General features: G+C 44.1%; 54 non-coding genes across 54 annotated transcripts; all 54 read right to left on the reverse strand.

The window, feature by feature from the left end:
• Positions 1-26,776: 26,776 nt before the first annotated feature.
• On the reverse strand, positions 26,777-26,864 carry trnay-gua. The gene is given in 2 exon segments: positions 26,777-26,812; positions 26,828-26,864. It is a non-coding gene; the product is annotated as a tRNA-Tyr (tRNA).
• A 1,385-nt stretch (positions 26,865-28,249) lies between these two features.
• Positions 28,250-28,337, reverse strand: trnay-gua. The gene is given in 2 exon segments: positions 28,250-28,285; positions 28,301-28,337. It is a non-coding gene; the product is annotated as a tRNA-Tyr (tRNA).
• A 1,385-nt stretch (positions 28,338-29,722) lies between these two features.
• Positions 29,723-29,810, reverse strand: trnay-gua. Its single transcript is given in 2 exon segments — positions 29,723-29,758; positions 29,774-29,810. It is a non-coding gene; the product is annotated as a tRNA-Tyr (tRNA).
• A 1,385-nt stretch (positions 29,811-31,195) lies between these two features.
• trnay-gua lies at positions 31,196-31,283 on the reverse strand. The gene is given in 2 exon segments: positions 31,196-31,231; positions 31,247-31,283. It is a non-coding gene; the product is annotated as a tRNA-Tyr (tRNA).
• Positions 31,284-32,668: 1,385 nt separating this feature from the next.
• Positions 32,669-32,756, reverse strand: trnay-gua. Its single transcript is given in 2 exon segments — positions 32,669-32,704; positions 32,720-32,756. It is a non-coding gene; the product is annotated as a tRNA-Tyr (tRNA).
• A 3,109-nt stretch (positions 32,757-35,865) lies between these two features.
• Positions 35,866-35,953, reverse strand: trnay-gua. The gene is given in 2 exon segments: positions 35,866-35,901; positions 35,917-35,953. It is a non-coding gene; the product is annotated as a tRNA-Tyr (tRNA).
• Positions 35,954-38,478: 2,525 nt separating this feature from the next.
• Positions 38,479-38,566, reverse strand: trnay-gua. Its single transcript is given in 2 exon segments — positions 38,479-38,514; positions 38,530-38,566. It is a non-coding gene; the product is annotated as a tRNA-Tyr (tRNA).
• Positions 38,567-39,953: 1,387 nt separating this feature from the next.
• trnay-gua lies at positions 39,954-40,041 on the reverse strand. Its single transcript is given in 2 exon segments — positions 39,954-39,989; positions 40,005-40,041. It is a non-coding gene; the product is annotated as a tRNA-Tyr (tRNA).
• A 1,385-nt stretch (positions 40,042-41,426) lies between these two features.
• Positions 41,427-41,514, reverse strand: trnay-gua. The gene is given in 2 exon segments: positions 41,427-41,462; positions 41,478-41,514. It is a non-coding gene; the product is annotated as a tRNA-Tyr (tRNA).
• Positions 41,515-42,898: 1,384 nt separating this feature from the next.
• On the reverse strand, positions 42,899-42,986 carry trnay-gua. The gene is given in 2 exon segments: positions 42,899-42,934; positions 42,950-42,986. It is a non-coding gene; the product is annotated as a tRNA-Tyr (tRNA).
• Positions 42,987-44,370: 1,384 nt separating this feature from the next.
• trnay-gua lies at positions 44,371-44,458 on the reverse strand. The gene is given in 2 exon segments: positions 44,371-44,406; positions 44,422-44,458. It is a non-coding gene; the product is annotated as a tRNA-Tyr (tRNA).
• A 1,386-nt stretch (positions 44,459-45,844) lies between these two features.
• trnay-gua lies at positions 45,845-45,932 on the reverse strand. The gene is given in 2 exon segments: positions 45,845-45,880; positions 45,896-45,932. It is a non-coding gene; the product is annotated as a tRNA-Tyr (tRNA).
• Positions 45,933-46,735: 803 nt separating this feature from the next.
• On the reverse strand, positions 46,736-46,823 carry trnay-gua. Its single transcript is given in 2 exon segments — positions 46,736-46,771; positions 46,787-46,823. It is a non-coding gene; the product is annotated as a tRNA-Tyr (tRNA).
• Positions 46,824-48,207: 1,384 nt separating this feature from the next.
• Positions 48,208-48,295, reverse strand: trnay-gua. The gene is given in 2 exon segments: positions 48,208-48,243; positions 48,259-48,295. It is a non-coding gene; the product is annotated as a tRNA-Tyr (tRNA).
• A 1,386-nt stretch (positions 48,296-49,681) lies between these two features.
• On the reverse strand, positions 49,682-49,769 carry trnay-gua. The gene is given in 2 exon segments: positions 49,682-49,717; positions 49,733-49,769. It is a non-coding gene; the product is annotated as a tRNA-Tyr (tRNA).
• An 803-nt stretch (positions 49,770-50,572) lies between these two features.
• Positions 50,573-50,660, reverse strand: trnay-gua. Its single transcript is given in 2 exon segments — positions 50,573-50,608; positions 50,624-50,660. It is a non-coding gene; the product is annotated as a tRNA-Tyr (tRNA).
• A 1,384-nt stretch (positions 50,661-52,044) lies between these two features.
• trnay-gua lies at positions 52,045-52,132 on the reverse strand. The gene is given in 2 exon segments: positions 52,045-52,080; positions 52,096-52,132. It is a non-coding gene; the product is annotated as a tRNA-Tyr (tRNA).
• A 1,386-nt stretch (positions 52,133-53,518) lies between these two features.
• On the reverse strand, positions 53,519-53,606 carry trnay-gua. Its single transcript is given in 2 exon segments — positions 53,519-53,554; positions 53,570-53,606. It is a non-coding gene; the product is annotated as a tRNA-Tyr (tRNA).
• An 803-nt stretch (positions 53,607-54,409) lies between these two features.
• On the reverse strand, positions 54,410-54,497 carry trnay-gua. Its single transcript is given in 2 exon segments — positions 54,410-54,445; positions 54,461-54,497. It is a non-coding gene; the product is annotated as a tRNA-Tyr (tRNA).
• Positions 54,498-55,883: 1,386 nt separating this feature from the next.
• Positions 55,884-55,971, reverse strand: trnay-gua. Its single transcript is given in 2 exon segments — positions 55,884-55,919; positions 55,935-55,971. It is a non-coding gene; the product is annotated as a tRNA-Tyr (tRNA).
• Positions 55,972-57,396: 1,425 nt separating this feature from the next.
• Positions 57,397-57,484, reverse strand: trnay-gua. The gene is given in 2 exon segments: positions 57,397-57,432; positions 57,448-57,484. It is a non-coding gene; the product is annotated as a tRNA-Tyr (tRNA).
• A 1,386-nt stretch (positions 57,485-58,870) lies between these two features.
• On the reverse strand, positions 58,871-58,958 carry trnay-gua. Its single transcript is given in 2 exon segments — positions 58,871-58,906; positions 58,922-58,958. It is a non-coding gene; the product is annotated as a tRNA-Tyr (tRNA).
• A 1,386-nt stretch (positions 58,959-60,344) lies between these two features.
• On the reverse strand, positions 60,345-60,432 carry trnay-gua. The gene is given in 2 exon segments: positions 60,345-60,380; positions 60,396-60,432. It is a non-coding gene; the product is annotated as a tRNA-Tyr (tRNA).
• A 4,089-nt stretch (positions 60,433-64,521) lies between these two features.
• trnay-gua lies at positions 64,522-64,609 on the reverse strand. Its single transcript is given in 2 exon segments — positions 64,522-64,557; positions 64,573-64,609. It is a non-coding gene; the product is annotated as a tRNA-Tyr (tRNA).
• A 2,573-nt stretch (positions 64,610-67,182) lies between these two features.
• On the reverse strand, positions 67,183-67,270 carry trnay-gua. The gene is given in 2 exon segments: positions 67,183-67,218; positions 67,234-67,270. It is a non-coding gene; the product is annotated as a tRNA-Tyr (tRNA).
• Positions 67,271-70,825: 3,555 nt separating this feature from the next.
• Positions 70,826-70,913, reverse strand: trnay-gua. The gene is given in 2 exon segments: positions 70,826-70,861; positions 70,877-70,913. It is a non-coding gene; the product is annotated as a tRNA-Tyr (tRNA).
• A 1,385-nt stretch (positions 70,914-72,298) lies between these two features.
• Positions 72,299-72,386, reverse strand: trnay-gua. Its single transcript is given in 2 exon segments — positions 72,299-72,334; positions 72,350-72,386. It is a non-coding gene; the product is annotated as a tRNA-Tyr (tRNA).
• A 1,384-nt stretch (positions 72,387-73,770) lies between these two features.
• Positions 73,771-73,858, reverse strand: trnay-gua. The gene is given in 2 exon segments: positions 73,771-73,806; positions 73,822-73,858. It is a non-coding gene; the product is annotated as a tRNA-Tyr (tRNA).
• A 1,381-nt stretch (positions 73,859-75,239) lies between these two features.
• trnay-gua lies at positions 75,240-75,327 on the reverse strand. Its single transcript is given in 2 exon segments — positions 75,240-75,275; positions 75,291-75,327. It is a non-coding gene; the product is annotated as a tRNA-Tyr (tRNA).
• Positions 75,328-76,712: 1,385 nt separating this feature from the next.
• trnay-gua lies at positions 76,713-76,800 on the reverse strand. The gene is given in 2 exon segments: positions 76,713-76,748; positions 76,764-76,800. It is a non-coding gene; the product is annotated as a tRNA-Tyr (tRNA).
• Positions 76,801-78,183: 1,383 nt separating this feature from the next.
• trnay-gua lies at positions 78,184-78,271 on the reverse strand. Its single transcript is given in 2 exon segments — positions 78,184-78,219; positions 78,235-78,271. It is a non-coding gene; the product is annotated as a tRNA-Tyr (tRNA).
• A 1,351-nt stretch (positions 78,272-79,622) lies between these two features.
• trnay-gua lies at positions 79,623-79,710 on the reverse strand. Its single transcript is given in 2 exon segments — positions 79,623-79,658; positions 79,674-79,710. It is a non-coding gene; the product is annotated as a tRNA-Tyr (tRNA).
• A 2,381-nt stretch (positions 79,711-82,091) lies between these two features.
• Positions 82,092-82,179, reverse strand: trnay-gua. The gene is given in 2 exon segments: positions 82,092-82,127; positions 82,143-82,179. It is a non-coding gene; the product is annotated as a tRNA-Tyr (tRNA).
• A 1,385-nt stretch (positions 82,180-83,564) lies between these two features.
• On the reverse strand, positions 83,565-83,652 carry trnay-gua. Its single transcript is given in 2 exon segments — positions 83,565-83,600; positions 83,616-83,652. It is a non-coding gene; the product is annotated as a tRNA-Tyr (tRNA).
• Positions 83,653-84,648: 996 nt separating this feature from the next.
• trnay-gua lies at positions 84,649-84,736 on the reverse strand. The gene is given in 2 exon segments: positions 84,649-84,684; positions 84,700-84,736. It is a non-coding gene; the product is annotated as a tRNA-Tyr (tRNA).
• A 2,381-nt stretch (positions 84,737-87,117) lies between these two features.
• On the reverse strand, positions 87,118-87,205 carry trnay-gua. Its single transcript is given in 2 exon segments — positions 87,118-87,153; positions 87,169-87,205. It is a non-coding gene; the product is annotated as a tRNA-Tyr (tRNA).
• A 1,386-nt stretch (positions 87,206-88,591) lies between these two features.
• On the reverse strand, positions 88,592-88,679 carry trnay-gua. The gene is given in 2 exon segments: positions 88,592-88,627; positions 88,643-88,679. It is a non-coding gene; the product is annotated as a tRNA-Tyr (tRNA).
• A 1,385-nt stretch (positions 88,680-90,064) lies between these two features.
• Positions 90,065-90,152, reverse strand: trnay-gua. The gene is given in 2 exon segments: positions 90,065-90,100; positions 90,116-90,152. It is a non-coding gene; the product is annotated as a tRNA-Tyr (tRNA).
• A 929-nt stretch (positions 90,153-91,081) lies between these two features.
• trnay-gua lies at positions 91,082-91,169 on the reverse strand. Its single transcript is given in 2 exon segments — positions 91,082-91,117; positions 91,133-91,169. It is a non-coding gene; the product is annotated as a tRNA-Tyr (tRNA).
• A 1,367-nt stretch (positions 91,170-92,536) lies between these two features.
• trnay-gua lies at positions 92,537-92,624 on the reverse strand. Its single transcript is given in 2 exon segments — positions 92,537-92,572; positions 92,588-92,624. It is a non-coding gene; the product is annotated as a tRNA-Tyr (tRNA).
• A 1,369-nt stretch (positions 92,625-93,993) lies between these two features.
• trnay-gua lies at positions 93,994-94,081 on the reverse strand. Its single transcript is given in 2 exon segments — positions 93,994-94,029; positions 94,045-94,081. It is a non-coding gene; the product is annotated as a tRNA-Tyr (tRNA).
• Positions 94,082-95,466: 1,385 nt separating this feature from the next.
• trnay-gua lies at positions 95,467-95,554 on the reverse strand. Its single transcript is given in 2 exon segments — positions 95,467-95,502; positions 95,518-95,554. It is a non-coding gene; the product is annotated as a tRNA-Tyr (tRNA).
• A 1,386-nt stretch (positions 95,555-96,940) lies between these two features.
• On the reverse strand, positions 96,941-97,028 carry trnay-gua. Its single transcript is given in 2 exon segments — positions 96,941-96,976; positions 96,992-97,028. It is a non-coding gene; the product is annotated as a tRNA-Tyr (tRNA).
• Positions 97,029-98,413: 1,385 nt separating this feature from the next.
• trnay-gua lies at positions 98,414-98,501 on the reverse strand. The gene is given in 2 exon segments: positions 98,414-98,449; positions 98,465-98,501. It is a non-coding gene; the product is annotated as a tRNA-Tyr (tRNA).
• A 998-nt stretch (positions 98,502-99,499) lies between these two features.
• On the reverse strand, positions 99,500-99,587 carry trnay-gua. Its single transcript is given in 2 exon segments — positions 99,500-99,535; positions 99,551-99,587. It is a non-coding gene; the product is annotated as a tRNA-Tyr (tRNA).
• Positions 99,588-100,954: 1,367 nt separating this feature from the next.
• Positions 100,955-101,042, reverse strand: trnay-gua. The gene is given in 2 exon segments: positions 100,955-100,990; positions 101,006-101,042. It is a non-coding gene; the product is annotated as a tRNA-Tyr (tRNA).
• Positions 101,043-102,427: 1,385 nt separating this feature from the next.
• trnay-gua lies at positions 102,428-102,515 on the reverse strand. The gene is given in 2 exon segments: positions 102,428-102,463; positions 102,479-102,515. It is a non-coding gene; the product is annotated as a tRNA-Tyr (tRNA).
• A 996-nt stretch (positions 102,516-103,511) lies between these two features.
• On the reverse strand, positions 103,512-103,599 carry trnay-gua. The gene is given in 2 exon segments: positions 103,512-103,547; positions 103,563-103,599. It is a non-coding gene; the product is annotated as a tRNA-Tyr (tRNA).
• A 1,367-nt stretch (positions 103,600-104,966) lies between these two features.
• Positions 104,967-105,054, reverse strand: trnay-gua. Its single transcript is given in 2 exon segments — positions 104,967-105,002; positions 105,018-105,054. It is a non-coding gene; the product is annotated as a tRNA-Tyr (tRNA).
• Positions 105,055-106,439: 1,385 nt separating this feature from the next.
• trnay-gua lies at positions 106,440-106,527 on the reverse strand. The gene is given in 2 exon segments: positions 106,440-106,475; positions 106,491-106,527. It is a non-coding gene; the product is annotated as a tRNA-Tyr (tRNA).
• Positions 106,528-107,913: 1,386 nt separating this feature from the next.
• trnay-gua lies at positions 107,914-108,001 on the reverse strand. Its single transcript is given in 2 exon segments — positions 107,914-107,949; positions 107,965-108,001. It is a non-coding gene; the product is annotated as a tRNA-Tyr (tRNA).
• A 1,386-nt stretch (positions 108,002-109,387) lies between these two features.
• On the reverse strand, positions 109,388-109,475 carry trnay-gua. The gene is given in 2 exon segments: positions 109,388-109,423; positions 109,439-109,475. It is a non-coding gene; the product is annotated as a tRNA-Tyr (tRNA).
• Positions 109,476-110,859: 1,384 nt separating this feature from the next.
• On the reverse strand, positions 110,860-110,947 carry trnay-gua. The gene is given in 2 exon segments: positions 110,860-110,895; positions 110,911-110,947. It is a non-coding gene; the product is annotated as a tRNA-Tyr (tRNA).
• A 1,383-nt stretch (positions 110,948-112,330) lies between these two features.
• trnay-gua lies at positions 112,331-112,418 on the reverse strand. Its single transcript is given in 2 exon segments — positions 112,331-112,366; positions 112,382-112,418. It is a non-coding gene; the product is annotated as a tRNA-Tyr (tRNA).
• Between the last annotated feature and the right edge of the window lie 25,179 nt (positions 112,419-137,597).

A 137,597-nucleotide genomic window follows, 5' to 3' on the forward strand; every position in this document is an offset into this window, starting at 1 on the left:
GCCACCATAGTAATCGCAGGAAGTGTAAGTTATCTTCATGGACACATATTTGATTGAACATTCCTTCAATGTCTGCCATCATGGCAATGTGCTCTTGCTGAAATCTTAGCAGGTCTCCTATAAGCGTGTTTGCCAGGTCAGGGACTTGAAGGAGTTCACTGTTGAGAGATGTGCCTTTATAGGATGATGAACAGTCAAACACTACACGTATTATTCCTTTGCGCTTATGGTGAACGCCATGGTGTGGTATGTACCATACCCCGCCTTTCTCTCTGAGGAGCTGTTCTTGTGGTACCTTCTCGGCGTAACCTTTTCTTATCATCTCTCCCCATGAAACTTTTGTACTCTGCAGCGTAACCTTTGTCCTTCTTGAACTTCCTGATAATATTTAGAGCCCGCTGCTTTTCCATGTCACGATTGTTTGGCAGGACTACATCTTTGTTGCGAAAGGGCAACGGTAAGTAGTAGTGATGGTCTTTGAGGGTTATGGAGCTGGATTCCATCTCCATAAACTTACGATCCTCAGCTGACATCCTACTTATCTCTTCATACTCTCTCTCAGGGAAGTCACGGTTGTACTGATTTACAAGAAGAACCCCCAGGTCGGCCATTGAGATACGATTGGCCATCACCGTAGGACACCCAGATTCTTCTGCCATGGTACAATTGTTAAGAGGACCATTCATTACCCATCCAAAGAGGGTTTTCACTGCATACGTTCCATTGCCTTGGCTATTTATGATTTGCCAGGGTTCCATTGCCTTTGGAGCATTTACGCCAATCAGGAGTTCGACGTCGGCATCAATCTCCTTCAACTGAACCTCTTTCGGGTATGACCACCTTTTGAGATCTTTCTGAGTGGGAATGTTCTCTCTTGTCACTGGGATCTTATTCTGGGTGTAGACTTTTGGTAATGCAAGAAATGTGTCACCTTCCACATTGCCAATCGCTAATCCAGATATCTCGAAGCTCTTGGGTGGACTCCTGCCCCATTGTGCGTAGCTGAATTTCAGTCTCACTAACTTTAGCTTTCAACTGCCTCATGAGTGTCTCCGTACAAAATGTTGCTGAGCCACCAGAATCGAGAAACGCATAGGTTAACACAGACTTGCTTCCATTTGTCATCTTTACTTGAACGGGCACAATTGCAAGTGCACAGTCTGTACCGGCCCCGGTATCTTCACCAGCTTCCAGTTAAACAAGAACACTGCTGACAGTCTCCTCCCGCTTTACTGCTACACCACTCGTATCTGCCTTCAGAGATCTAAATCTCTCTCTTCCTTCAATGTGCAGGATAGTGGGGTGCTTTCTTTGACAGCTCTGACAGGTCATTCTTCTTTTACATTCTTTGCTTAATTTAAGTGTCCTCTCATCAAACAGCCAAAACAAAGACATTTTGATCTTATAAACTCAACCTTGGATTCATATGGCTGTGCCTTCACCTGTTGGCAGTCAACCAATAAATGCTCACCAGCACAAAATACACATGAGATACTGGGAGCATCAGAAGGGTAGGTGCCTGGTCTCTTTACTTTGAATGTTGGTTCTTTTAGAGGTTTTTCAGAGTCGCAATCTGCCACTACAGCTACTGCAGTGGCAAAGCTGCTTCCCGTGCTCTTGGACTTGAACTGCTGTTTAATGTCAGCTGCTTTTTTGGTTTTTAAAAACCTTTAGTTGGACAGGGGATCTTGAATATCTCCATACAACAGATCCTGCAGTATTTCAGACTCTTTTTTTCATGAACGTCACAAGGTCACTGAACTGGGCCCTCAGGTGGCTTCTCTCTAACATATCACATGCTGTTGACCTCCATTTTTCCCTTAGTTTCTGAGCAAGTTTTGACATGATCAACTTAATGTTGGAGGGAATATTAAGCTCGTCCATGTTCTGTAGGTCTTGCATAGCATTACAACAACCTAGATAGCGTGCATAGCGTTACAGCAACCTCTATGATAGAGTGCATAGCATTACAACAACCTCTAAGATAGAGTGCATAGCATTACAACAACCTCTAAGATAGAGTGCATAGCATTACAACAACCTCTAAGATAGAGTGCATAGCCACCCAGTCCCTTTCCATCATCTGGTTTGATGTTTATCCAGTTCCAAGCTTTTTCCATGTAAGCAGTGGTGACTTTTATTTCATTGCCAAAGTGTTCCTTTAACAACCTCTTAGCCTCTGCATAGCCTCTTCTGGCTTCCATATGCAGACAACTACGGACCAGATCCTTGGTCTGACCAGAGGTGTACTGTTCCAGGTAATAGAGCCTATCCTGGTGGCTTATCTTCTATGCCATGCTCAAATGCACGCATGAAAGGCCTAAAGTTTAGAGGAGCACCGTCAAACATAGGTATCTCCCTAACAGGGAGTAGCACAAGGAGGTCAGCAATTTCATTCTACCTTTGCATGACAGTAGAGAGGTTATCATGGCTGATACCCGCAGTGTTGATTCTGTGTTGATTGCTAGACCTTGCTGTTGGCTGCTGAAAGGTGTGGTTTACGACTGTTTTCTGAATAGGTTTTGATGGCTTTGTGGTCGGTTGTTGTTTAAAAGCCCTTTGTAGTGTGGTCTTTGGAACTGAACCTAATGCAGCAAACTCAACAGGTGATGGTTCAGGTTCCACATAGACCTTGGGGTACTGGTTCTCAAAATAAGAGTTAATTCTATCTTCTTGGCTTAGTAAGTGGGCTGCCACAGCATTGGGATTGAGAAGCTGATTCAACACTCTCCAGGACCTTCAGTCTGGCATTATATGCTGCTATGTCCGTTTCCAGTGCCATTTTTTTCCATCCTAACAATCAGTTGAGCTTTCTCCAGTTCCAATGCATGCTTGTCCTGTAATGATGCTTGGCGAGCTAGTAGAGCTGCTCGTTCTGCCTCAGCCTTTAGGCGTGCAGAGGACACTGAGGAAGCAGTCTTAGAATAATTTGTTTTACTTTATATTTTTGAAACGTTGGAGTTGCTGCTCAACTTCAGCCCTTTTCCATATTTCCCTCTCTTTCAGGAAATGTTCATAAGTCCTCATTCTTGGTTGATAATAGTTAATGCTCTCATTTTCCTGTTTCTCTACTGTTCCTGTTTCTCTCTGTCTAGCACAGATTCATGAGCATTCTGAAAGTCATTGAGAACAGCATCAAATGCTTCAAGACTCTCATCCACAGTTTCAACGTTTCCTCCATCAACAAGAAGGGCTTTTATTTCATTCATTTTGCGTGTACACACTCCAAGTGTGCCTCTCCAGGCTGCATAGAGTGAATTTAAATGCTCCTCTGCCCTCTCCAGTTGGGGTCTTATTGGGGATTTCATCCTCCATCATTCACTTGTAGTTCACTCAATTTACAATGATACAGTTGTTGGTTTTTGATTGTTAAACGCAATGTCCCTTTAGACCTCCTTTAATGCTTTAAAACACAGTCGTCCATGTCAACATATTGACCCATTTTGAATTGAACATGTGCAAGTTCAGCATTTTAGACGCGTTTTAAACATTTCATCCCATTGTACGTTTTGTCCCCTTTAAAGAAGTTTAAACACGCAGTATCTTAATAAGATCCTTTAGTTGCATTCCGTTGATGCATTGCATTTCCACGTTAGAGCAAATATTAGACCTATACCTAGGTTAAATTATGCATAGGATCTCAGTGTTTCCCGAACTTAAACTTCTTAATTGTTTTCACAGCGCTGTGTTTTGAATTCCATTCCCAAGTTTATCAAACGTTCCAATTATAAGCACATTTGCACTTTCATAATATGCATGATCAAATGATCGCATTGAACAGGGCAGCTCATTCATTCGCAGTGGTTACTCACAGCTGACGAATTCTGGGAGTTCAAGTCCTTCCAAGCGAGCTGTCCTTATGGTCCGAATGCAATGACAAATAGAACAACATCCAGCATGTGTCCGAACCGGAGATTTCCTTCCGATTGTCACGCCCTGACCTTAGAGAGCCTTTTTATTTCTCTATTTGGTTTGGTCAGGGTGTGATTTGGGGTGGGCATTCTATGTTTTGTTTTTCTATGATTTTGTATTTCTATGTTTTGGCCGAGTATGGTTCTCAATCAGGGACAGCTGTCTATCGTTGTCTCTGATTGGGAACCATACTTAGGTAGCCCTTTCCCTCCTTTCAGTGTGGGAAGTTAACTTTGTTTTTGGCACCATAGCCCTTAAGCTTCACAGTTGTTTTCTATTGTTTATTGTTTTTGTCTGCGTCATTTTCTAATAAAAGGAATATGTACGCTCACCACGCTGTGCTTTGGTCCACTTCTTTCAAACGGCCGTGACACCGATAGTAATCCTTGACTGAGTTTTTTTTACTTAATTGTAGTGGCTTCGTCTTTACAATAGGCACTGCCTTAGCCTGAAGCGGGGTTGTTTCGTACGCATACAGTCCACACTCAAGGTTTCCAAACGGCCAAAACATTCAATGAGATCCACGGATAGGATGCAACAAAAAGTTGTATTCTTCTTATATCTAACAAAATGATTCTCCAATCCACTTAAAGCATAGATTACTTGATATTGAAAATACATAATATGACCTGTCTGTATGGTCAAAAACTATACCGATCCCGCGTCTAGCAAGGACTCCTCCCCCCGAAGGCCCAACTTCCTGCCTTTATCCTAACACACTTACCATGGGAAGGAGGGGGGGCCAAAAACGAAGTTACAATAACAACAAATGAATATATCTCAATCAGGTAAATACATCATAAAGGTACGTACCTAATATTTCATCATGTACATTAATATTTAATATATTTACACAAATGTACATGGAGCTCTGTCTTTTATACAAATATGTCCAAATCGGCTCTAACAGTAGGTATTGCAGGTACTGTAGGTACTGAAGATATTGTAGGTATTTTTGGTACTGTAGATACTGGAAAGGTACTGTAGATACTGGCTAGGTACTGTAGATACTGTAGGTATTATAGGTACTGTATGCACTGTAGATACTGTAGGTACTGTAGATACTGGCTAGGTACTGTAGATATTGTATGTACTGTAGGTACTGTAGATTCTGTAGGTACTGTAGGTATTGTAGGTAATGTAGATACTGTAGGTACTATAGATACTGTAGATACTGTAGGTATTATAGGTACTGTAGATACTGTAGGTACTGCTAGGTACTGTAGATACTGTAGGTACTGGCTAGGTACTGTAGGTACTGGCTAGGTACTGTAGATGCTGTAGGTACTGTAGATACTGTAGGTACTGTAGATACTGTAGGTACTGCAGGTACTGGCTAGGTACTGTAGATGCTGTAGGTACTGGCTAGGTACTGTAGGTACTGTAGGTACTGGCTAGGTACTGTAGATACTGTAGGTACTGGCTAGGTACTGTAGATACTGTAGGTACTGTAGATACTGTAGGTACTGGCTAGGTACTGTAGATACTGTAGGTACTGCTATATACTGTAGGTACTGCTAGGTACTGTAGATACTGTAGGTACTGGCTAGGTACTGTAGATGCTGTAGGTACTGGCTAGGTACTGTAGATGCTGTAGGTACTGGTTAGGTACTGGCTAGGTACTGTAGGTACTGTAGATACTGTAGGTACTGTAGGTACTGGCTAGGTACTGTAGATGCTGTAGGTACTGGCTAGGTACTGTAGGTACTGGCTAGGTACTATAGATGCTGTAGGTACTGGCTAGGTACTGTAGATGCTGTAGGTACTGGCTAGGTACTGTAGATGCTGTAGGTATTGGCTAGGTACTGTAGGTACTGGCTAGGTAGTGGAGATATTGTAGGTACTGGCTAGGTACTGTAGATGCTGTAGGTACTGGCTAGGTACTGTAGGTACTGGCTAGGTACTGTAGATGCTGTAGGTACTGGCTATGTACTGTAGGTACTGGCTAGGTTCTGGCTAGGTACTGTACATACTGTACATACTGTAGATACTGTAGGTACTGGCTAGGTACTGTAGATGCTGTAGGTACTGTAGGTGCTGTAGGTACTGTAGATGCTGTAGGTACTGTAGGTACTGTAGGTACTGGCTAGGTACTGTAGATACTGTAGATGCTGTAGATGCTGTAGGTACTGTAGATACTGGCTAGTCAGAGTGTCAAAGTGCACTGATGCCAAAAAGTTAGCGCAAGCCACAAGAATTTATACACTCCTTCGAGACGGATTTAACCAGCGACCCAAGGATTGCTGCTATCATCACATACAGTCCTCCTCTCTACCAACTGAGCTATCGAAGGTTGACGAGTATAGCCTAAAACCATCACTTAGATGGTCAGAATTTCTGCTGATGCGTATGTTCTCTTGTAAAATGTAATCTGCTTAGTTTGGTGGTTTCATTGAGATTTTTTTAATTCATTTTTTTATTTCAACTTTATTTAACCAGGTAGGCTAGTTGAGAACAAGTTCTCATTTACAACTGCGACCTGGGACAAGAGTAAAGCAAAGCAGTGCGACACAAACAACAACACAGCCACACATGGAATTACCAAGCATGAGGTCAAATAACACAATAGGAAAAAAGAAAGTCTATATACAGTGTGTGCAAATGGCGTGAGGAAGTAAGGCAATAAATAGGCCATACTAGCGAAGTAATTACAGTTTAGCAAATTTAACAGAAGAGATGATGAGATGATGAAGTGCAAGGTTGATCTAGTTCCGGCGCCAACAGAGATGACCGCCTCGCTTCGCCTTCCTAGGAAACTATGCAGTATTTTTTTTATTTTTTTTCATGTGTTACTTCTTACATTGGTACCCCAGGTAATCCTATGTTTCATTACATGCAGTCGGGAGGAACTGCTGAATATAAGAGCAACGTCAACTCACCATCATCACGACCAGGAATACGACTTTCCCGAAGTGGATCCTGCGTTCTGCCTTCCACCCAGGACAACGGATCGGATCCCAGCCGACGACCCCAAAACAACGACGTAGTAAAAGAGGCAAAAGAAGCGGTCTTCTGGTCAGGCTCCGGAGACGGGCACATCACGCACAGATCGGGAGGACCTCAGGAACGTACCTGAGGTCGAATTGTGCTTCTCACCCTAATGGTTCTCCAACTGTCACGCAAAAAGCAAATGAAATGTAGGGCCAGGCTTCATATTGGGCCCAATTTTTCTCATGGTCGCTGCGTCTAGACCGAACGTGCTACGGGTCAAGCGGGGCATCTCGTTGAACTCGGCACGGCCTTGAGATTGTGGTAATGCCATTGCAGGCTCTGAGTGTCTTTAAGCACCGCACTTTGTCACTCCATCCTTGCTGTGTGTGTGTGTGTGTGTACGCTTGAGAGGTTTTTCTTTGACATCTGTTGGGAGAAATGACTGATTTACAGTTCATGAGGGTTACCAAGTCACACATATGAAGTTTTGAAAGTTGTGACTTATTTAACCTTCAAAAACAGACACTCTGACCCCAATTAAATGTACTTCAGCTTGGCACAGCAAGCTAAAAGTAAACACATATCCTCATTTGAGTAGGCTTTTACAGAATCCTGAGTTTTAAGTCTATAAGAACTGACTGATTTACACAGGGTTCGAATGCAATATTTCTCACAAACTGCAGGTTGGGTATGGCAAAACACTTTTAGGGTGATTTGAACCACTTCCGGTTGCTCCAGGAAGCTTAGAATCAACACAGGTAGAACTCATAGTGGCCTGATGGATTGTCATGGAAAACAGGTTCATAAGACATTCATAACCCACATAGGCTTCAGGTTGAATTTAGGGGTGCAGGCAATGTATTCCTATGGGGAGAGAAGTCATTGAAAACTGTTTGATGTAAACACCTTCTTTTACAGTTTTTTTCCGATTGCTAAACGACAGTGGGCACAACTGGAGTCACATGTGCAAAACTCTAACCACAGTCTGCACTACCAACAGTCACCTGAGCTAAACAGTTCACATCACCTGCAAAACTCATTCCAAGCAACACAACTCTTAACACATGGCTCAACACACGCTCAGTGCAGCCAAACACTATGCACAACCCTCACTGAGATAACACACACTGTCACTCAGAACACACTGAGAGTAAAAACACTAGCATCAAACACCAATACAGAAAATACAAACTTTTCATCTTTACAGTTTGAACAATTTCAGTGACTTCATACAAAGTAATATTTTCTTCAAAGAAAAGAGTGATACAATATAATATAATATCTGTGTAAATATTCTATAATTGCAATACAAAATAGATTCCTGTAATGTTTTCATTTACTGTAAGGATGTAACTCTCACCTGTTTGCATGATGGAAAATTTGCATTGCAGATGCCACTGTGGATCTTTGCAGATTGGGTTGAACCCTCAACCCTGCCTCTCTCAATGAGAGACCATGGTTCACGACATGGTCTATAAGTGTAACCCTTATTTCATCTGAAATAACAGCTCTTTGTCTTCTTTGTCTTCCTCCACGCATCCGCCCTCTCCCTGCCACCCTTCTCCCTCCACGAACCCATCTTCCTTGTTCCATTTCCAAAATGAGTCTTTCTGAGCTCTACCTATATATACTGTAATATGTGTGTGTGTTCACTAACAAGTCTAAAACAAGACACCTGCTTAGCCTTTCAGCTGAAATTGCAATCAGCAGTGTTTGAAAGGCACAAGGCTGAAATCTATTCCGTTTTGAATGTGTGGTTCACAGTTTTGACAGCAGTGTGTTAGCATTTGAACAAAGTGCTGTAAATCCACAGTGTTGTGCAGGTTGTGGTTAAAGTCATGGGATAAGTGTGTAGAGTTTTGAAAACTGTGTTCAAGCAATGAAAAACGAACTAGAGTTTGGTCCACATGAACTGCTGCTGTGCAGACTGTAGTTAGAGTTTTGCACATGTGACTCCAGTTGTGTCCACTGTCGTTTAGCAATCGAAAAAAACTGTAACTGTTAAGAGTTAATGCCACATAGTCAAGGTTAGGCTTAAACGGATCGGAAGGACATCAGGAACATTCCTGAGGTCGAAATGTGCTTCTTACCCTAATTGTTCTCCCGCTGTCACCCAAAAGCACCTGCAATTTAGGGCCAGGCTTCATTATGAGGTTCAGACCGAGCAAGCTACGGTCTAGCGGGGCATCTCGTTGAACTCGGCACAGCCTAGAGATTATGGTAATGCCGTTGCAGGCTCTGAGTGTCTTTAAGCACAGCACTTTGTCACTCCATCCTTGCTGTGTGTGTGTGTGTGTGTGTGTGTGTGTGTGTGTGTGTGTGTGTGTGTGTGTGTGTGTGTAAGGGAATACCCCCCTGATTTGGACAAAAACAAATGGCGGTATATTGGCATTGGACAAACCATATACACGATGGTCAATACCACCCAATTTGGCGTTGATTCATGCAAAGTATATTGCAAATGCCATATGGCAATTGCCAATTGTAACACTTCAAAATTCCAATAGGGGGCGTGTGCGTTCCACCGGGGCATTTCATATTGCAAATGGCACCCAAGTCAACATCCAAAAGCCAAATTTTGAAAAATGACATTTTTTAAAAAAAACTTAAAAACCCTTAAAAAAGTGCTTTCTGGACCTTTTTTCGAAATTCTTTCGAGTTTTTTGTCAATTACACATGGGTAAGTACTGTATGAGTATACTTTTGTCATCATATATATATATTTTTTAAGTACATGCGCATAAGGCATATGTTTTGTCCATTTGCAATATGATTTCATAGGAAGTCAAAAGTCAAAAGTCAAAAATGTCAAAATTTGGTAAAAAACTTCACACATCCTTAAAAAAGTGCTTTATGGACCTTTTTTCAAAATTCTTTCGATTTTTGTGTCAATTACACATGTATAAGAACTTTATCAACATACTTTAGTCATACTTTATTATCATATATATATTTTTTTTTTTACTTGTGCATAAGGCATATGTTTTCTCCATTTGGAATATGATTTCATAGGAAGTCAAAAGTCAAAAGTAAAAAATGTCAAAATTTGGTAAAAAACTTCATACATCCTTAAAAAAGTGCTTTCTTGACCTTTTTTCAAAATTCTTTCGATTTTTGTGTCAATAACACATGTATAAGAACTTTATCAACATACTTTAGTCATGCTTTATTATCATATTTTTTTTACTTGTGCATAAGGCATATGTTTTCTCCATTTGCAATATGATGTCATAGGAAGTCAAAAGTCAAAGTCAAAAGTAACGATTTTCCTCCGTGCAACTGATGATCTAAAATGTGCAACGAAATTTTTTTGATTTTTTTTGTTTATGTTTCCTTACTTTTTCAAAGTCACTGTGCATTTGCAATATGTTTTAATGGGCAGATACCATCACGAATTTGTCATGCTCAAAATTCAAACTTTACTTTGCTCAAACTATACCTTGGTCAACTTGTATTACATATTTCTTTTTGTTTTACTTGTGCATAAGGCATATGTTTTCTCCATTTGCAATATGATGTCATAGGAAGTCAAAAGTCAAAGTCAAAAGTAAATATTTTCCTCCGTGCACCTGGTGATCTGAAATGTGCACCTGGTGACCTGAAATGTGCACCTGGTGATCTAAAATATGCAACTGGTAACCCAAAAAAAAAATTTTGGGATGTTTTTTTGTTTATGTTTCCTTACTTTTTCAAAGTCACTGTACATTTGCAATATGTTTTAATGGGCAGGTACCATCACGAATTTGTCATGCTCAAAATTCAAACTTTACTTTGCTCAAACTATACCTTGGTCAACTTGTATTACATATTTCTTTTTGTTTTACTTGTGCATAAGGCATATGTTTTCTCCATTTGCAATATGATGTCATAGGAAGTCAAAAGTCAAAGTCAAAAGTAAATATTTTCCTCCGTGCACCTGGTGATCTGAAATGTGCACCTGGTGACCTGAAATGTGCACCTGGTGATCTAAAATATGCAACTGGTAACCCCAAAAAAAATTTTTGGGATGTTTTTTTGTTTATGTTTCCTTACTTTTTCAAAGTCACTGTGCATTTGCAATATGTTTTAATGGGCAGGTACCATCACGAATTTGTCATGCTCAAAATTCAAGCTTGTGATCTAAAATATGCAGCTGGTTACCCAACATTTTTTGGGATGTTTTTTTGTTTATGTTTCCTTACTTTTTCAAAGTCACTGTGCATTTGCAATATGTTTTAATGGGCAGGTACCATCACGAATTTGTTTATCGAATTTGTTTATGTTTCCTTACTTTTTCAAAGTCACTGTGCATTTGCAATATGTTTCAATGGGCAGGTACCATCACGAATTTGTCATGCTCAAAATTTTTTAGATGTATTTTTTTTTGTTTCCTTACTTTTTCAAAGTCACTGTGCATTTGGAATATGTTTTAATGGGCAGGTACCATCACGAATTTGTTTATCGAATTTGTTTATGTTTCCTTACTTTTTCAAAGTCACTGTGCATTTGCAATATGTTTCAATGGGCAGGTACCATCACGAATTTGTCATGCTCAAAATTTTTTAGATGTATTTTTTTTGTTTCCTTACTTTTTCAAAGTCACTGTGCATTTGGAATATGTTTTAATGGGCAGGTACCATCACGAATTTGTTTATCGAATTTGTTTATGTTTCCTTACTTTTTCAAAGTCACTGTGCATTTGCAATATGTTTCAATGGGCAGGTACCATCACGAATTTGTCATGCTCAAAATTTTTTAGATGTATTTTTTTTTGTTTCTTACTTTTTCAAAGTCACTGTGCATTTGGAATATGTTTTAATGGGCAGGTACCATCACGAATTTGTTTATCGAATTTGTTTATGTTTCCTTACTTTTTCAAAGTCACTGTGCATTTGCAATATGTTTCAATGGGCAGGTACCATCACGAATTTGTCATGCTCAAAATTTTTTAGATGTATTTTTTTTTGTTTCTTACTTTTTCAAAGTCACTGTGCATTTGGAATATGTTTTAATGGGCAGGTACCATCACGAATTTGTTTATCGAATTTGTTTATGTTTCCTTACTTTTTCAAAGTCACTGTGCATTTGCAATATGTTTCAATGGGCAGGTACCATCACGAATTTGTCATGCTCAAAATTTTTTAGATGTATTTTTTTTTGTTTCTTACTTTTTCAAAGTCACTGTGCATTTGGAATATGTTTTAATGGGCAGGTACCATCACGAATTTGTTTATCGAATTTGTTTATGTTTCCTTACTTCTTCAAAGTCACTGTGCATTTGCAATATGTTTCAATGGGCAGGTACCATCACGAATTTGTCATGCTCAAAATTTTTTAGATGTATTTTTTTTTGTTTCTTACTTTTTCAAAGTCACTGTGCATTTGCAATATGTTTCAATGGGCAGGTACCATCACGAATTTGTTTATCGAATTTGTTTATGTTTCCTTACTTTTTCAAAGTCACTGTGCATTTGCAATATGTTTCAATGGGCAGGTACCATCACGAATTTGTCATGCTCAAAATTTTTTAGATGTATTTTTTTTTGTTTCTTACTTTTTCAAAGTCACTGTGCATTTGGAATATGTTTTAATGGGCAGGTACCATCACGAATTTGTTTATCGAATTTGTTTATGTTTCCTTACTTTTTCAAAGTCACTGTGCATTTGCAATATGTTTCAATGGGCAGGTACCATCACGAATTTGTCATGCTCAAAATTTTTTAGATGTATTTTTTTTTTGTTTCTTACTTTTTCAAAGTCACTGTGCATTTGGAATATGTTTTAATGGGCAGGTACCATCACGAATTTGTTTATCGAATTTGTTTATGTTTCCTTACTTTTTCAAAGTCACTGTGCATTTGCAATATGTTTCAATGGGCAGGTACCATCACGAATTTGTTTATCGAATTTGTTTATGTTTCCTTACTTTTTCAAAGTCACTGTGCATTTGCAATATGTTTCAATGGGCAGGTACCATCACGAATTTGTCATGCTCAAAATTTTTTAGATGTATTTTTTTTTGTTTTCTTACTTTTTCAAAGTCACTGTGCATTTGGAATATGTTTTAATGGGCAGGTACCATCACGAATTTGTTTATCGAATTTGTTTATGTTTCCTTACTTTTTCAAAGTCACTGTGCATTTGCAATATGTTTCAATGGGCAGGTACCATCACGAATTTGTTTATCGAATTTGTTTATGTTTCCTTACTTTTTCAAAGTCACTGTGCATTTGCAATATGTTTCAATGGGCAGGTACCATCACGAATTTGTCATGCTCAAAATTTTTTAGATGTATTTTTTTTTGTTTCTTACTTTTTCAAAGTCACTGTGCATTTGGAATATGTTTTAATGGGCAGGTACCATCACGAATTTGTTTATCGAATTTGTTTATGTTTCCTTACTTTTTCAAAGTCACTGTGCATTTGCAATATGTTTCAATGGGCAGGTACCATCACGAATTTGTCATGCTCAAAATTTTTTAGATGTATTTTTTTTTGGTTTCTTACTTTTTCAAAGTCACTGTGCATTTGGAATATGTTTTAATGGGCAGGTACCATCACGAATTTGTTTATCGAATTTGTTTATGTTTCCTTACTTTTTCAAAGTCACTGTGCATTTGCAATATGTTTCAATGGGCAGGTACCATCACGAATTTGTTTATCGAATTTGTTTATGTTTCCTTACTTTTTCAAAGTCACTGTGCATTTGCAATATGTTTCAATGGGCAGGTACCATCACGAATTTGTCATGCTCAAAATTTTTTAGATGTATTTTTTTTTGTTTCTTACTTTTTCAAAGTCACTGTGCATTTGGAATATGTTTTAATGGGCAGGTACCATCACGAATTTGTTTATCGAATTTGTTTATGTTTCCTTACTTTTTCAAAGTCACTGTGCATTTGCAATATGTTTCAATGGGCAGGTACCATCACGAATTTGTCATGCTCAAAATTTTTTAGATGTATTTTTTTTTGTTTTCTTACTTTTTCAAAGTCACTGTGCATTTGGAATATGTTTTAATGGGCAGGTACCATCACGAATTTGTTTATCGAATTTGTTTATGTTTCCTTACTTTTTCAAAGTCACTGTGCATTTGGAATATGTTTTAATGGGCAGGTACCATCACGAATTTGTTTATCGAATTTGTTTATGTTTCCTTACTTTTTCAAAGTCACTGTGCATTTGCAATATGTTTCAATGGGCAGGTACCATCACGAATTTGTCATGCTCAAAATTTTTTAGATGTATTTTTTTTTGTTTCTTACTTTTTCAAAGTCACTGTGCATTTGGAATATGTTTTAATGGGCAGGTACCATCACGAATTTGTTTATCGAATTTGTTTATGTTTCCTTACTTTTTCAAAGTCACTGTGCATTTGCAATATGTTTCAATGGGCAGGTACCATCACGAATTTGTTTATCGAATTTGTTTATGTTTCCTTACTTTTTCAAAGTCACTGTGCATTTGCAATATGTTTCAATGGGCAGGTACCATCACGAATTTGTCATGCTCAAAAATTTTTAGATGTATTTTTTTTTGTTTCTTACTTTTTCAAAGTCACTGTGCATTTGGAATATGTTTTAATGGGCAGGTACCATCACGAATTTGTTTATCGAATTTGTTTATGTTTCCTTACTTTTTCAAAGTCACTGTGCATTTGCAATATGTTTCAATGGGCAGGTACCATCACGAATTTGTTTATCGAATTTGTTTATGTTTCCTTACTTTTTCAAAGTCACTGTGCATTTGCAATATGTTTCAATGGGCAGGTACCATCACGAATTTGTCATGCTCAAAATTTTTTAGATGTATTTTTTTTTGTTTTCTTACTTTTTCAAAGTCACTGTGCATTTGGAATATGTTTTAATGGGCAGGTACCATCACGAATTTGTTTATCGAATTTGTTTATGTTTCCTTACTTTTTCAAAGTCACTGTGCATTTGCAATATGTTTCAATGGACAGGTACCATCACGAATTTGTCATGCTCAAAATTTTTTAGATGTATTTTTTTTTGTTTCTTACTTTTTCAAAGTCACTGTGCATTTGGAATATGTTTTAATGGGCAGGTACCATCACGAATTTGTTTATCGAATTTGTTTATGTTTCCTTACTTTTTCAAAGTCACTGTGCATTTGCAATATGTTTCAATGGGCAGGTACCATCACGAATTTGTCATGCTCAAAATTTTTTAGATGTATTTTTTTTTTGTTTCTTACTTTTTCAAAGTCACTGTGCATTTGGAATATGTTTTAATGGGCAGGTACCATCACGAATTTGTTTATCGAATTTGTTTATGTTTCCTTACTTTTTCAAAGTCACTGTGCATTTGCAATATGTTTCAATGGGCAGGTACCATCACGAATTTGTTTATCGAATTTGTTTATGTTTCCTAACTTTTTCAAAGTCACTGTGCATTTGCAATATGTTTCAATGGGCAGGTACCATCACGAATTTGTCATGCTCAAAATTTTTTAGATGTATTTTTTTTTGTTTCTTACTTTTTCAAAGTCACTGTGCATTTGGAATATGTTTTAATGGGCAGGTACCATCACGAATTTGTTTATCGAATTTGTTTATGTTTCCTTACTTTTTCAAAGTCACTGTGCATTTGCAATATGTTTCAATGGGCAGGTACCATCACGAATTTGTCATGCTCAAAATTTTTTAGATGTATTTTTTTTTGTTTTCTTACTTTTTCAAAGTCACTGTGCATTTGGAATATGTTTTAATGGGCAGGTACCATCACGAATTTGTTTATCGAATTTGTTTATGTTTCCTTACTTTTTCAAAGTCACTGTGCATTTGCAATATGTTTCAATGGGCAGGTACCATCACGAATTTGTTTATCGAATTTGTTTATGTTTCCTTACTTTTTCAAAGTCACTGTGCATTTGCAATATGTTTCAATGGGCAGGTACCATCACGAATTTGTCATGCTCAAAATTTTTTAGATGTATTTTTTTTTGTTTCTTACTTTTTCAAAGTCACTGTGCATTTGGAATATGTTTTAATGGGCAGGTACCATCACGAATTTGTTCATCGAATTTGTTTATGTTTCCTTACTTTTTCAAAGTCACTGTGCATTTGCAATATGTTTCAATGGGCAGGTACCATCACGAATTTGTTTATCGAATTTGTTTATGTTTCCTTACTTTTTCAAAGTCACTGTGCATTTGCAATATGTTTCAATGGGCAGGTACCATCACGAATTTGTTTATCGAATTTGTTTATGTTTCCTTACTTTTTCAAAGTCACTGTGCATTTGCAATATGTTTCAATGGGCAGGTACCATCACGAATTTGTCATGCTCAAAATTTTTTAGATGTATTTTTTTTTGTTTCCTTACTTTTTCAAAGTCACTGTGCATTTGGAATATGTTTCAATGGGCAGGTACCATCACGAATTTGTTTATCGAATTTGTTTATGTTTCCTTACTTTTTCAAAGTCACTGTGCATTTGCAATATGTTTCAATGGGCAGGTACCATCACGAATTTGTTTATCGAATTTGTTTATGTTTCCTTACTTTTTCAAAGTCACTGTGCATTTGCAATATGTTTCAATGGGCAGGTACCATCACGAATTTGTTTATCGAATTTGTTTATGTTTCCTTACTTTTTCAAAGTCACTGTGCATTTGCAATATGTTTCAATGGGCAGGTACCATCACGAATTTGTTTATCGAATTTGTTTATGTTTCCTTACTTTTTCAAAGTCACTGTGCATTTGCAATATGTTTCAATGGGCAGGTACCATCACGAATTTGTCATGCTCAAAATTTTTTAGATGTATTTTTTTTTGTTTCTTACTTTTTCAAAGTCACTGTGCATTTGGAATATGTTTTAATGGGCAGGTACCATCACGAATTTGTTTATCGAATTTGTTTATGTTTCCTTACTTTTTCAAAGTCACTGTGCATTTGCAATATGTTTCAATGGGCAGGTACCATCACGAATTTGTTTATCGAATTTGTTTATGTTTCCTTACTTTTTCAAAGTCACTGTGCATTTGCAATATGTTTCAATGGGCAGGTACCATCACGAATTTGTCATGCTCAAAAATTTTTAGATGTATTTTTTTTTGTTTCTTACTTTTTCAAAGTCACTGTGCATTTGGAATATGTTTTAATGGGCAGGTACCATCACGAATTTGTTTATCGAATTTGTTTATGTTTCCTTACTTTTTCAAAGTCACTGTGCATTTGCAATATGTTTCAATGGGCAGGTACCATCACGAATTTGTTTATCGAATTTGTTTATGTTTCCTTACTTTTTCAAAGTCACTGTGCATTTGCAATATGTTTCAATGGGCAGGTACCATCACGAATTTGTCATGCTCAAAATTTTTTAGATGTATTTTTTTTTGTTTTCTTACTTTTTCAAAGTCACTGTGCATTTGGAATATGTTTTAATGGGCAGGTACCATCACGAATTTGTTTATCGAATTTGTTTATGTTTCCTTACTTTTTCAAAGTCACTGTGCATTTGCAATATGTTTCAATGGACAGGTACCATCACGAATTTGTCATGCTCAAAATTTTTTAGATGTATTTTTTTTTGTTTCTTACTTTTTCAAAGTCACTGTGCATTTGGAATATGTTTTAATGGGCAGGTACCATCACGAATTTGTTTATCGAATTTGTTTATGTTTCCTTACTTTTTCAAAGTCACTGTGCATTTGCAATATGTTTCAATGGGCAGGTACCATCACGAATTTGTCATGCTCAAAATTTTTTAGATGTATTTTTTTTTTGTTTCTTACTTTTTCAAAGTCACTGTGCATTTGGAATATGTTTTAATGGGCAGGTACCATCACGAATTTGTTTATCGAATTTGTTTATGTTTCCTTACTTTTTCAAAGTCACTGTGCATTTGCAATATGTTTCAATGGGCAGGTACCATCACGAATTTGTTTATCGAATTTGTTTATGTTTCCTAACTTTTTCAAAGTCACTGTGCATTTGCAATATGTTTCAATGGGCAGGTACCATCACGAATTTGTCATGCTCAAAATTTTTTAGATGTATTTTTTTTTGTTTCTTACTTTTTCAAAGTCACTGTGCATTTGGAATATGTTTTAATGGGCAGGTACCATCACGAATTTGTTTATCGAATTTGTTTATGTTTCCTTACTTTTTCAAAGTCACTGTGCATTTGCAATATGTTTCAATGGGCAGGTACCATCACGAATTTGTCATGCTCAAAATTTTTTAGATGTATTTTTTTTTGTTTTCTTACTTTTTCAAAGTCACTGTGCATTTGGAATATGTTTTAATGGGCAGGTACCATCACGAATTTGTTTATCGAATTTGTTTATGTTTCCTTACTTTTTCAAAGTCACTGTGCATTTGCAATATGTTTCAATGGGCAGGTACCATCACGAATTTGTTTATCGAATTTGTTTATGTTTCCTTACTTTTTCAAAGTCACTGTGCATTTGCAATATGTTTCAATGGGCAGGTACCATCACGAATTTGTCATGCTCAAAATTTTTTAGATGTATTTTTTTTTGTTTCTTACTTTTTCAAAGTCACTGTGCATTTGGAATATGTTTTAATGGGCAGGTACCATCACGAATTTGTTCATCGAATTTGTTTATGTTTCCTTACTTTTTCAAAGTCACTGTGCATTTGCAATATGTTTCAATGGGCAGGTACCATCACGAATTTGTTTATCGAATTTGTTTATGTTTCCTTACTTTTTCAAAGTCACTGTGCATTTGCAATATGTTTCAATGGGCAGGTACCATCACGAATTTGTTTATCGAATTTGTTTATGTTTCCTTACTTTTTCAAAGTCACTGTGCATTTGCAATATGTTTCAATGGGCAGGTACCATCACGAATTTGTCATGCTCAAAATTTTTTAGATGTATTTTTTTTTGTTTCCTTACTTTTTCAAAGTCACTGTGCATTTGGAATATGTTTCAATGGGCAGGTACCATCACGAATTTGTTTATCGAATTTGTTTATGTTTCCTTACTTTTTCAAAGTCACTGTGCATTTGCAATATGTTTCAATGGGCAGGTACCATCACGAATTTGTTTATCGAATTTGTTTATGTTTCCTTACTTTTTCAAAGTCACTGTGCATTTGCAATATGTTTCAATGGGCAGGTACCATCACGAATTTGTTTATCGAATTTGTTTATGTTTCCTTACTTTTTCAAAGTCACTGTGCATTTGCAATATGTTTCAATGGGCAGGTACCATCACGAATTTGTTTATCGAATTTGTTTATGTTTCCTTACTTTTTCAAAGTCACTGTGCATTTGCAATATGTTTCAATGGGCAGGTACCATCACGAATTTGTCATGCTCAAAATTTTTTAGATGTATTTTTTTTTGTTTCTTACTTTTTCAAAGTCACTGTGCATTTGGAATATGTTTTAATGGGCAGGTACCATCACGAATTTGTTCATCGAATTTGTTTATGTTTCCTTACTTTTTCAAAGTCACTGTGCATTTGCAATATGTTTCAATGGGCAGGTACCATCACGAATTTGTTTATCGAATTTGTTTATGTTTCCTTACTTTTTCAAAGTCACTGTGCATTTGCAATATGTTTCAATGGGCAGGTACCATCACGAATTTGTTTATCGAATTTGTTTATGTTTCCTTACTTTTTCAAAGTCACTGTGCATTTGCAATATGTTTCAATGGGCAGGTACCATCACGAATTTGTCATGCTCAAAATTTTTTAGATGTATTTTTTTTTGTTTCCTTACTTTTTCAAAGTCACTGTGCATTTGGAATATGTTTCAATGGGCAGGTACCATCACGAATTTGTCATGCTCAAAAAATTTTAGATGTATTTTTTTTTGTTTCTTACTTTTTCAAAGTCACTGTGCATTTGCAATATGTTTTAATGGGCAGGTACCATCACGAATTTGTCATGCTATAAAAATCCTGCAGGAATGTGAAATTGACTGGCCCGATGAACTCGGGATGGCTTTGCAGTGATTCTGGGTCATCTCAATCGCTCGTTTGGGTTGATTTCAGAATGTCGCTTTTGGTGATGTTTTTTCACTATAGAATCATATTGCAAATGTACAAGAGTCAAGTGGACAAGAGTCCATCAGTCAATTAGATATCATTCTGACCACCAAACTGATACAAACTGACACCAAACCCACTTTTTCCAACTCGTTTAGTAGCCAACTATTACATACTTCAGAGCTGGCCCAAAATTCACAACGCCTTCGGTACAAACCATAAAAAAACCATAAAACACGTAGTTACGTTCTAGCTGCGGGTCCATTTCTTATGTTATGTGTTGGCCTAGCTGAGGCGACCCCGAATCCCAAGTTTCGGCTCGATAGGTCATTTGGTGTCCGAGAAAAACCCTAATTGGTGCTGAAAATCCACTATTTTCCATGACTTGCTACGGGGTCCTTGAATGAGATATCGGACAGAAACGTTGGGTGTCTGTCTATATGGGCCGAGACGTTCGCAATGCACCTAGTCTTGCGACTCTGGGACATTTCTAAATGTCGTCATTTTCGTGATGCAAAAATGAATTGAAGTTATTTCAAATGTACGAGGCTGTTTCTCGGTCCGAGAACCTTCTAGAGCCACGTAACTCACCACGCACCATCTACGGGAGGTCTAGAACAGGTTTCTAAAGTTTTGGAACTCTAGGTCCGACGGTTCTTTTTTAGCTCCAACAAAGCTAACTATTGGAGCCACTGTCTGTCTCTACGCACCCCAATACGTCCCTCCATCCAAGTTGTGTTTTAGTGCAATTTTTTTTTCCTTTGATTTTTTTTGGGAAAAATGACTGATTTACAGTTCATGGGGGTTGCCTAATCACACATATGAAGTTTTGGAAAGATCAGACTTTTTTAACCCTTCGAAACAGCCCCTGAGACACCAATTATGGCACTTCCGGTTGGCACAGGAAGTTATAAATCAACACATATCCTCATTGGGGTATGCTGTTACAGAATCCTGAGTTTTAAGTCCTTACGTTAAGAATTGACTGATCTACACAGGGTTGAATGCACTATGTCTATCAAACTGCATGCAGTGTATGGGTAAACACTTTTAGGGGCATTTTAACCACTTCCGGTTGGTCCAGGAAGCTTAGAATCAACACAGGTAGACCTCATAGTGGCCTGATGGACTGGTACCGAAGACAGGTTCATACGGCATTCATAACCCACATAGGCCTCAGGTTGAAATTAGGGGTGCAGGCAATGTATTCCTATGGGGAGAGATGACACTGTAATCTGTGAGATCAAAAAACACTGTTTTACTGTGAAGGGTTAATGCCACACGGTCAAGGTTAGGCTTGTTCAGATCGGGAGGACCTTAGGAACATTCATGTGGTGGAATTTTTCTTCTCACTCTAACGGTTCTCTCACTGTCACCCAAAAGCAAATGACATTGTGGTGAAGGCTTCATTTTGGGCCTACTATTGTAATGGTCGCTGCGCCTAGACCGAGCGAGCTACGGTCAAGCGGGATAGCTCGTTGAACTCAGAACAGTCTGGAGACTATGGTGATGCCATTTTTTGTGTTGATTTCAGAATGCCATTTTGGTGATGGTCCCTCTCCGTTTAAACATATTGCAAATGTACAAAAGTCAACTAGCAAGTCAGTGTCCATCAGTCAATTAGATGTCATTATGACACCAAATGGATATCAATTGACACCAAACCCACTTTTTCCTACTCATTTAGTAGCCAACTATCACATATGTCAGAGCAGGCCCATAATTCACAGCGCCTCTAGTTGAAAACATAATAAAAAGGTAAAACACATAGTTACGTTCTAGCTGCGGGTCCAGTTCGGACATTATGTGAAGTCCTATGTGAGGCGACCCCGAATCCCGAGTTTCGGCTCGATAGGTCATTTGGTGTCCGAGAAAAACCCTAATTGGTGCTGAAAATCCACTATTTTCCATGACTTGCTACGGGGTCCTTGAATGAGCTATCGGACAGAAACTTTGGGGTCCGTCTCTATGGGCCGAGCCGGTTTCAACGCACCTAGCCTTGCGTCTCTGAGACTTTTCTAAACGTCGTCATTTTCGTGATGCAAAAATGAATTGAAGTTATTCCAAATGTACGAGGCTGTTTCTCGGTCCGAGAACCGTCTAGAGCCACGTAACTCGCCACGCACCATGGCCCGGAGGTCTAGAACAGGTTTCTAAAGTTTCGGAACTCTAGGTCCGACCGTTCTTTTTTAGCTCCAACAAAGCTAACTATTGCGGCCACTGTCTATCTCTACGCACCCCAATACGTCCCTCCATCCAAGTTGTGTTTTAGTGCAATTTTTTTTTCCTTTGATTTTTTTTGGGAAAAATGACTGATTTACAGTTCATGGGGGTTGCCTAATCACATATATGAAGTTTTGGACAGATCTGACTTTTTTAACCCTTAGAAACAGCCCCTGAGACACCAATTATGGCACTTCCGGTTGGCACAGGAAGCTATAAATCACCACATGTCTTGATTGACATGGCCACTTACAGAATCCCGAGTTTTAAGTCTTTACGTTAAGAATTGACTGATCTACACAGGGTTGAATGCACTATGTCTATCAAACTGCATGCAATGTATGGGTAAACACTTTTAGGGTGATTTGAACCACTTCCGGTTGGTCCAGGAAGCTTAGAATCAACACAGGTAGACCTCATAGTGGCCTGATGGACTGGTACCGAAGACAGGTTCATACGGCATTCATAACCCACATAGGCCTCAGGTTGAAATTAGGGGTGCAGGCAATGTATTCCTATGGGGAGAGATGACACTGTAATCTGTGAGATCAAAAAACACTGTTTTACTGTGAAGGGTTAATGCCACACGGTCAAGGTTAGGCTTGTTCAGATCGGGAGGACCTTAGGAACATTCCTATGGTGGAATTTTTCTTCTCACCCTAACGGTTCTCTCACTGTCACTCAAAAGCAAATGACATTGTGGGGCAGGCTTCATTTTGGGCCTAATATTCTAATGGTTGCTGCGCCTAGACCGAGCGAGCTACGGTCAAGCGGGATAGCTCGTTGAACTCAGCACAGTCTGGAGACTATGGTGATGCCATTTTTTGTGTTGATTTCAGAATGCCATTTTGGTGATGGTCCCTCTCTGTTTAAACATATTGCAAATGTACAAAAGTCAACTAGCAAGTCAGTGTCCATCAGTCAATTAGATGTCATTATGACACCAAACCCACTGTTTCCTACTCATTTAGATGCCAACTATCATATATGTCAGAGCAGTCCCATAATTCACAGCGCCTCTAGTTTAAAACATAATAAAAAGGTAAAACACATAGTTACGTTCTAGCTGCGGGTCCAGTTCGGACATTATGTGAAGTCCTATGTGAGGCGACCCCGAATCCCGAGTTTCGGCTCGATAGGTCATTTGGTGTCCGAGAAAAACCCTAATTGGTGCTGAAAATCCACTTATTTCCATGCCTTGCTACAGGGTCCTTGAACGAGCTATCGGACAGAAACTTTGGGGTCCGTCTCTATGGGCCGAGCCGGTTTCAACGCACCTAGCCTTGCGTCTCTGAGACTTTTCTAAACGTCGTCATTTTCGTGATGCAAAAATGAATTGAAGTTATTGCGAATGTACGAGGCTGTTTCTCGGTCCGAGAACCATCTAGAGCCACGTAACTCGCCACGCACCATGGCCCGGAGGTCTAGAACAGGTTTCTAAAGTTTCGGAACTCTAGGTCCGACCGTTCTTTTTTAGCTCCAACAAAGCTAACTATTGCGGCCACTGTCTGTCTCTACGCACCCCAATACGTCCCTCCATCCAAGTTGTGTTTTAGTGCAATTTTTTTTTCCTTTGATTTTTTTTGGGAAAAATGACTGATTTACAGTTCATGGGGGTTGCCTAATCACATATATGAAGTTTTGGACAGATCTGAATTTTTTAACCCTTCGAAACAGCCCCTGAGACACCAATTATGGCACTTCCGGTTGGCACAGGAAGCTATAAGTCACCACATATCCTCATATGGGTATGCTGTTACAGAATCCTGAGTTTTAAGTCCTTACGTTAAGAATTGACTGATCTACACAGGGTTGAATGCACTATGTCTATCAAACTGCATGCAGTGTATGGGTAAACACTTTTAGGGGCATTTTAACCACTTCCGGTTGGTCCAGGAAGCTTAGAATCGACACAGGTAGACCTCATAGTGGCCCGATGGACTGGTACCGAAGACAGGTTCATACGGCATTCATAACCCACATAGGCCTCAGGTTGAAATTAGGGGTGCAGGCAATGTATTCCTATGGGGAGAGATGACACTGTAATCTGTGAGATCAAAAAACCCTGTTTTACTGTGAAGGGTTAATGCCACACGGTCAAGGTTAGGCTTGTTGAGATCGGGAGGACCTTAGGAACATTCATGTGGTGGAATTTTTCTTCTCACCCTAACGGTTCTCTCACTGTCACTCAAAAGCAAATGACATTGTGGGGCAGGCTTCATTTTGGGCCTACTATTCTAATGGTCGGTTATTGTGTTATTTCAGAAAATCATAGAAAATCACAGAAATGTCGCAGAGCTCCGCAGCACACTTTAAAAAGATTCGTATGAACACCCTGCAACTGGATCTGTAACCGTTGAAAAAAAAAAACGCCTATTTGTGACCATCACCAATTTGTCATTGTTCCGTTTCTCTTAAATGACGATAGATAAATGGCTGGTTCTTTTTTTATTGACACCGGAGGCTCCTTGGCTTTGACCTGAAGTGGAAAAATAATTTCTCTACTTCCATTTTAAGCCTTTAATCCCAGAAAAATGGCCGTAGCTCAAAAACCGTCCAGGCCTAGACGCCATCCCGTTCGGGGCCAACTGCCCCTTGAGCCAAACCTACGCTCGCCAAGTTTCGGCTTCGAAATATTTTCAGTTTTTGAGATAAGGCCCCGTCGCGATTCGTGATGTTTTGCCAAATTGCCATATGATTCCGTATGCCATCTGGTAGGAGTGTCCGGGACGGCGGAAAAACGGTCCGAAACTTGTTTTTTTTTTTAAACGGGAACCGAAAGTCCGACAAAGTTCATTCGACGACTTCCCGGTAGGTCCGGCCCTACCGCACGTCCCGACGCCGACCGCGAATTTTACAAACGATTTCGGACGTCGGGTAAGGGACCGTACATTTGCAATATGGACTTTCTCACTGATCATACACGAAATGCCGAAATGTTCCCTTAAGGTATGTAAGAGAGCTTTTCTTTGACATCTGTTGGGAGAAATGACTGACTTACAGTTCATGGGGGTTGACTAATCACACATATGAAGTTTTGAAAAGACTTTCAACAGGAAGTTGAAAGTGAGCACATATCCTCCTTGGGGTAGGCACTTACAGAATATTGAGGTTTAAGTCTTTATGTTAAGAACAGACGTATTTACAGAGGGTTGAATGAGTGTGTGTTATTTCAGAAAATCACGGAAAATCACAGAAATCTCGCAGAGCTCCGAAACACACTCTGTCTGAACTGCAACTGGATCTGTAACTTAAAAAAAAAAACGCCTTTCTTTTAACATGGGGCGGCAATGTAGCCAAGTGGTTAGAGCGTTGGACTAGTAACCGGAAGTTCTGCCACTGAACAGGCAGTTAACCCACTGTTCCTAAGCTGTCATTGAAAATAAGAATTTGTTCTTTAACTGACTTGCCTAGTTAAATAAAGGTGAAATAAAAAAATAAAAAACATACATTGTATCTATATTATGATAGATAAATCGCTGGTTCTTTTTTTCCTGACACAGTAGGTTCATTTACTTTGACGTGAAGCGATAAAATTAGCGCTCTATTTTCATTTTTGACCTTTAATCCCAGAAAAATGGCCATAACTCAAAAACCCTTGAGGCCTCGACGCCATCTTGTTCGGGGCCAACTGCCCATTATGCCAAACCTATGCTCACCAAGTTTCGTCTTCGAAGTCTTTTCCGTTTAGGAGAAAAGGCCATGTCGTAAGTGGTGATGTTTTGTACATCTGCAATATGATTCCATTCGCCCTCTTCTGGGATTTACCGGGATAGCGGAAAAATGACCAATATTTGAACATTTTAGAAAACGGAAACCAAATGTCCGAGAGACTTCGTTTGATGACTTCCCGGAAGATCCGGCCCCTGTGCACGGCCCGCCGCCGAGCGCGAATTTTAGAAACGGCAAGGGACCGTATGATAATGTGGACTTTCTCACTAACCATATGGCGAATGTTCAAAATGTTCCCTTAAGGTATGGAAGGTCAACAAGTTATGAATTCAGAGCTCTCAGGGAAAGATAATATGTTAGTCAAACACAATTCAAGCCTGACCGGTTCACCGGACGTGCGACCTGTCCCAGACCTGTTGTTTTAAACTCTCTAGAGACAGCAGGTGTGGTAGAGATACTCTGAATAATCAGCTATGAAAAGCCAACTGACATTTACTTCTGATGTGCTGACCTGTTGCACCCTCAACAACCACTGTGATTATTATTTTTTGACCCTGCTGGTCATCTATGAACATTTGAACATCTTGGCCATGTTTTGTTATAATCGATACCCGGAACAGCCAGACGATGACTGGCCACCCCTCACAGCCTGGTTCCTCTCTAGGTTTTTTCCTAGGTTTTGGCCTTTCTAGGGAGTTTTTCCTAGCCACCGTGCTTCTACACCTGCATTGCTTGCTGTTTGGCATTGTAGGCTGTGTTTCTGTACAGCACTTTGTGACATCAGCTGATGAAAGAAGGACTTTATAAAAATATTTGATTGATTTGATTGTTAAGTTAAAGTGCACTGCTGTCAAAAACCGCTGAAAAAGTTATCCTCCTTTGAGCCAGTGTGAGCCAGTGACATAAGGATTGTTGCAATTTCAAATACACTCCGCGACTTTACCAACTGTCCTATGGAAGGTCAACAAGTTATGAATTCGGCGATCTCAGGGAAAGATATTATGTTTGTCAAACACAAGTCAAAGTGCACTGCTGTCAAAAGTTGGAGCAAGCCACAAGAAAAAACACATTCCTTCGAGACGGATTTGAACCAGCGACCTAAGGATTGCTACAATTATCACCTACAGCCCTCCGCTCTACCAACTGAGCTATCAAAGGCAGACAAGTAACTCCAAAATCCATGACCTAGATGGTAAGAAGTTCAGCTGATCACATGTTCCTTCTTAAAATATGATCTATAATCTGCTTAGTGTGGTGGTTTCATGGAGATGCAGGGGATTGATCCGATGTCCTCATACATGCAAAGTATTCGCTCTTGCGCTGAGCTACATCCCCTTAGAATGCCAGTAGTTGCATTTGGGGATAGTGAAAAAGTGAGCCGAGGGTAATGAATGCTTTTTTTGCCCTTGTCTCAGGATGGTAAGTCGGTGGTTGAAGATATCGCTCTAGTGGCGTGGGGGCTGTGCTTTGGCAAAGTGTGTGGGGTTATAACCTGCCTGTTAGGCCCTGACCGGGGGTATCGTCGGACGGGGCCACAGTTTCTCCCGACCCCTCCTGTCTCAGCCTCCAGTATTTATGCTGCAGTAGTTTGTGTGACGGGGGGCTGGGGTCAGTCTGTTATTGCTAGAGTATTTCTCCTGTCTTATCCGGTGTCCTGTGTCTATTTATGCATGCTCTCTCTAATTCTCTCTCTCTTTCTCTCTTCTTTGCTCTTTCTTTCTATTGGAGAAGGACTTGAGGCCTAAGACCATGCTTCAGGTCTTCCCGGCCTGATGACTCCTTGCTGTCCCCAGTCCACCTGGTTGTGCTGCTGCTCCAGTTTCAAGTGTTCTGCCTGCTGCTATGGAACCCTGACCGGTTCACCGGACGTGCGACCTGTCCCAGACCTGTTGTTTTAAACTCTCTAGAGACAGCAGGTGTGGTAGAGATACTCTGAATAATCAGCTATGAAAAGCCAACTGACCTTTTACTTCTGATGTGCTGACCTGTTGCACCCTCAACAATAACTGTGATAATTTTTTTTGACCCTGCTGGTCATCTATGAACATTTGAACATCTTGGCCATGCTTTGTTATAATCGATACCCGGAACAGCCAGACGATGACTGGCCACCCCTCACAGCCTGGTTCCTCTCTAGGTTTTTTCCTAGGTTTTGGCCTTTCTAGGGAGTTTTTCCTAGCCACCGTGCTTCTACACCTGCATTGCTTGCTGTTTGGGGTTGTAGGCTGGGTTTCTGTACAGCACTTTGTGACATCAGCTGATGAAAGAAGGACTTTATAAAAATATTTGATTGATTTGATTTTCAAGTTAAAGTGCACTGCTGTCAAAAACCGCTGAAAAAGTTATCCTCCTTTGAGCCAGTGTGAGCCAGTGACATAAGGATTGTTGCAATTTCAAATACACTCCGCGACTTTACCAACTGTCCTATGGAAGGTCAGCAAGTTATGAATTTGGCGATCTCAGGGAAAGATAATATGTTTGTCAAACACAAGTCAAAGTGCACTGCTGTCAAAAGTTGGAGCAAGCCACAAGAAAAAATACATTCCTTCGAGCCGGATTTGAACCAGCGACCTAAGGATTGCTACAATTATCACCTACAGTCCTCCGCTCTACCAACTGAGCTATCGAAGGTGGACAAGTAACTCCAAAAGCCACGACCTAGATGGTAAGAAGTTCAGCTGATCATATGTTCCTTCTTAAACTATGATCTATAATCTGCTTAGTGTGGTGGTTTCATGGAGATGCAGGGGATTGATCCGATGTCCTCATACATGCAAAGTATTCGCTCTTGCGCTGAGCTACATCCCCTTAGAATGCCAGTAGTTGCATTTGGGGATAGTGAAAAAGTGAGCCGAGGGTAATGAATGCTTTTTTTGCCCTTGTCTCAGGATGGTAAGTCGGTGGTTGAAGATATCGCTCTAGTGGTGTGGGGGCTGTGCTTTGGCAAAGTGTGTGGGCTTATATCCTGCCTGTTAGGCCCTGACCGGGGGTATCGTCGGACGGGGCCACAGTTTCTCCCGACCCCTCCTGTCTCAGCCTCCAATATTTATGCTGCAGTAGTTTGTGTGTCGGGGGGCTGGGGTCAGTCTGTTATAGCTAGAGTATTTCTCCTGTCTTATCCGGTGTCCTGTGTCTATTAATGCATGCTCTCTCTAATTCTCTCTTTCTTTCTCTCTTCTTTGCTCTTTCTTTCTCTTGGAGAAGGACCTGAGCCCTAAGACCATGCTTCAGGTCTTCCCGGCCTGATGACTCCTTGCTGTCCCCAGTCCACCTGGTTGTGCTGCTGCTCCAGTTTCAAGTGTTCTGCCTGCGGCTATGGAACTCTGACCGGTTCACCGGACGTGCCACCTGTCCCAGACCTGTTGTTTTAAACTCTCTAGAGACAGCAGGTTTGGTAGAGATACTCTGAATAATCAGCTATGAAAAGCCAACTGACATTTACTTCTGATGTGCTGACCTGTTGCACCCTCAACAACCACTGTGATTATTATTTTTTGACCCTGCTGGTCATCTATGAACATTTGAACATCTTGGCCATGTTTTGTTATAATCGATACCCGGAACAGCCAGACGATGACTGGCCACCCCTCACAGCCTGATTCCTCTCTAGGTTTTATCCTAGGTTTTGGCCTTTCTAGGGAGTTTTTCCTAGCCACCGTGCTTCTACACCTGCATTGCTTGCTGTTTGGGGTTTTAGGCTGGGTTTCTGTACAGCACTTTGTGACATCAGCTGATGAAAGAAGGACTTTATAAAAATATTTGATTGATTTGATTGTCAAGTTAAAGTGCACTGCAGTCAAAAACCGCTGAAAAAGTTATCCTCCTTTGAGCCAGTGTGAGCCAGTGACATAAGGATTGTTGCAATTTCAAATACACTCCGCGACTTTACCAACTGTCCTATGGAAGGTCAACAATTTATGAATTTGGCGATCTCAGGGAAAGATAATATGTTTGTCAAACACAAGTCAAAGTGCACTGCTGTCAAAAGTTGGAGCAAGCCACAAGAAAAAATACATTCCTTTGAGCAGGATTTGAACCAGCGACCTAAGGATTGCTACAATTATCACCTACAGTCCTCCACTCTACCAACTGAGCTATCGAAGGTGGATAAGTAAGTCCAAAAGCCATGACCTAGATGGTAAGAAGTTCAGCTGATCATATGTTCCTTCTTAAACTATGATCTATAATCTGCTTAGTGTGGTGGTTTCATGGAGATGCAGGGGATTGATCCGATGTCCTCATACATGCAAAGTATTCGCTCTTGCGCTGAGCTACATCCCCTTAGAATGCCAGTAGTTGCATTTGGGGATAGTGAAAAAGTGAGCCGAGGGTAATGAATGCTTTTTTTGCCCTTGTCTCAGGATGGTAAGTCGGTGGTTGAAGATATCGCTCTAGTGGTGTGGGGGCTGTGCTTTGGCAAAGTGTGTGGGGTTATATCCTGCCTGTTAGGCCCTGACCGGGGGTATCGTCGGACAGGGCCACAGTTTCTCCTGACCCCTCCTGTCTCAGCCTCAAGTATTTATGCTGCAGTAGTTTGTGTGTCGGGGGGCTGGGGTCAGTCTGTTATAGCTAGAGTATTTCTCCTGTCTTATCCGGTGTCCTGTGTCTATTTATGCATGCTCTCTCTAATTATCTCTCTCTTTCTCTCTTCTTTGCTCTTTCTTTCTCTTGGAGAAGGACCTGAGCCCTAAGACCATGCTTCAGGTCTTCCCGGCCTGATGACTCCTTGCTGTCCCCAGTCCACCTGGTTGTGCTGCTGCTCCAGTTTCAAGTGTTCTGCCTGCGGCTATGGAACTCTGACCGGTTCACCGGACGTGCCACCTGTCCCAGACCTGTTGTTTTAAACTCTCTAGAGACAGCAGGTGTGGTAGAGATACTCTGAATAATCAGCTATGAAAAGCCAACTGACATTTACTTCTGATGTGCTGACCTGTTGCACCCTCAACAACCACTGTGATTATTATTTTTTGACCCTGCTGGTCATCTATGAACATTTGAACATCTTGGCCATGTTTTGTTATAATCGATACCCGGAACAGCCAGACGATGACTGGCCACCCCTCACAGCCTGGTTCCTCTCTAGGTTTTTTCCTAGGTTTTGGCCTTTCTAGGGAGTTTTTCCTAGCCACCGTGCTTCTACACCTGCATTGCTTGCTGTTTGGGGTTTTAGGCTGGGTTTCTGTACAGCACTTTGTGACATCAGCTGATGAAAGAAGGACTTTATAAAAATATTTGATTGATTTGATTGTCAAGTTAAAGTGCACTGCAGTCAAAAACCGCTGAAAAAGTTATCCTCCTTTGAGCCAGTGTGAGCCAGTGACATAAGGATTGTTGCAATTTCAAATACACTCCGCGACTTTACCAACTGTCCTATGGAAGGTCAACAATTTATGAATTTGGCGATCTCAGGGAAAGATAATATGTTTGTCAAACACAAGTCAAAGTGCACTGCTGTCAAAAGTTGGAGCAAGCCACAAGAAAAAATACATTCCTTTGAGCCGGATTTGAACCAGCGACCTAAGGATTGCTACAATTATCACCTACAGTCCTCCGCTCTACCAACTGAGCTATCGAAGGTGGACAAGTAAGTCCAAAAGCCATGACCTAGATGGTAAGAAGTTCAGCTGATCATATGTTCCTTCTTAAACTATGATCTATAATCTGCTTAGTGTGGTGGTTTCATGGAGATGCAGGGGATTGATCCGATGTCCTCATACATGCAAAGTATTCGCTCTTGCGCTGAGCTACATCCCCTTAGAATGCCAGTAGTTGCATTTGGGGATAGTGAAAAAGTGAGCCGAGGGTAATGAATGCTTTTTTTGCCCTTGTCTCAGGATGGTAAGTCGGTGGTTGAAGATATCGCTCTAGTGGTGTGGGGGCTGTGCTTTGGCAAAGTGTGTGGGGTTATATCCTGCCTGTTAGGCCCTGACCGGGGGTATCGTCGGACAGGGCCACAGTTTCTCCCGACCCCTCCTGTCTCAGCCTCAAGTATTTATGCTGCAGTAGTTTGTGTGTCGGGGGGCTGGGGTCAGTCTGTTATAGCTAGAGTATTTCTCCTGTCTTATCCGGTGTCCTGTGTCTATTTATGCATGCTCTCTCTAATTCTCTCTCTCTTTCTCTCTTCTTTGCTCTTTCTTTCTCTTGGAGAAGGACCTGAGTCCTAAGACCATGCTTCAGGTCTTCCCGGCCTGATGACTCCTTGCTGTCCCTAGTCCACCTGGTTGTGCTGCTGCTCCAGTTTCAAGTGTTCTGCCTGCGGCTATGGAACCCTGACCGGTTCACCGGACGTGCCACCTGTCCCAGACCTGTTGTTTTAAACTCTCTAGAGACAGCAGGTGTGGTAGAGATACTCTGAATAATCAGCTATGAAAAGCCAACTGACATTTACTTCTGATGTGCTGACCTGTTGCACCCTCAACAACCACTGTGATTATTATTTTTTGACCCTGCTGGTCATCTATGAACATTTGAACATCTTGGCCATGTTTTGTTATAATCGATACCCGGAACAGCCAGACGATGACTGGCCACCCCTCACAGCCTGGTTCCTCTCTAGGTTTTTTCCTAGGTTTTGGCCTTTCTAGGGAGTTTTTCCTAGCCACCGTGCTTCTACAACTGCATTGCTTGCTGTTTGGGGTACTGGGCTGTGTTTCTGTACAGCACTTTGTGACATCAGCTGATGAAAGAAGGACTTTATAAAAATATTTGATTGATTTGATTGTCAAGTTAAAGTGCACTGCAGTCAAAAACCGCTGAAAAAGTTATCCTCCTTTGAGCCAGTGTGAGCCAGTGACATAAGGATTGTTGCAATTTCAAATACACTCCGCGACTTTACCAACTGTCCTATGGAAGGTCAACAATTTATGAATTTGGCGATCTCAGGGAAAGATAATATGTTTGTCAAACACAAGTCAAAGTGCACTGCTGTCAAAAGTTGGAGCAAGCCACAAGAAAAAATACATTTCTTTGAGCCGGATTTGAACCAGCGACCTAAGGATTGCTACAATTATCACCTACAGTCCTCCGCTCTACCAACTGAGCTATCGAAGGTGGACAAGTAAGTCCAAAAGCCATGACCTAGATGGTAAGAAGTTCAGCTGATCATATGTTCCTTCTTAAACTATGATCTATAATCTGCTTAGTGTGGTGGTTTCATGGAGATGCAGGGGATTGATCCGATGTCCTCATACATGCAAAGTATTCGCTCTTGCGCTGAGCTACATCCCCTTAGAATGCCAGTAGTTGCATTTGGGGATAGTGAAAAAGTGAGCCGAGGGTAATGAATGCTTTTTTTGCCCTTGTCTCAGGATGGTAAGTCGGTGGTTGAAGATATCGCTCTAGTGGTGTGGGGGCTGTGCTTTGGCAAAGTGTGTGGGGTTATATCCTGCCTGTTAGGCCCTGACCGGGGGTATCGTCGGACAGGGCCACAGTTTCTCCCGACCCCTCCTGTCTCAGCCTCAAGTATTTATGCTGCAGTAGTTTGTGTGTCGGGGGGCTGGGGTCAGTCTGTTATAGCTAGAGTATTTCTCCTGTCTTATCCGGTGTCCTGTGTCTATTTATGCATGCTCTCTCTAATTCTCTCTCTCTTTCTCTCTTCTTTGCTCTTTCTTTCTCTTGGAGAAGGACCTGATCCCTAAGACCATGCTTCAGGTCTTCCCGGCCTGATGACTCCTTGCTGTCCCCAGTCCACCTGGTTGTGCTGCTGCTCCAGTTTCAAGTGTTCTGCCTGCTGCTATGGAACCCTGACCGGTTCACCGGACATGCCACCTGTCCCAGACCTGTTGTTTTAAACTCTCTAGAGACAGCAGGTGTGGTAGAGATACTCTGAATAATCAGCTATGAAAAGCCAACTGACATTTACTTCTGATGTGCTGACCTGTTGCACCCTCAACAACCACTGTGATTATTATTTTTTGACCCTGCTGGTCATCTATGAACATTTGAACATCTTGGCCATGTTTTGTTATAATCGATACCCGGAACAGCCAGACGATGACTGGCCACCCCTCACAGCCTGGTTCCTCTCTAGGTTTTTTCCTAGGTTTTGGCCTTTCTAGGGAGTTTTTCCTAGCCACCGTGCTTCTACACCTGCATTGCTTGCTGTTTGGGGTTTTAGGCTGGGTTTCTGTACAGCACTTTGTGACATCAGCTGATGAAAGAAGGACTTTATAAAAATATTTGATTGATTTGATTGGCAAGTTAAAGTGCACTGCTGTCAAAAACCGCTGAAAAAGTTATCCTCCTTTGAGCCAGTGTGAGCCAGTGACATAAGGATTGTTGCAATTTCAAATACACTCCGCGACTTTACCAACTGTCCTATGGAAGGTCAACAAGTTATGAATTTGGCGATCTCAGGGAAAGATAATATGTTTGTCAAACACAAGTCAAAGTGCACTGCTGTCAAAAGTTGGAGCAAGCCAAAAGAAAAAATACATTCCTTCGAGCCGGATTTGAACCAGCGACCTAAGGATTGCTACAATTATCACCTACAGGTGGACAAGTAACTCCAAAAGCCATGACCTAGATGGTAAGAAGTTCAGCTGATCATATGTTCCTTCTTAAACTATGATCTATAATCTGTGGTGGTTTCATGGAGATGCAGGGGATTGATCAGATGTCCTCATACATGCAAAGTATTCGCTCTTGCGCTGAGCTACATCCCCTTAGAATGCAGGGGATTGATCCGATGTCCTCATACATGCAAAGTATTCGCTCTTGCGCTGAGCTACATCCCCTTAGAATGCCAGTAGTTGCATTTGGGGATAGTGAAAAAGTGAGCCGATGGTAATGAATGCTTTTTTTGCCCTTGTCTCAGGATGGTAAGTCGGTGGTTGAAGATATCGCTCTAGTGGCGTGGGGGCTGTGCTTTGGCAAAGTGTGTGGGGTTATATCCTGCCTGTTAGGCCCTGACCGGGGGTATTGTCGGACGGGGCCACAGTTTCTCCCGACCCCTCCTGTCTCAGCCTCCAGTATTTATGCTGCAGTAGTTTGTGTGTCGGGGGGCTGGGGTCAGTCTGTTATAGCTAGAGTATTTCTCCTGTCTTATCCGGTGTCCTGTGTCTATTTATGCATGCTCTCTCTAATTCTCTCTCTCTTTCCCTCTTCTTTGCTCTTTCTTTCTCTTGGAGAAGGACCTGATCCCTAAGACCATGCTTCAGGTCTTCCCGGCCTGATGACTCCTTGCTGTCCCCAGTCCACCTGGTTGTGCTGCTGCTCCAGTTTCAAGTGTTCTGCCTGCTGCTATGGAACCCTGACCGGTTCACCGGACATGCCACCTGTCCCAGACCTGTTGTTTTAAACTCTCTAGAGACAGCAGGTGTGGTAGAGATACTCTGAATAATCAGCTATGAAAAGCCAACTGACATTTACTTCTGATGTGCTGACCTGTTGCACCCTCAACAACCACTGTGATTATTATTTTTTGACCCTGCTGGTCATCTATGAACATTTGAACATCTTGGCCATGTTTTGTTATAATCGATACCCGGAACAGCCAGACGATGACTGGCCACCCCTCACAGCCTGGTTCCTCTCTAGGTTTTTTCCTAGGTTTTGGCCTTTCTAGGGAGTTTTTCCTAGCCACCGTGCTTCTACAACTGCATTGCTTGCTGTTTGGGGTATTGGGCTGTGTTTCTGTACAGCACTTTGTGACATCAGCTGATGAAAGAAGGACTTTATAAAAATATTTGATTGATTTGATTGGCAAGTTAAAGTGCACTGCTGTCAAAAACCGCTGAAAACCGCTGAAAAAGTTATCCTCCTTTGAGCCAGTGTGAGCCAGTGACATAAGGATTGTTGCAATTTCAAATACACTCCGCGACTTTACCAACTGTCCTATGGAAGGTCAACAAGTTATGAATTCGGCGATCTCAGGGAAAGATAATATGTTTGTCAAACACAAGTCAAATTGCACTGCTGTCAAGTTAAAGTGCACTGCTGTCAAAAACCGCTGAAAAAGTTATCCTCCTTTGAGCCAGTGTGAGCCAGTGACATAAGCATTGTTGCAATTTCAAATACACTCCGCGACTTTACCAACTGTCCTATGGAAGGTCAACAAGTTATGAATTCGGCGATCTCAGGGAAAGATAATATGTTTGTCAAACACAAGTCAAAGTGCACTGCTGTCAAAAGTTGGAGCAAGCCACAAGAAAAAACACATTCCTTCGAGCCGGATTTGAACCAGCGACCTAAGGATTGCTACAATTATCACCTACAGTCCTCCGCTCTACCAACTGAGCTATCGAAGGTGGACAAGTAACTCCAAAAGCCATGACCTAGATGGTAAGAAGTTCAGCTGATCATATGTTCCTTCTTAAACTATGATCTATAATCTGCTTAGTGTGGTGGTTTCATGGAGATGCAGGGGATTGATCCGATGTCCTCATTTATGCATGCTCTCTCTAATTCTCTCTCTCTTTCTCTCTTCTTTGCTCTTTCTTTCTCTTGGAGAAGGATCTGATCCCTAAGACCATGCTTCAGGTCTTCCCGGCCTGATGACTCCTTGTTGTCCCCAGTCCACCTGGTTGTGCTGCTGCTCCAGTTTCAAGTGTTCTGCCTGCTGCTATGGAACCCTGACCGGTTCACCGGACATGCCACCTGTCCCAGACCTGTTGTTTTAAACTCTCTAGAGACAGCAGGTGTGGTAGAGATACTCTGAATAATCAGCTATGAAAAGCCAACTGACATTTACTTCTGATGTGCTGACCTGTTGCACCCTCAACAACCACTGTGATTATTATTTTTTGACCCTGCTGGTCATCTATGAACATTTGAACATCTTGGCCATGTTTTGTTATAATCGATACCCGGAACAGCCAGACGATGACTGGCCACCCCTCACAGCCTGGTTCCTCTCTAGGTTTTTTCCTAGGTTTTGGCCTTTCTAGGGAGTTTTTCCTAGCCACCGTGCTTCTACACCTGCATTGCTTGCTGTTTGGGGTTTTAGGCTGGGTTTCTGTACAGCACTTTGTGACATCAGCTGATGAAAGAAGGACTTTATAAAAATATTTGATTGATTTGATTGGCAAGTTAAAGTGCACTGCTGTCAAAAACCGCTGAAAAAGTTATCCTCCTTTGAGCCAGTGTGAGCCAGTGACATAAGGATTGTTGCAATTTCAAATACACTCCGCGACTTTACCAACTGTCCTATGGAAGGTCAACAAGTTATGAATTTGGCGATCTCAGGGAAAGATAATATGTTTGTCAAACACAAGTCAAAGTGCACTGCTGTCAAAAGTTGGAGCAAGCCACAAGAAAAAATACATTCCTTCGAGCCGGATTTGAACCAGCGACCTAAGGATTGCTACAATTATCACCTACAGGTGGACAAGTAACTCCAAAAGCCATGACCTAGATGGTAAGAAGTTCAGCTGATCATATGTTCCTTCTTAAACTATGATCTATAATCTGTGGTGGTTTCATGGAGATGCAGGGGATTGATCAGATGTCCTCATACATGCAAAGTATTCGCTCTTGCGCTGAGCTACATCCCCTTAGAATGCAGGGGATTGATCCGATGTCCTCATACATGCAAAGTATTCGCTCTTGCGCTGAGCTACATCCCCTTAGAATGCCAGTAGTTGCATTTGGGGATAGTGAAAAAGTGAGCCGATGGTAATGAATGCTTTTTTTGCCCTTGTCTCAGGATGGTAAGTCGGTGGTTGAAGATATCGCTCTAGTGGCGTGGGGGCTGTGCTTTGGCAAAGTGTGTGGGGTTATATCCTGCCTGTTAGGCCCTGACCGGGGGTATCGTCGGACGGGGCCACAGTTTCTCCCGACCCCTCCTGTCTCAGCCTCCAGTATTTATGCTGCAGTAGTTTGTGTGTCGGGGGGCTGGGGTCAGTCTGTTATAGCTAGAGTATTTCTCCTGTCTTATCCGGTGTCCTGTGTCTATTTATGCATGCTCTCTCTAATTCTCTCTCTCTTTCCCTCTTCTTTGCTCTTTCTTTCTCTTGGAGAAGGACCTGATCCCTAAGACCATGCTTCAGGTCTTCCCGGCCTGATGACTCCTTGCTGTCCCCAGTCCACCTGGTTGTGCTGCTGCTCCAGTTTCAGGTGTTCTGCCTGCTGCTATGGAACCCTGACCGGTTCACCGGACATGCCACCTGTCCCAGACCTGTTGTTTTAAACTCTCTAGAGACAGCAGGTGTGGTAGAGATACTCTGAATAATCAGCTATGAAAAGCCAACTGACATTTACTTCTGATGTGCTGACCTGTTGCACCCTCAACAACCACTGTGATTATTATTTTTTGACCCTGCTGGTCATCTATGAACATTTGAACATCTTGGCCATGTTTTGTTATAATCGATACCCGGAACAGCCAGACGATGACTGGCCACCCCTCACAGCCTGGTTCCTCTCTAGTTTTTTTCCTAGGTTTTGGCCTTTCTAGGGAGTTTTTCCTAGCCACCGTGCTTCTACAACTGCATTGCTTGCTGTTTGGGGTATTGGGCTGTGTTTCTGTACAGCACTTTGTGACATCAGCTGATGAAAGAAGGACTTTATAAAAATATTTGATTGATTTGATTGGCAAGTTAAAGTGCACAACTGTCAAAAACCGCTGAAAAAGTTATCCTCCTTTGAGCCAGTGTGAGCCAGTGACATAAGGATTGTTGCAATTTCAAATACACTCCGCGACTTTACCAACTGTCCTATGGAAGGTCAACAAGTTATGAATTTGGCGATCTCAGGGAAAGATAATATGTTTGTCAAACACAAGTCAAAGTGCACTGCTGTCAAAAGTTGGAGCAAGCCACAAGAAAAAAAACATTCCATCGAGCTGGATTTGAACCAGCGACCTAAGGATTGCTACAATTATCACATACGGTCCTCCGCTCTACCAACTGGGCTATCGAAGGTGGACATGTAACTCCAAAAACCATGACCTAGATGGTAAGAAGTTCAGCTGATCATATGTTCCTTCTTAAAATATGATCTATAATCTGCTTAGTGTGGTGGTTTCATGGAGATGCAGGGGATTGATCTGATGTCCTCATACATGCAAAGTATTCGCTCTTGCGCTGAGCTACATCCCCTTAGAATGCCAGTAGTTGCATTTGGGGATAGTGAAAAAGTGAGCCGATGGTAATGAATGCTTTTTTTGCCCTTGTCTCAGGATGGTAAGTCGGTGGTTGAAGATATCGCTCTAGTGGCGTGGGGGCTGTGCTTTGGCAAAGTGAGTGGGGTTATATCCCGCCTGTTAGGCCCTGACCGGGGGTATCGTCGGACGGGGCCACAGTTTCTCCTGACCCCTCCTGTCTCAGCCTCCAGGATTTATGCTGCAGTAGTTTGTGTGTCGGGGGGCTGGGGTCAGTCTGTTATAGCTAGAGTATTTCTCCTGTCTTATCCGGTGTCCTGTGTCTATTTATGCATGCTCTCTCTAATTCTCTCTCTCTTTCTCTCTTCTTTGCTCTTTCTTTCTCTTGGAGAAGGACCTGAGCTCTAAGACCATGCTTCAGGTCTTCCCGGCCTGATGACTCCTTGCTGTCCCTAGTCCACCTGGTTGTGCTGCTGCTGCAGTTTCAAGTGTTCTGCCTGCGGCTATGGAACCCTGACCGGTTCACCGGACGTGCCACCTGTCCCAGACCTGTTTTTTTAAACTCTCTAGAGACAGCAGGTGTGGTAGAGATACTCTGAATAATCAGCTATGAAAAGCCAACTGACATTTACTTCTGATGTGCTGACCTGTTGCACCCTCAACAACCACTGTGATTATTATTTTTTGACCCTGCTGGTCATCTATGAACATTTGAACATCTTGGCCATGTTTTGTTATAATCGATACCCGGAACAGCCAGACGATGACTGGCCACCCCTCACAGCCTGGTTCCTCTCTAGGTTTTTTCCTAGGTTTTGGCCTTTCTAGGGAGTTTTTCCTAGCCACCGTGCTTCTACAACTGCATTGCTTGCTGTTTGGGGTATTGGGCTGTGTTTCTGTACAGCACTTTGTGACATCAGCTGATGAAAGAAGGACTTTATATAAAAATATTTGATTGATTTGATTGGCAAGTTAAAGTGCACTGCTGTCAAAAACCGCTGAAAAAGTTATCCTCCTTTGAGCCAGTGTGAGCCAGTGACATAAGGATTGCTGCAATTTCAAATACACTCCGCGACTTTACCAACTGTCCTATGGAAGGTCAACAAGTTATGAATTTGGCGATCTCAGGGAAAGATAATATGTTTGTCAAACACAAGTCAAAGTGCACTGCTGTCAAAAGTTGGAGCAAGCCACAAGAAAAAAAACATTCCTTCGAGCCAGATTTGAACCAGCGACCTAAGGATTGCTACAATTATCACCTACAGTCCTCCGCTCTACCAACTGAGCTATCGAAGGTGGACATGTAACTCCAAAAACCATGACCTAGATGGTAAGAAGTTCAGCTGATCATATGTTCCTTCTTAAAATATGATCTATAATCTGCTTAGTGTGGTGGTTTCATGGAGATGCAGGGGATTGATCCGATGTCCTCATACATGCAAAGTATTCGCTCTTGCGCTGAGCTACATCCCCTTAGAATGCCAGTAGTTGCATTTGGGGATAGTGAAAAAGTGAGCCGATGGTAATGAATGCTTTTTTTGCCCTTGTCTCAGGATGGTAAGTCGGTGGTTGAAGATATTGCTCTAGTGGCGTGGGGGCTGTGCTTTGGCAAAGTGAGTGGAGTTATATCCTGCCTGTTAGGCCCTGACCGGGGGTATCGTCGGACGGGGCCACAGTTTCTCCCGACCCCTCCTGTCTCAGCCTCCAGGATTTATGCTGCAGTAGTTTGTGTGTCGGGGGGCTGGGGTCAGTCTGTTATAGCTAGAGTATTTCTCCTGTCTTATCCGGTGTCCTGTGTCTATTTATGCATGCTCTCTCTAATTCTCTCTCTCTTTCTCTCTTCTTTGCTCTTTCTTTCTCTTGGAGAAGGACCTGAGCCCTAAGACCATGCTTCAGGTCTTCCCGGCCTGATGACTCCTTGCTGTCCCCAGTCCACCTGGTTGTGCTGCTGCTCCAGTTTCAGGTGTTCTGCCTGCGGCTATGGAACCCTGACCGGTTCACCGGACGTGCCACCTGTCCCAGACCTGTTGTTTTAAACTCTCTAGAGACAGCAGGTGTGGTAGAGATACTCTGAATAATCAGCTATGAAAAGCCAACTGACATTTACTTCTGATGTGCTGACCTGTTGCACCCTCAACAACCACTGTGATTATTATTTTTTGACCCTGCTGGTCATCTATGAACATTTGAACATCTTGGCCATGTTTTGTTATAATCGATACCCGGAACAGCCAGACGATGACTGGCCACCCCTCACAGCCTGGTTCCTCTCTAGGTTTTTTCCTAGGATTTGGCCTTTCTAGGGAGTTTTTCCTAGCCACCGTGCTTCTACAACTGCATTGCTTGCTGTTTGGGGTATTGGGCTGTGTTTCTGTACAGCACTTTGTGACATCAGCTGATGAAAGAAGGACTTTATAAAAATATTTGATTGATTTGATTGGCAAGTTAAAGTGCACTGCTGTCAAAAACCGCTGAAAAAGTTATCCTCCTTTGAGCCAGTGTGAGCCAGTGACATAAGGATTGTTGCAATTTCAAATACACTCCGCGACTTTACCAACTGTCCTATGGAAGGTCAACAAGTTATGAATTTGGCAATCTCAGGGAAAGATAATATGTTTGTCAAACACAAGTCAAAGTGCACTGCTGTCAAAAGTTGGAGCAAGCCACAAGAAAAAAAACATTCCTTCGAGCCGGATTTGAACCAGCGACCTAAGGATTGCTACAATTATTACCTACAGTCTTCCACTCTACCAACTGAGCTATCGAAGGTGGACAAGTAATTCCTAAAGCCATGACCTAGATGATAAGAAGTTCAGCTGATCATATGTTCCTTCTTAAAATATGATCTATAATCTGCTTAGTGTGGTGGTTTCATGTAGATGCAGGGGATTGATCTGATGTCCTCATACATGCAAAGCATTCGCTCTTGCGCTGAGCTACATCCCCTTAGAATGCCAGTAGTTGCATTTGGGGATAGTGAAAAAGTGAGCCGAGGGTAATGAATGCTTTTTTTGCCCTTGTCTCAGGATGGTAAGTCGGTGGTTGAAGATATCGCTCTAGTGGCGTGGGGGCTGTGCTTTGGCAAAGTGTGTGGGGTTATATCCTGCCTGTTAGGCCCTGACCGGGGGTATCGTCGGACGGGGCCACAGTTTCTCCCGACCCCTCCTGTCTCAGCCTCCAGTATTTATGTTGCAGTAGTTTGTGTGTCGGGGGGCTGGGGTCAGTCTGTTATAGCTAGAGTATTTCTCCTGTCTTATCCGGTGTCCTGTGTCTATTTATGCATGCTCTCTCTAATTCTCTCTCTTTCTCTCTTCTTTGCTCTTTCTTTCTCTTGGAGAAGGACCTGAGCCCTAATACCATGCTTCAGGTCTTCCCGGCCTGATGACTCCTTGCTGTCCCCAGTCCACCTGGTTGTGCTGCTGCTCCAGTTTCAAGTGTTCTGCCTGCGGCTATGGAACCCTGACCGGTTCACCGGACGTGCGACCTGTCCCAGACCTGTTGTTTTAAACTCTCTAGAGACAGCAGGTGTGGTAGAGATACTCTGAATAATCAGCTATGAAAAGCCAACTGACATTTACTTCAGATGTGCTGACCTGTTGCACCCTCAACAACCACTGTGATTATTATTTTTTCAAACTGCTGGTCGTCTATGAACATTTGAACATCTTGGCCATGTTTTGTTATAATCGATACCCGGAACAGCCAGACGATGACTGGCCACCCCTCACAGCCAGGTTCCTCTCTAGGTTTTTTCCTAGGTTTTTGGCCTTTCTAGGGAGTTTTTTCTAGCCACCGTGCTTCTACACCTGCATTGCTTGCTGTTTGGGGTTGTAGGCTGGGTTTCTGTACAGCACTTTGTGACATCAGCTGATGAAAGAAGGACTTTATAAAAATATTTGATTGATTTGATTGTCAAGTTAAAGTGCACTGCTGTCAAAAACCGCTGAAAAAGTTATCCTCCTTTGAGCCAGTGTGAGCCAGTGACATAAGGATTGTTGCAATTTCAAATACACTCCGCGACTTTGCCAACTGTCCTATGGAAGGTCAACAAGTTATGAATTCAGCGATCTCAGGGAAAGATAATATGTTTGTCAAACACAAGTCAAAGTGCACTGCTGTCAAAAGTTGGAGCAAGCCACAAGAAAAAATGATTTCCTTCGAGCCGGAATTGAACCAGCGACCTAAGGATTGCTACAATTATTACCTACAGTCCTCCACTCTACCAACTGAGCTATCGAAGGTGGACAAGTAATTCCTAAAGCCATGACCTAGATGATAAGAAGTTCAGCTGATCATATGTTCCTTCTTAAAATATGATCTATAATCTGCTTAGTGTGGTGGTTTCATGTAGATGCAGGGGATTGATCTGATGTCCTCATACATGCAAAGCATTCGCTCTTGCGCTGAGCTACATCCCCTTAGAATGCCAGTAGTTGCATTTGGGGATAGTGAAAAAGTGAGCCGAGGGTAATGAATGCTTTTTTTGCCCTTGTCTCAGGATGGTAAGTCGGTGGTTGAAGATATCGCTCTAGTGGCGTGGGGGCTGTGCTTTGGCAAAGTGTGTGGGGTTATATCCTGCCTGTTAGGCCCTGACCGGGGGTATCGTCGGACGGGGCCACAGTTTCTCCCGACCCCTCCTGTCTCAGCCTCCAGTATTTATGTTGCAGTAGTTTGTGTGTCGGGGGGCTGGGGTCAGTCTGTTATAGCTAGAGTATTTCTCCTGTCTTATCCGGTGTCCTGTGTCTATTTATGCATGCTCTCTCTAATTCTCTCTCTTTCTCTCTTCTTTGCTCTTTCTTTCTCTTGGAGAAGGACCTGAGCCCTAAGACCATGCTTCAGGTCTTCCCGGCCTGATGACTCCTTGCTGTCCCCAGTCCACCTGGTTGTGCTGCTGCTCCAGTTTCAAGTGTTCTGCCTGCGGCTATGGAACCCTGACCGGTTCACCGGACGTGCGACCTGTCCCAGACCTGTTGTTTTAAACTCTCTAGAGACAGCAGGTGTGGTAGAGATACTCTGAATAATCAGCTATGAAAAGCCAACTGACATTTACTTCTGATGTGCTGACCTGTTGCACCCTCAACAACCACTGTGATTATTTTTTTTTCAAACTGCTGGTCGTCTATGAACATTTGAACATCTTGGCCATGTTTTGTTATAATCGATACCCGGAACAGCCAGACGATGACTGGCCACCCCTCACAGCCTGGTTCCTCTCTAGGTTTTTTCCTAGGTTTTTGGCCTTTCTAGGGAGTTTTTTCTAGCCACCGTGCTTCTACACCTGCATTGCTTGCTGTTTGGGGTTGTAGGCTGGGTTTCTGTACAGCACTTTGTGACATCAGCTGATGAAAGAAGGACTTTATAAAAATATTTGATTGATTTGATTGTCAAGTTAAAGTGCACTGCTGTCAAAAACCGCTGAAAAAGTTATCCTCCTTTGAGCCAGTGTGAGCCAGTGACATAAGGATTGTTGCAATTTCAAATACACTCCGCGACTTTACCAACTGTCCTATGGAAGGTCAACAAGTTATGAATTTGGCGATCTCAGGGAAAGATAATATGTTTGTCAAACACAAGTCAAAGTGCACTGCTGTCAAAAGTTGGAGCAAGCCAAAAGAAAAAATACATTCCTTTGAGCTGGATTTGAACCAGCGACCTAAGGATTGCTACAATTATAACCTACAGTCCTCCGCTCTACCAACTGAGCTATCGAAGGTGGACAAGTAATTCCCAAAGCCATAACCTAGATGGTAAGAAGTTCAGCTGATCATATGTTCCTTCTTAAAATATGATCTATAATCTGCTTAGTGTGGTGGTTTCATGTAGATGCAGGGGATTGATCTGATGTCCTCATACATGCAAAGCATTCGCTCTTGCGCTGAGCTACATCCCCTTAGAATGCCAGTAGTTGCATTTGGGGATAGTGAAAAAGTGAGCCGAGGGTAATGAATGCTTTTTTTGCCCTTGTCTCAGGATGGTAAGTCGGTGGTTGAAGATATCGCTCTAGTGGCGTGGGGGCTGTGCTTTGGCAAAGTGTGTGGGGTTATATCCTGCCTGTTAGGCCCTGACCGGGGGTATCGTCGGACGGGGCCACAGTTTCTCCCGACCCCTCCTGTCTCAGCCTCCAGTATTTATGTTGCAGTAGTTTGTGTGTCGGGGGGCTGGGGTCAGTCTGTTATAGCTAGAGTATTTCTCCTGTCTTATCCGGTGTCCTGTGTCTATTTATGCATGCTGTCTCTAATTCTCTCTTTCTTTCTCTCTTCTTTGCTCTTTCTTTCTCTTGGAGAAGGACCTGAGCCCTAAGACCATGCTTCAGGTCTTCCCGGCCTGATGACTCCTTGCTGTCCCCAGTCCACCTGGTTGTGCTGCTGCTCCAGTTTCAAGTGTTCTGCCTGCTGCTATGGAACCCTGACCGGTTCACCGGACGTGCGACCTGTCCCAGACCTGTTGTTTTAAACTCTCTAGAGACAGCAGGTGTGGTAGAGATACTCTGAATAATCAGCTATGAAAAGCCAACTGACATTTACTTCTGATGTGCTGACCTGTTGCACCCTCAACAACCACTGTGATTATTTTTTTTTCAAACTGCTGGTCGTCTATGAACATTTGAACATCTTGGCCATGTTTTGTTATAATCGATACCCGGAACAGCCAGACGATGACTGGCCACCCCTCACAGCCTGGTTCCTCTCTAGGTTTTTTACTAGGTTTTTGGCCTTTCTAGGGAGTTTTTTCTAGCCACCGTGCTTCTACACCTGCATTGCTTGCTGTTTGGGGTTGTAGGCTGGGTTTCTGTACAGCACTTTGTGACATCAGCTGATGAAAGAAGGACTTTATAAAAATATTTGATTGATTTGATTGTCAAGTTAAAGTGCACTGCTGTCAAAAACCGCTGAAAAAGTTATCCTCCTTTGAGCCAGTGTGAGCCAGTGACATAAGGATTGTTGCAATTTCAAATACACTCCGCGACTTTACCAACTGTCCTATGGAAGGTCAACAAGTTATGAATTTGGCGATCTCAGGGAAAGATAATATGTTTGTCAAACACAAGTCAAAGTGCACTGCTGTCAAAAGTTGGAGCAAGCCAAAAGAAAAAATACATTCCTTCGAGCTGGATTTGAACCAGCGACCTAAGGATTGCTACAATTATAACCTACAGTCCTCCGCTCTACCAACTGAGCTATCGAAGGTGGACAAGTAATTCCCAAAGCCATGACCTAGATGGTAAGAAGTTCAGCTGATCATATGTTCCTTCTTAAAATATGATCTATAATCTGCTTAGTGTGGTGGTTTCATGTAGATGCAGGGGATTGATCTGATGTCCTCATACATGCAAAGCATTCGCTCTTGCGCTGAGCTACATCCCCTTAGAATGCCAGTAGTTGCATTTGGGGATAGTGAAAAAGTGAGCCGAGGGTAATGAATGCTTTTTTTGCCCTTGTCTCAGGATGGTAAGTCGGTGGTTGAAGATATCGCTCTAGTGGTGTGGGGGCTGTGCTTTGGCAAAGTGTGTGGGGTTATATCCTGCCTGTTAGGCCCTGACCGGGGGTATCGTCGGACGGGGCCACAGTTTCTGAGCCCTAAGACCATGCTTCAGGTCTTCCCGGCCTGATGACTCCTTGCTGTCCCCAGTCCACCTGGTTGTGCTGCTGCTCCAGTTTCAAGTGTTCTGCCTGCTGCTATGGAACCCTGACCGGTTCACCGGACGTGCGACCTGTCCCAGACCTGTTGTTTTAAACTCTCTAGAGACAGCAGGTGTGGTAGAGATACTCTGAATAATCAGCTATGAAAAGCCAACTGACATTTACTTCTGATGTGCTGACCTGTTGCACCCTCAACAACCACTGTGATTATTATTTTTTGACCGTGCTGGTCATCTATGAACATTTGAACATCTTGGCCATGTTTTGTTATAATCGATAATATGTTTGTCAAACACAAGTCAAAGTGCACTGCTGTCAAAAGTTGGAGCAAGCCACAAGAAAAAATGATTTCCTTCGAGCTGGAATTGAACCAGCGACCTAAGGATTGCTACAATTATTACCTACAGTCCTCCGCTCTACCAACTGAGCTATCGAAAGTGGAAAAGTAATTCCTAAAGCCATGACCTAGATGATAAGAAGTTCAGCTGATCATATGTTCCTTCTTAAAATATGATCTATAATCTGCTTAGTGTGGTGGTTTCATGTAGATGCAGGGGATTGATCTGATGTCCTCATACATGCAAAGCATTCGCTCTTGCGCTGAGCTACATCCCCTTAGAATGCCAGTAGTTGCATTTGGGGATAGTGAAAAAGTGAGCCGAGGGTAATGAATGCTTTTTTTGCCCTTGTCTCAGGATGGTAAGTCGGTGGTTGAAGATATCGCTCTAGTGGCGTGGGGGCTGTGCTTTGGCAAAGTGTGTGGGGTTATATCCTGCCTGTTAGGCCCTGACCGGGGGTATCGTCGGACGGGGCCACAGTTTCTCCCGACCCCTCCTGTCTCAGCCTCCAGTATTTATGTTGCAGTAGTTTGTGTGTCGGGGGGCTGGGGTCAGTCTGTTATAGCTAGAGTATTTCTCCTGTCTTATCCGGTGTCCTGTGTCTATTTATGCATGCTCTCTCTAATTCTCTCTCTTTCTCTCTTCTTTGCTCTTTCTTTCTCTTGGAGAAGGACCTGAGCCCTAAGACCATGCTTCAGGTCTTCCCGGCCTGATGACTCCTTGCTGTCCCCAGTCCACCTGGTTGTGCTGCTGCTCCAGTTTCAAGTGTTCTGCCTGCGGCTATGGAACCCTGACCGGTTCACCGGACGTGCGACCTGTCCCAGACCTGTTGTTTTAAACTCTCTAGAGACAGCAGGTGTGGTAGAGATACTCTGAATAATCAGCTATGAAAAGCCAACTGACATTTACTTCTGATGTGCTGACCTGTTGCACCCTCAACAACCACTGTGATTATTTTTTTTTCAAACTGCTGGTCGTCTATGAACATTTGAACATCTTGGCCATGTTTTGTTATAATCGATACCCGGAACAGCCAGACGATGACTGGCCACCCCTCACAGCCTGGTTCCTCTCTAGGTTTTTTCCTAGGTTTTTGGCCTTTCTAGGGAGTTTTTTCTAGCCACCGTGCTTCTACACCTGCATTGCTTGCTGTTTGGGGTTGTAGGCTGGGTTTCTGTACAGCACTTTGTGACATCAGCTGATGAAAGAAGGACTTTATAAAAATATTTGATTGATTTGATTGTCAAGTTAAAGTGCACTGCTGTCAAAAACCGCTGAAAAAGTTATCCTCCTTTGAGCCAGTGTGAGCCAGTGACATAAGGATTGTTGCAATTTCAAATACACTCCGCGACTTTACCAACTGTCCTATGGAAGGTCAACAAGTTATGAATTTGGCGATCTCAGGGAAAGATAATATGTTTGTCAAACACAAGTCAAAGTGCACTGCTGTCAAAAGTTGGAGCAAGCCAAAAGAAAAAATACATTCCTTTGAGCTGGATTTGAACCAGCGACCTAAGGATTGCTACAATTATAACCTACAGTCCTCCGCTCTACCAACTGAGCTATCGAAGGTGGACAAGTAATTCCCAAAGCCATAACCTAGATGGTAAGAAGTTCAGCTGATCATATGTTCCTTCTTAAAATATGATCTATAATCTGCTTAGTGTGGTGGTTTCATGTAGATGCAGGGGATTGATCTGATGTCCTCATACATGCAAAGCATTCGCTCTTGCGCTGAGCTACATCCCCTTAGAATGCCAGTAGTTGCATTTGGGGATAGTGAAAAAGTGAGCCGAGGGTAATGAATGCTTTTTTTGCCCTTGTCTCAGGATGGTAAGTCGGTGGTTGAAGATATCGCTCTAGTGGCGTGGGGGCTGTGCTTTGGCAAAGTGTGTGGGGTTATATCCTGCCTGTTAGGCCCTGACCGGGGGTATCGTCGGACGGGGCCACAGTTTCTCCCGACCCCTCCTGTCTCAGCCTCCAGTATTTATGTTGCAGTAGTTTGTGTGTCGGGGGGCTGGGGTCAGTCTGTTATAGCTAGAGTATTTCTCCTGTCTTATCCGGTGTCCTGTGTCTATTTATGCATGCTGTCTCTAATTCTCTCTTTCTTTCTCTCTTCTTTGCTCTTTCTTTCTCTTGGAGAAGGACCTGAGCCCTAAGACCATGCTTCAGGTCTTCCCGGCCTGATGACTCCTTGCTGTCCCCAGTCCACCTGGTTGTGCTGCTGCTCCAGTTTCAAGTGTTCTGCCTGCTGCTATGGAACCCTGACCGGTTCACCGGACGTGCGACCTGTCCCAGACCTGTTGTTTTAAACTCTCTAGAGACAGCAGGTGTGGTAGAGATACTCTGAATAATCAGCTATGAAAAGCCAACTGACATTTACTTCTGATGTGCTGACCTGTTGCACCCTCAACAACCACTGTGATTATTTTTTTTTCAAACTGCTGGTCGTCTATGAACATTTGAACATCTTGGCCATGTTTTGTTATAATCGATACCCGGAACAGCCAGACGATGACTGGCCACCCCTCACAGCCTGGTTCCTCTCTAGGTTTTTTACTAGGTTTTTGGCCTTTCTAGGGAGTTTTTTCTAGCCACCGTGCTTCTACACCTGCATTGCTTGCTGTTTGGGGTTGTAGGCTGGGTTTCTGTACAGCACTTTGTGACATCAGCTGATGAAAGAAGGACTTTATAAAAATATTTGATTGATTTGATTGTCAAGTTAAAGTGCACTGCTGTCAAAAACCGCTGAAAAAGTTATCCTCCTTTGAGCCAGTGTGAGCCAGTGACATAAGGATTGTTGCAATTTCAAATACACTCCGCGACTTTACCAACTGTCCTATGGAAGGTCAACAAGTTATGAATTTGGCGATCTCAGGGAAAGATAATATGTTTGTCAAACACAAGTCAAAGTGCACTGCTGTCAAAAGTTGGAGCAAGCCAAAAGAAAAAATACATTCCTTCGAGCTGGATTTGAACCAGCGACCTAAGGATTGCTACAATTATAACCTACAGTCCTCCGCTCTACCAACTGAGCTATCGAAGGTGGACAAGTAATTCCCAAAGCCATGACCTAGATGGTAAGAAGTTCAGCTGATCATATGTTCCTTCTTAAAATATGATCTATAATCTGCTTAGTGTGGTGGTTTCATGTAGATGCAGGGGATTGATCTGATGTCCTCATACATGCAAAGCATTCGCTCTTGCGCTGAGCTACATCCCCTTAGAATGCCAGTAGTTGCATTTGGGGATAGTGAAAAAGTGAGCCGAGGGTAATGAATGCTTTTTTTGCCCTTGTCTCAGGATGGTAAGTCGGTGGTTGAAGATATCGCTCTAGTGGTGTGGGGGCTGTGCTTTGGCAAAGTGTGTGGGGTTATATCCTGCCTGTTAGGCCCTGACCGGGGGTATCGTCGGACGGGGCCACAGTTTCTGAGCCCTAAGACCATGCTTCAGGTCTTCCCGGCCTGATGACTCCTTGCTGTCCCCAGTCCACCTGGTTGTGCTGCTGCTCCAGTTTCAAGTGTTCTGCCTGCTGCTATGGAACCCTGACCGGTTCACCGGACGTGCGACCTGTCCCAGACCTGTTGTTTTAAACTCTCTAGAGACAGCAGGTGTGGTAGAGATACTCTGAATAATCAGCTATGAAAAGCCAACTGACATTTACTTCTGATGTGCTGACCTGTTGCACCCTCAACAACCACTGTGATTATTATTTTTTGACCGTGCTGGTCATCTATGAACATTTGAACATCTTGGCCATGTTTTGTTATAATCGATAATATGTTTGTCAAACACAAGTCAAAGTGCACTGCTGTCAAAAGTTGGAGCAAGCCACAAGAAAAAATGATTTCCTTCGAGCTGGAATTGAACCAGCGACCTAAGGATTGCTACAATTATTACCTACAGTCCTCCGCTCTACCAACTGAGCTATCGAAAGTGGAAAAGTAATTCCTAAAGCCATGACCTAGATGATAAGAAGTTCAGCTGATCATATGTTCCTTCTTAAAATATGATCTATAATCTGCTTAGTGTGGTGGTTTCATGTAGATGCAGGGGATTGATCTGATGTCCTCATACATGCAAAGCATTCGCTCTTGCGCTGAGCTACATCCCCTTAGAATGCCAGTAGTTGCATTTGGGGATAGTGAAAAAGTGAGCCGAGGGTAATGAATGCTTTTTTTGCCCTTGTCTCAGGATGGTAAGTCGGTGGTTGAAGATATCGCTCTAGTGGCGTGGGGGCTGTGCTTTGGCAAAGTGTGTGGGGTTATATCCTGCCTGTTAGGCCCTGACCGGGGGTATCGTCGGACGGGGCCACAGTTTCTCCCGACCCCTCCTGTCTCAGCCTCCAGTATTTATGTTGCAGTAGTTTGTGTGTCGGGGGGCTGGGGTCAGTCTGTTATAGCTAGAGTATTTCTCCTGTCTTATCCGGTGTCCTGTGTCTATTTATGCATGCTCTCTCTAATTCTCTCTCTTTCTCTCTTCTTTGCTCTTTCTTTCTCTTGGAGAAGGACCTGAGCCCTAAGACCATGCTTCAGGTCTTCCCGGCCTGATGACTCCTTGCTGTCCCCAGTCCACCTGGTTGTGCTGCTGCTCCAGTTTCAAGTGTTCTGCCTGCGGCTATGGAACCCTGACCGGTTCACCGGACGTGCGACCTGTCCCAGACCTGTTGTTTTAAACTCTCTAGAGACAGCAGGTGTGGTAGAGATACTCTGAATAATCAGCTATGAAAAGCCAACTGACATTTACTTCTGATGTGCTGACCTGTTGCACCCTCAACAACCACTGTGATTATTTTTTTTTCAAACTGCTGGTCGTCTATGAACATTTGAACATCTTGGCCATGTTTTGTTATAATCGATACCCGGAACAGCCAGACGATGACTGGCCACCCCTCACAGCCTGGTTCCTCTCTAGGTTTTTTCCTAGGTTTTTGGCCTTTCTAGGGAGTTTTTTCTAGCCACCGTGCTTCTACACCTGCATTGCTTGCTGTTTGGGGTTGTAGGCTGGGTTTCTGTACAGCACTTTGTGACATCAGCTGATGAAAGAAGGACTTTATAAAAATATTTGATTGATTTGATTGTCAAGTTAAAGTGCACTGCTGTCAAAAACCGCTGAAAAAGTTATCCTCCTTTGAGCCAGTGTGAGCCAGTGACATAAGGATTGTTGCAATTTCAAATACACTCCGCGACTTTACCAACTGTCCTATGGAAGGTCAACAAGTTATGAATTTGGCGATCTCAGGGAAAGATAATATGTTTGTCAAACACAAGTCAAAGTGCACTGCTGTCAAAAGTTGGAGCAAGCCAAAAGAAAAAATACATTCCTTTGAGCTGGATTTGAACCAGCGACCTAAGGATTGCTACAATTATAACCTACAGTCCTCCGCTCTACCAACTGAGCTATCGAAGGTGGACAAGTAATTCCCAAAGCCATAACCTAGATGGTAAGAAGTTCAGCTGATCATATGTTCCTTCTTAAAATATGATCTATAATCTGCTTAGTGTGGTGGTTTCATGTAGATGCAGGGGATTGATCTGATGTCCTCATACATGCAAAGCATTCGCTCTTGCGCTGAGCTACATCCCCTTAGAATGCCAGTAGTTGCATTTGGGGATAGTGAAAAAGTGAGCCGAGGGTAATGAATGCTTTTTTTGCCCTTGTCTCAGGATGGTAAGTCGGTGGTTGAAGATATCGCTCTAGTGGCGTGGGGGCTGTGCTTTGGCAAAGTGTGTGGGGTTATATCCTGCCTGTTAGGCCCTGACCGGGGGTATCGTCGGACGGGGCCACAGTTTCTCCCGACCCCTCCTGTCTCAGCCTCCAGTATTTATGTTGCAGTAGTTTGTGTGTCGGGGGGCTGGGGTCAGTCTGTTATAGCTAGAGTATTTCTCCTGTCTTATCCGGTGTCCTGTGTCTATTTATGCATGCTGTCTCTAATTCTCTCTTTCTTTCTCTCTTCTTTGCTCTTTCTATCTCTTGGAGAAGGACCTGAGCCCTAAGACCATGCTTCAGGTCTTCCCGGCCTGATGACTCCTTGCTGTCCCCAGTCCACCTGGTTGTGCTGCTGCTCCAGTTTCAAGTGTTCTGCCTGCTGCTATGGAACCCTGACCGGTTCACCGGACGTGCGACCTGTCCCAGACCTGTTGTTTTAAACTCTCTAGAGACAGCAGGTGTGGTAGAGATACTCTGAATAATCAGCTATGAAAAGCCAACTGACATTTACTTCTGATGTGCTGACCTGTTGCACCCTCAACAACCACTGTGATTATTTTTTTTTCAAACTGCTGGTCGTCTATGAACATTTGAACATCTTGGCCATGTTTTGTTATAATCGATACCCGGAACAGCCAGACGATGACTGGCCACCCCTCACAGCCTGGTTCCTCTCTAGGTTTTTTACTAGGTTTTTGGCCTTTCTAGGGAGTTTTTTCTAGCCACCGTGCTTCTACACCTGCATTGCTTGCTGTTTGGGGTTGTAGGCTGGGTTTCTGTACAGCACTTTGTGACATCAGCTGATGAAAGAAGGACTTTATAAAAATATTTGATTGATTTGATTGTCAAGTTAAAGTGCACTGCTGTCAAAAACCGCTGAAAAAGTTATCCTCCTTTGAGCCAGTGTGAGCCAGTGACATAAGGATTGTTGCAATTTCAAATACACTCCGCGACTTTACCAACTGTCCTATGGAAGGTCAACAAGTTATGAATTTGGCGATCTCAGGGAAAGATAATATGTTTGTCAAACACAAGTCAAAGTGCACTGCTGTCAAAAGTTGGAGCAAGCCAAAAGAAAAAATACATTCCTTCGAGCTGGATTTGAACCAGCGACCTAAGGATTGCTACAATTATAACCTACAGTCCTCCGCTCTACCAACTGAGCTATCGAAGGTGGACAAGTAATTCCCAAAGCCATGACCTAGATGGTAAGAAGTTCAGCTGATCATATGTTCCTTCTTAAAATATGATCTATAATCTGCTTAGTGTGGTGGTTTCATGTAGATGCAGGGGATTGATCTGATGTCCTCATACATGCAAAGCATTCGCTCTTGCGCTGAGCTACATCCCCTTAGAATGCCAGTAGTTGCATTTGGGGATAGTGAAAAAGTGAGCCGAGGGTAATGAATGCTTTTTTTGCCCTTGTCTCAGGATGGTAAGTCGGTGGTTGAAGATATCGCTCTAGTGGTGTGGGGGCTGTGCTTTGGCAAAGTGTGTGGGGTTATATCCTGCCTGTTAGGCCCTGACCGGGGGTATCGTCGGACGGGGCCACAGTTTCTGAGCCCTAAGACCATGCTTCAGGTCTTCCCGGCCTGATGACTCCTTGCTGTCCCCAGTCCACCTGGTTGTGCTGCTGCTCCAGTTTCAAGTGTTCTGCCTGCTGCTATGGAACCCTGACCGGTTCACCGGACGTGCGACCTGTCCCAGACCTGTTGTTTTAAACTCTCTAGAGACAGCAGGTGTGGTAGAGATACTCTGAATAATCAGCTATGAAAAGCCAACTGACATTTACTTCTGATGTGCTGACCTGTTGCACCCTCAACAACCACTGTGATTATTATTTTTTGACCGTGCTGGTCATCTATGAACATTTGAACATCTTGGCCATGTTTTGTTATAATCGATAATATGTTTGTCAAACACAAGTCAAAGTGCACTGCTGTCAAAAGTTGGAGCAAGCCACAAGAAAAAATGATTTCCTTCGAGCTGGAATTGAACCAGCGACCTAAGGATTGCTACAATTATTACCTACAGTCCTCCGCTCTACCAACTGAGCTATCGAAAGTGGAAAAGTAATTCCTAAAGCCATGACCTAGATGATAAGAAGTTCAGCTGATCATATGTTCCTTCTTAAAATATGATCTATAATCTGCTTAGTGTGGTGGTTTCATGTAGATGCAGGGGATTGATCTGATGTCCTCATACATGCAAAGCATTCGCTCTTGCGCTGAGCTACATCCCCTTAGAATGCCAGTAGTTGCATTTGGGGATAGTGAAAAAGTGAGCCGAGGGTAATGAATGCTTTTTTTGCCCTTGTCTCAGGATGGTAAGTCGGTGGTTGAAGATATCGCTCTAGTGGCGTGGGGGCTGTGCTTTGGCAAAGTGTGTGGGGTTATATCCTGCCTGTTAGGCCCTGACCGGGGGTATCGTCGGACGGGGCCACAGTTTCTCCCGACCCCTCCTGTCTCAGCCTCCAGTATTTATTATGTTGCAGTAGTTTGTGTGTCGGGGGGCTGGGGTCAGTCTGTTATAGCTAGAGTATTTCTCCTGTCTTATCCGGTGTCCTGTGTCTATTTATGCATGCTCTCTCTAATTCTCTCTCTTTCTCTCTTCTTTGCTCTTTCTTTCTCTTGGAGAAGGACCTGAGCCCTAAGACCATGCTTCAGGTCTTCCCAGCCTGATGACTCCTTGCTGTCCCCAGTCCACCTGGTTGTGCTGCTGCTCCAGTTTCAAGTGTTCTGCCTGCGGCTATGGAACCCTGACCGGTTCACCGGACGTGCGACCTGTCCCAGACCTGTTGTTTTAAACTCTCTAGAGACAGCAGGTGTGGTAGAGATACTCTGAATAATCAGCTATGAAAAGCCAACTGACATTTACTTCTGATGTGCTGACCTGTTGCACCCTCAACAACCACTGTGATTATTATTTTTTCAAACTGCTGGTCGTCTATGAACATTTGAACATCTTGGCCATGTTTTGTTATAATCGATACCCGGAACCGCCAGACGATGACTGGCCACCCCTCACAGCCTGGTTCCTCTCTAGGTTTTTTCCTAGGTTTTGGCCTTTCTAGGGAGTTTTTTCTAGCCACCGTGCTTCTACACCTGCATTGCTTGCTGTTTGGGGTTTTAGGCTGTGTTTCTGTACAGCACTTTGTGACATCAGCTGATGAAAGAAAGACTTTATGAAAATATTTGATTGATTTGATTGTCAAGTTAAAGTGCACTGCTGTCAAAAACCGCTGAAAAAGTTATCCTCCTTTGAGCCAGTGTGAGCCAGTGACATAAGGATTGTTGCAATTTCAAATACACTCCGCGACTTTACCAACTGTCCTATGGAAGGTCAACAAGTTATGAATTCGGCGATCTCAGGGAAAGATAATATGTTTGTCAAACACAAGTCAAAGTGCACTGCTGTCAGAAGTTGGAGCAAGCCAAAATAAAAAATACATTCCTTCGAGCCGGATTTGAACCAGCGACCTAAGGATTGCTACAATTATCACCTACAGTCCTCCGCTCTACCAACTGAGCTATCGAAGGTGGACAAGTAATTCCCAAAGCCATGACCTAGATGGTAAGAAGTTCAGCTGATCATATGTTCCTTCTTAAAATATGATCTATAATCTGCTTAGTGTGGTGGTTTCATGGAGATGCAGGGGATTGATCCGATGTCCTCATACATGCAAAGTATTCGCTCTTGCGCTGAGCTACATCCCCTTAGAATGCCAGTAGTTGCATTTGGGGATAGTGAAAAAGTGAGCCGATGGTAATGAATGCTTTTTTTGCCCTTGTCTCAGGATGGTAAGTCGGTGGTTGAAGATATCGCTCTAGTGGCGTGGGGGCTGTGCTTTGGCAAAGTGAGTGGGGTTATATCCTGCCTGTTAGGCCCTGACCGGGGCCTATATGACCGGGTCCTAAAATATGATCTATAATCTGCTTAGTGTGGTGGTTTCATGTAGATGCAGGGGATTGATCTGATGTCCTCATACATGCAAAGCATTCGCTCTTGCGCTGAGCTACATCCCCTTAGAATGCCAGTAGTTGCATTTGGGGATAGTGAAAAAGTGAGCCGAGGGTAATGAATGCTTTTTTTGCCCTTGTCTCAGGATGGTAAGTCGGTGGTTGAAGATATCGCTCTAGTGGCGTGGGGGCTGTGCTTTGGCAAAGTGTGTGGGGTTATATCCTGCCTGTTAGGCCCTGACCGGGGGTATCGTCGGACGGGGCCACAGTTTCTCCCGACCCCTCCTGTCTCAGCCTCCAGGATTTATGCTGCAGTAGTTTGTGTGTCGGGGGGCTGGGGTCAGTCTGTTATAGCTAGAGTATTTATCCTGTCTTATCCGGTGTCCTGTGTCTATTTATGCATGCTCTCTCTAATTCTCTCTCTCTTTCTCTCTTCTTTGCTCTTTCTTTCTCTTGGAGAAGGACCTGAGCCCTAAGACCATGCTTCAGGTCTTCCCGGCCTGATGACTCCTTGCTGTCCCTAGTCCACTTGGTTGTGCTGCTGCTCCAGTTTCAAGTGTTCTGCCTGCGGCTATGGAACCCTGACCGGTTCACCGGATGTGCCACCTGTCCCAGACCTGTTGTTTTAAACTCTCTAGAGACAGCAGATGTGGTAGAGATACTCTGAATAATCAGCTATGAAAAGCCAACTGACATTTACTTCTGATGTGCTGACCTGTTGCACCCTCAACAACCACTGTGATTATTATTTTTTGACCCTGCTGGTCATCTATGAACATTTGAACATCTTGGCCATGTTTTGTTATAATCTTTTTTGAGCCAGTGTGAGCCAGTGACATAAGGATTGTTGCAATTTAAAATACACTCCGCGACTTTACCAACTGTCCTATGGAAGGTCAACAAGTTATGAATTCGGCGATCTCAGGGAAAAATAATATGTTTGTCAAACACAAGTCAAAGTGCACTGTTGTCAAAAGTTGGAGCAAGCCACAAGAAAAAATACATTCCTTCGAGCGGGATTTGAACCAGCGACCTAAGGATTGCTACAATTATAACCTACAGTCCTCCGCTCTACCAACTGAGCTATCGAAGGTGGACAAGTAATTCCCAAAGCCATGACCTAGATGGTAAGAAGTTCAGCTGATCATATGTTCCTTCTTAAAATATGATCTATAATCTGCTTAGTGTGGTGGTTTCATGTAGATGCAGGGGATTGATCTGATGTCCTCATACATGCAAAGCATTCGCTCTTGCGCTGAGCTACATCCCCTTAGAATGCCAGTAGTTGCATTTGGGGATAGTGAAAAAGTGAGCCGAGGGTAATGAATGCTTTTTTTGCCCTTGTCTCAGGATGGTAAGTCGGTGGTTGAAGATATCGCTCTAGTGGCGTGGGGGCTGTGCTTTGGCAAAGTGTGTGGGGTTATATCCTGCCTGTTAGGCCCTGACCAGGGGTATCGTCGGACGGGGCCACAGTTTCTCCCGACCCCTCCTGTCTCAGCCTCCAGTATTTATGCTGCAGTAGTTTGTGTGTCGGGGGGCTGGGGTCAGTCTGTTATAGCTAGAGTATTTTTCCTGTCTTTTCCGGTGTCCTGTGTCTATTTATGCATGCTCTCTCTAATTCTCTCTCTCTTTCTCTCTTCTTTGCTCTTTCTTTCTCTTGGAGAAGGACCTGAGCCCCAAGACCATGCTTCAGGTCTTCCCGGCCTGATGACTCCTTGCTGTCCCCAGTCCACCTGGTTGTGCTGCTGCTCCAGTTTCAAGTGTTCTGCTTGCGGCTATGGAACCCTGACCGGTTCACCGGACGTGCGACCTGTCCCAGACCTGTTGTTTTAAACTCTCTAGAGACAGCAGGTGTGGTAGAGATACTCTGAATAATCAGCTATGAAAAGCCAACTGACATTTACTTCTGATGTGCTGACCTGTTGCACCCTCAACAACCACTGTGATTATTATTTTTTGACCCTGCTGGTCATCTATGAACATTTGAACATCTTGGCCATGTTTTGTTATAATCGATACCCGGAACAGCCAGACGATGACTGGCCACCCCTCACAGCCTGGTTCCTCTCTAGGTTTTTTCCTAGGTTTTTGGCCTTTCTAGGGAGTTTTTTCTAGCCACCGTGCTTCTACACCTGCATTGCTTGCTGTTTGGGGTTGTAGGCTGGGTTTCTGTACAGCACTTTGTGACATCAGCTGATGAAAGAAGGACTTTATAAAAATATTTGATTGATTTGATTGTCAAGTTAAAGTGCACTGCTGTCAAAAACCGCTGAAAAAGTTATCCTCCTTTGAGCCAGTGTGAGCCAGTGACATAAGGATTGTTGCAATTTCAAATACACTCCGCGACTTTACCAACTGTCCTATGGAAGGTCAACAAGTTACGAATTTGGCGATCTCAGGGAAAGATAATATGTTTGTCAAACACAAGTCAAAGTGCACTGCTGTCAAAAGTTGGAGCAAGCCAAAAGAAAAAATACATTCCTTCGAGCCGGATTTGAACCAGCGACCTAAGGATTGCTACAATTATAACCTACAGTCCTCCGCTCTACCAACTGAGCTATCGAAGGTGGACAAGTAATTCCCAAAGCCATGACCTAGATGGTAAGAAGTTCAGCTGATCATATGTTCCTTCTTAAAATATGATCTATAATCTGCTTAGTGTGGTGGTTTCATGTAGATGCAGGGGATTGATCTGATGTCCTCATACATGCAAAGCATTCGCTCTTGCGCTGAGCTACATCCCCTTAGAATGCCAGTAGTTGCATTTGGGGATAGTGAAAAAGTGAGCCGAGGGTAATGAATGCTTTTTTTGCCCTTGTCTCAGGATGGTAAGTCGGTGGTTGAAGATATCGCTCTAGTGGCGTGGGGGCTGTGCTTTGGCAAAGTGTGTGGGGTTATATCCTGCCTGTTAGGCCCTGACCAGGGGTATCGTCGGACGGGGCCACAGTTTCTCCCGACCCCTCCTGTCTCAGCCTCCAGTATTTATGCTGCAGTAGTTTGTGTGTCGGGGGGCTGGGGTCAGTCTGTTATAGCTAGAGTATTTCTCCTGTCTTATCCGGTGTCCTGTGTCTATTTATGCATGCTCTCTCTAATTCTCTCTCTCTTTCTCTCTTATTTGCTCTTTCTTTCTCTTGGAGAAGGACCTGAGCCCTAAGACCATGCTTCAGGTCTTCCCGGCCTGATGACTCCTTGCTGTCCCCAGTCCACCTGGTTGTGCTGCTGCTCCAGTTTCAAGTGTTCTGCTTGCGGCTATGGAACCCTGACCGGTTCACCGGACGTGCGACCTGTCCCAGACCTGTTGTTTTAAACTCTCTAGAGACAGCAGGTGTGGTAGAGATACTCTGAATAATCAGCTGTGAAAAGCCAACTGACATTTACTTCTGATGTGCTGACCTGTTGCACCCTCAACAACCACTGTGATTATTATTTTTTCAAACTGCTGGTCGTCTATGAACATTTGAACATCTTGGCCATGTTTTGTTATAATCGATACCCGAAACAGCCAGACGATGACTGGCCACCCCTCACAGCTTGGTTCCTCTCTAGGTTTTTTCCTAGGTTTTTGGCCTTTCTAGGGAGTTTTTTCTAGCCACCGTGCTTCTACACCTGCATTGCTTGCTGTTTGGGGTTGTAGGCTGGGTTTCTGTACAGCACTTTGTGACATCAGCTGATGAAAGAAGGACTTTATAAAAATATTTGATTGATTTGATTGTCAAGTTAAAGTGCACTGCTGTCAAAAACCGCTGAAAAAGTTATCCTCCTTTGAGCCAGTGTGAGCCAGTGACATAAGGATTGTTGCAATTTCAAATACACTCCGCGACTTTACCAACTGTCCTATGGAAGGTCAACAAGTTATGAATTTGGCGATCTCAGGGAAAGATAATATGTTTGTCAAACACAAGTCAAAGTGCACTGCTGTCAAAAGTTGGAGCAAGCCAAAAGAAAAAATACATTCCTTCGAGCCGGATTTGAACCAGCGACCTAAGGATTGCTACAATTATCACCTACAGTCCTCCGCTCTACCAACTGAGCTATCGAAGGTGGACATGTAAATCCAAAAACCATGACCTAGATGGTAAGAAGTTCAGCTGATCATATGTTCCTTCTTAAAATATGATCTATAATCTGCTTAGTGTGGTGGTTTCATGGAGATGCAGGGGATTGATCCGATGTCCTCATACATGCAAAGTATTCGCTCTTGCGCTGAGCTACATCCCCTTAGAATGCCAGTAGTTGCATTTGGGGATAGTGAAAAAGTGAGCCGAGGGTAATGAATGCTTTTTTTGCCCTTGTCTCAGGATGGTAAGTCGGTGGTTGAAGATATCACTCTAGTTGTGTGGGGGCTGTGCTTTGGCAAAGTGTGTGGGGTTATATCCTGCCTGTTAGGCCCTGACCAGGGGTATCGTCGGACGGGGCCACAGTTTCTTCCGACCCCTCCTGTCTCAGCCTCAAGTATTTATGCTGCTCTCGATTGTGCATCTGTAGAAGTTTGTGAGCCGGATTTGAACCAGCGACCTAAGGATTGCTACAATTATCACCTACAGTCCTCCACTCTACCAACTGAGCTATCGAAGGTGGACAAGTAACTCCGAAAGCCATGACCTAGATGGTAATAAGTTCAGCTGATCATATGTTCCTTCTTAAACTATGATCTATAATCTGCTTAGTGTGGTGGTTTCATGGAGATGCAGGGGATTGATCCGATGTCCTCATACATGCAAAGTATTCGCTCTTGCGCTGAGCTACATCCCCTTAGAATGCCAGTAGTTGCATTTGGGGATAGTGAAAAAGTGAGCCGATGGTAATGAATGCTTTTTTTGCCCTTGTCTCAGGATGGTAAGTCGGTGGTTGAATCAAATCAAATCAAATCAAATTTTATTTGTCACATACACATGGTTAGCAGATGTTAATGCGAGTGTAGCGAAATGCTTGTGCTTCTAGTTCCGACAATGCAGTAATAACAAGTAATCTAACTAACAATTCCAAAACTACTGTCTTGTACACAGTGTAAGGGGATAAAGAATATGTACATAAGGATATATGAATGAGTGATGGTACAGAGCAGCATAGGCAAGATACAGTAGATGGTATCGAGTACAGTATGTACAAATGAGATGAGTATGTAAACAAAGTGGCATAGTTTAAAGTGGCTAGTGATACATGTATTACATAAGGATACAGTCGATGATATAGAGTACAGTATATACGTATGCATATGAGATGAATAATGTAGGGTAAGTAACATTATATAAGGTAGCATTGTTTAAAGTGGCTAGTGATATATTTACATCATTTCCCATCAATTCCCATTATTAAAGTGGCTGGAGTTGAGTCAGTGTCAGTGTGTTGGCAGCAGCCACTCAGTGTTAGTGGTGGCTGTTTAACAGTCTGATGGCCTTGAGATAGAAGCTGTTTTACAGTCTCTCGGTCCCAGCTTTGATGCACCTGTACTGACCTCGCCTTCTGGATGATAGCGGGGTGAACAGGCAGTGGCTCGGGTGGTTGATGTCCTTGATGATCTTTATGGCCTTCCTGTGACATCGGGTGGTGTAGGTGTCCTGGAGGGCAGGTAGTTTGCCCCCGGTGATGCGTTGTGCAGACCTCACTTCCCTCTGGAGAGCCTTACGGTTGAGGGCGGTGCAGTTGCCATACCAGGCGGTGATACAGCCCGCCAGGATGCTCTCGATTGTGCATCTGTAGAAGTTTGTGAGTGCTTTTGGTGACAAGCCGAATTTCTTCAGCCTCCTGAGGTTGAAGAGGCGCTGCTGCGCCTTCTTCACGATGCTGTCTGTGTGAGTGGACCAATTCAGTTTGTCTGTGATGTGTATGCCGAGGAACTTAAAACTGAAGATATCGCTCTAGTGGCGTGGGGGCTGTGCTTTGGCAAAGTGTGTGGGGTTATATCCTGCCTGTTAGGCCCTGACCGGGGGTATCGTCGGACGGGGCCACAGTTTCTCCCGACCCCTCCTGTCTCAGCCTCAAGTATTTATGCTGCAGTAGTTGTGTGTCGGGGGGCTGGGGTCAGTCTGTTATAGCTAGAGTATTTCTCCTGTCTTATCCGGTGTCTTGTGTCTATTTATGCATGCTCTCTCTAATTCTCTCTTTCTTTCTCTCTTCTTTGCTCTTTCTTTCTCTTGGAGAAGGACCTGAGCCCTAAGACCATGCTTCAGGTCTTCCCGGCCTGATGACTCCTTGCTGTCCCCAGTCCACCTGGTTGTGCTGCTGCTCCAGTTTCAAGTGTTCTGCCTGCTGCTATGGAACCCTGACCGGTTCACCGGACGTGCGACCTGTCCCGGACCTGTTGTTTTAACCTCTCTAGAGACAGCAGGTGTGGTAGAGATGCTCTGAATAATCAGCTGTGAAAAGCCAACTGACATTTACTTCTGATGTGCTGACCTGTTGCACCCTCAACAACCACTGTGATTATTATTTTTTGACCCTGCTGGTCATCTATGAACATTTGAACATCTTGGCCATGTTTTGTTATAATCGATACCCGGCACAGCCAGACGATGACTGGCCACCCCTCACAGCCTGATTCCTCTCTAGGTTTTTTCCTAGGTTTTGGCCTTTCTAGGGAGTTTTTCCTAGCCACCGTGCTTCTACACCTGCATTGCTTGCTGTTTGGGGTTGTAGGCTGGGTTTCTGTACAGCACTTTGTGACATCAGCTGATGAAAGAAGGACTTTATAAAAATATTTGATTGATTTGATTGTTAAGTTAAAGTGCACTGCTGTCAAAAACCGCTGAAAAAGTTATTCTCCTTTGAGCCAGTGTGAGCCAGTGACATAAGGATTGTTGCAATTTCAAATACACTCCGCGACTTTACCAACTGTCCTATGGAAGGTCAACAAGTTATGAATTTGGCGATCTCAGGGAAAGATAATATGTTTGTCAAACACAAGTCAAAGTGCACTGCTGTCAAAAGTTGGAGCAAGCCACAAAAAAAAATACATTCCTTCGAGCCGGATTTGAATCAGCGACCTAAGGATTGCTACAATTATCACCTACAGTCCTCCGTTGTTGAAGATATCGCTCTAGTGGTGTGGGGGCTGTGCTTTGGCAAAGTGTGTGGGGTTATATCCTGCCTGTTAGGCCCTGACCGGGGGTATCGTCGGACGGGGCCACAGTGTCTCCCGACCCCTCCTGTCTCAGCCTCAAGTATTTATGCTGCAGTAGTTTGTGTGTCGGGGGGTTGGGGTCAGTCTGTTATAGCTAGAGTATTTCTCCTGTCTTATCCGGTGTCCTGTGTCTATTTATGCATGCTCTCTCTAATTCTCTCTCTCTTTCTCTCTTCTTTGCTCTTTCTTTCTCTTGGAGAAGGACCTGAGCCCTAAGACCATGCTTCAGGTCTTCCCGGCCTGATGACTCCTTGCTGTCCCCAGTCCACCTGGTTGTGCTGCTGCTCCAGTTTCAAGTGTTCTGCTTGCGGCTATGGAACCCTGACCGGTTCACCGGACGTGCGACCTGTCCCAGACCTGTTGTTTTAAACTCTCTAGAGACAGCAGGTAGAGCAGAGTAGAGATACTCTGAATAATCAGCTATGAAAAGCCAACTGACATTTACTTCTGATGTGCTGACCTGTTGCACCCTCAACAACCACTGTGATTATTATTTTTTCAAACTGCTGGTCGTCTATGAACATTTGAACATCTTGGCCATGTTTTGTTATAATCGATACCCGGAACAGCCAGACGATGACTGACAGCCTGGTTCCTCTCTAGGTTTTTTCCTAGGTTTTTGGCCTTTCTAGGGAGTTTTTTCTAGCCACCGTGCTTCTACACCTGCATTGCTTGCTGTTTGGGGTTGTAGGCTGGGTTTCTGTACAGCACTTTGTGACATCAGCTGATGAAAGAAGGACTTTATAAAAATATTTGATTGATTTGATTGTCAAGTTAAAGTGCACTGCTGTCAAAAACCGCTGAAAAAGTTATCCTCCTTTGAGCCAGTGTGAGCCAGTGACATAAGGATTGTTGCAATTTCAAATACTCTCCGCGACTTTACCAACTGTCCTATGGAAGGTCAACAAGTTATGAATTTGGCGATCTCAGGGAAAGATAATATGTTTGTCAAACACAAGTCAAAGTGCACTGCTGTCAAAAGTTGGAGCAAGCCAAAAGAAAAAATACATTCCTTCGAGCCGGATTTGAACCAGCGACCTAAGGATTGCTACAATTATAACCTACAGTCCTCCGCTCTACCAACTGAGCTATCGAAGGTGGACAAGTAATTCCCAAAGCCATGACCTAGATGGTAAGAAGTTCAGCTGATCATATGTTCCTTCTTAAAATATGATCTATAATCTGCTTAGTGTGGTGGTTTCATGTAGATGCAGGGGATTGATCTGATGTCCTCATACATGCAAAGCATTCGCTCTTGCGCTGAGCTACATCCCCTTAGAATGCCAGTAGTTGCATTTTGGGATAGTGAAAAAGTGAGCCGAGGGTAATGAATGCTTTTTTTGCCCTTGTCTCAGGATGGTAAGTCGGTGGTTGAAGATATCGCTCTAGTGGCGTGGGGGCTGTGCTTTGGCAAAGTGTGTGGGGTTATATCCTGCCTGTTAGGCCCTGACCGGGGGTATCGTCGGACGGGGCCACAGTTTCTCCCGACCCCTCCTGTCTCAGCCTCAAGTATTTATGCTGCAGTAGTTGTGTGTCGGGGGGCTGGGGTCAGTCTGTTATAGCTAGAGTATTTCTCCTGTCTTATCCGGTGTCTTGTGTCTATTTATGCATGCTCTCTCTAATTCTCTCTTTCTTTCTCTCTTCTTTGCTCTTTCTTTCTCTTGGAGAAGGACCTGAGCCCTAAGACCATGCTTCAGGTCTTCCCGGCCTGATGACTCCTTGCTGTCCCCAGTCCACCTGGTTGTGCTGCTGCTCCAGTTTCAAGTGTTCTGCCTGCTGCTATGGAACCCTGACCGGTTCACCGGACGTGCGACCTGTCCCGGACCTGTTGTTTTAACCTCTCTAGAGACAGCAGGTGTGGTAGAGATGCTCTGAATAATCAGCTGTCAAAAGCCAACTGACATTTACTTCTGATGTGCTGACCTGTTGCACCCTCAACAACCACTGTGATTATTATTTTTTGACCCTGCTGGTCATCTTTGAACATTTGAACATCTTGGCCATGTTTTGTTATAATCGATACCCGGCACAGCCAGACGATGACTGGCCACCCCTCACAGCCTGATTCCTCTCTAGGTTTTTTCCTAGGTTTTGGCCTTTCTAGGGAGTTTTTCCTAGCCACCGTGCTTCTACACCTGCATTGCTTGCTGTTTGGGGTTGTAGGCTGGGTTTCTGTACAGCACTTTGTGACATCAGCTGATGAAAGAAGGACTTTATAAAAATATTTGATTGATTTGATTGTTAAGTTAAAGTGCACTGCTGTCAAAAACCACTGAAAAAGTTATCCTCCTTTGAGCCAGTGTGAGACAGTGACATAAGGATTGTTGCAATTTCAAATACACTCCAAATATATACGCGACTTTACCAACTGTCCTATGGAAGGTCAACAAGTTATGAATTCGGCGATCTCAGGGAAAGATAATATGTTTGTCAAACACAAGTCAAAGTGCACTGCTGTCAAAAGTTGGAGCAAGCCACAAGAAAAAAGACATTCCTTTGAGCCGGATTTGAACCAGCGACCTAAGGATTGCTACAATTATCACCTACAGTCCTCCGTGGTTGAAGATATCGCTCTAGTGGTGTGGGGGCTGTGCTTTGGCAAAGTGTGTGGGGTTATATCCTGCCTGTTAGGCCCTGACCGGGGGTATCGTCGGACGGGGCCACAGTGTCTCCCGACCCCTCCTGTCTCAGCCTCAAGTATTTATGCTGCAGTAGTTTGTGTGTCGGGGGGTTGGGGTCAGTCTGTTATAGCTAGAGTATTTCTCCTGTCTTATCCGGTGTCCTGTGTCTATTTATGCATGCTCTCTCTAATTCTCTCTTTCTTTCTCTCTTCTTTGCTCTTTCTTTCTCTTGGAGAAGGACCTGAGCCCTAAGACCATGCTTCAGGTCTTCCCGGCCTGATGACTCCTTGCTGTCCCCAGTCCACCTGGTTGTGCTGCTGCTCCAGTTTCAAGTGTTCTGCCTGCTGCTATGGAACCCTGACCGGTTCACCGGACGTGCGACCTGTCCCAGACCTGTTGTTTTAAACTCTCTAGAGACAGCAGGTGTGGTAGAGATACTCTGAATAATCAGCTATGAAAAGCCAACTGACATTTACTTCTGATGTGCTGACCTGTTGCACCCTCAACAACCACTGTGATTATTATTTTTTGACCCTGCTGGTCATCTATGAACATTTGAACATCTTGGCCATGTTTTGTTATAATCGATACCCGGAACAGCCAGACGATGACTGGCCACCCCTCACAGCCTGGTTCCTCTCTAGGTTTTTTCCTAGGTTTTGGCCTTTCTAGGGAGTTTTTCCTAGCCACCGTGCTTCTACACCTGCATTGCTTGCTGTTTGTGGTTGTAGGCTGGGTTTCTGTACAGCACTTTGTGACATCAGCTGATGAAAGAAGGACTTTATAAAAATATTTGATTGATTTGATTGTCAAGTTAAAGTGCACTGCTGTCAAAAACCGCTGAAAAAGTTATCCTCCTTTGAGCCAGTGTGAGCCAGTGACATAAGGATTGTTGCAATTTCAAATTCACTCCGGGACTTTACCAACTGTCCTATGGAAGGTCAACAAGTTATGAATTCGGCGATCTCAGGGAAAGATAATATGTTTGTCAAACACAACTCAAAGTGCACTGCTGTCAAAAGTTGGAGCAAGCCACAAGAAAAAATTGTTTCCTTCGAGCCGGATTTGAACCAGCGACCTAAGGATTGCTACAATTATCACCTACAGTCCTCCGCTCTACCAACTGAGCTATCGAAGGTGGACAAGTAACACCGAAAGCCATGACCTAGATGGTAATAAGTTCAGCTGATCATATGTTCCTTCTTAAACTATGATCTATAATCTGCTTAGTGTGGTGGTTTCATGGAGATGCAGGGGATTGATCCAATGTCCTCATACATGCAAAGTATTCGCTCTTGCGCTGAGCTACATCCCCTTAGAATGCCAGTAGTTGCATTTGGGGATAGTGAAAAAGTGAGCCGATGGTAATGAATGCTTTTTTTGCCCTTGTCTCAGGATGGTAAGTCGGTGGTTGAATCAAATCAAATCAAATCAAATTTTATTTGTCACATACACATGGTTAGCAGATGTTAATGCGAGTGTAGCGAAATGCTTGTGCTTCTAGTTCCGACAATGCAGTAATAACAAGTAATCTAACTAACAATTCCAAAACTACTGTCTTGTACACAGTGTAAGGGGATAAAGAATATGTACATAAGGATATATGAATGAGTGATGGTACAGAGCAGCATAGGCAAGATACAGTAGATGGTATCGAGTACAGTATGTACAAATGAGATGAGTATGTAAACAAAGTGGCATAGTTTAAAGTGGCTAGTGATACATGTATTACATAAGGATACAGTCGATGATATAGAGTACAGTATATACGTATGCATATGAGATGAATAATGTAGGGTAAGTAACATTATATAAGGTAGCATTGTTTAAAGTGGCTAGTGATATATTTACATCATTTCCCATCAATTCCCATTATTAAAGTGGCTGGAGTTGAGTCAGTGTCAGTGTGTTGGCAGCAGCCACTCAGTGTTAGTGGTGGCTGTTTAACAGTCTGATGGCCTTGAGATAGAAGCTGTTTTACAGTCTCTCGGTCCCAGCTTTGATGCACCTGTACTGACCTCGCCTTCTGGATGATAGCGGGGTGAACAGGCAGTGGCTCGGGTGGTTGATGTCCTTGATGATCTTTATGGCCTTCCTGTGACATCGGGTGGTGTAGGTGTCCTGGAGGGCAGGTAGTTTGCCCCCGGTGATGCGTTGTGCAGACCTCACTTCCCTCTGGAGAGCCTTACGGTTGAGGGCGGTGCAGTTGCCATACCAGGCGGTGATACAGCCCGCCAGGATGCTCTCGATTGTGCATCTGTAGAAGTTTGTGAGTGCTTTTGGTGACAAGCCGAATTTCTTCAGCCTCCTGAGGTTGAAGAGGCGCTGCTGCGCCTTCTTCACGATGCTGTCTGTGTGAGTGGACCAATTCAGTTTGTCTGTGATGTGTATGCCGAGGAACTTAAAACTGAAGATATCGCTCTAGTGGCGTGGGGGCTGTGCTTTGGCAAAGTGTGTGGGGTTATATCCTGCCTGTTAGGCCCTGACCGGGGGTATCGTCGGACGGGGCCACAGTTTCTCCCGACCCCTCCTGTCTCAGCCTCAAGTATTTATGCTGCAGTAGTTGTGTGTCGGGGGGCTGGGGTCAGTCTGTTATAGCTAGAGTATTTCTCCTGTCTTATCCGGTGTCTTGTGTCTATTTATGCATGCTCTCTCTAATTCTCTCTTTCTTTCTCTCTTCTTTGCTCTTTCTTTCTCTTGGAGAAGGACCTGAGCCCTAAGACCATGCTTCAGGTCTTCCCGGCCTGATGACTCCTTGCTGTCCCCAGTCCACCTGGTTGTGCTGCTGCTCCAGTTTCAAGTGTTCTGCCTGCTGCTATGGAACCCTGACCGGTTCACCGGACGTGCGACCTGTCCCGGACCTGTTGTTTTAACCTCTCTAGAGACAGCAGGTGTGGTAGAGATGCTCTGAATAATCAGCTGTGAAAAGCCAACTGACATTTACTTCTGATGTGCTGACCTGTTGCACCCTCAACAACCACTGTGATTATTATTTTTTGACCCTGCTGGTCATCTATGAACATTTGAACATCTTGGCCATGTTTTGTTATAATCGATACCCGGCACAGCCAGACGATGACTGGCCACCCCTCACAGCCTGATTCCTCTCTAGGTTTTTTCCTAGGTTTTGGCCTTTCTAGGGAGTTTTTCCTAGCCACCGTGCTTCTACACCTGCATTGCTTGCTGTTTGGGGTTGTAGGCTGGGTTTCTGTACAGCACTTTGTGACATCAGCTGATGAAAGAAGGACTTTATAAAAATATTTGATTGATTTGATTGTTAAGTTAAAGTGCACTGCTGTCAAAAACCGCTGAAAAAGTTATTCTCCTTTGAGCCAGTGTGAGCCAGTGACATAAGGATTGTTGCAATTTCAAATACACTCCGCGACTTTACCAACTGTCCTATGGAAGGTCAACAAGTTATGAATTTGGCGATCTCAGGGAAAGATAATATGTTTGTCAAACACAAGTCAAAGTGCACTGCTGTCAAAAGTTGGAGCAAGCCACAAAAAAAAATACATTCCTTCGAGCCGGATTTGAATCAGCGACCTAAGGATTGCTACAATTATCACCTACAGTCCTCCGTGGTTGAAGATATCGCTCTAGTGGTGTGGGGGCTGTGCTTTGGCAAAGTGTGTGGGGTTATATCCTGCCTGTTAGGCCCTGACCGGGGGTATCGTCGGACGGGGCCACAGTGTCTCCCGACCCCTCCTGTCTCAGCCTCAAGTATTTATGCTGCAGTAGTTTGTGTGTCGGGGGGTTGGGGTCAGTCTGTTATAGCTAGAGTATTTCTCCTGTCTTATCCGGTGTCCTGTGTCTATTTATGCATGCTCTCTCTAATTCTCTCTCTCTTTCTCTCTTCTTTGCTCTTTCTTTCTCTTGGAGAAGGACCTGAGCCCTAAGACCATGCTTCAGGTCTTCCCGGCCTGATGACTCCTTGCTGTCCCCAGTCCACCTGGTTGTGCTGCTGCTCCAGTTTCAAGTGTTCTGCTTGCGGCTATGGAACCCTGACCGGTTCACCGGACGTGCGACCTGTCCCAGACCTGTTGTTTTAAACTCTCTAGAGACAGCAGGTAGAGCAGAGTAGAGATACTCTGAATAATCAGCTATGAAAAGCCAACTGACATTTACTTCTGATGTGCTGACCTGTTGCACCCTCAACAACCACTGTGATTATTATTTTTTCAAACTGCTGGTCGTCTATGAACATTTGAACATCTTGGCCATGTTTTGTTATAATCGATACCCGGAACAGCCAGACGATGACTGACAGCCTGGTTCCTCTCTAGGTTTTTTCCTAGGTTTTTGGCCTTTCTAGGGAGTTTTTTCTAGCCACCGTGCTTCTACACCTGCATTGCTTGCTGTTTGGGGTTGTAGGCTGGGTTTCTGTACAGCACTTTGTGACATCAGCTGATGAAAGAAGGACTTTATAAAAATATTTGATTGATTTGATTGTCAAGTTAAAGTGCACTGCTGTCAAAAACCGCTGAAAAAGTTATCCTCCTTTGAGCCAGTGTGAGCCAGTGACATAAGGATTGTTGCAATTTCAAATACTCTCCGCGACTTTACCAACTGTCCTATGGAAGGTCAACAAGTTATGAATTTGGCGATCTCAGGGAAAGATAATATGTTTGTCAAACACAAGTCAAAGTGCACTGCTGTCAAAAGTTGGAGCAAGCCAAAAGAAAAAATACATTCCTTCGAGCCGGATTTGAACCAGCGACCTAAGGATTGCTACAATTATAACCTACAGTCCTCCGCTCTACCAACTGAGCTATCGAAGGTGGACAAGTAATTCCCAAAGCCATGACCTAGATGGTAAGAAGTTCAGCTGATCATATGTTCCTTCTTAAAATATGATCTATAATCTGCTTAGTGTGGTGGTTTCATGTAGATGCAGGGGATTGATCTGATGTCCTCATACATGCAAAGCATTCGCTCTTGCGCTGAGCTACATCCCCTTAGAATGCCAGTAGTTGCATTTTGGGATAGTGAAAAAGTGAGCCGAGGGTAATGAATGCTTTTTTTGCCCTTGTCTCAGGATGGTAAGTCGGTGGTTGAAGATATCGCTCTAGTGGCGTGGGGGCTGTGCTTTGGCAAAGTGTGTGGGGTTATATCCTGCCTGTTAGGCCCTGACCAGGGGTATCGTCGGACGGGGCCACAGTTTCTCCCGACCCCTCCTGTCTCAGCCTCCAGTATTTATGCTGCAGTAGTTTGTGTGTCGGGGGGCTGGGGTCAGTCTGTTATAGCTAGAGTATTTCTCCTGTCTTATCCGGTGTCCTGTGTCTATTTATGCATGCTCTCTCTAATTCTCTCTCTCTTTCTCTCTTATTTGCTCTTTCTTTCTCTTGGAGAAGGACCTGAGCCCTAAGACCATGCTTCAGGTCTTCCCGGCCTGATGACTCCTTGCTGTCCCCAGTCCACCTGGTTGTGCTGCTGCTCCAGTTTCAAGTGTTCTGCTTGCGGCTATGGAACCCTGACCGGTTCACCGGACGTGCGACCTGTCCCAGACCTGTTGTTTTAAACTCTCTAGAGACAGCAGGTGTGGTAGAGATACTCTGAATAATCAGCTATGAAAAGCCAACTGACATTTACTTCTGATGTGCTGACCTGTTGCACCCTCAACAACCACTGTGATTATTATTTTTTGACCCTGCTGGTCATCTATGAACATTTGAACATGTTGGCCATGTTTTGTTATAATCGATACCCGGAACAGCCAGACGATGACTGGTCACCCCTCACAGCCTGGTTCCTCTCTAGCTTTTTTCCTAGGTTTTGGCCTTTCTAGGGTGTTTTTCCTAGCCACCGTGCTTCTACACCTGCATTGCTTGCGGTTTGGGGTTTTAGGCTGGGTTTCTGTACAGCACTTTGTGACATCAGCTGATGAAAGAAAGACTTTATACAAATATTTGATTGATTTGATTGTCAAGTTAAAGTGCACTGCTGTCAAAAACCGCTGAAAAAGTTATCCTCCTTTGAGCCAGTGTGAGCCAGTGACATAAGGATTGTTGCAATTTCAAATACACTCCGCGACTTTGCCAACTGTCCTATGGAAGGTCAACAAGTTATGAATTCAGTGATCTCAGGGAAAGATAATATGTTTGTCAAACACAAGTCAAAGTGCACTGCTGTCAAAAGTTGGAGCAAGCCACAAGAAAAAATGATTTCATTCGAGCCGGAATTGAACCAGCGACCTAAGGATTGCTACAATTATTACCTACAGTCCTCCGCTCTACCAACTGAGCTATCGAAGGTGGACAAGTAATTCCTAAAGCCATGACCTAGATGATAAGAAGTTCAGCTGATCATATGTTCCTTCTTAAAATATGATCTATAATCTGCTTAGTGTGGTGGTTTCATGTAGATGCAGGGGATTGATCTGATGTCCTCATACATGCAAAGCATTCGCTCTTGCGCTGAGCTACATCCCCTTAGAATGCCAGTAGTTGCATTTGGGGATAGTGAAAAAGTGAGCCGAGGGTAATGAATGCTTTTTTTGCCCTTGTCTCAGGATGGTAAGTCGGTGGTTGAAGATATCGCTCTAGTGGCGTGGGGGCTGTGCTTTGGCAAAGTGTGTGGGGTTATATCCTGCCTGTTAGGCCCTGACCGGGGGTATCGTCGGACGGGGCCACAGTTTCTCCCGACCCCTCCTGTCTCAGCCTCCAGTATTTATGTTGCAGTAGTTTGTGTGGCGGGGGGCTGGGGTCAGTCTGTTATAGCTAGAGTATTTCTCCTGTCTTATCCGGTGTCCTGTGTCTATTTATGCATGCTCTCTCTAATTCTCTCTCTTTCTCTCTTCTTTGCTCTTTCTTTCTCTTGGAGAAGGACCTGAGCCCTAAGACCATGCTTCAGGTCTTCCCGGCCTGATGACTCCTTGCTGTCCCCAGTCCACCTGGTTGTGCTGCTGCTCCAGTTTCAAGTGTTCTGCCTGCGGCTATGGAACCCTGACCGGTTAACCGGACGTGCGACCTGTCCCAGACCTGTTGTTTTAAACTCTATTGAGACAGCAGGTGTGGTAGAGATACTCTGAATAATCAGCTATGAAAAGCCAACTGACATTTACTTCTGATGTGCTGACCTGTTGCACCCTCAACAACCACTGTGATTATTTTTTTTTCAAACTGCTGGTCGTCTATGAACATTTGAACATCTTGGCCATGTTTTGTTATAATCGATACCCGGAACAGCCAGACGATGACTGGCCACCCCTCACAGCCTGGTTCCTCTCTAGGTTTTTTCCTAGGTTTTTGGCCTTTCTAGGGAGTTTTTTCTAGCCACCGTGCTTCTACACCTGCATTGCTTGCTGTTTGGGGTTGTAGGCTGGGTTTCTGTACAGCACTTTGTGACATCAGCTGATGAAAGAAGGACTTTATAAAAATATTTGATTGATTTGATTGTCAAGTTAAAGTGCACTGCTGTCAAAAACCGCTGAAAAAGTTATCCTCCTTTGAGCCAGTGTGAGCCAGTGACATAAGGATTGTTGCAACTTCAAATACTCTCCGCGACTTTACCAACTGTCCTATGGAAGGTCAACAAGTTATGAATTTGGCGATCTCAGGGAAAGATAATATGTTTGTCAAACACAAGTCAAAGTGCACTGCTGTCAAAAGTTGGAGCAAGCCACAAGAAAAAATACATTCCTTCGAGACGGATTTGAACCAGCGACCTAAGGATTGCTACAATTATAACCTACAGTCCTCCGCTCTACCAACTGAGCTATCGAAGGTGGACAAGTAATTCCCAAAGCCATGACCTAGATGGTAAGAAGTTCAGCTGATCATATGTTCCTTCTTAAAATATGATCTATAATCTGCTTAGTGTGGTGGTTTCATGTAGATGCAGGGGATTGATCTGATGTCCTCATACATGCAAAGCATTCGCTCTTGCGCTGAGCTACATCCCCTTAGAATGCCAGTAGTTGCATTTGGGGATAGTGAAAAAGTGAGCCGAGGGTAATGAATGCTTTTTTTGCCCTTGTCTCAGGATGGTAAGTCGGTGGTTGAAGATATCGCTCTAGTGGCGTGGGGGCTGTGCTTTGGCAAAGTGTGTGGGGTTATATCCTGCCTGTTAGGCCCTGACCAGGGGTATCGTCGGACGGGGCCACAGTTTCTCCCGACCCCTCCTGTCTCAGCCTCCAGTATTTATGCTGCAGTAGTTTGTGTGTCGGGGGGCTGGGGTCAGTCTGTTATAGCTAGAGTATTTCTCCTGTCTTTTCCGGTGTCCTGTGTCTATTTATGCATGCTCTCTCTAATTCTCTCTCTCTTTCTCTCTTCTTTGCTCTTTCTTTCTCTTGGAGAAGGACCTGAGCCCTAAGACCATGCTTCAGGTCTTCCCGGCCTGATGACTCCTTGCTGTCCCCAGTCCACCTGGTTGTGCTGCTGCTCCAGTTTCAAGTGTTCTGCTTGCGGCTATGGAACCCTGACCGGTTCACCGGACGTGCGACCTGTCCCAGACCTGTTGTTTTAAACTCTCTAGAGACAGCAGGTAGAGCAGAGTAGAGATACTCTGAATAATCAGCTATGAAAAGCCAACTGACATTTACTTCTGATGTGCTGACCTGTTGCACCCTCAACAACCACTGTGATTATTATTTTTTCAAACTGCTGGTCGTCTATGAACATTTGAACATCTTGGCCATGTTTTGTTATAATCGATACCCGGAACAGCCAGACGATGACTGACAGCCTGGTTCCTCTCTAGGTTTTTTCCTAGGTTTTTGGCCTTTCTAGGGAGTTTTTTCTAGCCACCGTGCTTCTACACCTGCATTGCTTGCTGTTTGGGGTTGTAGGCTGGGTTTCTGTACAGCACTTTGTGACATCAGCTGATGAAAGAAGGACTTTATAAAAATATTTGATTGATTTGATTGTCAAGTTAAAGTGCACTGCTGTCAAAAACCGCTGAAAAAGTTATCCTCCTTTGAGCCAGTGTGAGCCAGTGACATAAGGATTGTTGCAATTTCAAATACTCTCCGCGACTTTACCAACTGTCCTATGGAAGGTCAACAAGTTATGAATTTGGCGATCTCAGGGAAAGATAATATGTTTGTCAAACACAAGTCAAAGTGCACTGCTGTCAAAAGTTGGAGCAAGCCAAAAGAAAAAATACATTCCTTCGAGCCGGATTTGAACCAGCGACCTAAGGATTGCTACAATTATAACCTACAGTCCTCCGCTCTACCAACTGAGCTATCGAAGGTGGACAAGTAATTCCCAAAGCCATGACCTAGATGGTAAGAAGTTCAGCTGATCATATGTTCCTTCTTAAAATATGATCTATAATCTGCTTAGTGTGGTGGTTTCATGTAGATGCAGGGGATTGATCTGATGTCCTCATACATGCAAAGCATTCGCTCTTGCGCTGAGCTACATCCCCTTAGAATGCCAGTAGTTGCATTTGGGGATAGTGAAAAAGTGAGCCGAGGGTAATGAATGCTTTTTTTGCCCTTGTCTCAGGATGGTAAGTCGGTGGTTGAAGATATCGCTCTAGTGGCGTGGGGGCTGTGCTTTGGCAAAGTGTGTGGGGTTATATCCTGCCTGTTAGGCCCTGACCAGGGGTATCGTCGGACGGGGCCACAGTTTCTCCCGACCCCTCCTGTCTCAGCCTCCAGTATTTATGCTGCAGTAGTTTGTGTGTCGGGGGGCTGGGGTCAGTCTGTTATAGCTAGAGTATTTCTCCTGTCTTATCCGGTGTCCTGTGTCTATTTATGCATGCTCTCTCTAATTCTCTCTCTCTTTCTCTCTTATTTGCTCTTTCTTTCTCTTGGAGAAGGGCCTGAGTCCTAAGACCATGCTTCAGGTCTTCCCGGCCTGATGACTCCTTGCTGTCCCCAGTCCACCTGGTTGTGCTGCTGGTCCAGTTTCAAGTGTTCTGCTTGCGGCTATGGAACCCTGACCGGTTCACCGGACGTGCGACCTGTCCCAGACCTGTTGTTTTAAACTCTCTAGAGACAGCAGGTGTGGTAGAGATACTCTGAATAATCAGCTATGAAAAGCCAACTGACATTTACTTCTGATGTGCTGACCTGTTGCACCCTCAACAACCACTGTGATTATTATTTTTTGACCCTGCTGGTCATCTATGAACATTTGAACATCTTGGCCATGTTTTGTTATAATCGATACCCGGAACAGCCAGACGATGACTGGTCACCCCTCACAGCCTGGTTCCTCTCTAGCTTTTTTCCTAGGTTTTGGCCTTTCTAGGGTGTTTTTCCTAGCCACCGTGCTTCTACACCTGCATTGCTTGCGGTTTGGGGTTTTAGGCTGGGTTTCTGTACAGCACTTTGTGACATCAGCTGATGAAAGAAAGACTTTCTAAAAATATTTGATTGATTTGATTGTCAAGTTAAAGTGCACTGCTGTCAAAAACCGCTGAAAAAGTTATCCTCCTTTGAGCCAGTGTGAGCCAGTGACATAAGGATTGTTGCAATTTCAAATACACTCCGCGACTTTGCCAACTGTCCTATGGAAGGTCAACAAGTTATGAATTCAGTGATCTCAGGGAAAGATAATATGTTTGTCAAACACAAGTCAAAGTGCACTGCTGTCAAAAGTTGGAGCAAGCCACAAGAAAAAATGATTTACTTCGAGCCGGAATTGAACCAGCGACCTAAGGATTGCTACAATTATTACCTACAGTCCTCCGCTCTACCAACTGAGCTATCGAAGGTGGACAAGTAATTCCTAAAGCCATGATCTAGATGATAAGAAGTTCAGCTGATCATATGTTCCTTCTTAAAATATGATCTATAATCTGCTTAGTGTGGTGGTTTCATGTAGATGCAGGGGATTGATCTGATGGCCTCATACATGCAAAGCATTCGCTCTTGCGCTGAGCTACATCCCCTTAGAATGCCAGTAGTTGCATTTGGGGATAGTGAAAAAGTGAGCCGAGGGTAATGAATGCTTTTTTTGCCCTTGTCTCAGGATGGTAAGTCGGTGGTTGAAGATATCGCTCTAGTGGCGTGGGGGCTGTGCTTTGGCAAAGTGTGTGGGGTTATATCCTGCCTGTTAGGCCCTGACCGGGGGTATCGTCGGACGGGGCCACAGTTTCTCCCGACCCCTCCTGTCTCAGCCTCCAGTATTTATGTTGCAGTAGTTTGTGTGGCGGGGGGCTGGGGTCAGTCTGTTATAGCTAGAGTATTTCTCCTGTCTTATCCGGTGTCCTGTGTCTATTTATGCATGCTCTCTCTAATTCTCTCTCTTTCTCTCTTCTTTGCTCTTTCTTTCTCTTGGAGAAGGACCTGAGCCCTAAGACCATGCTTCAGGTCTTCCCGGCCTGATGACTCCTTGCTGTCCCCAGTCCACCTGGTTGTGCTGCTGCTCCAGTTTCAAGTGTTCTGCCTGCGGCTATGGAACCCTGACCGGTTAACCGGACGTGCGACCTGTCCCAGACCTGTTGTTTTAAACTCTCTAGAGACAGCAGGTGTGGTAGAGATACTCTGAATAATCAGCTATGAAAAGCCAACTGACATTTACTTCTGATGTGCTGACCTGTTGCACCCTCAACAACCACTGTGATTATTATTTTTTCAAACTGCTGGTCGTCTATGAACATTTGAACATCTTGGCCATGTTTTGTTATAATCGATACCCGGAACAGCCAGACGATGACTGGTCACCCCTCACAGCCTGGTTCCTCTCTAGCTTTTTTCCTAGGTTTTGGCCTTTCTAGGGTGTTTTTCCTAGCCACCGTGCTTCTACACCTGCATTGCTTGCGGTTTGGGGTTTTAGGCTGGGTTTCTGTACAGCACTTTGTGACATCAGCTGATGAAAGAAAGACTTTATAAAAATATTTGATTGATTTGATTGTCAAGTTAAAGTGCACTGCTGTCAAAAACCGCTGAAAAAGTTATCCTCCTTTGAGCCAGTGTGAGCCAGTGACATAAGGATTGTTGCATTTTCAAATACACTCCGCGACTTTGCCAACTGTCCTATGGAAGGTCAACAAGTTATGAATTCAGCGATCTCAGGGAAAGATAATATGTTTGTCAAACACAAGTCAAAGTGCACTGCTGTCAAAAGTTGGAGCAAGCCACAAGAAAAAATGATTTCCTTCGAGCCGGAATTGAACCAGCGACCTAAGGATTGCTACAATTATTACCTACAGTCCTCCGCTCTACCAACTGAGCTATCGAAGGTGGACAAGTAATTCCTAAAGCCATGACCTAGATGGTAAGAAGTTCAGCTGATCATATGTTCCTTCTTAAAATATGATCTATAATCTGCTTAGTGTGGTGGTTTCATGTAGATGCAGGGGATTGATCTGATGTCCTCATACATGCAAAGCATTCGCTCTTGCGCTGAGCTACATCCCCTTAGAATGCCAGTAGTTGCATTTGGGGATAGTGAAAAAGTGAGCCGAGGGTAATGAATGCTTTTTTTGCCCTTGTCTCAGGATGGTAAGTCGGTGGTTGAAGATATCGCTCTAGTGGCGTGGGGGCTGTGCTTTGGCAAAGTGTGTGGGGTTATATCCTGCCTGTTAGGCCCTGACCGGGGGTATCGTCGGACGGGGCCACAGTTTCTCCTGACCCCTCCTGTCTCAGCCTCCAGGATTTATGCTGCAGTAGTTTGTGTGTCGGGGGGCTGGGGTGTTATAGCTAGAGTATTTCTCCTGTCTTATCCGGTGTCCTGTGTCTATTTATGCATGCTCTCTCTAATTCTCTCTCTCTTTCTCTCTTCTTTGCTCTTTCTTTCTCTTGGAGAAGGACCTGAGCCCTAAGACCATGCTTCAGGTCTTCCCGGCCTGATGACTCCTTGCTGTCCCCAGTCCACCTGGTTGTGCTGCTGCTCCAGTTTCAAGTGTTCTGCCTGCGGCTATGGAACCCTGACCGGTTCACCGGACGTGCCACCTGTCCCAGACCTGTTGTTTTAAACTCTCTAGAGACAGCAGGTGTGGTAGAGATACTCTGAATAATCAGCTATGAAAAGCCAACTGACATTTACTTCTGATGTGCTGACCTGTTGCACCCTCAACAACCACTGTGATTATTATTTTTTGACCCTGCTGGTCATCTATGAACATTTGAACATCTTGGCCATGTTTTGTTATAATCGATACCCGGAACAGCCTGGTTCCTCTCTAGGTTTTTTCCTAGGTTTTGGCCTTTCTAGGGAGTTTTTCCTAGCCACCGTGCTTCTACACCTGCATTGCTTGCTGTTTGTGGTTGTAGGCTGGGTTTCTGTACAGCACTTTGTGACATCAGCTGATGAAAGAAGGACTTTATAAAAATATTTGATTGATTTGATTGTCAAGTTAAAGTGCACTGCTGTCAAAAACCGCTGAAAAAGTTATCCTCCTTTGAGCCAGTGTGAGCCAGTGACATAAGGATTGTTGCAATTTCAAATACACTCCGCGACTTTACCAACTGTCCTATGGAAGGTCAACAAGTTATGAAATCGGCGATCTCAGGGAAAGAGAATATGTTTGTCAAACACAAGTCAAAGTGGACTGCTGTCAAAAGTTGGAGCAAGCCACAAGAAAAAATTATTTCCTTCGAGCCGGATTTGAACCAGCGACCTAAGGATTGCTGCAATTATCACCTACAGTCCTCCGCTCTACCAACTGAGCTATCGAAGGTGGACAAGTAACTCGAAAAGCCATGACCTAGATGGTAAGAAGTTCAGCTGATCATATGTTCCTTCTTAAAATATGATCTATAATCTGCTTAGTGTGGTGGTTTCATGGAGATGCAGGGGATTGATCTGATGTCCTCATACATGCAAAGTATTCGCTCTTGCGCTGAGCTACATCCCCTTAGAATGCCAGTAGTTGCATTTGGGGATAGTGAAAAAGTGAGCCGATGGTAATGAATGCTTTTTTTGCCCTTGTCTCAGGATGGTAAGTCGGTGGGTGAATCAAATCAAATCAAATCAAATTTTATTTGTCACATACACATGGTTAGCAGATGTTAATGCGAGTGTAGCGAAATGCTTGTGCTTCTAGTTCCGACAATGCAGTAATAACAAGTAATCTAACTAACAATTCCAAAACTACTGTCTTGTACACAGTGTAAGGGGATAAAGAATATGTACATAAGGATATATGAATGAGTGATGGTACAGAGCAGCATAGGCAAGATACAGTAGATGGTATCGAGTACAGTATGTACAAATGAGATGAGTATGTAAACAAAGTGGCATAGTTTAAAGTGGCTAGTGATACATGTATTACATAAGGATACAGTCGATGATATAGAGTACAGTATATACGTATGCATATGAGATGAATAATGTAGGGTAAGTAACATTATATAAGGTAGCATTGTTTAAAGTGGCTAGTGATATATTTACATCATTTCCCATCAATTCCCATTATTAAAGTGGCTGGAGTTGAGTCAGTGTCAGTGTGTTGGCAGCAGCCACTCAGTGTTAGTGGTGGCTGTTTAACAGTCTGATGGCCTTGAGATAGAAGCTGTTTTTCAGTCTCTCGGTCCCAGCTTTGATGCACCTGTACTGACCTCGCCTTCTGGATGATAGCGGGGTGAACAGGCAGTGGCTCGGGTGGTTGATGTCCTTGATGATCTTTATGGCCTTCCTGTGACATCGGGTGGTGTAGGTGTCCTAGAGGGCAGGTAGTTTGCCCCCGGTGATGCGTTGTGCAGACCTCACTTCCCTCTGGAGAGCCTTACGGTTGAGGGCGGTGCAGTTGCCGTACCAGGCGGTGATAGAGCCCGCCAGGATGCTCTCGATTGTGCATCTGTAGAAGTTTGTGAGTGCTTTTGGTGACAAGCCGAATTTCTTCAGCCTCCTGAGGTTGAAGAGGCGCTGCTGCGCCTTCTTCACGATGCTGTCTGTGTGAGTGGACCAATTCAGTTTGTCTGTGATGTGTATGCCGAGGAACTTAAAACTGAAGATATCGCTCTAGTGGCGTGGGGGCTGTGCTTTGGCAAAGTGTGTGGGGTTATATCCTGCCTGTTAGGCCCTGACCGGGGGTATCGTCGGACGGGGCCACAGTTTCTCCCGACCCCTCCTGTCTCAGCCTCAAGTATTTATGCTGCAGTAGTTTGTGTGTCGGGGGGCTGGGGTCAGTCTGTTATAGCTAGAGTATTTCTCCCGTCTTATCAGGTGTCTTGTGTCTATTTATGCATGCTCTCTCTAATTCTCTCTTTCTTTCTCTCTTCTTTGCTCTTTCTTTCTCTTGGAGAAGGACCTGAGCCCTAAGACCATGCTTCAGGTCTTCCCGGCCTGATGACTCCTTGCTGTCCCCAGTCCACCTGGTCGTGCTGCTGCTCCAGTTTCCAGTGTTCTGCCTGCAGCTATGGAACCCTGACCGGTTCACCGGACGTGCGACCTGTCCCAGACCTGTTGTTTTAAACTCTCTAGAGACAGCAGGTGTGGTAGAGATACTCTGAATAATCAGCTGTGAAAAGCCAACTGACATTTACTTCTGATGTGCTGACCTGTTGCACCCTCAACAACCACTGTGATTATTATTTTTTGACCCTGCTGGTCATCTATGAACATTTGAACATCTTGGCCATGTTTTGTTATAATCGATACCCGGAACAGCCAGACGATGACTGGCCACCCCTCACAGCCTGGTTCCTCTCTAGGTTTTTTCCTAGGTTTTGGCCTTTCTAGGGAGTTTTTCCTAGCCACCGTGCTTCTACACCTGCATTGCTTGCTGTTTGGGGTTGTAGGCTGGGTTTCTGTACAGCACTTTGTGACATCAGCTGATGAAAGAAGGACTTTATAAAAATATTTGATTGATTTGATTGTCAAGTTAAAGTGCACTGCTGTCAAAAACCGCTGAAAAAGTTATCCTCCTTTGAGCCAGTGTGAGCCAGTGACATAAGGATTGTTGCAATTTCAAATACACTCCGCGACTTTACCAACTGTCCTATGGAAGGTCAACAAGTTATGAATTTGGCGATCTCAGGGAAAGATAATATGTTTGTCAAACACAAGTCAAAGTGCACTGCTGTCAAAAGTTGGAGCAAGCCACAAGAAAAAATACATTCCTTCGAGCCGGATTTGAACCAGTGACCTAAGGATTGCTACAATTATCACCTACAGTCCTCCGCTCTACCAACTGAGCTATCGAAGGTGGACAAGTAATTCCCAAAGCCATGACCTAGATGGTAAGAAGTTCAGCTGATCATATGTTCCTTCTTAAAATATGATCTATAATCTGCTTAGTGTGGTGGTTTCATGTAGATGCAGGGGATTGATCTGATGTCCTCATACATGCAAAGCATTCGCTCTTGCGCTGAGCTACATCCCCTTAGAATGCCAGTAGTTGCATTTGGGGATAGTGAAAAAGTGAGCCGAGGGTAATGAATGCTTTTTTTGCCCTTGTCTCAGGATGGTAAGTCGGTGGTTGAAGATATCGCTCTAGTGGCGTGGGGGCTGTGCTTTGGCAAAGTGTGTGGGGTTATATCCTGCCTGTTAGGCCCTGACCGGGGGTATCGTCGGACGGGGCCACAGTTTCTCCCGACCCCTCCTGTCTCAGCCTCAAGTATTTATGCTGCAGTTGTTTGTGTGTCGGGGGGCTGGGGTCAGTCTGTTATAGCTAGAGTATTTCTCCCGTCTTATCAGGTGTCTTGTGTCTATTTATGCATGCTCTCTCTAATTCTCTCTTTCTTTCTCTCTTCTTTGCTCTTTCTTTCTCTTGGAGAAGGACCTGAGCCCTAAGACCATGCTTCAGGTCTTCCCGGCCTGATGACTCCTTGCTGTCCCCAGTCCACCTGGTCGTGCTGCTGCTCCAGTTTCCAGTGTTCTGCCTGCAGCTATGGAACCCTGACCGGTTCACCGGACGTGCGACCTGTCCCAGACCTGTTGTTTTAAACTCTCTAGAGACAGCAGGTGTGGTAGAGATACTCTGAATAATCAGCTGTGAAAAGCCAACTGACATTTACTTCTGATGTGCTGACCTGTTGCACCCTCAACAACCACTGTGATTATTATTTTTTGACCCTGCTGGTCATCTATGAACATTTGAACATCTTGGCCATGTTTTGTTATAATCGATACCCGGAACAGCCAGACGATGACTGGCCACCCCTCACAGCCTGGTTCCTCTCTAGGTTTTTTCCTAGGTTTTGGCCTTTCTAGGGAGTTTTTCCTAGCCACCGTGCTTCTACACCTGCATTGCTTGCTGTTTGGGGTTGTAGGCTGGGTTTCTGTACAGCACTTTGTGACATCAGCTGATGAAAGAAGGACTTTATAAAAATATTTGATTGATTTGATTGTCAAGTTAAAGTGCACTGCTGTCAAAAACCGCTGAAAAAGTTATCCTCCTTTGAGCCAGTGTGAGCCAGTGACATAAGGATTGTTGCAATTTCAAATACACTCCGCGACTTTACCAACTGTCCTATGGAAGGTCAACAAGTTATGAATTTGGCGATCTCAGGGAAAGATAATATGTTTGTCAAACACAAGTCAAAGTGCACTGCTGTCAAAAGTTGGAGCAAGCCACAAGAAAAAATACATTCCTTCGAGCCGGATTTGAACCAGTGACCTAAGGATTGCTACAATTATCACCTACAGTCCTCCGCTCTACCAACTGAGCTATCGAAGGTGGACAAGTAATTCCCAAAGCCATGACCTAGATGGTAAGAAGTTCAGCTGATCATATGTTCCTTCTTAAAATATGATCTATAATCTGCTTAGTGTGGTGGTTTCATGTAGATGCAGGGGATTGATCTGATGTCCTCATACATGCAAAGCATTCGCTCTTGCGCTGAGCTACATCCCCTTAGAATGCCAGTAGTTGCATTTGGGGATAGTGAAAAAGTGAGCCGAGGGTAATGAATGCTTTTTTTGCCCTTGTCTCAGGATGGTAAGTCGGTGGTTGAAGATATCGCTCTAGTGGTGTGGGGGCTGTGCTTTGGCAAAGTGTGTGGGGTTATATCCTGCCTGTTAGGCCCTGACCGGGGGTATCGTCGGACGGGGCCACAGTTTCTCCCGACCCCTCCTGTCTCAGCCTCAAGTATTTATGCTGCAGTAGTTTGTGTGTCGGGGGGCTGGGGTCAGTCTGTTATAGCTAGAGTATTTCTCCTGTCTTATCCGGTGTCCTGTGTCTATTTATGCATGCTCTCTCTAATTCTCTCTTTCTTTCTCTCTTCTTTGCTCTTTCTTTCTCTTGGAGAAGGACCTGAGCCCTAAGACCATGCTTCAGGTCTTCCCGGCCTGATGACTCCTTGCTGTCCCCAGTCCACCTGGTTGTGCTGCTGCTCCAGTTTCAAGTGTTCTGCCTGCTGCTATGGAACCCTGACCGGTTCACCGGACGTGCGACCTGTCCCAGACCTGTTGTTTTAAACTCTCTAGAGACAGCAGGTGTGGTAGAGATACTCTGAATAATCAGCTATGAAAAGCCAACTGACATTTACTTCTGATGTGCTGACCTGTTGCACCCTCAACAACCACTGTGATTATTATTTTTTGACCGTGCTGGTCATCTATGAACATTTGAACATCTTGGCCATGTTTTGTTATAATCGATAATATGTTTGTCAAACACAAGTCAAAGTGCACTGCTGTCAAAAGTTGGAGCAAGCCACAAGAAAAAATTATTTCCTTCGAGCCGGATTTGAACCAGCGACCTAAGGATTGCTACAATTATCACCTATAGTCCTCCGCTCTACCAACTGAGCTATCGAAGGTGGACAAGTAACTCGAATAGCCATGACCTAGATGGTAATAAGTTCAGCTGATCATATGTTCCTTCTTAAACTATGATCTATAATCTGCTTAGTGTGGTGGTTTCATGGAGATGCAGGGGATTGATCCGATGTCCTCATACATGCAAAGTATTCGCTCTTGCGCTGAGCTACATCCCCTTAGAATGCCAGTAGTTGCATTTGGGGATAGTGAAAAAGTGAGCCGATGGTAATGAATGCTTTTTTTGCCCTTGTCTCAGGATGGTAAGTCGGTGGTTGAATCAAATCAAATCAAATCTAATTTTATTTGTCACATACACATGGTTAGCAGATGTTAATGCGAGTGTAGCGAAATGCTTGTTCTTCTAGTTCCGACAATGCAGTAATAACAAGTAATCTAACTAACAATTCCAAAACTACTGTCTTGTACACAGTGTAAGGGGATAAAGAATATGTACATAAGGATATATGAATGAGTGATGGTACAGAGCAGCATAGGCAAGATACAGTAGATGGTATCGAGTACAGTATGTACAAATGAGATGAGTATGTAAACAAAGTGGCATAGTTTAAAGTGGCTAGTGATACATGTATTACATAAGGATACAGTCGATGATATAGAGTACAGTATATACGTATGTATATGAGATGAATAATGTAGGGTAAGTAACATTATATAAGGTAGCATTGTTTAAAGTGGCTAGTGATATATTTACATAATTTCCCATCAATTCCCATTATTAAAGTGGCTGGAGTTGAGTCAGTGTCAGTGTGTTGGCAGCAGCCACTCAGTGTTAGTGGTGGCTGTTTAACAGTCTGATGGCCTTGAGATAGAAGCTGTTTTTCAGTCTCTCGGTCCCAGCTTTGATGCACCTGTACTGACCTCGCCTTCTGGATGATAGCGGGGTGAACAGGCAGTGGCTCGGGTGGTTGATGTCCTTGATGATCTTTATGGCCTTCCTGTGACATCGGGTGGTGTAGGTGTCCTAGAGGGCAGGTAGTTTGCCCCCGGTGATGCGTTGTGCAGACCTCACTTCCCTCTGGAGAGCCTTACGGTTGAGGGCGGTGCAGTTGCCGTACCAGGCGGTGATAGAGCCCGCCAGGATGCTCTCGATTGTGCATCTGTAGAAGTTTGTGAGTGCTTTTGGTGACAAGCCGAATTTCTTCAGCCTCCTGAGGTTGAAGAGGCGCTGCTGCGCCTTCTTCACGATGCTGTCTGTGTGAGTGGACCAATTCAGTTTGTCTGTGATGTGTATGCCGAGGAACTTAAAACTGAAGATATCGCTCTAGTGGCGTGGGGGCTGTGCTTTGGCAAAGTGTGTGGGGTTATATCCTGCCTGTTAGGCCCTGACCGGGGGTATCGTCGGACGGGGCCACAGTTTCTCCCGACCCCTCCTGTCTCAGCCTCAAGTATTTATGCTGCAGTAGTTTGTGTGTCGGGGGGCTGGGGTCAGTCTGTTATAGCTAGAGTATTTCTCCCGTCTTATCAGGTGTCTTGTGTCTATTTATGCATGCTCTCTCTAATTCTCTCTTTCTTTCTCTCTTCTTTGCTCTTTCTTTCTCTTGGAGAAGGACCTGAGCCCTAAGACCATGCTTCAGGTCTTCCCGGCCTGATGACTCCTTGCTGTCCCCAGTCCACCTGGTTGTGCTGCTGCTCCAGTTTCCAGTGTTCTGCCTGCAGCTATGGAACCCTGACCGGTTCACCGGACGTGCGACCTGTCCCAGACCTGTTGTTTTAAACTCTCTAGAGACAGCAGGTGTGGTAGAGATACTCTGAATAATCAGCTGTGAAAAGCCAACTGACATTTACTTCTGATGTGCTGACCTGTTGCACCCTCAACAACCACTGTGATTATTATTTTTTGACCCTGCTGGTCATCTATGAACATTTGAACATCTTGGCCATGTTTTGTTATAATCGATACCCGGAACAGCCAGACGATGACTGGCCACCCCTCACAGCCTGGTTCCTCTCTAGGTTTTTTCCTAGGTTTTGGCCTTTCTAGGGAGTTTTTCCTAGCCACCGTGCTTCTACACCTGCATTGCTTGCTGTTTGGGGTTGTAGGCTGGGTTTCTGTACAGCACTTTGTGACATCAGCTGATGAAAGAAGGACTTTATAAAAATATTTGATTGATTTGATTGTCAAGTTAAAGTGCACTGCTGTCAAAAACCGCTGAAAAAGTTATCCTCCTTTGAGCCAGTGTGAGCCAGTGACATAAGGATTGTTGCAATTTCAAATACACTCCGCGACTTTACCAACTGTCCTATGGAAGGTCAACAAGTTATGAATTTGGCGATCTCAGGGAAAGATAATATGTTTGTCAAACACAAGTCAAAGTGCACTGCTGTCAAAAGTTGGAGCAAGCCACAAGAAAAAATACATTCCTTCGAGCCGGATTTGAACCAGCGACCTAAGGATTGCTACAATTATCACCTACAGTCCTCCGCTCTACCAACTGAGCTATCGAAGGTGGACAAGTAATTCCCAAAGCCATGACCTAGATGGTAAGAAGTTCAGCTGATCATATGTTCCTTCTTAAAATATGATCTATAATCTGCTTAGTGTGGTGGTTTCATGTAGATGCAGGGGATTGATCTGATGTCCTCATACATGCAAAGCATTCGCTCTTGCGCTGAGCTACATCCCCTTAGAATGCCAGTAGTTGCATTTGGGGATAGTGAAAAAGTGAGCCGAGGGTAATGAATGCTTTTTTTGCCCTTGTCTCAGGATGGTAAGTCGGTGGTTGAAGATATCGCTCTAGTGGCGTGGGGGCTGTGCTTTGGCAAAGTGTGTGGGGTTATATCCTGCCTGTTAGGCCCTGACCAGGGGTATCGTCGGACGGGGCCACAGTTTCTCCCGACCCCTCCTGTCTCAGCCTCCAGTATTTATGCTGCAGTAGTTTGTGTGTCGGGGGGCTGGGGTCAGTCTGTTATAGCTAGAGTATTTCTCCTGTCTTATCCGGTGTCCTGTGTCTATTTATGCATGCTCTCTCTAATTCTCTCTCTCTTTCTCTCTTATTTGCTCTTTCTTTCTCTTGGAGAAGGACCTGAGCCCTAAGACCATGCTTCAGGTCTTCCCGGCCTGATGACTCCTTGCTGTCCCCAGTCCACTTGGTTGTGCTGCTGCTCCAGTTTCAAGTGTTCTGCTTGCGGCTATGGAACCCTGACCGGTTCACCGGACGTGCGACCTGTCCCAGACCTGTTGTTTTAAACTCTCTAGAGACAGCAGGTGTGGTAGAGATACTCTGAATAATCAGCTATGAAAAGCCAACTGACATTTACTTCTGATGTGCTGACCTGTTGCACCCTCAACAACCACTGTGATTATTATTTTTTCAAACTGCTGGTCGTCTATGAACATTTGAACATCTTGGCCATGTTTTGTTATAATCGATACCCGGAACAGCCAGACGATGACTGGCCACCCCTCACAGCCTGGTTCCTCTCTAGGTTTTTTCCTAGGTTTTTGGCCTTTCTAGGGAGTTTTTTCTAGCCACCGTGCTTCTACACCTGCATTGCTTGCTGTTTGGGGTTGTAGGCTGGGTTTCTGTACAGCACTTTGTGACATCAGCTGATGAAAGAAGGACTTTATAAAAATATTTGATTGATTTGATTGTCAAGTTAAAGTGCACTGCTGTCAAAAACCGCTGAAAAAGTTATCCTCCTTTGAGCCAGTGTGAGCCAGTGACATAAGGATTGTTGCAATTTCAAATACACTCCGCGACTTTACCAACTGTCTTATGGAAGGTCAACAAGTTATGAATTTGGCGATCTCAGGGAAAGATAATATGTTTGTCAAACACAAGTCAAAGTGCACTGCTGTCAAAAGTTGGAGCAAGCCAAAAGAAAAAATACATTCCTTCGAGCCGGATTTGAACCAGCGACCTAAGGATTGCTACAATTATAACCTACAGTCCTCCGCTCTACCAACTGAGCTATCGAAGGTGGACAAGTAATTCCCAAAGCCATGACCTAGATGGTAAGAAGTTCAGCTGATCATATGTTCCTTCTTAAAATATGATCTATAATCTGCTTAGTGTGGTGGTTTCATGTAGATGCAGGGGATTGATCTGATGTCCTCATACATGCAAAGCATTCGCTCTTGCGCTGAGCTACATCCCCTTAGAATGCCAGTAGTTGCATTTGGGGATAGTGAAAAAGTGAGCCGAGGGTAATGAATGCTTTTTTTGCCCTTGTCTCAGGATGGTAAGTCGGTGGTTGAAGATATCGCTCTAGTGGCGTGGGGGCTGTGCTTTGGCAAAGTGTGTGGGGTTATATCCTGCCTGTTAGGCCCTGACCGGGGGTATCGTCGGACGGGGCCACAGTTTCTCCCGACCCCTCCTGTCTCAGCCTCCAGTATTTATGTTGCAGTAGTTTGTGTGTCGGGGGGCTGGGGTTAGTCTGTTATAGCTAGAGTATTTCTCCTGTCTTATCCGGTGTCCTGTGTCTATTTATGCATGCTCTCTCTAATTCTCTCTCTCTTTCTCTCTTATTTGCTCTTTCTTTCTCTTGGAGAAGGACCTGAGCCCTAAGACCATGCTTCAGGTCTTCCCGGCCTGATGACTCCTTGCTGTCCCCAGTCCACTTGGTTGTGCTGCTGCTCCAGTTTCAAGTGTTCTGCTTGCGGCTATGGAACCCTGACCGGTTCACCGGACGTGCGACCTGTCCCAGACTTGTTGTTTTAAATTCTCTAGAGACAGCAGGTGTGGTAGAGATACTCTGAATAATCAGCTATGAAAAGCCAACTGACATTTACTTCTGATGTGCTGACCTGTTGCACCCTCAACAACCACTGTGATTATTATTTTTTGACCCTGCTGGTCATCTATGAACATTTGAACATCTTGGCCATGTTTTGTTATAATCGATACCCGGAACAGCCAGACGATGACTGGCCACCCCTCACAGCCTGGTTCCTCTCTAGCTTTTTTCCTAGGTTTTGGCCTTTCTAGGGAGTTTTTCCTAGCCACCGTGCTTCTACACCTGCATTGCTTGCTGTTTGGGGTTTTAGGCTGGGTTTCTGTACAGCACTTTGTGACATCAGCTGATGAAAGAAGGACTTTATAAAAATATTTGATTGATTTGATTGTCAAGTTAAAGTGCACTGCTGTCAAAAACCGCTGAAAAAGTTATCCTCCTTTGAGCCAGTGTGAGCCAGTGACATAAGGATTGTTGCAATTTCAAATACACTCCGCGACTTTGCCAACTGTCCTATGGAAGGTCAACAAGTTATGAATTCAGCGATCTCAGGGAAAGATAATATGTTTGTCAAACACAAGTCAAAGTGCACTGCTGTCAAAAGTTGGAGCAAGCCACAAGAAAAAATGATTTCCTTCGAGCCGGATTTGAACCAGCGACCTAAGGATTGCTACAATTATTACCTACAGTCCTCCGCTCTACCAACTGAGCTATCGAAGGTGGACAAGTAATATAATCTGCTTAGTGTGGTGGTTTCATGTAGATGCAGGGGATTGATCTGATGTCCTCATACATGCAAAGCATTCGCTCTTGCGCTGAGCTACATCCCCTTAGAATGCCAGTAGTTGCATTTGGGGATAGTGAAAAAGTGAGCCGAGGGTAATGAATGCTTTTTTTGCCCTTGTCTCAGGATGGTAAGTCGGTGGTTGAAGATATCGCTCTAGTGGCGTGGGGGCTGTGCTTTGGCAAAGTGTGTGGGGTTATATCCTGCCTGTTAGGCCCTGACCAGGGGTATCGTCGGACGGGGCCACAGTTTCTCCCGACCCCTCCTGTCTCAGCCTCCAGTATTTATGCTGCAGTAGTTTGTGTGTCGGGGGGCTGGGGTCAGTCTGTTATAGCTAGAGTATTTCTCCTGTCTTATCCGGTGTCCTGTGTCTATTTATGCATGCTCTCTCTAATTCTCTCTCTCTTTCTCTCTTATTTGCTCTTTCTTTCTCTTGGAGAAGGACCTGAGCCCTAAGACCATGCTTCAGGTCTTCCCGGCCTGATGACTCCTTGCTGTCCCCAGTCCACCTGGTTGTGCTGCTGCTCCAGTTTCAAGTGTTCTGCTTGCGGCTATGGAACCCTGACCGGTTCACCGGACGTGCGACCTGTCCCAGACCTGTTGTTTTAAACTCTCTAGAGACAGCAGGTGTGGTAGAGATACTCTGAATAATCAGCTATGAAAAGCCAACTGACATTTACTTCTGATGTGCTGACCTGTTGCACCCTCAACAACCACTGTGATTATTATTTTTTGACCGTGCTGGTCATCTATGAACATTTGAACATCTTGGCCATGTTTTGTTATAATCGATAATATGTTTGTCAAACACAAGTCAAAGTGCACTGCTGTCAAAAGTTGGAGCAAGCCACAAGAAAAAATGATTTCCTTCGAGCCGGAATTGAACCAGCGACCTAAGGATTGCTACAATTATTACCTACAGTCCTCCGCTCTACCAACTGAGCTATCGAAGGTGGACAAGTAATTCCTAAAGCCATGACCTAGATGATAAGAAGTTCAGCTGATCATATGTTCCTTCTTAAAATATGATCTATAATCTGCTTAGTGTGGTGGTTTCATGTAGATGCAGGGGATTGATCTGATGTCCTCATACATGCAAAGCATTCGCTCTTGCGCTGAGCTACATCCCCTTAGAATGCCAGTAGTTGCATTTGGGGATAGTGAAAAAGTGAGCCGAGGGTAATGAATGCTTTTTTTGCCCTTGTCTCAGGATGGTAAGTCGGTGGTTGAAGATATCGCTCTAGTGGCGTGGGGGCTGTGCTTTGGCAAAGTGTGTGGGGTTATATCCTGCCTGTTAGGCCCTGACCGGGGGTATCGTCGGACGGGGCCACAGTTTCTCCCGACCCCTCCTGTCTCAGCCTCCAGTATTTATGTTGCAGTAGTTTGTGTGTCGGGGGGCTGGGGTCAGTCTGTTATAGCTAGAGTATTTCTCCTGTCTTATCCGGTGTCCTGTGTCTATTTATGCATGCTCTCTCTAATTCTCTCTCTTTCTCTCTTCTTTGCTCTTTCTTTCTCTTGGAGAAGGACCTGAGCCCTAAGACCATGCTTCAGGTCTTCCCGGCCTGATGACTCCTTGCTGTCCCCAGTCCACCTGGTTGTGCTGCTGCTCCAGTTTCAAGTGTTCTGCCTGCGGCTATGGAACCCTGACCGGTTCACCGGACGTGCGACCTGTCCCAGACCTGTTGTTTTAAACTCTCTAGAGACAGCAGGTGTGGTAGAGATACTCTGAATAATCAGCTATGAAAAGCCAACTGACATTTACTTCTGATGTGCTGATCTGTTGCACCCTCAACAACCACTGTGATTATTATTTTTTCAAACTGCTGGTCGTCTATGAACATTTGAACATCTTGGCCATGTTTTGTTATAATCGATACCCGGAACAGCCAGACGATGACTGGCCACCCCTCACAGCCTGGTTCCTCTCTAGGTTTTTTCCTAGGTTTTTGGCCTTTCTAGGGAGTTTTTTCTAGCCACCGTGCTTCTACACCTGCATTGCTTGCTGTTTGGGGTTGTAGGCTGGGTTTCTGTACAGCACTTTGTGACATCAGCTGATGAAAGAAAGACTTTATAAAAATATTTGATTGATTTGATTGTCAAGTTAAAGTGCACTGCTGTCAAAAACCGCTGAAAAAGTTATCCTCCTTGGAGCCAGTGTGAGCCAGTGACATAAGGATTGTTGCAATTTCAAATACACTCCGCGACTTTACCAACTGTCCTATGGAAGGTCAACAAGTTATGAATTTGGCGATCTCAGGGAAAGATAATATGTTTGTCAAACACAAGTCAAAGTGCACTGCTGTCAAAAGAAAAAATACATTCCTTCGAGCCGGATTTGAACCAGCGACCTAAGGATTGCTACAATTATAACCTACAGTCCTCCGCTCTACCAACTGAGCTATCGAAGGTGGACAAGTAATTCCCAAAGCCATGACCTAGATGGTAAGAAGTTCAGCTGATCATATGTTCCTTCTTAAAATATGATCTATAATCTGCTTAGTGTGGTGGTTTCATGTAGATGCAGGGGATTGATCTGATGTCCTCATACATGCAAAGCATTCGCTCTTGCGCTGAGCTACATCCCCTTAGAATGCCAGTAGTTGCATTTGGGGATAGTGAAAAAGTGAGCCGAGGGTAATGAATGCTTTTTTTGCCCTTGTCTCAGGATGGTAAGTCGGTGGTTGAAGATATCGCTCTAGTGGCGTGGGGGCTGTGCTTTGGCAAAGTGTGTGGGGTTATATCCTGCCTGTTAGGCCCTGACCAGGGGTATCGTCGGACGGGGCCACAGTTTCTCCCGACCCCTCCTGTCTCAGCCTCCAGTATTTATGCTGCAGTAGTTTGTGTGTCGGGGGGCTGGGGTCAGTCTGTTATAGCTAGAGTATTTCTCCTGTCTTATCCGGTGTCCTGTGTCTATTTATGCATGCTCTCTCTAATTCTCTCTCTCTTTCTCTCTTATTTGCTCTTTCTTTCTCTTGGAGAAGGACCTGAGCCCTAAGACCATGCTTCAGGTCTTCCCGGCCTGATGACTCCTTGCTGTCCCCAGTCCACCTGGTTGTGCTGCTGCTCCAGTTTCAAGTGTTCTGCTTGCGGCTATGGAACCCTGACCGGTTCACCGGACGTGCGACCTGTCCCAGACCTGTTGTTTTAAACTCTCTAGAGACAGCAGGTGTGGTAGAGATACTCTGAATAATCAGCTATGAAAAGCCAACTGACATTTACTTCTGATGTGCTGACCTGTTGCACCCTCAACAACCACTGTGATTATTATTTTTTCAAACTGCTGGTCGTCTATGAACATTTGAACATCTTGGCCATGTTTTGTTATAATCGATACCCGGAACAGCCAGACGATGACTGGCCACCCCTCACAGCCTGGTTCCTCTCTAGGTTTTTTCCTAGGTTTTTGGCCTTTCTAGGGAGTTTTTTCTAGCCACCGTGCTTCTACACCTGCATTGCTTGCTGTTTGGGGTTGTAGGCTGGGTTTCTGTACAGCACTTTGTGACATCAGCTGATGAAAGAAAGACTTTATAAAAATATTTGATTGATTTGATTGTCAAGTTAAAGTGCACTGCTGTCAAAAACCGCTGAAAAAGTTATCCTCCTTGGAGCCAGTGTGAGCCAGTGACATAAGGATTGTTGCAATTTCAAATACACTCCGCGACTTTACCAACTGTCCTATGGAAGGTCAACAAGTTATGAATTTGGCGATCTCAGGGAAAGATAATATGTTTGTCAAACACAAGTCAAAGTGCACTGCTGTCAAAAGAAAAAATACATTCCTTCGAGCCGGATTTGAACCAGCGACCTAAGGATTGCTACAATTATAACCTACAGTCCTCCGCTCTACCAACTGAGCTATCGAAGGTGGACAAGTAATTCCCAAAGCCATGACCTAGATGGTAAGAAGTTCAGCTGATCATATGTTCCTTCTTAAAATATGATCTATAATCTGCTTAGTGTGGTGGTTTCATGTAGATGCAGGGGATTGATCTGATGTCCTCATACATGCAAAGCATTCGCTCTTGCGCTGAGCTACATCCCCTTAGAATGCCAGTAGTTGCATTTGGGGATAGTGAAAAAGTGAGCCGAGGGTAATGAATGCTTTTTTTGCCCTTGTCTCAGGATGGTAAGTCGGTGGTTGAAGATATCGCTCTAGTGGCGTGGGGGCTGTGCTTTGGCAAAGTGTGTGGGGTTATATCCTGCCTGTTAGGCCCTGACCAGGGGTATCGTCGGACGGGGCCACAGTTTCTCCCGACCCCTCCTGTCTCAGCCTCCAGTATTTATGCTGCAGTAGTTTGTGTGTCGGGGGGCTGGGGTCAGTCTGTTATAGCTAGAGTATTTCTCCTGTCTTATCCGGTGTCCTGTGTCTATTTATGCATGCTCTCTCTAATTCTCTCTCTCTTTCTCTCTTATTTGCTCTTTCTTTCTCTTGGAGAAGGACCTGAGCCCTAAGACCATGCTTCAGGTCTTCCCGGCCTGATGACTCCTTGCTGTCCCCAGTCCACCTGGTTGTGCTGCTGCTCCAGTTTCAAGTGTTCTGCTTGCGGCTATGGAACCCTGACCGGTTCACCGGACGTGCGACCTGTCCCAGACCTGTTGTTTTAAACTCTCTAGAGACAGCAGGTGTGGTAGAGATACTCTGAATAATCAGCTATGAAAAGCCAACTGACATTTACTTCTGATGTGCTGACCTGTTGCACCCTCAACAACCACTGTGATTATTATTTTTTGACCCTGCTGGTCGTCTATGAACATTTGAACATCTTGGCCATGTTTTGTTATAATCGATACCCGGAACAGCCAGACGATGACTGGCCACCCCTCACAGCCTGGTTCCTCTCTAGCTTTTTTCCTAGGTTTTGGCCTTTCTAGGGAGTTTTTCCTAGCCACCGTGCTTCTACACCTGCATTGCTTGCTGTTTGGGGTTTTAGGCTGGGTTTCTGTACAGCACTTTGTGACATCAGCTGATGAAAGAAGGACTTTATAAAAATATTTGATTGATTTGATTGTCAAGTTAAAGTGCACTGCTGTCAAAAACCGCTGAAAAAGTTATCCTCCTTTGAGCCATTGTGAGCCAGTGACATAAGGATTGTTGCAATTTCAAATACACTCCGCGACTTTGCCAACTGTCCTATGGAAGGTCAACAAGTTATGAATTCAGCGATCTCAGGGAAAGATAATATGTTTGTCAAACACAAGTCAAAGTGCACTGCTGTCAAAAGTTGGAGCAAGCCACAAGAAAAAATGATTTCCTTCGAGCCGGATTTGAACCAGCAACCTAAGGATTGCTACAATTATTACCTACAGTCCTCCGCTCTACCAACTGAGCTATCGAAGGTGGACAAGTAATTCCTAAAGCCATGACCTAGATGGTAAGAAGTTCAGCTGATCATATGTTCCTTCTTAAAATATGATCTATAATCTGCTTAGTGTGGTGGTTTCATGTAGATGCAGGGGATTGATCTGATGTCCTCATACATGCAAAGCATTCGCTCTTGCGCTGAGCTACATCCCCTTAGAATGCCAGTAGTTGCATTTGGGGATAGTGAAAAAGTGAGCCGAGGGTAATGAATGCTTTTTTTGCCCTTGTCTCAGGATGGTAAGTCGGTGGTTGAAGATATCGCTCTAGTGGCGTGGGGGCTGTGCTTTGGCAAAGTGTGTGGGGTTATATCCTGCCTGTTAGGCCCTGACCGGGGGTATCGTCGGACGGGGCCACAGTTTCTCCCGACCCCTCCTGTCTCAGCCTCCAGTATTTATGCTGCAGTAGTTTGTGTGTCGGGTGGCTGGGGTCATTCTGTTATAGCTAGAGTATTTCTCCTGTCTTATCCGGTGTCCTGTGTCTATTTATGCATGCTCTCTCTAATTCTCTCTTTCTTTCTCTCTTCTTTGCTCTTTCTTTCTCTTGGAGAAGGACCTGAGCCCTAAGACCATGCTTCAGGTCTTCCCGGCCTGATGACTCCTTGCTGTCCCCAGTCCACCTGGTTGTGCTGCTGCTCCAGTTTCAAGTGTTCTGCCTGCTGCTATGGAACCCTGACCGGTTCACCGGACGTGCGACCTGTCCCAGACCTGTTGTTTTAAACTCTCTAGAGACAGCAGGTGTGGTAGAGATACTCTGAATAATCAGCTATGAAAAGCCAACTGACATTTACTTCTGATGTGCTGACCTGTTGCACCCTCAACAACCACTGTGATTATTATTTTTTGACCGTGCTGGTCATCTATGAACATTTGAACATCTTGGCCATGTTTTGTTATAATCGATACCCGGAACAGCCAGACGATGACTGGCCACCCCTCACAGCCTGGTTCCTCTCTAGGTTTTTTCCTAGGTTTTTGGCCTTTCTAGGGAGTTTTTTCTAGCCACCGTGCTTCTACACCTGCATTGCTTGCTGTTTGGGGTTGTAGGCTGGGTTTCTGTACAGCACTTTGTGACATCAGCTGATGAAAGAAGGACTTTATAAAAATATTTGATTGATTTGATTGTCAAGTTAAAGTGCACTGCTGTCAAAAACCGCTGAAAAAGTTATCCTCCTTTGAGCCAGTGTGAGCCAGTGACATAAGGATTGTTGCAATTTCAAATACACTCCGCGACTTTACCAACTGTCCTATGGAAGGTCAACAAGTTATGAATTTGGCGATCTCAGGGAAAGATAATATGTTTGTCAAACACAAGTCAAAGTGCACTGCTGTCAAAAGTTGGAGCAAGCCAAAAGAAAAAATACATTCCTTCGAGCCGGATTTGAACCAGCGACCTAAGGATTGCTACAATTATAACCTACAGTCCTCCGCTCTACCAACTGAGCTATCGAAGGTGGACAAATAATTCCCAAAGCCATGACCTAGATGGTAAGAAGTTCAGCTGATCATATGTTCCTTCTTAAAATATGATCTATAATCTGCTTAGTGTGGTGGTTTCATGTAGATGCAGGGGATTGATCTGATGTCCTCATACATGCAAAGCATTCGCTCTTGCGCTGAGCTACATCCCCTTAGAATGCCAGTAGTTGCATTTGGGGATAGTGAAAAAGTGAGCCGAGGGTAATGAATGCTTTTTTTGCCCTTGTCTCAGGATGGTAAGTCGGTGGTTGAAGATATCGCTCTAGTGGCGTGGGGGCTGTGCTTTGGCAAAGTGTGTGGGGTTATATCCTGCCTGTTAGGCCCTGACCAGGGGTATCGTCGGACGGGGCCACAGTTTCTCCCGACCCCTCCTGTCTCAGCCTCCAGTATTTATGCTGCAGTAGTTTGTGTGTCGGGGGGCTGGGGTCAGTCTGTTATAGCTAGAGTATTTCTCCTGTCTTATCCGGTGTCCTGTGTCTATTTATGCATGCTCTCTCTAATTCTCTCTCTCTTTCTCTCTTATTTGCTCTTTCTTTCTCTTGGAGAAGGACCTGAGCCCTAAGACCATGCTTCAGGTCTTCCCGGCCTGATGACTCCTTGCTGTCCCCAGTCCACCTGGTTGTGCTGCTGCTCCAGTTTCAAGTGTTCTGCTTGCGGCTATGGAACCCTGACCGGTTCACCGGACGTGCGACCTGTCCCAGACCTGTTGTTTTAAACTCTCTAGAGACAGCAGGTGTGGTAGAGATACTCTGAATAATCAGCTATGAAAAGCCAACTGACATTTACTTCTGATGTGCTGACCTGTTGCACCCTCAACAACCACTGTGATTATTATTTTTTGACCCTGCTGGTCATCTATGAACATTTGAACATCTTGGCCATGTTTTGTTATAATCGATACCCGGAACAGCCAGACGATGACTGGCCACCCCTCACAGCCTGGTTCCTCTCTAGCTTTTTTCCTAGGTTTTGGCCTTTCTAGGGAGTTTTTCCTAGCCACCGTGCTTCTACACCTGCATTGCTTGCTGTTTGGGGTTTTAGGCTGGGTTTCTGTACAGCACTTTGTGACATCAGCTGATGAAAGAAGGACTTTATAAAAATATTTGATTGATTTGATTGTCAAGTTAAAGTGCACTGCTGTCAAAAACCGCTGAAAAAGTTATCCTCCTTTGAGCCAGTGTGAGCCAGTGACATAAGGATTGTTGCAATTTCAAATACACTCCGCGACTTTACCAACTGTCCTATGGAAGGTCAACAAGTTATGAATTTGGCGATCTCAGGGAAAGATAATATGTTTGTCAAACACAAGTCAAAGTGCACTGCTGTCAAAAGTTGGAGCAAGCCAAAAGAAAAAATACATTCCTTCGAGCCGGATTTGAACCAGCGACCTAAGGATTGCTACAATTATAACCTACAGTCCTCCGCTCTACCAACTGAGCTATCGAAGGTGGACAAGTAATTCCCAAAGCCATGACCTAGATGGTAAGAAGTTCAGCTGATCATATGTTCCTTCTTAAAATATGATCTATAATCTGCTTAGTGTGGTGGTTTCATGTAGATGCAGGGGATTGATCTGATGTCCTCATACATGCAAAGCATTCGCTCTTGCGCTGAGCTACATCCCCTTAGAATGCCAGTAGTTGCATTTGGGGATAGTGAAAAAGTGAGCCGAGGGTAATGAATGCTTTTTTTGCCCTTGTCTCAGGATGGTAAGTCGGTGGTTGAAGATATCGCTCTAGTGGCGTGGGGGCTGTGCTTTGGCAAAGTGTGTGGGGTTATATCCTGCCTGTTAGGCCCTGACCAGGGGTATCGTCGGACGGGGCCACAGTTTCTCCCGACCCCTCCTGTCTCAGCCTCCAGTATTTATGCTGCAGTAGTTTGTGTGTCGGGGGGCTGGGGTCAGTCTGTTATAGCTAGAGTATTTCTCCTGTCTTATCCGGTGTCCTGTGTCTATTTATGCATGCTCTCTCTAATTCTCTTTCTCTCTTTCTCTCTTATTTGCTCTTTCTTTCTCTTGGAGAAGGACCTGAGCCCTAAGACCATGCTTCAGGTCTTCCCGGCCTGATGACTCCTTGCTGTCCCCAGTCCACCTGGTTGTGCTGCTGCTCCAGTTTCAAGTGTTCTGCTTGCGGCTATGGAACCCTGACCGGTTCACCGGACGTGCGACCTGTCCCAGACCTGTTGTTTTAAACTCTCTAGAGACAGCAGGTGTGGTAGAGATACTCTGAATAATCAGCTATGAAAAGCCAACTGACATTTACTTCTGATGTGCTGACCTGTTGCACCCTCAACAACCACTGTGATTATTATTTTTTGACCGTGCTGGTCATCTATGAACATTTGAACATCTTGGCCATGTTTTGTTATAATCGATAATATGTTTGTCAAACACAAGTCAAAGTGCACTGCTGTCAAAAGTTGGAGCAAGCCACAAGAAAAAATGATTTCCTTCGAGCCGGAATTGAACCAGCGACCTAAGGATTGCTACAATTATTACCTACAGTCCTCCGCTCTACCAACTGAGCTATCGAAGGTGGACAAGTAATTCCTAAAGCCATGACCTAGATGATAAGAAGTTCAGCTGATCATATGTTCCTTCTTAAAATATGATCTATAATCTGCTTAGTGTGGTGGTTTCATGTAGATGCAGGGGATTGATCTGATGTCCTCATACATGCAAAGCATTCGCTCTTGCGCTGAGCTACATCCCCTTAGAATGCCAGTAGTTGCATTTGGGGATAGTGAAAAAGTGAGCCGAGGGTAATGAATGCTTTTTTTGCCCTTGTCTCAGGATGGTAAGTCGGTGGTTGAAGATATCGCTCTAGTGGCGTGGGGGCTGTGCTTTGGCAAAGTGTGTGGGGTTATATCCTGCCTGTTAGGCCCTGACCGGGGGTATCGTCGGACGGGGCCACAGTTTCTCCCGACCCCTCCTGTCTCAGCCTCCAGTATTTATGTTGCAGTAGTTTGTGTGTCGGGGGGCTGGGGTCAGTCTGTTATAGCTAGAGTATTTCTCCTGTCTTATCCGGTGTCCTGTGTCTATTTATGCATGCTCTCTCTAATTCTCTCTCTTTCTCTCTTCTTTGCTCTTTCTTTCTCTTGGAGAAGGACCTGAGCCCTAAGACCATGCTTCAGGTCTTCCCGGCCTGATGACTCCTTGCTGTCCCCAGTCCACCTGGTTGTGCTGCTGCTCCAGTTTCAAGTGTTCTGCCTGCGGCTATGGAACCCTGACCGGTTCACCGGACGTGCGACCTGTCCCAGACCTGTTGTTTTAAACTCTCTAGAGACAGCAGGTGTGGTAGAGATACTCTGAATAATCAGCTATGAAAAGCCAACTGACATTTACTTCTGATGTGCTGATCTGTTGCACCCTCAACAACCACTGTGATTATTATTTTTTCAAACTGCTGGTCGTCTATGAACATTTGAACATCTTGGCCATGTTTTGTTATAATCGATACCCGGAACAGCCAGACGATGACTGGCCACCCCTCACAGCCTGGTTCCTCTCTAGGTTTTTTCCTAGGTTTTTGGCCTTTCTAGGGAGTTTTTTCTAGCCACCGTGCTTCTACACCTGCATTGCTTGCTGTTTGGGGTTGTAGGCTGGGTTTCTGTACAGCACTTTGTGACATCAGCTGATGAAAGAAAGACTTTATAAAAATATTTGATTGATTTGATTGTCAAGTTAAAGTGCACTGCTGTCAAAAACCGCTGAAAAAGTTATCCTCCTTGGAGCCAGTGTGAGCCAGTGACATAAGGATTGTTGCAATTTCAAATACACTCCGCGACTTTACCAACTGTCCTATGGAAGGTCAACAAGTTATGAATTTGGCGATCTCAGGGAAAGATAATATGTTTGTCAAACACAAGTCAAAGTGCACTGCTGTCAAAAGAAAAAATACATTCCTTCGAGCCGGATTTGAACCAGCGACCTAAGGATTGCTACAATTATAACCTACAGTCCTCCGCTCTACCAACTGAGCTATCGAAGGTGGACAAGTAATTCCCAAAGCCATGACCTAGATGGTAAGAAGTTCAGCTGATCATATGTTCCTTCTTAAAATATGATCTATAATCTGCTTAGTGTGGTGGTTTCATGTAGATGCAGGGGATTGATCTGATGTCCTCATACATGCAAAGCATTCGCTCTTGCGCTGAGCTACATCCCCTTAGAATGCCAGTAGTTGCATTTGGGGATAGTGAAAAAGTGAGCCGAGGGTAATGAATGCTTTTTTTGCCCTTGTCTCAGGATGGTAAGTCGGTGGTTGAAGATATCGCTCTAGTGGCGTGGGGGCTGTGCTTTGGCAAAGTGTGTGGGGTTATATCCTGCCTGTTAGGCCCTGACCAGGGGTATCGTCGGACGGGGCCACAGTTTCTCCCGACCCCTCCTGTCTCAGCCTCCAGTATTTATGCTGCAGTAGTTTGTGTGTCGGGGGGCTGGGGTCAGTCTGTTATAGCTAGAGTATTTCTCCTGTCTTATCCGGTGTCCTGTGTCTATTTATGCATGCTCTCTCTAATTCTCTCTCTCTTTCTCTCTTATTTGCTCTTTCTTTCTCTTGGAGAAGGACCTGAGCCCTAAGACCATGCTTCAGGTCTTCCCGGCCTGATGACTCCTTGCTGTCCCCAGTCCACCTGGTTGTGCTGCTGCTCCAGTTTCAAGTGTTCTGCTTGCGGCTATGGAACCCTGACCGGTTCACCGGACGTGCGACCTGTCCCAGACCTGTTGTTTTAAACTCTCTAGAGACAGCAGGTGTGGTAGAGATACTCTGAATAATCAGCTATGAAAAGCCAACTGACATTTACTTCTGATGTGCTGACCTGTTGCACCCTCAACAACCACTGTGATTATTATTTTTTGACCCTGCTGGTCGTCTATGAACATTTGAACATCTTGGCCATGTTTTGTTATAATCGATACCCGGAACAGCCAGACGATGACTGGCCACCCCTCACAGCCTGGTTCCTCTCTAGCTTTTTTCCTAGGTTTTGGCCTTTCTAGGGAGTTTTTCCTAGCCACCGTGCTTCTACACCTGCATTGCTTGCTGTTTGGGGTTTTAGGCTGGGTTTCTGTACAGCACTTTGTGACATCAGCTGATGAAAGAAGGACTTTATAAAAATATTTGATTGATTTGATTGTCAAGTTAAAGTGCACTGCTGTCAAAAACCGCTGAAAAAGTTATCCTCCTTTGAGCCATTGTGAGCCAGTGACATAAGGATTGTTGCAATTTCAAATACACTCCGCGACTTTGCCAACTGTCCTATGGAAGGTCAACAAGTTATGAATTCAGCGATCTCAGGGAAAGATAATATGTTTGTCAAACACAAGTCAAAGTGCACTGCTGTCAAAAGTTGGAGCAAGCCACAAGAAAAAATGATCTCCTTCGAGCCGGATTTGAACCAGCAACCTAAGGATTGCTACAATTATTACCTACAGTCCTCCGCTCTACCAACTGAGCTATCGAAGGTGGACAAGTAATTCCTAAAGCCATGACCTAGATGGTAAGAAGTTCAGCTGATCATATGTTCCTTCTTAAAATATGATCTATAATCTGCTTAGTGTGGTGGTTTCATGTAGATGCAGGGGATTGATCTGATGTCCTCATACATGCAAAGCATTCGCTCTTGCGCTGAGCTACATCCCCTTAGAATGCCAGTAGTTGCATTTGGGGATAGTGAAAAAGTGAGCCGAGGGTAATGAATGCTTTTTTTGCCCTTGTCTCAGGATGGTAAGTCGGTGGTTGAAGATATCGCTCTAGTGGCGTGGGGGCTGTGCTTTGGCAAAGTGTGTGGGGTTATATCCTGCCTGTTAGGCCCTGACCGGGGGTATCGTCGGACGGGGCCACAGTTTCTCCCGACCCCTCCTGTCTCAGCCTCCAGTATTTATGCTGCAGTAGTTTGTGTGTCGGGTGGCTGGGGTCATTCTGTTATAGCTAGAGTATTTCTCCTGTCTTATCCGGTGTCCTGTGTCTATTTATGCATGCTCTCTCTAATTCTCTCTTTCTTTCTCTCTTCTTTGCTCTTTCTTTCTCTTGGAGAAGGACCTGAGCCCTAAGACCATGCTTCAGGTCTTCCCGGCCTGATGACTCCTTGCTGTCCCCAGTCCACCTGGTTGTGCTGCTGCTCCAGTTTCAAGTGTTCTGCCTGCTGCTATGGAACCCTGACCGGTTCACCGGACGTGCGACCTGTCCCAGACCTGTTGTTTTAAACTCTCTAGAGACAGCAGGTGTGGTAGAGATACTCTGAATAATCAGCTATGAAAAGCCAACTGACATTTACTTCTGATGTGCTGACCTGTTGCACCCTCAACAACCACTGTGATTATTATTTTTTGACCGTGCTGGTCATCTATGAACATTTGAACATCTTGGCCATGTTTTGTTATAATCGATAATATGTTTGTCAAACACAAGTCAAAGTGCACTGCTGTCAAAAGTTGGAGCAAGCCACAAGAAAAAATGATTTCCTTCGAGCCGGAATTGAACCAGCGACCTAAGGATTGCTACAATTATTACCTACAGTCCTCCGCTCTACCAACTGAGCTATCGAAGGTGGACAAGTAATTCCTAAAGCCATGACCTAGATGATAAGAAGTTCAGCTGATCATATGTTCCTTCTTAAAATATGATCTATAATCTGCTTAGTGTGGTGGTTTCATGTAGATGCAGGGGATTGATCTGATGTCCTCATACATGCAAAGCATTCGCTCTTGCGCTGAGCTACATCCCCTTAGAATGCCAGTAGTTGCATTTGGGGATAGTGAAAAAGTGAGCCGAGGGTAATGAATGCTTTTTTTGCCCTTGTCTCAGGATGGTAAGTCGGTGGTTGAAGATATCGCTCTAGTGGCGTGGGGGCTGTGCTTTGGCAAAGTGTGTGGGGTTATATCCTGCCTGTTAGGCCCTGACCGGGGGTATCGTCGGACGGGGCCACAGTTTCTCCCGACCCCTCCTGTCTCAGCCTCCAGTATTTATGTTGCAGTAGTTTGTGTGTCGGGGGGCTGGGGTCAGTCTGTTATAGCTAGAGTATTTCTCCTGTCTTATCCGGTGTCCTGTGTCTATTTATGCATGCTCTCTCTAATTCTCTCTCTTTCTCTCTTCTTTGCTCTTTCTTTCTCTTGGAGAAGGACCTGAGCCCTAAGACCATGCTTCAGGTCTTCCCGGCCTGATGACTCCTTGCTGTCCCCAGTCCACCTGGTTGTGCTGCTGCTCCAGTTTCAAGTGTTCTGCCTGCGGCTATGGAACCCTGACCGGTTCACCGGACGTGCGACCTGTCCCAGACCTGTTGTTTTAAACTCTCTAGAGACAGCAGGTGTGGTAGAGATACTCTGAATAATCAGCTATGAAAAGCCAACTGACATTTACTTCTGATGTGCTGATCTGTTGCACCCTCAACAACCACTGTGATTATTATTTTTTCAAACTGCTGGTCGTCTATGAACATTTGAACATCTTGGCCATGTTTTGTTATAATCGATACCCGGAACAGCCAGACGATGACTGGCCACCCCTCACAGCCTGGTTCCTCTCTAGGTTTTTTCCTAGGTTTTTGGCCTTTCTAGGGAGTTTTTTCTAGCCACCGTGCTTCTACACCTGCATTGCTTGCTGTTTGGGGTTGTAGGCTGGGTTTCTGTACAGCACTTTGTGACATCAGCTGATGAAAGAAAGACTTTATAAAAATATTTGATTGATTTGATTGTCAAGTTAAAGTGCACTGCTGTCAAAAACCGCTGAAAAAGTTATCCTCCTTGGAGCCAGTGTGAGCCAGTGACATAAGGATTGTTGCAATTTCAAATACACTCCGCGACTTTACCAACTGTCCTATGGAAGGTCAACAAGTTATGAATTTGGCGATCTCAGGGAAAGATAATATGTTGGTCAAACACAAGTCAAAGTGCACTGCTGTCAAAAGAAAAAATACATTCCTTCGAGCCGGATTTGAACCAGCGACCTAAGGATTGCTACAATTATAACCTACAGTCCTCCGCTCTACCAACTGAGCTATCGAAGGTGGACAAGTAATTCCCAAAGCCATGACCTAGATGGTAAGAAGTTCAGCTGATCATATGTTCCTTCTTAAAATATGATCTATAATCTGCTTAGTGTGGTGGTTTCATGTAGATGCAGGGGATTGATCTGATGTCCTCATACATGCAAAGCATTCGCTCTTGCGCTGAGCTACATCCCCTTAGAATGCCAGTAGTTGCATTTGGGGATAGTGAAAAAGTGAGCCGAGGGTAATGAATGCTTTTTTTGCCCTTGTCTCAGGATGGTAAGTCGGTGGTTGAAGATATCGCTCTAGTGGCGTGGGGGCTGTGCTTTGGCAAAGTGTGTGGGGTTATATCCTGCCTGTTAGGCCCTGACCAGGGGTATCGTCGGACGGGGCCACAGTTTCTCCCGACCCCTCCTGTCTCAGCCTCCAGTATTTATGCTGCAGTAGTTTGTGTGTCGGGGGGCTGGGGTCAGTCTGTTATAGCTAGAGTATTTCTCCTGTCTTATCCGGTGTCCTGTGTCTATTTATGCATGCTCTCTCTAATTCTCTCTCTCTTTCTCTCTTATTTGCTCTTTCTTTCTCTTGGAGAAGGACCTGAGCCCTAAGACCATGCTTCAGGTCTTCCCGGCCTGATGACTCCTTGCTGTCCCCAGTCCACCTGGTTGTGCTGCTGCTCCAGTTTCAAGTGTTCTGCTTGCGGCTATGGAACCCTGACCGGTTCACCGGACGTGCGACCTGTCCCAGACCTGTTGTTTTAAACTCTCTAGAGACAGCAGGTGTGGTAGAGATACTCTGAATAATCAGCTATGAAAAGCCAACTGACATTTACTTCTGATGTGCTGACCTGTTGCACCCTCAACAACCACTGTGATTATTATTTTTTGACCCTGCTGGTCGTCTATGAACATTTGAACATCTTGGCCATGTTTTGTTATAATCGATACCCGGAACAGCCAGACGATGACTGGCCACCCCTCACAGCCTGGTTCCTCTCTAGCTTTTTTCCTAGGTTTTGGCCTTTCTAGGGAGTTTTTCCTAGCCACCGTGCTTCTACACCTGCATTGCTTGCTGTTTGGGGTTTTAGGCTGGGTTTCTGTACAGCACTTTGTGACATCAGCTGATGAAAGAAGGACTTTATAAAAATATTTGATTGATTTGATTGTCAAGTTAAAGTGCACTGCTGTCAAAAACCGCTGAAAAAGTTATCCTCCTTTGAGCCATTGTGAGCCAGTGACATAAGGATTGTTGCAATTTCAAATACACTCCGCGACTTTGCCAACTGTCCTATGGAAGGTCAACAAGTTATGAATTCAGCGATCTCAGGGAAAGATAATATGTTTGTCAAACACAAGTCAAAGTGCACTGCTGTCAAAAGTTGGAGCAAGCCACAAGAAAAAATGATCTCCTTCGAGCCGGATTTGAACCAGCAACCTAAGGATTGCTACAATTATTACCTACAGTCCTCCGCTCTACCAACTGAGCTATCGAAGGTGGACAAGTAATTCCTAAAGCCATGACCTAGATGGTAAGAAGTTCAGCTGATCATATGTTCCTTCTTAAAATATGATCTATAATCTGCTTAGTGTGGTGGTTTCATGTAGATGCAGGGGATTGATCTGATGTCCTCATACATGCAAAGCATTCGCTCTTGCGCTGAGCTACATCCCCTTAGAATGCCAGTAGTTGCATTTGGGGATAGTGAAAAAGTGAGCCGAGGGTAATGAATGCTTTTTTTGCCCTTGTCTCAGGATGGTAAGTCGGTGGTTGAAGATATCGCTCTAGTGGCGTGGGGGCTGTGCTTTGGCAAAGTGTGTGGGGTTATATCCTGCCTGTTAGGCCCTGACCGGGGGTATCGTCGGACGGGGCCACAGTTTCTCCCGACCCCTCCTGTCTCAGCCTCCAGTATTTATGCTGCAGTAGTTTGTGTGTCGGGTGGCTGGGGTCATTCTGTTATAGCTAGAGTATTTCTCCTGTCTTATCCGGTGTCCTGTGTCTATTTATGCATGCTCTCTCTAATTCTCTCTTTCTTTCTCTCTTCTTTGCTCTTTCTTTCTCTTGGAGAAGGACCTGAGCCCTAAGACCATGCTTCAGGTCTTCCCGGCCTGATGACTCCTTGCTGTCCCCAGTCCACCTGGTTGTGCTGCTGCTCCAGTTTCAAGTGTTCTGCCTGCTGCTATGGAACCCTGACCGGTTCACCGGACGTGCGACCTGTCCCAGACCTGTTGTTTTAAACTCTCTAGAGACAGCAGGTGTGGTAGAGATACTCTGAATAATCAGCTATGAAAAGCCAACTGACATTTACTTCTGATGTGCTGACCTGTTGCACCCTCAACAACCACTGTGATTATTATTTTTTCAAACTGCTGGTCGTCTATGAACATTTGAACATCTTGGCCATGTTTTGTTATAATCGATACCCGGAACAGCCAGACGATGACTGGCCACCCCTCACAGCCTGGTTCCTCTCTAGGTTTTTTCCTAGGTTTTTGGCCTTTCTAGGGAGTTTTTTCTAGCCACCGTGCTTCTACACCTGCATTGCTTGCTGTTTGGGGTTGTAGGCTGGGTTTCTGTACAGCACTTTGTGACATCAGCTGATGAAAGAAGGACTTTATAAAAATATTTGATTGATTTGATTGTCAAGTTAAAGTGCACTGCTGTCAAAAACCGCTGAAAAAGTTATCCTCCTTTGAGCCAGTGTGAGCCAGTGACATAAGGATTGTTGCAATTTCAAATACACTCCGCGACTTTACCAACTGTCCTATGGAAGGTCAACAAGTTATGAATTTGGCGATCTCAGGGAAAGATAATATGTTTGTCAAACACAAGTCAAAGTGCACTGCTGTCAAAAGTTGGAGCAAGCCAAAAGAAAAAATACATTCCTTCGAGCCGGATTTGAACCAGCGACCTAAGGATTGCCACAATTATAACCTACAGTCCTCCGCTCTACCAACTGAGCTATCGAAGGTGGACAAGTAATTCCCAAAGCCATAACCTAGATGGTAAGAAGTTCAGCTGATCATATGTTCCTTCTTAAAATATGATCTATAATCTGCTTAGTGTGGTGGTTTCATGTAGATGCAGGGGATTGATCTGATGTCCTCATACATGCAAAGCATTCGCTCTTGCGCTGAGCTACATCCCCTTAGAATGCCAGTAGTTGCATTTGGGGATAGTGAAAAAGTGAGCCGAGGGTAATGAATGCTTTTTTTGCCCTTGTCTCAGGATGGTAAGTCGGTGGTTGAAGATATCGCTCTAGTGGCGTGGGGGCTGTGCTTTGGCAAAGTGTGTGGGGTTATATCCTGCCTGTTAGGCCCTGACCAGGGGTATCGTCGGACGGGGCCACAGTTTCTCCCGACCCCTCCTGTCTCAGCCTCCAGTATTTATGCTGCAGTAGTTTGTGTGTCGGGTGGCTGGGGTCAGTCTGTTATAGCTAGAGTATTTCTCCTGTCTTATCCGGTGTCCTGTGTCTATTTATGCATGCTCTCTCTAATTCTCTCTCTCTTTCTCTCTTATTTGCTCTTTCTTTCTCTTGGAGAAGGACCTGAGCCCTAAGACCATGCTTCAGGTCTTACTGGCCTGATGACTCCTTGCTGTCCCCAGTCCACCTGGTTGTGCTGCTGCTCCAGTTTCAAGTGTTCTGCCTGCTGCTATGGAACCCTGACCGGTTCACCGGACGTGCGACCTGTCCCAGACCTGTTGTTTTAAACTCTCTAGAGACAGCAGGTGTGGTAGAGATACTCTGAATAATCAGCTATGAAAAGCCAACTGACATTTACTTCTGATGTGCTGACCTGTTGCACCCTCAACAACCACTGTGATTATTATTTTTTGACCGTGCTGGTCATCTATGAACATTTGAACATCTTGGCCATGTTTTGTTATAATCGATACCCGGAACAGCCAGACGATGACTGGCCACCCCTCACAGCCTGGTTCCTCTCTAGGTTTTTTCCTAGGTTTTTGGCCTTTCTAGGGAGTTTTTTCTAGCCACCGTGCTTCTACACCTGCATTGCTTGCTGTTTGGGGTTGTAGGCTGGGTTTCTGTACAGCACTTTGTGACATCAGCTGATGAAAGAAGGACTTTATAAAAATATTTGATTGATTTGATTGTCAAGTTAAAGTGCACTGCTGTCAAAAACCGCTGAAAAAGTTATCCTCCTTTGAGCCAGTGTGAGCCAGTGACATAAGGATTGTTGCAATTTCAAATACACTCCGCGACTTTACCAACTGTCCTATGGAAGGTCAACAAGTTATGAATTTGGCGATCTCAGGGAAAGATAATATGTTTGTCAAACACAAGTCAAAGTGCACTGCTGTCAAAAGTTGGAGCAAGCCACAAGAAAAAATGATTTCCTTCGAGCCAGAATTGAACCAGCGACCTAAGGATTGCTACAATTATTACCTACAGTCCTCCGCTCTACCAACTGAGCTATCGAAGGTGGACAAGTAATTCCTAAAGCCATGACCTAGATGATAATAAGTTCAGCTGATCATATGTTCCTTCTTAAAATATGATCTATAATCTGCTTAGTGTGGTGGTTTCATGTAGATGCAGGGGATTGATCTGATGTCCTCATACATGCAAAGCATTCGCTCTTGCGCTGAGCTACATCCCCTTAGAATGCCAGTAGTTGCATTTGGGGATAGTGAAAAAGTGAGCCGAGGGTAATGAATGCTTTTTTTGCCCTTGTCTCAGGATGGTAAGTCGGTGGTTGAAGATATCGCTCTAGTGGCGTGGGGGCTGTGCTTTGGCAAAGTGTGTGGGGTTATATCCTGCCTGTTAGGCCCTGACCGGGGGTATCGTCGGACGGGGCCACAGTTTCTCCCGACCCCTCCTGTCTCAGCCTCCAGTATTTATGTTGCAGTAGTTTGTGTGTCGGGGGGCTGGGGTCAGTCTGTTATAGCTAGAGTATTTCTCCTGTCTTATCCGGTGTCCTGTGTCTATTTATGCATGCTCTCTCTAATTCTCTCTCTTTCTCTCTTCTTTGCTCTTTCTTTCTCTTGGAGAAGGACCTGAGCCCTAAGACCATGCTTCAGGTCTTCCCGGCCTGATGACTCCTTGCTGTCCCCAGTCCACCTGGTTGTGCTGCTGCTCCAGTTTCCAGTGTTCTGCCTGCGGCTATGGAACCCTGACCGGTTCACCGGACGTGCGACCTGTCCCAGACCTGTTGTTTTAAACTCTCTAGAGACAGCAGGTGTGGTAGAGATACTCTGAATAATCAGCTATGAAAAGCCAACTGACATTTACTTCTGATGTGCTGACCTGTTGCACCCTCAACAACCACTGTGATTATTATTTTTTCAAACTGCTGGTCGTCTATGAACATTTGAACATCTTGGCCATGTTTTGTTATAATCGATACCCGGAACAGCCAGACGATGACTGGCCACCCCTCACAGCCTGGTTCCTCTCTAGGTTTTTTCCTAGGTTTTTGGCCTTTCTAGGGAGTTTTTTCTAGCCACCGTGCTTCTACACCTGCATTGCTTGCTGTTTGGGGTTGTAGGCTGGGTTTCTGTACAGCACTTTGTGACATCAGCTGATGAAAGAAGGACTTTATAAAAATATTTGATTGATTTGATTGTCAAGTTAAAGTGCACTGCTGTCAAAAACCGCTGAAAAAGTTATCCTCCTTTGAGCCAGTGTGAGCCAGTGACATAAGGATTGTTGCAATTTCAAATACACTCCGCGACTTTACCAACTGTCCTATGGAAGGTCAACAAGTTATGAATTTGGCGATCTCAGGGAAAGATAATATGTTTGTCAAACACAAGTCAAAGTGCACTGCTGTCAAAAGTTGGAGCAAGCCACAAGAAAAAATGATTTCCTTCGAGCCAGAATTGAACCAGCGACCTAAGGATTGCTACAATTATTACCTACAGTCCTCCGCTCTACCAACTGAGCTATCGAAGGTGGACAAGTAATTCCTAAAGCCATGACCTAGATGATAATAAGTTCAGCTGATCATATGTTCCTTCTTAAAATATGATCTATAATCTGCTTAGTGTGGTGGTTTCATGTAGATGCAGGGGATTGATCTGATGTCCTCATACATGCAAAGCATTCGCTCTTGCGCTGAGCTACATCCCCTTAGAATGCCAGTAGTTGCATTTGGGGATAGTGAAAAAGTGAGCCGAGGGTAATGAATGCTTTTTTTGCCCTTGTCTCAGGATGGTAAGTCGGTGGTTGAAGATATCGCTCTAGTGGCGTGGGGGCTGTGCTTTGGCAAAGTGTGTGGGGTTATATCCTGCCTGTTAGGCCCTGACCGGGGGTATCGTCGGACGGGGCCACAGTTTCTCCCGACCCCTCCTGTCTCAGCCTCCAGTATTTATGTTGCAGTAGTTTGTGTGTCGGGGGGCTGGGGTCAGTCTGTTATAGCTAGAGTATTTCTCCTGTCTTATCCGGTGTCCTGTGTCTATTTATGCATGCTCTCTCTAATTCTCTCTCTTTCTCTCTTCTTTGCTCTTTCTTTCTCTTGGAGAAGGACCTGAGCCCTAAGACCATGCTTCAGGTCTTCCCGGCCTGATGACTCCTTGCTGTCCCCAGTCCACCTGGTTGTGCTGCTGCTCCAGTTTCCAGTGTTCTGCCTGCGGCTATGGAACCCTGACCGGTTCACCGGACGTGCGACCTGTCCCAGACCTGTTGTTTTAAACTCTCTAGAGACAGCAGGTGTGGTAGAGATACTCTGAATAATCAGCTATGAAAAGCCAACTGACATTTACTTCTGATGTGCTGACCTGTTGCACCCTCAACAACCACTGTGATTATTATTTTTTCAAACTGCTGGTCGTCTATGAACATTTGAACATCTTGGCCATGTTTTGTTATAATCGATACCCGGAACAGCCAGACGATGACTGGCCACCCCTCACAGCCTGGTTCCTCTCTAGGTTTTTTCCTAGGTTTTTGGCCTTTCTAGGGAGTTTTTTCTAGCCACCGTGCTTCTACACCTGCATTGCTTGCTGTTTGGGGTTGTAGGCTGGGTTTCTGTACAGCACTTTGTGACATCAGCTGATGAAAGAAGGACTTTATAAAAATATTTGATTGATTTGATTGTCAAGTTAAAGTGCACTGCTGTCAAAAACCGCTGAAAAAGTTATCCTCCTTTGAGCCAGTGTGAGCCAGTGACATAAGGATTGTTGCAATTTCAAATACACTCCGCGACTTTACCAACTGTCCTATGGAAGGTCAACAAGTTATGAATTTGGCGATCTCAGGGAAAGATAATATGTTTGTCAAACACAAGTCAAAGTGCACTGCTGTCAAAAGTTGGAGCAAGCCACAAAAAAAATAAGTTCCTTCGAGCCGGATTTGAACCAGCGACCTAAGGATTGCTACAATTATCACCTACAGTCCTCCGCTCTACCAACTGAGCTACCGAAGGTGGATATGTAACTCCAAAAACCATGACCTAGATGGTAAGAAGTTCAGCTGATCATATGTTCCTTCTTAAAATATGATCTATAATCTGCTTAGTGTGGTGGTTTCATGGAGATGCAGGGGATTAATCCGATGTCCTCATACATGCAAAGTATTCGCTCTTGCGCTGAGCTACATCCCCTTAGAATGCCAGTAGTTGCATTTGGGGATAGTGAAAAAGTGAGCCGAGGGTAATGAATGCTTTTTTTGCCCTACACCTGCATTTGCCCTACACCTGCATTGCTTGCTGTTTGGGGTTTTAGGCTGGGTTTCTGTACAGCACTTTGTGACATCAGCTGATGAAAGAAGGACTTTATAAAAATATTTGATTGATTTGATTGTCAAGTTAAAGTGCACTGTTGTCAAAAACCGCTGAAAAAGTTATCCTCCTTTGAGCCAGTGTGAGCTAGAGACATAAGGATAACCTTGAGACAAAGACACACACACACACACACACGAATGAACAAATTAATGCATTGAGAGAGAGAGAGAGAGAGAGAGAGAGAAACAAAGAGAGAGAGAGAGAGAGAGAAAGAGAGAGAAAGAGAGACAAAGACACACACACACATGAATGAACAAATCAATGCACACAGAGAGAGAGAGAGAGAGAGAGAGAGAGGGAGAAACAGAGAGAGAAAAATACACAGAAAGAGAGAGAGAGAGAGAAACAGAGGGAGAGAGAGAGAGCGAGAGAGAGAGAAACAGAGGGAGAGAGAGAGAGACAGAGGGAGAGAGAGAGAGAGCGAGAGACAGAGATAGTGACTATACAGTCAGACAGGTTTCTGTTTTATCAGAGGTTAGAGTTTATCTCTGCATTGTCCCAAAAGGCACCCATATTCCCTGTGGTCCGGGTGATGCACAGACCTTTCAGGAGCTCTGAAAATGAATAAAGTACTTTACACCTCCATTTTGTTTTTTGATTTGCTCACCCATCATCACAAATTGTAAACAAGCTAGTTACAATGCCTCCTGAAGACCTGGGGAAAAGATAGTGGGCTATCAGCTGATCATTGATGCAGATGATTGATGTAAATCTGCTAGTTAGTTATTTGACTGATTAGGATTTACCTCTGTCTTTCTTCTCTAACCCAGGGGTGGCAGGTAGCCTAGTGGTTAGAGCGTTGGCCTAGTAACCAGCAGGTAGCCTGTAGCCTGTAGCCTAGCGGTTAGATCGTTGGGCCAGTAACTGGAAGGTTGCTGTATTGACTCCCGGAGTTGACAAGGTCAAAATATGTTGTTCTGCCCCTGAACAAGGCAGTTAACCCACTCCTCCCTGGTAGGCTGTTATAGCAAATAAGAATTTGTTCTTAATTAACCTGTTACGGATAGGGATTCTTAACTGACTTGCCTAGTTAAATAAAGGTTACATAATTTTTAAAATATCTTCCTCTTCTCTACTGTGTATCAGCCAATCAGACCCCGTATTGATCATGATGTAGGCTAACAAAAGTGTTATCAGCTCAAATTCTGTGACAGTATTGTTGACACTGTACGTAACTAGCTAGCTACACACACACACCACCGTTGACTGCATCTCTCCAGGATGGATACCCAGGCGAGCTCAAAGTCTGTGCAGGGAAGACTGGGAAAAAGGCACAAACGGGCATACGCTAGCTCTGGAAAAAAGAGCATATCAACAGACACGGTAAGGGGTGTGGTGAACTTGAAGATGACTTGCAGGCCGTGGGTTCCGAACAACAATGACAACAACAACAAAAAGGTATTTTAAAGAAAATCATTTTATTTTTCTGGGAAATTATACTCCCACCAAAACTTCGGAGACTGGAAGGGCCTGCCTATGGGCCCGGGTCAAAAGTAGTGTACTATATAGGGAATAGTGTTCTATAGGGCTCTGGTCTAAAGTAGTGCACTATATAGGGAATAGTGTTCTATAGGGCTCTGGTCTAAAGTAGTGCACTATATAGGGAATAGGGTTCTATAGGGCTCTGGTCTAAAGTAGTGTACTATATAGGGAATAGTGTTCTATAGGGCTCTGGTCTAAAGTAGTGTACTATATAGGGAATAGTGTTCTATAGGGCTCTGGTCTAAAGTAGTGTACTATATAGGGAATAGTGTTCTATAGGGCTCTGGTCTAAAGTAGTGTACTATATAGGGAATAGTGTTCTATAGGGCTCTGGTCTAAAGTAGTGTACTATATAGGGAATAGTGTTCTATAGGGCTCTGGTATAAAGTAGTGTACTATATAGGGAATAGTGTTCTATAGGGCTCTGGTATAAAGTAGTGTACTATATAGGGAATAGTGTTCTATAGGGCTCTGGTCTAAAGTAGTGCACTATATAGGGAATAGTGTTCTATAGGGCTCTGGTCTAAAGTAGTGTACTATATAGGGAATAGTGTTCTATAGGGCTCTGGTCTAAAGTAGTGCACTATATAGGGAATAGTGTTCTATAGGGCTCTGGTCTAAAGTAGTGCACTATATTTATTTTTTTTTATTTTTTTTATTTTACCTTTATTTAACCAGGCAAGTCAGTTAAGAACAAATTCTTATTTTCAATGACGGCCTGGGAACAGTGGGTTAACTGCCTGTTCAGGGGCAGAACGACAGATTTGTACCTTGTCAGCTCGGGGGTTTGAACTCGCAACCTTCCGGTTACTGGTCCAACGCTCTAACCACTAGGCTACCCTGCCGCCCCAACATATAGGGAATAGTGTTCTATAGGGCTCTGGTCTAAAGTAGTGTACTATATAGGGAATAGGGTTCTATAAGGCTCTGGTCTAAAGTAGTGCACTATATAGGGAATAGTGTTCTATAGGGCTCTGGTCTAAAGTAGTGCACTATATAGGGAATAGTGTTCTATAGGGCTCTGGTATAAAGTAGTGTACTATATAGGGAATAGTGTTCTATAGGGCTCTGGTCTAAAGTAGTGCACTATATAGGGAATAGTGTTCTATAGGGCTCTGGTCTAAAGTAGTGTACTATATAGGGAATAGTGTTCTATAGGGCTCTGGTCTAAAGTAGTGCACTATATAGGGAATAGTGTTCTATAGGGCTCTGGTCTAAAGTAGTGTACTATATAGGGAATAGTGTTCTATAGGGCTCTGGTCTAAAGTAGTGCCCAATGAAGGGAATAGGGTTCTATAGGGCTCTGGTCTAAAGTAGTGCACTATATAGGGAATAGTGTTCTATAGGGCTCTGGTCTAAAGTAGTGCCCAATGAAGGGAATAGGGTTCTATAGGGCTCTGGTCTAAAGTAGTGCACTATATAGGGAATAGTGTTCTATAGGGCTCTGGTCTAAAGTAGTGCACTATATAGGGAATAGTGTTCTATAGGGCTCTGGTCTAAAGTAGTGCACTATATAGGGAATAGGGTCCTGATCTAAAGTAGTGCACTATATAGGGAATAGTGTTCTATAGGGCTCTGGTCTAAAGTAGTGTACTATATAGGGAATAGTGTTCTATAGGGCTCTGGTCTAAAGTAGTGCACTATATAGGGAATAGTGTTCTATAGGGCTCTGGTCTAAAGTAGTGCACTATATAGGGAATAGTGTTCTATAGGGCCCTGGTCAAAAGTAGTGCACTATATAGGGAATAGGGTTCTATAGGGCTCTGGTCTAAAGTAGTGCACTATATAGGGAATAGGGTTCCATAGGGCTCTGGTCTAAAGTAGTGCACTATATAGGGAATAGTGTTCTATAGGGCCCTGGTCAAAAGTAGTGCACTATATAGGGAATAGGGTTCTATAGGGCTCTGGTCTAAAGTAGTGCACTATATAGGGAATAGGGTTCCATAGGGCTCTGGTCTAAAGTAGTGTACTATATAGGGAATAGGGCCCTGATCTAAAGTAGTGCACTATATAGGGAATAGGGTTCCATAGGGCTCTGGTCTAAAGTAGTGTACTATATAGGGAATAGGGCTCTGATCTAAAGTAGTGCACTATATAGGGAATAGGGTTCCATAGGGCTCTGGTCTAAAGTAGTGTACTATATAGGGAATAGGGCTCTGATCTAAAGTAGTGCACTATATAGGGAATAGTGTTCTATAGGGCTCTGGTCTAAAGTAGTGTACTATATAGGGAATAGGGTTCTATAGGGCTCTGGTCTAAAGTAGTGACATATCCCTAGTTTGACTGGAAGCTTCATAACATGCAATGAGACACACACAGCCAGGTGACTCATGCCGTGTTCTCCAAATTAAATAAACCATTTTTTTTGATCAAGTTATCAACTGGTCTTGAGGGTATAGAATCCCAGCTGTTGCTCGCCAGATAAAGCATCAAACCTGGAAGTCGATGATAACAAGCATGGAGACACTAACGGAGAGTGACTCACTTCTTGTTTTGTTCCAACGTTGTAGATACACTTGCTCCTACGTTGCCTTGAAAAGCTCATCTTGAAAATGAAATTCCGGCACAAATATCTCCCTCTATTTTCAGCGGTTATACAATGAGTCAGTCAATCAACAACACAATGGTGAAGTTTGAGTTCAACATGCCTTTGGAAGTAGGGACTCTTATTCAAAGCAAGGCTGATTTGGTATTGAGAGGAGCATTTGGAATTGTCAGGTAGTGTAGAATGTTGTGGTGTTCCGAGTGTTCTATAGTTCCGCTACGGCTTGTGTCCACCAGCTCTATGGTGGCATCACTGAAGGTGTGCTGTGCTGTGCTGTGCTGTGCTCTGTGTGTGTGTGTGTGTGTGCTCATGTGTTTCAACCTCAGCTTAGCCTAACATCATGATTATTGCCTCAGGGAGACAAAACACCACCGCACTGAGGGAGAGAGGATAATAAACACCACACACACACACACACACACACACACACACACACACACACACACACACACACACACACACACACACACACACACACACACACACACACACACACAGACACAGTGGGTCGTGAGAGGTGGTGGACATATCAGGTGTACATTTCCACAGTGTGTGGGCATTCACGCATGCACCCGTGTGTCTCTGTGTGAGTGTGTGGTTATGTTTGTGTGTTTGAAGTGTCTCTGATAGCAACGTTAATGAATGTCAGATTGAGTAGCTTTGTTTTACACGAGGTCAAGCTAAACATTCACTGGAACAGTGAACTCCGCTCCAATGGCTGGCAGCAGAAACCACTAACACATTCAAAGGCCACTTTGTGTTCTCGTGTGGACAGTAATGCACGTGTGACATACATTGCAAGGATTCAGCGGTTGGATCAGCTTCATCGTGAACAGAACAACTATATTCTTCATTCCGTTCCACTGTTCCCACCAGCATGATGAAGTTCTGAACGAAAGCCAAAATAGTTTATATTGCTTTCCTTTCAATTCCTTTTCTAACCTGTGAAATCTACATAGTTTTACCATTAGCTCCTTAAATTATTCCAGAGCAGCTTGCTAATAAAGTAAAAGGTTTTCTATCATTTTTTGTTGTTTTTTGAAAGTAGTACTCACAAACAAAAATGGGTACCCAAAATGATGCACAATTGTGTACTGTGTCATCCATTCTGTATGATGAGTGAAAAACTCTCTCTCTCTCTCTCTCTCTCTCTCTCTCTCTCCCTGTCACTCACTCACTCTCTCTCTCCCTGTCACTCTCTCTCTCTCTCTCTCTCCCTGTCACTCTCTCTCTCTCTCTCTTTTCTCTGTGTCACATCTCACACCTCACACATTCCGCTATCTCTGTCCAGTAGTGTGTGTGTGGTGGTTTAGAAGTGGTGTGTGGAGGGCGATAATGGCACAGGAAAATCATAAATAATGCAGTAGAAACGTTCTGGGTGAGAGTCAGCGAACATGCAAACACACACAGACACATAGACACACACACACACATACACACACACACACACACACACACACGCGCGCACACGCGCACGCACACACACTGACACACACACACACACTGACACACACACACACACACACACACACACACACACACATACACACACACACACATAGACACACACACACACATAGACACACACATAGACACACACACACACATGGACACACACATGGACACACACATAGACACACACCCACCCGCATGCCTTTTGCCAGAAAGATAAAGGGATCTTCAGAGGGAATGAATGAATCACCCTTCACCTAGTCCAGAGAGAATACTAAGAAGTTCTCTTTCTGGATTTGGATCATTAGCAGGTATCGGCCTAATTCTGCTCTGCATTTATCTCCTCTCTCCCTTTCTCTTTATCTCTTTCTCACACACACACTACGACTCTCTAACTTTCTCTCATCTCTCTCTCACTCTCCTTCGCTATCTGTATCTCCTCTGTATCTCCTCTTCTCTCTCTCTCTCTCTCTCTCTCTCTCTCTCTCCCTGTCACTCTCTCTCTCTCTCTCTCTCTCTTTTCTCTGTGTCACATCTCACACCTCAGACATTCCGCTATCTCTGTCAGTAGTGTGTGTGTGGTGGTTTAGAAGTGGTGTGTGGAGGGCGATAATGGCACAGGAAAATCATAAATAATGCAGTAGAAACGTTCTGGGTGAGAGTCTGCGAACATGCAAACACACACAGACACATAGACACACACACACACACATAGACACACACACACACACACACACGAACACACACACAAACACACACACACACACACACACACACATAGACACTGCATTTATCTCCTCTCTCTCTTTCTCTTTATCTCTTTCTCACACACACACACCGACTCTCTCACTTTCTCTCATCTCTCTCTCACTCTCCTTCGCTATCTGTATCTCCTCTTCTCCCTCCCTCCCTCCCTCCCTCCCTCCCTCCCTCCCTCCCTCCCTCCCTCCCTCCCTCCCTCCCTCCCTCCCTCCCTCCCTCCCTCCCTCCCTCCCTCCCTCCCACACACACACACACACACAATTATTTTTCAATTTTCACCTATATGACATACCCATATCTATATATAACACAATACATCTGGCAGAAGAAAATACAATCTGGTAGATGACATTACAAAGAAAAAAAAAAAAAAAAAAAAAAACTAACCAGTGTTTTTTTTGTACCACCATCTTGGAAATGCAAGAGAAAGGTCTCTGTTCTAGCCATCACTCTGGTTGTAATTCCAATAGTGTCCAGAAGATGGCAGCAGTGTATTTGCAAAGTGTCAGATGGATTATTTGGACTATGACTGGTCCTCAAGACTTTTAGTGTGAAGTCTCAATGTACATTTGGGCAAATCGTGAAGGAGACATTCGCATTCATACTCCAATTTTCTGCGAGAATATCGTCAAATATGTAAACCTGGACTTTGATTTAGCTTTCCAAGTATTAGTTCAACATTTGCAAAACAACCAGCTTCAATAACTTCATAACTCTGAACATCCTTATATTTTGTGTCCAAAATGAAAAGGCATGGTGTCGTACAAGGTTAGTAGCTACATTTTCCGACAATTATTTACGACATGGTTCCCGTAAAGCCCAGATCATTGGCTATCTAGCTAGCTTTGTTTGACCCTTATTGGTGCATATTTGACAGGGATCCAGTCGCTCAAGTGATGGCCGACCGCGTCATCGGCGTGCCATGAAGGCGTCGCTCTCTGACCAAATATGGTTTCCTATAGGATATACTACACCACTAATGATATAGTGAAGTCTTGTTACCTTCTAGGATCTCTGAGGAATAGATACTAACATAATTTGACTTGTTGAATCAACGTGTAGGGTGAGATATTCACAGATTCCTTTCTTTGCAAATTGAACGAGTGGAAATACAATATCAATCTATATGGACTTTTTTAGGATATGAAAAATGATTTTATCTAACAAAACGACACTTCATGTTATCTCTGGGACCCTTTGGATGATAAATCAGAGCAAGATTTCAGAATGTAAGTACACATTTTACCTTCAGAGGTGAATTTATCAAACATATTGCTGTGTTGTTAGGAGCTCTCCTCAAACAATAGCATGGCATTTTTTCCCCGCAGTGATAGATACTGTAAATAGGACTGTGCAGTTAAATTAACAAGAATTTAAGCTTTCAGCCGATATCAGACACTTATTTGTACCGACATTTGTTGTTACTCTAAAATCTGCGATCTTGACATAACATGCTGAATGAGTCACAACTGTCCCGTTGACAGGATGCCGATCCTTAAGATTTATACATTTTACACCCACCTATACCTTCCATCACCTACAGAGAGATGAACCTGGCGAAGAGCTCCCTAAGCAAGCCGGTCCTGCGGCTCTGTTCACAAACACACCCCACAGAGCCCCAGGACAGCAACACAATTAGACTTAACCAAATCATGAGTAAACAAAAAGATAAAAAGGAATATTTTGTTAAATCTTTGCAATGTGTCAAGTAATTAAGTTTTGCCTATGTACAGACTCAGTGAGCATAGCCTTGCTATTGAGAAAGGCCGCCGTAGGCAGACCTGGCTCTCAAGAGAAGACAGGCTATGTGCTCACTGTTATTCCACTTCTTCCCTCTCCTGTTCTTCTGTTGTTCCACTTCTTCCCTCTCCTGTTCTTCTGTTGTTCCACTTCTTTCCTCTCCTGTTCTTCTGTTGTTCCACGACTTCCCTCTCGTGGGCCTTGACCTCTCTCCTCCACTTAGCACCTACCTAGCCCTCGTTAGGGGGTTAGGTACACACACACACACACACACACACACACACACACACACACACACACACACACACACACACACACACACACACACACACACACACACACACACACACACACCCCACTAGCACTAAGTCCCTTGTACCCGGGCATCTCCACCACTTACCCCTCTCATCAGTCAAACTGCTCAGTCCAACACTGCTCTCACTGCCACATGGCACCCTATTCCCTTTGTAGTGCACTATCCTATAGGTCCTGGTCAAAAGTAGTGCATGACATAGGGAAAAGGGTGCAATTTGGGACGCAGCGAAAATGGATGAGAAAATAGAGGACAGAATGAAGTGAAGAGAGGCGCTGCTTTGACAGCAGAACATTCCCTTGACACATGTTATATTTATTCTTTAAATTGGCTGCACATTCAGTACAACAGATGGGGTACTTCCCTGCTCTAGAGAGAGAGAGAGAGAGACAGGGAGAGAGAGAGAGAGAGAGAGAGAGAGAGAGAGAGAGAGAGAGAGAGAGTGACAGGGAGAGAGAGAGAGAGAGAGAGAGAGAGAGAGAGAGAGAGAGAGAGAGAGAGTGACAGGGAGAGAGAGAGAGAGAGAGAGAGAGAGAGAGAGAGAGAGTGACAGGGGGGGAGAGAGAGAGAGAGAGAGAGAGAGAGAGAGAGAGTGACAGAGAGAGAGAGAGAGCGAGCGAGAGAGAGAGAGAGAGAGAGAGAGGGAGAGAGAGAGAGAGAGAGAGAGAGAGAGAGCTCTGTCTTGCCTTTGTTATGCTGGCTGAAAAACATTGGCACTATTGTTCCTTTCACTCCAACTTTGAGGAATTTACACCTCTACTTAGCTTTACATGTACATGGATAGGGGAGCATTAGAGAGATGACTGGCTTGATGATGTGATGACTGGTGGTAGAGAGATGACTGGCTTGATGATGTGATGACTGGTGGTAGAGAGATGACTGGCTTGATGATGTGATGACTGGTGGTAGAGAGATGACTGGCTTGATGATGTGATGACTGGTGGTAGAGAGATGACTGGCTTGTTGATGTGATGAGGGTGGTAGAGAGATGACTGGCTTGATGATGTGATGAGGGGGGTGGTAGAGAGATGAGTGGCTTGATGATGTGATGAGGGTGGTGTTAGAGAGATGACTGGCTTGTTGATGTGATGAGGGGGGTGTTAGAGAGATGACTGGCTTGTTGATGTGATGACGGTTGTTAGAGAGATGACTGGCTTGATGATGTGATGAGGGGGGTGGTAGAGAGATGAGTGGCTTGATGATGTGATGAGGGTGATGTAGAGAGATGACTGGCTTGATGATGTGATGAGGGTGAGGTAGAGAGATGAGTGGCTTGTTCCACTGCTAGATGGAGTCTTCTAGTCTCCTCAGAACATACCACTAGAGGTAGTCTTCTAGTCTCCTCAGAACATACCACTAGAGGTAGTCTTCTAGTCTCCTCAGAACATACCACTAGAGGTAGTCCTCTAGTCTCCTCAGAACATACCACTAGAGGTAGTCCTCTAGTCTCCTCAGAACATACCATTAGAGGTAGTCCTCTAGTCTCCTCAGAACATACCACTAGAGGTAGTCTTCTAGTCTCCTCAGAACATACCGCTAGAGGTAGTCCTCTAGTCTCCTCAGAACATACCACTAGAGGTAGTCCTCTAGTCTCCCCAGAACATACCACTAGAGGTAGTCCTCTAGTTTCCTCAGAACAGAGTGTAGAGAATGTTGCACTAATAGAGTCACAGACCTTATTTTAATTTTAACTGTTTGTTGTCTTTGCTAAATAATGACGTTTTAAAAAATCCATAGGGGCTGATTCAATGAATTCCTCCTTACTGCAGTTCTCTGACCCTCTAATTGCAGAACTGTTGACCTACATCTTTAATTGGACAATAGTTTCTGGTGTTATCCTTAGGATCTTGAAAGAGTCACATTTCCTCCCCTTAATATAAAGAAGGATATCCTTCTGACTTAGATCACCATCGTCCAATCTCCAAATGATCTTTTAGAATCCCTGGACAACTGTTAGCTTACAACTTGTTGTTGTTGTTGTTTAATCAACGTTTTATTTTAATTTTACAATGTACAACACACAAGGTAGGATTACATTACAAATACTAGCCGACATGACAACACTAACATACAATACAACTATTTACATACTATTTGAGTGCACAATATGACATTTACAGAAAGGAAGTAGGGTTTACAATAAAACGTATTCTATACTATTCTCAGAAAAGAAAATGGCGTCCCCTCACTCCCCTAACCATGTCGGTCCATAGCTTGGTTAAGAGTTGTTGATATCTGATACGGTTTTACATTATACATATTATATATATTCCATGCCTAAACTGGAAAACATGATAAGCATGTTTGAAGGCGAGAGGATTGTATAGGTAATCAGAGCATGAAGGATAACCTTTTTGCTGATGTTATCCCTGCATAACTTATTATTTTAGGAAACCAGTTGCAACACAAATGAAGAGTCACCATTCAACAAAAATAAAAGTGGGTCTTTGTTCACAGGGAAACCCATACTTGTTGTAAGGAAATCTGAAACTGCATTTTCCTAATGGTTATTTAGAATGCATAAGATTCTGTATTTACGATAGCATAACTTCATGAGGTCTGACAGAGACCCAATCCTTCTGTTCCTCAGTCTTCCCGCTCTTTCATGCAAACCCAACCCCCTTTCTTTGTGTAACCAGCCATCATATCGGTTCCGTCCGCCAGGGTATTTTTCTTGTATGACATAATTAGTAATCAATTTATGATCCGTCCTGTGTACATGTAATGTGTGTGTAATGTGTAATGTGTGACTATTGAGGTATTTAGTAAATAAATAATGACATTTTTTATGGCCCGATTCAATTTGTTAGTCAGGGTTCGTGAAGATAACCAAGAATTGTACGACGTTCAGATGAGACTGAATAAGGTGACGATTAATAATTGACTGCTATTAATATAAAAGATGACCAGGTCTTTAAGAGTTTATTCGGAAGACAACAGCTCTATAAACGTTCTTCTGTGGTGCTCCAACTTCCTAGTTAATTACATTTACATAATTAGTTTAATCAGGTAATATTAATTGCAGAGAAGTTATTTTATAAAATATCACTTAATCCAAAGACACAACATCATATAGGAGAAGATTCACAGAACGTCTTAGTGTTGCCTATATGTCCCTCAGAGTAGTACCATACTTGTAGTGAGTTGGAAATAATTGAACCAAACTTTTTGAATACTGCTTTTACCTGTAAGTCTATGCGGTGCAACAAGTGCTTCGTCTATGCCTCTCTAAGAAGCTACAATAAAATCATCTGACCAATGACTCTCAAGGATTTTATTTGGACGACCAGTAATATAATTTGTAATCTGGAAAAGACAAACCTCCTGTTCCCTTTAACTGTGTAAGAGTGTCATATCGAAAGCGTGGATTTTTATTATTCCAAATGAACTTTGAGGTCGTTGACTTTAATAACTAAAAGTATTTTAGGTATAGGTATACGCAGTATGGAGAAAATAAAATGTAGTCGACCGAGTATGTTTATTTTTACAATTGCAATCCTACCTTGTAATGAGATTTTAAGAGAGTACCATCATGGAGAAGCAGCAGGCAAAGTAAGTAATTTCACAGGGCTATTACGGTGCACCAGTAAAGATAATTAACAGTTTATTTTATATCCAGAGAATGAACCAAAAATAGTAAATAATTTCAGAATCTGTGGAAAGGAAATTGAGATGTCTGAGAAATACAACAAGCTGTTATCGGCATAGAGTGACACTTTATGCTGAGTTCCTTAATGTTGAAGGGTGAAATAAGTGGGTTCATTCTCATTGATTGAGCAAGGGGCTGCAATGACAGTGGAAAATAACGTTGGTGACAATGGACATCCTTGTTTTGTGGAATGTTGTAAACAGAAAGTCTTGGATAGAATGTTACCCGTCTACACAACTGCTTGAGAGTAGATAAATCCAAACCAAAGGCCTCCAAAACACACCATAAATAGTTCCATTCTAGCCTATCAAAGGCTTTTTCTGCATCCAAACTAAAAAGGAACTGGGACGTTTTCAGACTCATTTATGATATTGAATAGTCTAATATTGTCTGAGGCTAAATTACCCTTTTTAAACCCAGTTTGATCATCACTAATTAGATTTCCTACAAGCTGTTCCAATCGGATGGCGAGTACCTTTGCAAACAGCTTGAGCTCTGCATTGCTTGCTGTTTGGGGTTTTAGGCTGGGTTTCTGTACAGCACTTTGAGATATCAGCTGATGTACGAAGGGCTATATAAAATACATTTGATTGATTGATTGTTGTAATAAGGCTTAAGTGTTAGGCGGAGCAGCACAGGGAAACCCAAGAGCAGACTCAGACCAGGAAACAGGGATGAATGAACCACGATATTAATTGCAACACAGGGAGGTCAGGTCAGACTAAGCTTGGGTGGGTTGTAGGAAACCAGATGTGGGCTGAGGTTGGAGTGATCTGGGTAAACAGGTCCAGAGGGAAATTCAAGGGATTGATGGTGAGCCTGAATCCAGAACAGGGCAGCAGGGTGGTGAGATGTGGAACAGGAGACAGGTACCAGAGTCTGCAGTGAGAGGAGAAACAGCGTCAGGCAGGGAAACAGGCACAGCAGGGTAACAGGATCTTGAATAATCATAAAAAGCTAGAAGCATAATACTTACTGAGCAGAGATTACGATCTGGCAGAATGGAAGTGGCAGGACTGAGTATTTGTAGAGGTCTTGATTATGGAATGGGCTGCAGCTGGTAGGGAATTGCTCTGACTCCAGCATGCCTGTCTCCAACCCCACAATCCCACACAGAGAGAGAGAGGGAGAGGGAGAGAGTACTGGGGGAATGGTTGCAGGTCAAGGAGACACCGAATGTCCACTAGGGGGTGTGGCAGGAGCAGATGTGACATTAAGGGCCTAAAACTTTTACAGTCTAGGGAAGATTCGCCAAATTTTAACAAAACTATAATGAGTGAGGTGTTTTGGTCTCTATGGAATTCTTCATGATTGTTAGAACCAAGAATTAGTGGCACAACAATATCCCATAATTCAAGAAACAGCTCAGGAGGGAAACCATCAAGTCCTGGTGGTTTGACTCTTTTCATAGATGTTCTTCAAGAGTAAGAGGGGAGTCAAGGAATCCAGATTGCTCTCTGTTGAGTCTGGGAAGGTCCAATGATGATAAGAAGTGTGTCATCTTATTATGATCAGAATCCGCCTCTGACGTATATATTTGGGAATAAAACTGCCTAAACGTATCATTAATTTCTGCCAGGTCATGTGACATCTTACCAGGTGGTTTTTTTTCTTCCCCTCTCGCTCTGTAAATGTTTGTTTCTGAGCGATTCAACAAGAGCTTTTTTTGTTTTTCCAGATCTACTACTTTTTTTTTTTTTACTGCGAGTTGAATTCAGATATGAGGCAAACGAAGTTGACAGTTATGTTTAAAAAAAGCCTTATTCTGCATCAATGTTGCGTTACAGCGCCATCTTCTGGCAACTTTCTGTTTGTAGCTGTCAAGTCAGAAACTATACAGGACAGCTCCATGTTCAGAAATGCTCGGTTGTCTGAATACACCGGTTTATATAGGGAGATACAAATATGTGGTCTATCCGGGAAATGTTATTATGTCTTGAAGAAAATAACGTATAATCTTTGACAGTCAAATTAGTGGCTGAAGAGTGAGCAGCACATTTATAGAATCTCTTTTGGAATCTATAGACATCCAGAATGTTTTAGGTGGGTTTCTTGTATTAGGGCGATATCAACCTTTTTGCATCTGATGTATTCTAAGCATTTGGTACGCTTTATTGCAGAATTCAAACAATGGGAATTTAATGACATTTTGATGACCTCACGGTCAATTTAAAACCGTTGTCATATAGAATGCATGGACAAAATGAAAAATAAATTAAATTAAAAACATCTACTTCAATATAAAAAAAAAAAACATATTTGTGCACCAATATACATATTTCTGAAGAAACTCTGACAGCTGGGTTTTTTAAAATGTATTTTTTAACAATAATTGAAACAAAAACAGTAACCACCTGCAAGAAAGGATGTCTTCAACCGCTGTCTTTGGCTGGTAGGAACATCAGGAGGCTTCCAAACAGTGACGCACGTTCCAAGTCCAGTCACACATGTTTTTATCCAACATGACATGAATACATGGCAAAATTACTTTTCACAGAACACGCTCATACCAAGCTGAACGCTCTGTATGTTAATCCCCATAAAGTTTACCCTACCCCAGGACTGCTTTACTGATGGCTAAATATTTTAGCCAGGTAACATTTTCAGCCTGAACCAAATAATTATCCAGCCAGATAACCTAGCCAGCCAACCAACTCAGCTAACGAGCAACGTGCCAGCCAGCAGCATTTTAGCAGTATAACCAGACTCCTAACAGCCAAGCTAACACATCCACCATGCCCCTCATACCAAATTAACTAAATTATGTTCCTGAATAACAAATAAACATTGGTGACATTAGCTAGTTAGCTTAGCATTAGTTGTGTATATCTTACTAGTTAAGATGGGCCTTCATGGACCTTTATCCAACGAAGGAGGGGGACCCGGTGTTGTCTGTTTATTCTGTCTGCAGTGGGGAGAATCTGGAGGAATGGGCGACGATGACTGGTCTCCTTCACTTGTAGTTGTTCTCAGCTGCAAGGCATGCCTCTGCTTCTTCCACAGTATGGAATTCTTGGAGTGTTCAATTTTTCCTGATCTTCAGGATGGCTCGGTATATCAGGAATGGGCAAAGTCATCTTGCTGTCATCCCTCGTTTGACGTGGTCGAAGGTTTTCCTCTTCAGTGTGGTTTCGTTGCTGTAGTCTGGGTAGAATGCCAAATTGGATCTCCCATATGTCGGTGGGTTCTCGAGGGCTCTGGTTCCCTTTGGAATATTCACTCCGTCCTCATATCTTATCAGGCAGGAAATGAGGGTGTTGGGATGGCTACGGTTATTATTGCCACTGTAGATTCGGTGTGCCTTCCTCCCTTTTAGCAAAGGTATACATTTTGGTACATTCTCCTGAAAAAAACCTTTTGGGTCAGAACCCTCTGTGGGTTCTTTCAGGCCTACCAGATGTATGTTCAGTCTCCTCTCTCTGTCTTCTAGCAATGTCATTTTCCCCCGCATCTAGGCAGGTTGCTATGTCATCTGTAGCAGCCCTGTTGCTAACCTGCATCTCATCACAACGCTGCACCAGAGACTTGGCTGGCTATGTCATCTGTAGCAGCCCTGTTGCTAACCTGCATCTCACCACAGCGCCGCCCCAGAGCGTTTGAGAGTTTTAAGATAGACGTGTTGGAGGCTTCCACCATATCTTTAAGTGATGGAATTTCTCCCGAAAGCAGTTCCTCCAGGGATTCCTTAACTGCTGATATGACCATCGCCTGCATCGACATTTGATGTTGATTCAGAGCCTTCAATATGGAGGAGTTGGATATATCCTCGAAGGTATCAGTTGGCTCGGTGTCTTTCTTTGTTTGGGATGCTTTTAGGCTTCCCTTTGTCTTAGTTGAGTGTCAAGAACTTTTGACTTTTGGCTTTTTCAGTTGTCAGGATGCTTTTAGGCTTCCCTGTGTCTTGAGTGTCCTCGGCCATTACAGTCCATGTTATTAAGCATTTTTGAAGGTTCAGAGGTCAGTTGTCAGGAATGTATTTGGACTTTGGACTTTTAAGATGGTACTCGGAACTACACGTGCATCTCTTCCAGAAAGGCCACCGGATGACCAGCTGAGAACTTTAAAAAAACTTCTCACTCTATTCTTAATGTTTACCAATCTGGTATTAGATCTGGACACAACACCGTTTCAGCTGCTACGTTTGTTCTAGATGAAGTGTTAAATTGCTCAGATCATAAAAATGTTTTTGTTGTGCTGCCTTATTTCTAGACCTTTCCCAGGCCTTTGACACGGCTGACCATGAAGCCATCATTCAAAGGTTGACTGAAATAGGCCTCGATCAGGCTTCTTGACTGAAATAAGCCTGTATCTGTCATGTACTGTCATGTTGTGTCTTGTCTCTGTCCTTTCCCTTCACCCTGTCTCCCTCTGCTGGTCGTATTAGGTTACCTTTTCTCCCCCGCTTTCCCCCAGCTGTTCCTTGTCTCCTCCTAACTACCCATTCACCCCGTTTCCCACCTGTTCCCTTTTTCCCTCTGATTAGGTCCCTATATCTCTCTCTGTTTCTGCTCCTGTCTTTGTCGGATTCTTGTTTGTTGTGTTTCATGCCTGAACCAGACTGTCGTCATGTTTGCTGTAACCTTGTCTTGTCCTGTCGGAATCTGCCGGTCCGTCTGAGCCTACCTATGTTTGGTAATTAAAGAAGCTCTGTTTAAGTTAATTCGCTTTTGGGTCCTCATTCACGCACCGTAACAGAAGAATCCGACCAAGAATGGACCCAGCGACTTCGGATCCTCTCCACTCAGCCGTCGGGATCCAGGGAGCGATGCTAGGCAGACACGAGCAGGAAGTGTCTGCTGCTCGACATGCCGTTGAGACCCTGGCCACCCAAGTCTCCAACCTCACAGAACAGGTTCACCATCTCCGCCTCGATCCACCGGCCACTTCCAGGGCTTTCGAATCTCCGGAGCCCAGAATCAATAACCCGCCGTGTTACTCTGGGGAGCCCACTGAATGCCGCTCGTTCCTCACCCAGTGTGATATTGTGTTTTCTCTCCAGCCCAACACTTACTCCAGGAGCACTGCTCGTGTCGCCTACGTCATATCTCTCCTTATTGGACGGGCTCGTGAGTGGGGCACGGCAATCTGGGAGGCAAGGGCTGAGTGTACTAACCAGTATCAGGACTTTAAGGAGGAGATGATACGGGTTTTTGATCGATCTGTTTTTGGGGAGGAGGCTTCCAGGGCCCTGTCTTCCCTATGTCAAGGCAATCGATCCATAACAGACTACTCTATTGAGTTTCGCACTCTTGCTGTCTCCAGTGGCTGGAACGAGCCGGCCTTGCTCGCTCGTCTTCTGGAGGGTCTCCGCGCAGAGGTAAAGGATGAGATTCTCTCCCGGGAGGTTCCTTCCAGCGTGGATTCCTTGATTGAACTCGCTATTCGCATTGAGCGACGGGTTGATCTTCGTCACCGAGCTCGTGGAAAGGAGCTCGCGCTCTCCGTCGCCCCCCTCTCCGCATCACTACCATCTTCCTCTGCCGGCTCGGGTGCTGAGCCCATGCAGCTGGGAGGTATCCGCATCTCGACTAAGGAGAGGGAACGGAGAATCACCAACCGCCTCTGTCTCTATTGCGGTTCCGCTGGTCATTTTGTCACTTCATGTCCAGTAAAAGGCCAGAGCTCGTCAGTAAGCGGAGGGCTACTGGTGAGCGCTACTACTCCTGTCTCTCCTTCAAGATCCTGCACTACCTTGTCGGTCCATCTACGCTGGACCGGTTCGTCAGCTTCCTGCAGTGCCTTAATAGACTCTGGGGCGGAGGGCTGTTTTATGGACGAGACCTGGGCTCGGGAACATGACATTCCTCTCAGACAGTTAAAGGAGCCCACGGCCTTGTTCGCCCTGGATGGTAGTCCTCTCCCCAGGATTCAGCGTGAGACGCTACCTTTAACCCTCACTGTTTCTGGTAATCATAGTGAAACCATTTCTTTTTTAATTTTTCGTTCACCTTTTACACCTGTTGTTTTGGGCCATCCCTGGCTAGTTTGTCATAATCCTTCCATTAATTGGTCTAGTAATTCTATCCTCTCCTGGAACGTCTCTTGTCATGTGAAATGTTTAATGTCTGCTATCCCTCCTGTTTCTTCTGTCTCTTCTTCACAGGAGGAGCCTGGTGATTTGACAGGGGTGCCGGAGGAATATCACGATCTGCGCACGGTGTTCAGTCGGTCCAGGGCCACCTCTCTTCCTCCACACCGGTCGTATGATTGTAGTATTGATCTCCTTCCGGGAACCACCCCCCCCCCGGGGTAGACTATACTCTCTGTCGGCTCCCGAACGTAAGGCTCTCGAAGATTATTTGTCTGTAGCTCTTGACGCCGGTACCATAGTCCCCTCCTCCTCTCCCGCCGGAGCGGGGTTTTTTTTTGTCAAGAAGAAGGACGGGTCTCTGCGCCCCTGCATAGATTATCGAGGGCTGAATGACATAACAGTGAAGAATCGTTATCCGCTTCCTCTTATGTCTTCAGCCTTCGAGATCCTGCAGGGAGCCAGGTTTTTCACTAAGTTGGACCTTCGTAACGCTTACCATCTCGTGCGCATCAGGGAGGGGGACGAGTGGAAGACGGCGTTTAACACTCCGTTAGGGCACTTTGAATACCGGGTTCTTCCTTTCGGCCTCGCTAACGCTCCAGCTGTCTTTCAGGCATTAGTCAATGATGTCCTGAGAGACATGCTGAACATCTTTGTTTTCGTTTACCTTGACGATATCCTGATTTTTTCACCGTCACTCCAGATTCATGTTCAGCACGTTCGACGTGTCCTCCAGCGCCTTTTAGAGAATTGTCTTTTTGTGAAGGCTGAGAAGTGCACTTTTCATGCCTCCTCCGTCACATTTCTCGGTTCTGTTATTTCCGCTGAAGGCATTAAGATGGATCCCGCTAAGGTCCAAGCTGTCATTGATTGGCCCGTCCCTAAGTCACGCGTCGAGCTGCAGCGCTTTCTCGGCTTCGCGAACTTCTATCGTCGTTTCATCCGTAATTTCGGTCAGGTGGCAGCTCCTCTCACAGCCCTTACTTCTGTCAAGACGTGCTTTAAGTGGTCCGTTTCCGCCCAGGGAGCTTTTGATCTCCTCAAGAATCGTTTTACATCCGCTCCTATCCTTGTTACACCTGACGTCTCTAGACAGTTCGTTGTCGAGGTTGACGCGTCAGAGGTGGGCGTGGGAGCCATTCTTTCTCAGCGCTCCCTCTCTGACGACAAGGTCCACCCATGCGCGTATTTTTCTCATCGCCTGTCGCCGTCGGAACGTAACTATGATGTGGGTAACCGCGAACTGCTCGCCATCCGGTTAGCCCTAGGCGAATGGCGACAGTGGTTGGAGGGGGCGACCGTTCCTTTTGTCGTTTGGACTGACCATAGGAACCTTGAGTACATCCGTTCTGCCAAACGACTTAATGCGCGTCAGGCGCGTTGGGCGCTGTTTTTCGCTCGTTTCGAGTTCGTGATTTCTTATCGTCCGGGCTCTAAGAACACCAAGCCTGATGCTTTGTCTCGTCTCTTCAGTTCTTCAGTAGCCTCCACTGACCCCGAGGGGATTCTCCCTGAGGGGCGTGTTGTCGGGTTGACTGTCTGGGGAATTGAGAGGCAGGTAAAACAAGCGCTCACTCACACTCCGTCGCCGCGCGCTTGTCCTAGGAACCTTCTTTTCGTTCCCGTTCCTACTCGTCTGGCCGTTCTTCAGTGGGCTCACTCTGCCAAGTTAGCCGGCCACCCTGGCGTTCGGGGTACGCTTGCTTCCATTCGCCAGCGTTTTTGGTGGCCCACCCGGGAGCATGACACGCGTCGTTTCGTGGCTGCTTGTTCGGTCTGCGCGCAGACTAAGTCCGGTAACTCTCCTCCTGCCGGCCGTCTCAGGCCGCTTCCTATTCCTTCTCGACCGTGGTCTCACATCGCCTTAGATTTTGTCACCGGACTGCCTTCGTCAGCGGGGAAGACTGTTATTCTTACGGTTGTCGATAGGTTCTCTAAGGCGGCTCATTTCATTCCCCTTGCTAAGCTTCCTTCTGCTAAAGAGACGGCACAAATCATCATCGAGAATGTTTTCAGAATTCATGGCCTTCCGTCAGACGTCGTTTCGGACAGAGGTCCGCAATTCACGTCTCAATTTTGGAGGGAGTTTTGCCGTTTGATTGGGGCTTCCGTCAGTCTCTCTTCCGGCTTTCACCCCCAGTCTAACGGTCAAGCAGAACGGGCCAATCAGACTATTGGTCGAATCTTACGCAGTCTTTCTTTTCGTAACCCTGCGTCTTGGTCAGAACAGCTCCCCTGGGCAGAATACGCCCACAACTCGCTTCCTTCGTCTGCGACCGGGCTATCTCCTTTTCAGAGTAGCCTCGGGTACCAGCCTCCGCTGTTCTCATCTCAGTTCGCCGAGTCCAGCGTCCCCTCCGCTCAGGCTTTTGTCCAACGTTGCGAGCGCACCTGGAAGAGGGTCAGGTCTGCACTTTGCCGTTATAGGACGCAGACTGTGAGGGCTGCTAATAAGCGTAGAACTAAGAGTCCTAGATATTGTCGCGGTCAGAGAGTTTGGCTCTCCACTCAGAACCTTCCCCTTAAGACGGCTTCTCGCAAGTTGACCCCGCGGTTCATTGGTCCGTTCCGTATTTCTCGGGTCATTAATCCTGTCGCAGTTCGACTTCTTCTTCCGCGATACCTTCGTCGCGTCCACCCGGTCTTCCATGTCTCCTGCATCAAGCCCGTCCTTCGCGCCCCCGCTCGTCTCCCCCCCCCCCCCCCCATCCTTGTCGAGGGCGCACCCATCTACAGGGTCCGTAGAATTTTGGACATGCGTCCTCGGGGCCGTGGTCACCAGTACCTCGTAGATTGGGAGGGGTACGGTCCTGAGGAGAGGAGTTGGGTTCCCTCTCGGGACGTGCTGGACCGTGCGCTGATCGAGGATTTCCTCCGTTGCCGCCAGGTTTCCTCCTCGAGTGCGCCAGGAGGCGCTCGGTGAGTGGGGGGGTACTGTCATGTACTGTCATGTTGTGTCTTGTCTCTGTCCTTTCCCTTCACCCTGTCTCCCTCTGCTGGTCGTATTAGGTTACCTTTTCTCCCCCGCTTTCCCCCAGCTGTTCCTTGTCTCCTCCTAACTAACTAACTACTCCTAACGTTTCCCACCTGTTCCCTTTTTCCCTCTGATTAGGTCCCTATATCTCTCTCTGTTTCTGCTCCTGTCTTTGTCGGATTCTTGTTTGTTGTGTTTCATGCCTGAACCAGACTGTCGTCATGTTTGCTGTAACCTTGTCTTGTCCTGTCGGAATCTGCCGGTCCGTCTGAGCCTACCTATGTTTGGTAATTAAAGAAGCTCTGTTTAAGTTAATTCGCTTTTGGGTCCTCATTCACGCACCGTAACAGTATCAGGATTCTTGAAAGTGGTTGGAGAATTATCTGTCAGACAGGACACAATGTGTGATTTCTGATGATGTCAAGTCTAGGTTCTTGGAAATTACGAAAGGTTTACCACAGGGGTTAGTATTGGGACCCGTTGTCTTGAATATTTATATAAAGAGTTGTTAGAGCTGTAATCTGACCTTGTTGCCTTACAGAAAGCACTGGTTGGTTTAAAACGTGTACATCATGTGGGTAAGACTAAATATATGTTGTTCTCTAATTCTCACAAGAATGTTTCAGATTGACTACATATTTATCCATCGATTGGGTTGCTGCCTATAAATATCTGGGCTTTTGGATTGACAAGGATTTAGCATTTAAAAAACATACCGATGAGCTAGTTAAAAAACTAATATTCCATGTGGGCTTTGTTTAAAAAACATACCGATGAGTTAGTTAAAAAGCTAATATTTCATGTGGGCTTCGTTTAAAACCTCTTTATCCTACCCCCTCCTTTTTCGAACATTCTGTTAAAAATCGCGCAACTTTTCAGCGTCCTGCTACTCATGCCAGGAATATAGTATATGCATATGATTAGTATGTGTGGATAGAAAACACTCTGAAGTTTCTAAAACTGGTTAAATCATGGCTGTGACTATAACAGATCGTGTGTTTCAACGAAAAGCGCAAGAAAAACTGCTCACTGAAATCTGAAAAAAGTATCCATGCGCCCCTTTCATGGATTATTTAAAGGAAACCAAATTTAATATGGAGACGGATGCAATTCCTACAGCTTCCACACGATGTCGCCAAAAACGTAATTTTCATTGACAAAAATCCATTGAGACATTACGAATAGATCATTGATTCCATCCAGCCTACCTCAATCGATTTTGGAAGATTGAAAAATGGACACTGTTTTCTTTTGTAGCTGCTATTGAATACAGATCGCCCAGTGATCAATTTGATCGCTTATTAACGTTTACAAATACCTAAAGTTGGGTTATAAAAGTAGGTTGAAGTTTTTTGTCAAAGAATATAGGCAACTTATATCATTTTTAAACATGACGTTTCGTGTTGGAAGATAGCTTTTTTCGTAATGCAGACAGGCCATACAAATTGATATTTTGGGCATACATGGACGGATTTAATCGGGAAAAAGACCAATTTGTGATGTTTATGGAACATATAGGAGTGCCAACAAAGAATATCATCAAAGGTAATGAATGTTTTATATTTTATTTCTGCGTTTTGGGTAGCGCCGGCTACTGCAAAATCTGTTGTTTACGTGTCGTGCTGGTATTTTGGGGGGTGCATGCTATCAGATAATAGCTTCTCATGCTTTCGCCAAAAAGCATTTTAAAAATCTGACTTGTTGGCTAGATTCACAACGAGTACCCTACATGTCTATTTTAATGAACGTTTGAGTTTTAACGAGTACATTTAGCATTTAGCGTAGCGCATTTGCATTTCCAGGTGCCTACTTGAGACGCAGACGTCTCAAGTAGGACCAAGAAGTTAAAAAACATACCGATGAGCTAGTTAAAAAGCTAATATTCCATGTGGGCTTCGTTTAAAAACATACCGATGAGCTAGTTAAAAAGCTAATATTTCATGTGGGCTTCGTTTAAAAAAACTATATCTTTCCTCTCCCTAAACAGCAGGAAGCAGATTGTACAGTCAACTTCCCAGCCAGTTCTTGACCTTGGTGACACAATTTACCAAAAATGCAGCAGCCACTACTCTTAAACCTTTGAATGCCATTTACCATAGCGTCCTTCACTTCATCACAGGTGACAGTTTTAATACTCATCACTGCATCTTGTGTCAAAAGGTCAGCTGGTCCTCATTAAAGTCCCATATGATCACTTCCCTGTTCCCTTTTTGCTTACAAAGCTCTAAAACACAAGCTTCCAACTTACCTAACCTCGTTGTTGAAGTAGAAAAAAACACAAGATACCAAACCCGTTCACAAGGTTGGTTAACTTTTGAGGGTTCTTCAGGTCTCCAACTTAATTCGGTAAATCCGTTTTTTTTTTTAATATGCTTCACTGCTGAAACAATTTGCAGAACTCATTACAATTAGATGTTCAGGCGCCGCTCTGGGATTTTAGTGTGTTAATTGAGGACCTAGTAGCTTAGAACTGTTTATTATAAATATCAAGAAGATACAGTGGTATGAGACTGTAAACGTACTGTATTCATATTCACACTCAGTATAAACCTTTCATTTGTATAGCCTGTGACACTGCGATCATCAGCCTTGTAACAGACTCTGAAGTGTTACGGAGTCTGGTTAGTATGAAGTCAATTGTTACGTCCCAAATTGAGCCCTGTTCTCTATATATTGCATTGCTTTTGACCAGAGCCCAACCAACGATGGAAGCTTCCCCTTTTTCCAAACATGTCATCAAACTCCTGTCAGAGAGCTGCGTAGACAAACAGTTCTTCATGTCGTTGCTTGATAATCTCTTCCAGGTTGTATTCTAGGCCTGTGTTTATACTGTCTTGTGGAAAACTTTACTTTTCAAAAGCCTCTCCAGCTAACGATTCTGTCTGACAATGGATGTCAGTGCACACTGGGTATTATCTGAGTCCATCAGGCACTGCAGCGGAAATAACAACATAACACACACACACACACACACACACACACACACACACACACACACACACACACACACACACACACACACACACACACACACACACACACACACACACACACACACACACACACCATGTAGCCAGCCTGCCTCATTAAACGTTGCTATGCATAATTCATTGTTGATGATTAGCATGAGTGGGTGTGTGTGTGAGTGTGTGTGTGTGTGTTGTGTGTGTGTGTGTATCATTTTAAGGTCCTCCGCAAAGTTAACGAGGAGAGGATTGTGGAGAGGACAAGATGAGAACTTAATTAGTCATTGTTAGCCACTCAGACTGTGTGTATGTCCCAAATGGCTCACTATTCCCATTATAGTTCACTACATTTGGACAGAACCATATAGGCCAAGGTAAAAAAATAAATAAGTGCACTAAATAGGGAATAGGCTGCCATTTGTGACGCTATGGTATTAGCAGGCATTGTTGCGGAAAAGTAGCCTTATTATGAAATTACATCCGAGAATTACTGTCAGTAACACTCCCTAGTCCAACCACTAGTCTTATAGTCAGTAACCCTCCCTCTCTAGTTAGACCACTAGTCTTACAATCAGTAGCCCTCCCTCTCTAGTCAAACCACTAGACTAACATTCAGTAACCCTCCCTCTCTAGTTAGACCACTAGTCTTTTAGTCAGTAACCCTCCCTCTCTAGTTAGACCACTAGTCTTATAGTCAGTAACCCTCCCTCTCTAGTTAGACCACTAGTCTTTTAGTCAGTAACCCTCCCTCTCTAATTAGACCACTAGTCTTACAATCAGTAACCCTCCCTCTCTAGTCAAACCACTAGACTAACATTCAGTAACCCTCCCTCTCTAGTTAGACCACTAGTCTTTTAGTCAGCAACCCTCCCTCTCTAGTTAGACCACTAGTCTTATAGTCAGTAACC

Source organism: Oncorhynchus mykiss, chromosome 18 (assembly GCF_013265735.2).
Source record: "Oncorhynchus mykiss isolate Arlee chromosome 18, USDA_OmykA_1.1, whole genome shotgun sequence".
NCBI lineage: Eukaryota > Metazoa > Chordata > Actinopteri > Salmoniformes > Salmonidae > Oncorhynchus > Oncorhynchus mykiss.